At 44.4% G+C, this 131912-nt stretch overlaps 6 protein-coding genes and 1 pseudogene across 7 annotated transcripts; 3 read left to right on the plus strand and 4 right to left on the minus strand.

The window, feature by feature from the left end:
- Positions 1 to 7042: 7042 nt before the first annotated feature.
- Positions 7043 to 29930, minus strand: LOC134489060 (zinc finger protein 708-like). Its single transcript, XM_063291489.1, has 5 exons — positions 29356 to 29930; positions 12035 to 12149; positions 11840 to 11907; positions 11378 to 11507; positions 7043 to 9647 (listed from the first exon to the last, which is right to left on the minus strand). The coding sequence occupies exons 1-5, from the start codon at positions 29893 to 29895 to the stop codon at positions 7837 to 7839; spliced, it is 2664 nt and encodes an 887-aa protein (XP_063147559.1). The 5' UTR covers positions 29896 to 29930; the 3' UTR covers positions 7043 to 7836.
- LOC134489058 (zinc finger protein 91-like) lies at positions 22400 to 99915 on the minus strand. 2 transcript variants are annotated; one of them, XM_063291487.1, is made up of 7 exons: positions 99438 to 99915; positions 45403 to 46013; positions 44989 to 45103; positions 44794 to 44861; positions 43329 to 43458; positions 39968 to 42403; positions 22400 to 23823 (listed from the first exon to the last, which is right to left on the minus strand). In XM_063291487.1, the coding sequence occupies exons 2-7, from the start codon at positions 45940 to 45942 to the stop codon at positions 22652 to 22654; spliced, it is 4461 nt and encodes a 1486-aa protein (XP_063147557.1). In that variant the 5' UTR covers positions 45943 to 46013; positions 99438 to 99915; the 3' UTR covers positions 22400 to 22651. The 2 variants fall into 2 exon arrangements, with proteins under 2 accessions (XP_063147557.1, XP_063147556.1); XM_063291486.1 differs by lacking the exons at positions 22400 to 23823; positions 99438 to 99915 and adding an exon at positions 47001 to 47129 and having other exon boundaries at positions 39022 to 42403.
- Positions 52981 to 57254, plus strand: LOC134489950 (zinc finger protein 197-like). The gene is made up of 6 exons (XM_063292826.1): positions 52981 to 53068; positions 53920 to 54490; positions 54782 to 54896; positions 55024 to 55091; positions 56436 to 56565; positions 57250 to 57254. Exons 2-6 carry the CDS (start codon positions 53951 to 53953, stop codon positions 57252 to 57254), a joined length of 858 nt encoding a protein of 285 aa, XP_063148896.1. The 5' UTR covers positions 52981 to 53068; positions 53920 to 53950.
- On the plus strand, positions 56328 to 64235 carry LOC134489076 (zinc finger protein 91-like; annotated as a pseudogene).
- On the minus strand, positions 85095 to 92089 carry LOC134489062 (zinc finger protein 91-like). The gene is made up of 3 exons (XM_063291491.1): positions 92032 to 92089; positions 90718 to 90847; positions 85095 to 87347 (listed from the first exon to the last, which is right to left on the minus strand). Exon 3 carries the CDS (start codon positions 87301 to 87303, stop codon positions 85192 to 85194), a length of 2112 nt encoding a protein of 703 aa, XP_063147561.1. The 5' UTR covers positions 87304 to 87347; positions 90718 to 90847; positions 92032 to 92089; the 3' UTR covers positions 85095 to 85191.
- LOC134489952 (zinc finger protein 483-like) lies at positions 98448 to 99421 on the minus strand. The gene has a single exon (XM_063292827.1). It carries the CDS (start codon positions 98988 to 98990, stop codon positions 98448 to 98450), a length of 543 nt encoding a protein of 180 aa, XP_063148897.1. The 5' UTR covers positions 98991 to 99421.
- Positions 99916 to 106026: 6111 nt separating the features above from the next.
- On the plus strand, positions 106027 to 111799 carry LOC134489059 (zinc finger protein 420-like). Its single transcript, XM_063291488.1, has 5 exons — positions 106027 to 106654; positions 106952 to 107066; positions 107194 to 107261; positions 108598 to 108727; positions 109627 to 111799. The coding sequence occupies exons 1-5, from the start codon at positions 106127 to 106129 to the stop codon at positions 111780 to 111782; spliced, it is 2997 nt and encodes a 998-aa protein (XP_063147558.1). The 5' UTR covers positions 106027 to 106126; the 3' UTR covers positions 111783 to 111799.
- Positions 111800 to 131912: the final 20113 nt, after the last annotated feature.

A 131912-nucleotide genomic window follows, 5' to 3' on the forward strand; every position in this document is an offset into this window, starting at 1 on the left:
TGTTGTTTTCTTACGGACATTTCATTGCCAGACTAGGCAACATCTTCAGTGTGAAAAGGGAGTGGGCCTTGCTCTCTAGTTATATACCATAGTTTGTCCAGCTTGTGTTGGTGGACATGTTGTTCTCTCTTTGGGAGTTCCTTGATTGATCAACCAAGCAGCAAACAACAGCCCAATCTTCTGACTGAAAGTGTCCAATCCCAGTCCATCTCAATTTGCTGATGCCTAAGATGTCAATTTGTAGTTGTTTCATTTCATCTTTCACTATGTTGAACTTTCCTGTGTTCATTTTCCTTATGTTCCACGTTCCTACTGTAATTCTATCTTTGCAGCTTTGGATTTTCTTTTCCTGTATGGCAACATCAGCAACAAGACATCCCAAAGGCTTTATTCTAGCCATGTTATAAAGACCATTATTACTCCGAAAGATCCTCAGCTCTGCCTCAATAGCATGTTGAGTGTCATCCAATGTGAGGGGCCCATCATCCTGCACTATATCGTCAATCATTTTATATTTTCTGTGGTTTTCTTGGTAAAAATACAGGAGTGGTTTACCATTGCCTTCTCCCACACAATATGAATTGATGCCTTTGCCATTGTCACTAAAGTGATCATCTGCCTTTGGCATCTTCCTGTGTCACTGCTGCTTGATACAGGTACCTGCTTGCTTTAGTTGGGCAGCTGGGATGACCTTCACCCCTTAGGTGACCCTGCTGGGAAGATATACTCTCAGCATATGCTCCCAAAGTTCCTTGCTATCCAAAACTCATCAGAGTTACATACAACAGTTTATCAAGATACTTACAAGGCCATTTCAAGAGACTCCATAAAAGTGTCTGGCCTTTAGACTTCATTAGCTGCTGGAAAACAAAGTAAGGTAGTGGTTACAGTATTTTACCAACCTATAATGGGAGCTTATCAGTTGTTTGGATCACTGACATCAACAATATTTACATTCCAGGCATTCCCAACCCTAGCAGTGAGGAGACCACTAGGCATCAAACCCTAATTCCTCTCCCCCAAAGGAAGTCTACCTGCCAACCCCAAGTCATCAAAGTAAACATTTCAAAACCCTAAGAGTTTTGAGGTTACCAGTCATGAACACTAATCCCCCCAAGAGTATCTGGTTATGATGCCCTAATAAATCTTTCTCACACACACACTCCACCAGCACAGAAGAGTAGTCCAAAATCAGTCAAGGTTCTGAGAGCCAGGTCAGGGTTGTCAGCCAGTCCAAAGATCACAGGTTCAATGTTTCTTACATGAACAGGTTTCACAGGAACATCATGCAAGAGCCAGAGATCAGACGTTGTTTCCAGCATGGGTCAGGGCTGACTCTTAAATCAGGCTGCAGCCAGTTGTTACTAATCAAGAGAGTTATGCCCTTGCTTGGCAAGGAGCCTCACAGACCATCTCTGCTCTGCTCTTTTCTCTACTCATCAGGTGCAGGGACTGAGATGCTTTATGTCATCCTCATCTGACTGCTCCAGCTGTCCGGGTGGTGCCTGTTCCTGATCAGGCTCATGCAACTCCTGGCTTGGTGTCTCCTGAGACTGACATTCCACAGGTTCTGCTGGAACAGCTTTCTTAGATTCAGAATCTGAGTCCTGAGCCTAGGTCATGACAGGAATACTGTTTTAAATAAAAAGGAAAAAAAAGAAAGGAAGTCCAGTTTTACCAGTCTACTGGTGGGGAAAAAAGAAAGTACCAATGGTTCACTAGTCCTCTCTGAACAACTATTGCTTGCCCTAAACTGTGATTAGGAAGCAGTGAGCTGGCGCTTGTTGCAGACATAGAAGAAACCCACTTAATGCCCAAGACCTAGCTTGCAAAACACAGTGAACCTCACTGTTCAAACTTTATGTATGCATGATTCTCTCTTCAGATGCAGATGTCCCAGAAACAGCTGTGGAGGCCAGCAACAAGTGACTGGAGGTGAGGGGGTGTGCTAGCTGCTCTTTACAGTGACCAGTAGGAGCACATGTCTTACCTAGAATGAATTCAAATGCAGCAGAGATCTCACTCCGTTGGCTTCATACCAGCCCAAACTGCAAAGCATTCCAGACCCCTATGGAGTAGAAAGGCATAATTGCAGGCTGCCTCCATGCTGGGATAGAAGTGAAATGATGGGGGGGTGGGGGGGAGACACCTATTCAAGCGTCCCCTCTCAATGTAACTGCTGAAGCACCCCTCCCCCCCATGATAGCAGGTATTTTAGAAGGTCCAATCTTCTGACAAAAATAGGGTTACCAGACATCTTCCCTTTTGTCTCTCAGAGTGTGCTGGAAAGTGTTTGGCCCGAGAGATCAGAAAAATCACACACACCAGGCATTTCTATAAAAATAAATGTATTTACAGAAAGCACAAAAACATATTTTACAAGCTGTGCATTCACATGCGCTCAGAGAGGACTGAGCTGCAACTGGGCTGGCAGGCTACAAAAGCAAAACTAAACAAGCCCAGGCAAGCTGCCCTCCCCCAGGCAATGCAGCTAATAACACCCAAACTGAGGACAATTAAGTTCGACCTCTTCACCCTGCCGATACTTAAGGAAGTACTCAATTACCATGGTAACCTAGTGGTTTGGTCCAGCCAAAAACAAAGAAATGCCAACACTCCCCTTTGTTTTGCTAAGGAGTAAGACACAAACCAATTTTCTTTGTCAACTCTGTATGTCTTGGTAGAGCAAGAGGTTTGGTTAAAATATCAGCAAACATGTCTTTTGATTCACAATTATTTTAACATTATTTCCCCTTTGGCTTAACAGAAAACTACCATCCTTCTCCCTGTGTATTTCCAAGCCTAGGTAATTTGTTACTGTTCCAAGGCTTTTTAATGTGAAATGGCTTTTCATGCAGGCTTCAAAATCAAGCCTTCATTTTTCTGTTGATGTGAACAGCAGCAAATCATCAACATAAATGCACATACATACAGCCTTGTATTTCATCACATATACACATGGATCTGCTTTTCCTTTTTCAAAGCCAAAATTCTGCAGTTTTTCATCTAATTTTTGGTTCCAGGATCTAGCAGCCTGTTTTAATCCATAGATTGATTTCTGCAGTTCACAGACCAGATTCTCCCCTTTTTCATAGCCAGGGGGTTGCTGCATATATAATTTGTGGTCTAAATCACCATAGAGAAATGCAGTTTGAATGTCATAGTGGTGAACTGACATTCCTTTGAGTGCAGCAACTTTTAACAGTAATCTAATTGATTCACCTTTAGTAACTGGTGCAAAAGTCTTGTCAAAGTCTAAATCTTTCCTTTGAGTGAACCCTTTTGCAACTACCCTTGCTTTATATTTTTGGATTTTTCCATCAGCATCCCTTTTCAGTTTGAAAACCCACCTACAACCTAGGCAGCGTTCATTGGGAGGTAGATTTACCAGTTTCCATGTTTTATTTTCTTTCAAGGATGCTAATTCCTGTTGCATGGCAGAATGCCAATTTTGTGCAATCTCAGATGGTAAAGCATTCACTTGCTCTAAGGACTCAGGTTCTGTGAATATGTGAAAAGCCTTTACTATTTCAGCCTGAAAACGTGATGGAGGAACACCTTTATTACTCCACTGAGATCTGCAAGGTAATACAGGGCTTAAATTTTGACTCCTATCACTTTCCTGAGAAGCATCTGTCTCATCAGACAGATCTTCAGTTTGCTTTTCTAGTTTAATGTCCTCATCAGGCAAAAGATCACTATCAGCAAGTCCTTGCTGTTCTGTCGTAGATACATCAACTGGAGAGCTAGAATTTAATCTCCCCCAGTTTTGCTCAGCAAAAGTGCTTTTGCTAATTATCAATTTCTCTCCCACTATGAACCTGTAGCTCCTTTGGCTTTGTTCATAGCCAACAAAGATGGCTTTCTTTGTTGTGGGGCCTCCTTTCCTTCTCTGTTGTTTTGGAATATGAACCCATGCAGTGCTACCAAACACTCTAAGATGGTTTACCCATAAAACAAATGGAATGGAGTGTCCTGAATCACAGAGTTATACAATCTGTTTTGTACATAACAGGCAGTAGATATTGCCTCTCCCCAATACTTAAAAGATAAATGTGAATCTTTAAGCATGCATTCCATCGCATTTTGCAAGGTTCTACCCTTTCTTTCAGCAACACCATTTTGCTGAGGGGTGTAAGGGTTAGAAAGAATTTGTTCTATCCCCTTTTCCACTAGGAACCTTTTGAATTTCTGAGAAAGGTACTCTCCTCCTCTATCACATTGGAGTGCAGATACAGGCCTAGGGAATTTTCTATTTGCCCATGTCACAAAACTTTTAAATTTCTCAAATGCCTCATCTTTATGTTTTAAGATGTAGATAAATGTGTATCCTGAGAAATCATCAATGATGGTCATTGCATACCTTGCTTGTCCAAGACTTGGAGCAAAAGGACCAATAATATCAGAGTGTACAATTTCTAGAGGTCTAGTTGTAATTCTGTCACTGTGCTTACTCATAGGAGCTTTATGTGTTCTGCACTCTTTGCAAACTACACAATCTAAATATTTGTCACAGGGTTTTATCTTTAGGTCAGCACACAGCTGTGGCATTTGTGCTATATACTTGAAATTAGCATGACCAAATCTCCTGTGCATCAGGTGTACACATTGGTCATGATATGGCATGTTGCCAACTGCAGCCTTGCAGCTTGGCTTCCTTGCAGTTTGCACAATGTACAAGGAGTCTTTTAATATACCAGTAGCACACAATTTTCCATTTTTATGTATCTCACAACCGTTTTTCTTAAATGTTATGACATACCCTGTTGCAGCCAATTGTGCCACAGATAAAAGGTTTGATTGTAAATTTGGCACATACAACACACCTTTTACAGTTTCTCCTAAGCAGGATAAATACAAGTCACCTTGTCCCATAATTTTGGTCACAGACCCATCAGCCAAAGATACACTTTGTCTTTCAGTTTTAGACAGTGACACAAAAGAGCTTTTACAATTACATAAATGACAATTGGCCCCAGAATCTAACACCCATACATCAGAATTACCCTTCTCAGCAACCTGTGCAATTTGGGTTGTCTGAAGAGCCTTCTTCTGTGTTGCCCTTGTGTTCTTCTTTCCTGTCTTTCTACTCGTGGGTCGCAAGGCACAGTCTTTCTGCAAATGTCCAGCTGAACCACAAGTGAAGCATCACTGGCTGGCTAGCGCTGTGGCCTCAGCTTCCTTTCCCTTCTTTTCCCTTGTTTTCTGGTATTGCAGCTTTCCAGAAGAGATGGGGGGGATCTTTCCTCTCTCTTCTCCCCTTCAGCGAGTAAGCGCTGTCTAACATACGATGGGGTGAGGTCTGCTTCAGGCATAGCCTCCAGGGTACAAATCAGCATGTTCCACATTTCATTCAGTGAGGACAGGAGAATATAGGATTTTGTGAGAGGTGTAAATTCCATTCCTCTCTTCTGCAACTCAACAAACAGCTGCTGAATATGATGCAGGTGCTCAGGAAGGCTATGCCCTTCTGCAGGGTAGGCTTTGTACAGCTTTTTTGTCAGGGTATCTTTACTCCCTGCTGTCGCCTTTACATACAAGTCTCTCAAAGCATCCCACAGCTCCTTTGCAGACTGCATGCCTCTCACGTGCACTAGCTGATTGTCCTCAACTCCCAGGATAATGGTGGCTCTAGCCCGCTCATCCTGTCTAAGCCATTCAGCACTGGGATTTTGGGATTTGCTCACCAATTGGCAGCCAAAGATTCTCTCTGCAAAGATACATTTCCATCTTCAGGGCCCAATTCAAGTAGTTGGTCTCTGATAGATGCTCAAGAGGCATTGCTGAGGGCTGGGAGGCAGCCATGGCTTCTTCCTTCTTTTGCAAGTCACCTCAGCTGGCTTCTTTGTCCTGCAGACCGGCAGCAGCTGGAAAAATCTCCAGGTGGCTCCACAGAAAATCTTCCAGGTCTTTGCTACCTGCCTTTAAAAATGTGCATGAGGTGTGGAGCTGATCTCTCTGCTCTCTCTGGACTGGGCCCATAACCTATCAGAGTGTGCTGGAAAGTGTTTGGCCCGAGAGATCAGAAAAATCACACACACCAGGCATTTCTATAAAAATAAATGTATTTATAGAAAGCACAAAAACATATTTTACAAGCTGTGCATTCACACACGCTCAGAGAGGACTGAACTGCAACTGGGCTGGCAGGCTACAAAAGCAAAACTAAACAAGCCCAGGCAAGCTGCCCTCCCCCAGGCAATGCAGCTAATAACACCCAAACTGAGGACAATTAAGTTCGACCTCTTCACCCTGCCGATACTTAAGGAAGTACTCAATTACCATGGTAACCTAGTGGCTTGGTCCGGGCAAAAACAAAGGAATGCCAACATTGTCCTCATGTCCTCCGACTAGCAGGCAGAGCCTTAAAATCAAACATTGTCTGGCTTGTTGAGTATCTTCCTGAGCAGCTTTTCTCTGCTGTGTAATGCTTGCCTTGCTGAGGGCAAGTTAGCAAGCTCAGCTCTTTGACTTTAATTAGTTGATTGGTATTCTCCCCCCAACTTGTCCTGCTACCTGAAATTGACAAGACCATAATCAGTTACATGCTGAAGGCTTTTGCCTAACTGGCTTTAGCACATTCCTGCAATTAAAAAAACTTATGACTTATGGTTTGGACAACAGAAAGAACAGATTATAGAAAAAATAGAGAGATGAGGTAAACTTATAAGTACAATTGCTTGTAATTGCTTACAAATCAGAAGCTACTACTTGGCATTTTCTTTTTTCCTTTGTTTTTTTGCACTTTTTGTTCTATCTTTGATCTTTTACTTTTTCTTACTTTCTATTACTATTAGTTTATCTTCTTTCTAAAAAATTAATAAAATTATATTGAAAAACAAAAGAATCTGAAGATATATGCTCCAAATTTTTAAAGTAGGTTTTCTTAATTACATATTATTTTCTTTTGGTCCCCACTGATTTCCAAAGGTGTCCCTTCTTGCTTGATCGTTTACAGTGTCAGCAAACTGGAGTCATTTTCAATCTCATTCTCCTGAGTATCCCTAACTTGGGATGGATGGACCGACAGAAGGAAGGAAGGAAAACTTCAAAGCACAAATCCTTTTAGTTGTCACTTTTAATTCAGTATCACAATTATTCAATGGGACAGTTCAATATCACATTCCCTCTCTCTGTATACTTTGATGAAACTTGAGTCCCCTTTGGATTATAATATTGCTTCAGACCCCAAAATCTCTCTGGTGCACCATTTCCAACACTTTGTGAGGATAGAGAAGTGTAGGATCCTCTGATAAACTGTGAGTGTCTTAAGGAATGAGAAAGGGAGGGGGAAACAATTGTAAGTAGACTAGGCAAAAGAAGGAAATTTAAATTCTGAGGAGTGACTGTGGATCAGCTGAATTTCTAACTGCATGTCTGCTAGAGCAAAAGCAACACTTTGTCTTGAAGAGTTGCATCAGGGAGATGCACTTGTTTCTACCACCTGGGGAAGCAGCACCTATTAAATGTCTGCCTATTCACATCCCTCCCAGAACCATGATGAACTGGAAACTAGAACGAACATAAACTTAAGATTTTCTCTTATTGATGTGCAGTACCATTGGCTACCTAAAATGATAACATCTTAAAAATCTGTTCATAATTAAAATGGCACATGCCCATTGTTTTTGTTTCAAGTTCATATCTCGGGCTGCCAGTTCTGAGCGTCACACTCAAAAAAACCTTCCTAGTCGTATAAATAAATAGGAATCGCATAGATTTAACCAAGTAAATCTAGAATTTAGATGGATTCTCATCCAAACAGATCTGTGCATGGGAAATTAGGTCACTGCTCTTCCTGAAGCTCTTTCCATGCCCCACACATTTACATGGTTTCTATTTTGTGTGGATCCTTTTATGGGAAGTAAGGGAACCACTATGACTGAAGCTCTTTCCACACTCCACACATTTATATGGCTTTTCCCCTGTGTGGATCCTTTTATGTCTCATAAGGGATGCATTTTCACTGAAGCACTTTCCACACTCTCTGCATTTATATGGTTTCTCCCCTGTGTGGATCCTTTTATGGGAAATAAGATAACTGCTCTGAATAAAGGTCTTTCCACACTCGACACATTTATATGGCTTCTCCCCTGTGTGGATCCTTTTATGTCTCATAAGTGATCCATTTTCACAGAAGCCCTTTCCACACTCCATGCATTTATATGGTTTCTCCCCTGTATGGATCCTTTTATGAGAAGTAAGATTACTGTTATGGGTAAAACTCTTTCCACACTCCATGCATTTATATGGCTTCTCCCCTGTGTGGATTCTTTTATGGGAAGTAAGTTCACTGCTAAGAGTAAAGCTCTTTCCACAGGCCACACATTTATATGGTTTCTCCCCTGTGTGGATCCTTTTATGGTAAGTAAGGGAACCACTATGACTGAATCTCTTTCCACAGTCTGTGCATTTATACGGCTTCTCCCCTCTGTGCATCCTTTCATGGGAAGTAAGATTACTGTGTTGGCTGAAGCCCTTTCCACACTCCATGCATTTATATGGCTTCTCCCCTGTGTGGATCCTTTTATGGGAAGTAAGTTGACTGCTCTGAATAAAGGTCTTTCCACACTCCATGCATTTATATGGCTTCTCCCCTGTGTGGATCCTTTTATGGGAAATAAGTTCACTGCTATTAGTAAAGCTCTTTCCACAGGCCACACATTTATATGGTTTCTCCCCTGTGTGGATCCTGTTATGGTAAGTAAGGGAACCACTATGACTGAAGCTCATTCCACACTCCATGCATTTATATGGCTTCTCCCCTGTGTGGATCCTTTTATGGGAAGTAAGTTGACTGCTCTGAATAAAGGTCTTTCCACACTCCATGCATTTATATGGCTTCTCCCCTGTGTGGATCCTTTTATGGGAAATAAGTTCACTGCTATTAGTAAAGCTCTTTCCACAGGCCACACATTTATATGGTTTCTCCCCTGTGTGGATCCTGTTATGGTAAGTAAGGGAACTGCTATGACTGAAGCTCTTTCCACATTCTCTGCATTTATATGGTTTCTCCCCTGTATGGATCCTTTTATGGGAAGTAAGATTTCTGAGTTGGCTGAAGACCTTTCCACACTCCATGCATTTATGTGGTTTTTCTCCTGTGTGGATCCAGTTATGGGAAGTAAGCTGAATGCTCTGAATAAAGGTCTTTCCACACTCCATACATTGATATGGCTTCTCCCCCGTATGGAGCCTTTTATGGGAAGTGAGATGACTGCTATAAGTAAAGGTCTTTCCACACTCAGTGCATTTATATGGCTTCTCTCCTTTGTGGATCCTTTTATGAGATGTAAAGGACCCATTTTCACAAGAAAGAGGGAAGGTCCAATTGTATTTTTTTCCATTGTCTCTAGATATATAACCTTCCCCTTTGGTTTGAGTTGGATAGTGTTCATTTGCATCTAATTTTTCTTTGAGTAATCTTACACTTTTCCCAGTATATTTTTTCTTTTTTTTTCCTTGATGGGCAAGAATGTCTTGCATCTGAACATTTATGGAAGTTGAGCTTTCCTTATTCCAATTATCTGAGTGGTTTCTCTCATGCCTTCCTTGTTCCATTTGAATTGCAGGCTTTTCCGTTCCATCCCCCTGCCTGATCATTTGGGATGGTTCACTGGAATCCTTTTTCTCCTGCCCAATATTACCTTCAAAGGAAAAGAGAAATGAAAATGAAAGCAAGGTTAGGGAAAAAGATTATCGTGTAGGAAGTCATCTGAATTTCCTTCTGAAATTTTGCCAAATTCCTTTTTTAAAATAGTTTTTATTGAAGCTTTTAAACGAGAAGATTAAAAGTAACACAAACTAATAGAATGAATGAATGAATGAATGAATGAATGAATGAAAGAAAGAAAAGGGGAAAAAAAGGAAATCAAAGAAAAAGCAGGAAGTGCAAGAAAAAAGTTAAAGAATAATAGAAAAGAACAAAAAGAAATATACAAGGAAGTGGCTTTTGATATTCTTCATAGCAGTTATAAGTACAATACATTTCAACCTCTCTCTCTAACAATACATCGTATTACTCTTCTTTCTATAATCTGTCCTGTCTAATCATCAAAACCATAAATCACAAATTCATTTTTTTCATTTTTATGAAAAAAGTCCATAAGAGGCTTCCAGTCACCAAAAAATGTAGATAGTGTCTGTTCTCTAGTCAAAAAAGTCAATTTATCCATTTCAGCAAAATCTGTCAACTTCACCAACCATTCTTCCACAGTGGGTAGTGTTGAATCTTTCTATCTCTGTGCATATAATAATTTTGCCAAATTCCAGTATGTTCTTACAATGGCCAATTCTTACAATGGCATGGCATTGAAATGGTAATTTCTATATTCATGAGCCATAAAAGCTTTAAAACATCTAAAGCATCCTTTTTGTTTATAATTATCCATACTTATTCTAATCCCACCCAGAGTCAGCTCTGAGTTAAGGAAGAATCAGGGGAACATCCAAGGAGGTATTAGGAGAAAAACCTAACATTTACTGGAGAGGGTCCAATTCCAGGAGAGACCTGTGAGAGCTAAATCAGTTTTGAAACTCGTCCTTTTCTTCCTACCCAAACTATCTTTCATTTGCTATTCATTTTTCTCTTGACAAAATCACACAGTTGCAGAGGGAGAGAAAAAAATAACTGAAGTTCTTCTAGTAACCCTAGACAGCATGTCTGCAATGGAAGAACAGCACCATTTCACCCCTATTCCCTAGGCTGAGGACAGAAATGAAAAGCAAGGAAAGTCATTAACCCAAAAGCCTGCATAAATGACAATCCTTCAGAGGACATACAGGGAAGCTTCTGGGCCCAAAAAGCTGAAATCAGTGTGATGGAGTTTAGCCTCTCCTCAAGCCAAGGACTTAGTCTGATATGGTTAAAGAGAGATGGAAAAATTCACCGGATGAGAAATGCAAGGGATGCATCTATGCAGAGAGCCACTGACCTATTTCCTTCCTTCCTTCCTTCTCCCACCCAGGAGATGACACCTATATGAAGATTTTTTAATCAGAAATAACTAATGGTTATTGAAGTTACCTTAGAGAGAGAGGCTAAAATTTTTAATATTTTTAAATCAGAAATAACTGATAGTTAACTGAAGTAACCTTAGAGAGAGAGGCTAAAATAAAATTGCATTTAGAACTGCTGTTAAGAAGATTGGAAGCTACTTCTTTATTACTTTTTATTTTTTCCTTTTCTGTTTACTCCTTTCTTTATACTTTTTTCTTATTCACTTTTTACTCTCCCCTTCAAAACTTGTATTGTTTTTACTCTGATAAAGTTGCTTTAATAACATTACAATAATAATTTAAAAAATACTGTAGTTGATGGCATCTCACTACAAAATGTCTTCCTGAACTTTCTGATTGGATAGTAGCAAACCCTTACCCAGAGAGGCCACGTTCCTACAATTTTCCAGCATGACTTCCCAATGCAGCGCTTTTTGGTGAGGATCCAGCTGAGACCACTCCTCCTCGGAGAAACACACAGCCACCTCCTCGAAGGACACAAGGCCCTCCTGCAGAAGGAAAAGGAGAACAGAGCAGGCCCAGGAGGATTTGCAAGATCTGTCCTATTGTTCACAATTCCCAAAGCAAACATATGCACTACATTAAATGGCTATGCTTGGTAGGATTCCAAGGTTGAGGTGAGAAAATGGAAAGAGCCAAAATTTATTGACTGAAGAGATATTTCAGGCAGGTTTTATCAACTCGATTGATTCTGTAGGATTTTCAGTGCCATTCAGTGAAAGTAACTCCAGGTTCCCTCTGGATCGATTGATCTATCTTTTTGTACCTCTACCTCTTCCTCTCTCAATACAAATCTAATAAGTAAATTTCCTGCTCTTACTTGAGTTGGAGGTTCAACAACTGTTTCAGCTCCACCATAAGGAGGAGTCAACTTCATTCTATTCTTCCCTGTGAGGGAGACAGAATTTTAAAATGCATGATTAACTAAATAGGAGGAGGTATTCTACAGAAGAGAATACAAAGAGAAGATGAGACAGCTGGGATCTCTCTGGGGAATGGGAGGAGCTTGTATTACCTCCTGAGGTGTCCTGATTTGGATCTTCCTGAGAGAAACTCCTGAAAAACAGCTCCTGAGGGGGGTTTGATCGATTCCTCCTTCCCTCAGCATCTCTGATCTCCACAGCGAAGGGCTTGAAAGAGTAGGCAGGAGAAAAGAAGAAGAATTAATAGACACCACACAACATGAACTGGATTCTTGTTCTCTGAACACAACTTCAAAGCCCCAATGTCCAGCGGTGAGGCTGGAAAGTAAGAAAAAAGCAGCTGTCCCAAATCTGTCTTCTGGAATGGATAACAGAACAAGGTCCTGCAAGAATGAGTGAAACATCTCCACATATTATGAATGCTAGAGAACTCTGGTAGGGAGGGGTTAAGAATTCAAACACATTGTTTATTCCCTTCTGGACTCCCAACATGAAGGTCTCTCACCTGCAACTTCACCTGCTCCTTCTGCTCCTCTGCCTGGCTCAGGAGGAAGCCTTCCACCAGGGCCACTGCCTGGGAACTGGTCTCTGCCCCACACTCCCGCACCCAGCTCTCCATCTGCAGGGGCAGGAGGGCCAGGAACTGTTCCAGGACAACCAGGTCCAGCATCTGCACTTTTGTGTGCTTTTCTGGACTCAACCATCGACTGCAAAAGTAGTGGAGTCGGCTGCAAAGTCCTCGGGGACCCTCAGCCTCCTGATATCGGATGCTCCTGAAGTCCCAGGGCTGACCTTCTGAACGGATGGTTTCCTCCTCCAGGATCTTCTGCCCAGTTCTTGCCCAGATCTCCCCACAGCTCCCACGCTGAACAGCAGAAGGGCCTTTTCCAGTTCCCTCACCTGCTAAAGGTTGTATCTCCATTCTTGCTCTGTCCTGTAATGCAACTCCAAATGGATCCAAGGAATCTTGTGAATCTCCAAACGCCTTTTCATTCATGTTCATAGGACTGTTCCTGTAGCTGCAGGAGTGGTCACAGCAGGCCATTCAGCCCTCCTTGCCCAAGAGATAATTTTGTCTGTATATCATGATGTACAAATGGCTTCAAGTTAGTCTATTTGAAATGGAAAAGAAAATAAATTTAAGAATTAGAAAGTGATGAATTTAACCATTCAACAACACTCTACCCTGTAGAAAGAAGTATTTTTCTGAGCTGGTATAGGCTGCAGTGGTATTGAGCATATAGGTTCTGTGTTTGTGTGTGTGTTGCAAAATATGGGATTGACTTCCACCATGGACTTGGAACATTGAATAAATGTATTTCAGAGCATTTCTATTTCTCTGTTCTCACAAAGAAGGGCTTGCTTTTTAAAACCTAGATCTACATTTACCTACAAGCAGGGTTCACACAACATGCCAAACCCCAAACAGATTAACAAAGCATGAAAGTTTACAGTAGTTCTCATCAAATGAAATGCCAATGAAATGATCCTGCCTTAGCATGTTCCAGTTCCCTTTCTTCAGGGTTTGCTTTGGAAGAGCCAAGGCACACTATTACATGCAGGCAGGTTCACCCGACATGCCCTAAGCCCAGACAGCTCCACCAGCCGCAGGGGCTGAGTTCACACAAGACACAGGGCTTGAAAGAAGGTAGCGGAGGATGATGTCCTTGTTCACTCACCCTCCTAAGGCATGTTGAACTGCAGAGCATGCAACCCTCTTTTAGCCTCATCCAGCACATGGTGAGAATGGAGGCACAATCTTTTGCATTTCCTTCCTTGCTTCTTTCCTGCTTGAGATTTGCAATGCAAACTCCCCACACACACACACACACACAAAGGTCAGGGGCTTTTTCCAGGAAATGGGGCCTGATCGTCCTTCCTGGGGATCCTGGATATCTTCCTTGGGAGAAATACCGCTGGTCTGGAGCTCTGCTTTCCCCCCTCCCTGTTACGTCCATGGAAAGGGCGGAAGTGGAATATGGGATCCGGGCTCTCCCATTCCCAGGACTCCGAAGATTGAACCTGGAGGAGGACTTGGCACGTGTCTCTTCCTTCCCCAGCACGAGAACCCCCTGCCTCCCTTTGCACGGGAAGAGGTGCCCCACTCACCCAGGGCACGTCTGAACCTCCTCTTTACAAGACTTTCCCGCAGCCCTTTTATGCAAACTCCTGCGGAGCTCAAAGGGTTAAAGGGAGAGAGTGCCGCGTCCTAAACAGGGAAGACTGAGTGATGTCACTCCCTTCCCACCCTCCAGCCGCCCAATGCCGAAGCTCTTGGTGTTCCCTTCTCTGTGCAGAGGGAGCCCCCTGGTGGATTCTGTGTGCAGTGCAGGTGGGGGAAACGCAGTTCTCGGTATAGAACAGGTTGCGGGAAGGAGGCGGAGGAAACCCTTCAGAAGTGGCTGCTCTGCCTTTGGCGATGGAGGCTAGAGAAAACCGGGAGAGGGATTAAAGCACACAGCAGGGCAAAAAACCATTCTGAAGGCAAGAAAAAACGCCAAGCTGCAGAAAGCCTTTGTTCTTTTCAAACTTGGCTGGAACTGGGATGAGCTGCTCAAGGTAAGTGCAACCTTCAAGCTATTACATTTATTTGGCTATTGTTTTAACTAAACTGTAGCTCTTCCAAAGAAAAGTGGGCAAAGATTCCCAAGGCAAGATGTGCCATGCTGATAGACTTCTACCCCAAAAGACTGAATGCTGTCATAAAATCAAAAGGTGCTTCAACAAAGTATTAGTTTATGGGTGTGCACACTTATGCAACCACGTTCGTCTAATTTTTTATTTTTTCACCCTAAAAGATTTCAGTTGTTTTTCAATTGAATTGTACAGCTTGTATGTTATAATAAAGGTGGAAAAAATTCTGAAGTGACTTATCTTGCTCTGATTTCTTTTTACATCTCAAAAACCTGGCATTTTAACAGGGATGTGACGGCTTTTTATATCCACTGTAGTTAAACAATAACCAAACAAGTGTAATAGACTGAAAGTTGCACTTATGTTGAGAAGCTCACTCCAGTTCCAACCAAGTTTGAAAAGAACAAAGCTTTTCTGCAACTTGGCGTTTTTCTTGCCTTCAGAATGGTTGCTTGCCCTGCTGTGTGGCTTCAATATTTCCCCTGGTTTCCTTCAGTGGCTTGGGGAAGGTATGGGACACATGGCAGGAGAAAAGCGCGGAGAGATGAAGGCCAGCAGTATGGAGCTTGAGGTGACATTTCTTAGTGACAGCAGCGGTGCTGGGGCTGAAGTAGAGGCCTGGGGGCAGTGGCAGCTGGCTGAGACTGCTCAGGCCTCAGGCCTCTGCTTCAGCACCAGTGCTGGTGCCAAGTGCTGCTGCGCAGAGTGACCAAAAGGGCCGAGATCGGAGGCAGGGGGAGATCGGCGGGGGGGAGTTTCAGGCCAGATGTGAAGGAAGACGGGGGCTTGCAGGGACTCAGGGAGGGAAGTGACAGGTTAGGAAAATTAAAGATTTCCATTGATTTTTATTTAGTTCAATTTATACAGCCGCCCTTCTCAAATTCAAGACTCTGGGTGGCTGATAGTGGTTTGAAACACCAAGTATCAGCCCATAACAGTAAGAATAATCCTGAAGAAAAGATCCTGAAGAAAAAGAAATATCGAAAGAAAACAATTTCCGAATAAAAAAGCTCAAACTCATGGATTTTCTAGAAATGTTACCTCAAAACAAGGCGTGGTGAAGAAAGGAAGAGTGGGAGAATGGCGTCTCCTATGTGACGGGAGAAAAGGTGGAATTACAAAGGCAGGAAGGCAAAGAGTGAAAAGTGAATATAAAGCCCAAATCATGAGGCAAAATAAATAAATAAAATCTGTTTTACTTAGGGGTTGAGTAGGGAATACGCCTCAGGAAATATGAGTAGGAAGCTTAAGTCCTCTGGAGAATTTAAGGCAGCCAGAATATCTTCAGATTTATTTATTTATTTTCTATCCCACCTTTATTATTTTTATAAATAACTCAAGGCTGCGAACAAACCAAATATTCCTGGTTTCTAGCCTGGTTCCTTAACCACTAGACCAAACTGGCTGTCCATGAATAGACAGAGAAAATGAAAGTGCAAATTTTGTTTTATTGGTTTGAAGACATCTGTTTGCATCTGCAGGTGACAACAAGCAAGCAAGAAAGTTGTTTAGTTACAATTAGCAAAACAAAGAATTTAAATAAAGGGGGAAAAGTGGTTTAAAAGCAATTTAAATAGAATGGAGTTAGCCTCTGTTTCAGCCCATTTCTTTATCCTCTTTTTTTTCAAATAATTTTGTTAAGAACTAGACAACCCATGTCTTGTTGGGTCATCCTTTCAGAGATATTTCCTTTCGTAAACAGAAACAGAATGACCAGGGGCAGGCAAAAAAGCATTGGGAGCAGGAGCAACTTTCGACTTGCTGCCGGCTTCCTCATTGACTTTCCTTGTCAGAAATCTCCCTCCCTCCCCCCCTTCCCTTTCTTCCCACATATAATAAAGGGTTGCGCCATTTTCCCTCCTCTCATGACCCCCAGGAGAGCCCCGCTGAAGCCTCCTCCTCCTCCTCAGCTGAACTGAGGAACTGCCTGCCACTTTGCTTGATGGAGGTGGAGCAAAGGGAATCAGGGATCAAGAGGGAAACCTTCCCCTTCCCTCACAACCCTCAGGCAAGCCCCGCTGAAGCTGCCGCAGCCTCCTCTTTGGCTGACTGTCTGCCGCTTTGCTGGGGGGAGGTAGAAGAAAGGGAGCCACGGACTGTGAGGAAAACTGCACCCTGCTCCCTATTCTGGCATGTCCCCAAAGGTCCCCTCCCTCAAGGGGGAAGAGGGCCCACCCTCCCAGCCAGCCTTACCTTGCCAGAGGCATCCAAATCACTCCCTCGTCCTTTCCTCAATGTGCACCATCTTTAAGAGATTTCAAATTTCTGCCTCAGTTCCAAAGCAGCCAATTCCCAAATTTCAATCCCATGGGAGTAATGGGTCCTGGACTTGGGTGCATTCTGTGAGTTAGCTGATTTGAAGTACCTTGGTTCAAAAATTGTTGCCCTATGATGCACCATTTCACCCAATTTAAGGTTTCAAAGTATCAAAGACATGAGAGTTTTAGTAGTATATAGATTACAAATGAAAAGAATAAAACAGGAGTCACTTGTTGAGATGGGCAGCTATAGAGATCAAATAAATAAATAAATAAATAAATAAAAGCCAATACAAACAGAAAAATACAAAAAAGAAAAAAGTGTAAAAAAGAAAGTTAGTAACTTCCTTCTTCATCCCAGCAAGTAAAGACAATTTTATTAGCTTAGCACCATCTCTAGATATGACATAATCTCTCTACCATAATCTCATAACCCCACAACTCAACACTTAACTAAAAAATAAAATCCAAAAGTTTTGTCAATTGTTCCTTGTCAGCAAAAGTCCAGTAAAGGAAATCAAATATACTTTTCTCTTTTAGCCCTGATCAGATAAGCCAGCCTTGTATTCCTTCCCTGAATTTTTAAGGATCTTATTTTTTTAACCCCTTCAAAAAGAGTCCCAGAGCTAGTTTTTATTTTTTTTATTTATTTAATTTCTATAGCCACCCATCTCAACAAGTGACTCTATAGTTTTCTATAGAACTGTTTTTTAAACCAAGAATCTTTCAGAACTTTAACAGGTTTCTTCTGTATATCCAATAAGTAAAGCTTGTCCACTTGTTTGTCACTTCTTATAAAGTCCTTCATGATCTTAACAGAGCTCTTTTGCATATCCAGTAAGAAGGAGTTATGCAAATCAGTTTTCTAATTCAACATATGTACATCTCCTTTAGGGAATAAGTCATTCATCAGTTCCATTTGTGTGTCCAGTATATCTTTCTCCATGTCCTTGTCATTGCTTGCCACATTTAAATCTCCCTTCAAATTAATTTCACAATTATGAGTTGATACTTCTTCTTCTGTAACATCACTGCAACGTGCTCTATCTTATCAAGTAAATTTGCAGACCAGTATCCAAAAACTTTTAAGGATTTTTGCTCCATTCTTTTCTTTGTAAACCAAACAAATTTATTATCCTCTAGTTCTCTCTAGTGTCCAACCTTCAAGGCCTCCTTATCATATGTCTTCCTAGGAAAAGCCAGAACAGTCACCGTTTTCCATGGGAATGATTCTTCTAGTTAATTTAAAACTATAATTCCAAAACCATCTGGACCTTTAATCTGTTGTTAACTTTCTAAAATCCATATTCTAAGCACCCTTTTGCTGTATAACCCCAAAAATCATATATTTCCAAAATGTTTAAAATCAAATTTACACCATCTTTCTCCAAGGAGAAGGGAACTCACCCAATGAATACAATAAAACCTTACCAATCCAAAAGGTCTTAATCTTTCCAATACAGTAAAAAAAAAATCCAAAAAATGATTAAGAAATGAGGCTCAGTTGAGCTTTAGGCACTTAAAAGGCTGCATTACGAGTGTGAGCTTGATGGAATCCTGAGTCCCAGCCACTCAATTTGTAAGCCAACTGGAAAACAGCAATTCCTACAATCTACTTACAAAGAGCAGCTGTCCAGATTCACGTGGATAATCTCAATGATCTCTGCCTCCTCCAGAGAGATTTCGCTGGTCCGGATCCAACACCCAGCCACAATTCTCCTTGTAAATGCAGTCCCACTGCCAGCAGGATGTCAGCTCCCCATGGCACTCACAGGAAGTCTCCCCATTTCTTTATTCTCCAGTTTGACCCAGAATGAGCAGTATTTGAATAAACAGCTTTAAACCAGCAGGAGTCTGAAACCCTGAAGTATGCCCCCAACCCAAATTGTTCCAAAAAAATTATGTGTCACTAATTTTTAATGCAACTAAGGAGAAAGAGAATTTAATATATGCCTGGTAAATAACCATTTAATTGATTTTTAATTCATTTTATTTCAATCAAATTTAGACTTTTGCTTAGCCCACATCACACCCTAAAAAGGCAAAACATGGCCCTAATGCTGGAAAGCATTTTGCACATGGATTATGGGGCTTCTCTTCATTCTTTTGTGAGAGACGAATTCTTCATTCTGAAGCTCTTTCCACACATTAGACATTGATGTGTATGTGGTGATTCTCTCACATAAGGAGAGGCCTTTGACTGAGAAAGGTTCCATTTTCTGCATTCAAGCTGGTTGACTCAGGTCTTAGTTCTACACTGTGGATCTGAGTTTTGGTATCTTCACATCCCAGACAGTTCCCCTTCTCATTTCTGGGTGTTTAGTCGGGAGGAACTGAAGTAGTTTTCTGAAATAGCTTTTCTTAATGTCATATGATTTTATTTTGGCCCTCACTGATTTCCAAATGTCTCCCTTCTTGCTTGATTGTTTGCAACTTCAGCACACTGGAGTCACTTTAATTCTCATTCTCCTGAGTATCCCTAACTTGGAACAAAAGGAAAAGGAAGGGAGGGAGGGAGAAAGGAAGGGAGGTAATGAAAAATTCGAAGTACAAATCCTATTAGTTGTCACTTTTAATTCACTATTTCAATTATTCAATGGGACAATTTAATATCACACTCCATCTCACTCTGTAAACTTTGATGGAACTTGAGTTCCCTTTGGATTATAATATTGCTTCAGACTTCATAATCTCTCTGGTGCACCATTTCCAACTTTTTGTGAGGACAAAGAAGTATAGGGTCCTTTAATAAATTGTGATTGTATCAAGGAATGAGAAAGGGAGGGAGAAGGCCCCAGGTGTTGATACCATCCCTGCAGAATTCTGCAGCTTATACCACCCACAACCATCACAATCTTGTGCCAGAAAATCTGGGAATTTTCCACAATACATGGCCACAGGATTGGAAACACTCAGTGTTTATTCCATTGTCAAAAAAGAGTGACTCCAAGGATTGCTCCAGTTACTGCACAATTGTCCTCATCCCAAATGCTAGCAAGGTTCTCCTTAAGATCATACCACAAAGTCTGATACCAGCCATCAAAAGGGAATTACCAGATGTTGAAGCTGGCTTCAGAAGGGGTCATGGCACTTGTGACCATACAGGTATTGCAAATCTATGCTGGATCATGGAAAAAATCTCAGGAATATTAAAAGAACATCTCCATCTGCTTTATTGACTACAAGAAAGTCAATAAATTGACTTCGATTGTGTTGATCATGACAAGCTGTGGAGAGCCCTAGAATATATGTGGGCAAGTTGGTGCAGTCACTGTACACTAATCAGGAAGCCACTGTACAAACACCATATGGAGACACTGATTGGTTCAAGATAGAGAAAGGAGTGTGGCATGGTTGCATTCTTTCACCTTTCTTATTCAACCTGTATGCCAAACTGATCATGAGGAAGCTGGAACTTGAAAAATCAAAACTTGGAATAAAGATTGGAGAAAGATACATCCACAATCTTCTATATGCTGGCCACACAACTCTCCTCTCAGAAATCAAAGAAAGCTTGAAACATCTGATCAAAAGGATTAAAGTAGAAAGTGAGAAATTTGGCCTCTTCCTGAACATCAAAAAGACCAAGCTCATGGCCACTGCAAGGAATGGAATGTCAAAATAGCAATTGACAGCGAAGATATCAAATGATTGCCAGAACTCACTTTCCTAGGATTGCAGATTGATCAAAGCAGTGAATGCAGTCCAGAAATAAAGCGTCAAATCGCACTGGGTCGCACAGCAACGATGAGCATGAATCGAGTATGGCAAAGCAACAGATAAGTACTGGAGAGTATAAAACCAGACATATCGCTGGAAGGCAAAATTACAAAATTCTGCCATGCTTATTTCAGCCATGTCACACTGGAAAAGGTAGTTATGCTTGGAATGGTCAGCGGGAAAAGGAAACGAAGCCAAAAAACAGTGGATAGACACCATCAAAGCTGACACCAGCCAGAGCATAACTGAAAGAAACCGTACAAGATCAGAAAATCTGGAGAGAGCTGGTCCATAGAATCAGATATGATTGAATGGATAACATCATCATCATTGCTTCAGACCCCAGAATCTCTCTGGTGTACCATTTCCAACTATTTGTGGGAATAGAGAAGTGAAGGGTCCCCTGATAAACTGTGAGTGTATTAAAGAATGAGAATGGCAGGTGGAAACAACTGTAAGACGACTAGGCAAAAGAAGGAAAGTTTAAACTCTGGGAAGTGACTGAATCAGTTGAATTTCTATCTGTATGTCTGCTATAATGGAAGCAACACTAATAAAGCTTTGTCTTGAAGAGATGCATCAGGGAGATGCAGCTACTTCTGCTGCTTTAGGAGGCAGCACCTGTTAAACGTCTGCCTGTTCACATCCCTCCCAGAACCATGATCAAGTGGGAAGAACAAACAATGGGTGACCAGGAAGCTCACTTCTAAAACACAAAAAGACCACATCTTCATAAAATTGCATAGCCCAGAATCCGAGATGCCTAAAATTGCCATTTTCTTGGAACTGATCCCCAACTGGAAAGTGGAATAAATGTAAAGTTAAGGGAAAAAAAGATATTCTCTTACTGATGGGCAATACCTGTCCTGTCTCAGGCCAAGCAAAGACAAGTACACGGAGAGACAGTTGCAAACTTTTACTAGGTGAGTTTTAAGCAATAGCAAGCAGCAGAGGGAAAAGTATGTGCAAACGCACACAAGAGCAATCAAGTCCCCACAAGTCCAGCAAAACTTGCCTAAAAAGATAGTCCAAATTCAAGGGAGCAGGGACAAGAATGGTCAGGCAAATCCAGGGTTCCAAAGTGTTAGCGAGGTCGTCACCCAGTCCAGATTCAGAGTCACAGTCACACAGGTTCAAGTTCAAAGGCAAGGTATACAGCATCTGGGTTTGCGAATGGTTGTTTCCAGTGAAGCAGCTCAACCTCATAGCTCTTTTTAAATAAGAGCAGTCCCAGTCTGGCTCATTTAGGAGGGCAAGGCTGCTTCCTAGTGAGTAACCTTACTAATTCCTTTGCTGTGCTCTCTTTGCTGCCCGCCGGACTCTTGTGTTGAGAAGGGTGGTAATTCCGTGCCCTCATCTTCAGAGAATTGCGGCAGATGTCTCTGCTGATTGCTGGCCAGCCCCACCTCCTCTCCCTGCTCAGGCTGCATTTCATCTAGTGAGCCCAGCTGACTGTTCATTAACCACGGCCACTTCTGGAGCTGGCTGCCCTTCTACATCTGAATCTGACTCTGAATCTGAGGCCACCATGATAATAGCATTGTGGTGAAAGGTCCCCTGTGCGAGCACCGAGTCACATCTGACCCTTTGGGGGGACGCTGCTTTCGCGACATTTTCTTGGCAGACTATAGCAGGGTGGTTTACCATTGCCTTCCCCAGTCGTTGCCTATTCCAGCAAGCTGGGTACTCATTTCACCAACCTTGGAAGGATGGAAGGCTGAGTCGACCTGAGCTGGCTACCCGAGAGAATATCCAGCTTCTGCTGGGATCGAACCCGGGTCGTGGAGTTTTGCTTGCAATACTGCTGCCTACCCCTCTGCGCCACATGCGGCTCTGTTGACAATAGCATTGGCCACCTTCAAATGACAGTACCTCCGAAAATCCACAATTCATAATTAAAATGGCATGTGCTCATTGCTTTTGCGTTCATTGGTAAATTCATCTCCCTGGGGCTGCCAGTTCTGAGGGTCAGACTCAAAAAAACCCACTTGTTTTCCTAGTTCAGAATACATAAATAGTTAATGCAAAGATTTAACCAACTAAATCTAGAATTTACATGGATTCTCACACAACTGGAATTGGGTATGGGAAATTAGGTCACTTTCTACACTCCATGTATTTACATGGCTTCTCCCCTATGTGGATCCTTTTATGGCAAGTAAGTTGACCACTCTGAATAAAGGTCTTCCCACACTCTGTGCATTTATATGGCTTCTCCCCTGTGTGGATCCTTTTATGTTGAGTAAGGATACCGCTCTGAATAAAGGTCTTTCCACACTCTGTGCATTTATATGGTTTCTCCCCAGTGTGGATCCTTTTATGTCTCATAAGGGACCCATTTTCACTGAAGCCCTTTCCACACTCCATGCATTTATATGGCTTCTCCCCTGTGTGGATCCTTTTATGTCTCATAAGGGACCCATTTTCACTGAAGCCCTTGCCACACTCTATGCATTTATATGGCTTCTCCCCTGTATGGATTCTTTTATGAGATGTAAGGGACCCATTTTCACTGAAGCTCTTTCCACACTCCATGCATTTATATGGCTTCTCTCCTGTGTGGATCCTTTTATGGGAATTAAGATGACTCCTCTGAATAAAGTCCTTCCCACACTCTCTGCATTTATATCGCTTCTCTCCTGTGTGGATCCAGTTATGGGAAGTAAGATTTCTGAGTTGGCTGAAGCCCATCCCACACTCCATGCATTTATATGGCTTTTCCCCTGTGTGGATCCTTTTATGGTGAGTAAGTTGACCACTCTGAATAAAGGTCTTTCCACACTCCATGCATTTATATGGCTTCTCCCCTGTGTGGATCCTTTTATGTCTCATAAGGGAAACTTTTTCACTGAAGCCCTTTCCACACTCCGTGCATTTATATGGCTTCTCCCCTGTGTGGATCCTTTTATGTCTCATAAGGGACCCATTTTCACTGAAGCCCTTTCCACACTCCATGCATTTATATGGCTTCTCTCCTGTGTGGATCGTTTTATGAGAATTAAGCTGACTGCTATTAGTAAAGCCCTTTCCACACTCCATGCATTTATATGGCCTCTCCCCTGTGTGAATCCTTTTATGGGAATTAAAATTACCCTTCTGAGCAAAGCTCTTTCCACACTCAATGCATCTATATGGCTTCTCTCCTGTGTGGATCCTTTTATGGAGAGTAAGTTGACTCCTACAAGTAAAAGTCTTTCCACACTCCGTGCACTTGTATGGCTTCTCTCCTATGTGGATCCTTTTATGAGATGTAAGGGACCCATTTTCACAAGAAAGAAGGAAAGTCCAATTGTAATTTTTTCCATTGTCTTGGCATATATAATCTTCTCCTTGTTGCGCAAGAAAGTCTTGCATCTGAGCATCAATGGAAGGTGAGATTTCCTTAGTCCAATTATCTGAGGGGTTTCTCTCATGCCTTCCTAGTTCCATTTGAATTGCAGGCTTCTCTGTTCCATCTCCATACCTGATCAATTGGGATGGTTCACTGGAATCTTTATTCTCCTGCCCATCATTACCTTCAAAGGAAAGGAGAAATTAAAATGATAGGAAATTTAGGGGGAAAGATCCAACTGTAGGAAGTCATATGAATTTCCTTCTGAAATTTTGCCAAATTCCAATATATTAGTTTTGCATGCTTACAGTAGCATGGTATGGAAATGATAATTTCTACATTCATGAGCCATAAAAGCTTTGAAAATACCTAAAGCATCCTTTTTGTTTATAATTATCCGTACTTATTCAAATCCCACCCAGAGTCATCTCTGAGTTAAGGAAGAATCAGGGGAACATCCCAGGAGGTATAAGGAGAAAACCTAACATTTATTGGAAGGGGTTCTATTTCAGCAGAGACTTGTGAGAACTAAATCAATTTTGAAACTCATCCTTTTCTTCCTAGCCAAACGCCTTTCATTTGCATTACTTTTTTTCATAGTAAAATCACATCAATTGCAGAGAAAAAAACCTAGATTTCTTCTATTAACCCTAAACAGCATGTTTGCAATGGAAAAACAGCACCATTTAGCCCTTAATCTCAAGGTTCAGGACTGAAATGAAAAGGAAGAAAAGTCATTAATCCAAGCGCCTGAATAAATGACAGTCCTTCAAAGGACTGATAGGGAAGCATCAGGACCCAAAAAGCTGAACTCAATATGATGGAGTTCTGCATCTCCTGAAGCCAAGGAGCTTTTTGTCACTGATATGTTTAAATTCAAGTGGAAAAATTCACCAAATGAGAGATGGCACAGGGTGCATCTAAGCAGAAAGCCATTGACCTAAGAGACAGTTAAGAGGTAACATTAGAAATATATGGGAGATTTCGGAATATTAGAACCACATAATGAAAAAGAAGCTGCAGTGATCTTAGAACTGGACTTTCTTGTTTAAAATCTTGAAAGATATTATTTTGAACAGAATTGTATTAAATGGGTGAAATCGATCCACACTTTCCAAAAAGCACAAATAATTGTTAATGGAGAATTAACCAAACCTCGTGAGATACAAAAAGGGACAAGATAAGGATGCCCTTTGCCCCACTGCTGAGGGCATTTGCTGAGGATTTGGTGGTAATTCTGGAAGATTCTTTGGAGGGAATAGAAATACTAATGAAAGATTAAAGAAATTGGGCATTTTAGTGGGTCTTAAGATTAATAATCAAAAGACAAAGATGTTAACAAAAATATGAAAATGGAAGATCAAGTAGAATTGATGGGAACAACAGCTTTTAAGAGAGAGAAAAAAGTAAAATACTTGGGTATAACTATGACCAATATGAACTGCATGTTATTTCAAAATAATTATGTTAAGAGGGGCCACGGTGGCTCAGTGGTTAAGACGCTGAGTCAGAGGAACATTACGGTTGGCAGCTCGGCAGTTTGAAACCCGAGAGCGCAAGCTGTGTGATGGGGTGAGCGCCTGTCAACTTGTCCCAGCTCCTGCTAACCTAGCAGTTCGAAAGCATGTAAATGGAAGTAGATAAATAACTACTTTGGTGGGAAAAATAACAGGGACATGAAAGGAGCCCCATAGGGCGTCCCCCAGGAAACTGTGACGTCACCAGCAAATCCTTTCAATACAGAATTCCTTGGTAGATTCTTCTGACACGGAAAAAAAAATTAAGATATGGAATGCAATTAAGAAGGATATGTAAAAATGGGAGTTTTACTGTAAACCTCCCAGAGTCCCCCTCTTTGGGGGGAGATGGGCGGTGATAGAAAGTTGAATAATAAATAAATAAATAAATAAACCATCACTGTTGCGGAGAATTTCTGTGATAAAAATGAATGTTTTGCCTAGAATGATGTTTTGGTTTCAAACAGTACCTATTTTGACAACTGATGTACCATTTAAGCATGGCAGAAAGAGATATCTAGGTTTGTACGGAAAAAAGCCACAGGTTAAATATAAAATTATCCAAGATGCAAAGGAAAAAGGAGGATTGGGTCTGCCTGATTTGAAACTGTACATTGCAGCCTGCTGTTTCGTTTGGTTTCGATGTGGGTGTTGCTGAGAAATAAGAGAATTTTAGATGTTGATCAGCATGACCTGAGGTTTGGATGGCATGGATATTTGTGGTACGATAAAGTTATGATTAACGTAGATTTTAAAAACCATTATGCTAGAAGTGCCATATTGAGAATATGGAAGAGATACAAACCTAGACTGGGCCCAAAAAAACTCTTTATGGTTCTTGGCACAAGAAGCATTTTATGGAAGAGCAGCAGCAGGCAAAGACTAATTGGTAACACATCGAGAGCAATTAGAACATGAGCAAGGGGAATACAAAATGACGTCGAGAGAGCAATTGACGGCAGAGGGAAATAGTTGTCAATGTTTTTCATATTTACAGTTATCAGAAAGGTTCAAGGTAAATAAAAGGACCTGTGGTACTGAACAACATAAGGCAGAATTTGAACCTGAATTATGTACAAATGATGAACGTGTAATTGCTAAACTGTATAAACAGGTTAAAACATGTATGATAAAATGGGCAAGAATTTTGGTCCTAATATACAGGTGGAGCAATGGGAAAATGTGGGGTTGAAAGGACTGAAATTTATGTTACGTTGTAATCTAAAACAGAACTTTTACAAAATCATGTACTGTTGGTATATCAGACCAGAAAAATTACCAAAAATGTATAAAGGTACTTCAAATTTATGTTGGAAATGTGGATAACATGAAGGGTCATTTTGTCATGTTCGGTGGACTTGTAAGAAAGCTAGAAAATTTTGGATTCGAATAAATACAGTGATACAGAGAATTTTAAAGATCAATATCCAACTGAAACCAGAACACTTTCTGTTGGGACTCATGGATAGACAGCTGGAAAAGAGTCATGGAAGATTGTTTCTGTATATGGTAACTGCAGCAATACTATTATATGCACAAAGATGAAAGGACTCTGAAATACCTACAACACAGGAATGGTTGGTGAAGATGACAGAATTTGCAGAGATGGCCAAATTGACTTGCTTGATTAGAGACGGGACAATATCTACACTTATTAGGGACTGGAAACCCCTTATGGACTTTTTGCTGAAAAGAGAAAAAAATAAACTTGAGATCAATGGGTTTGAAGATAAGAAAGGATAACTAGGATGTTACCTTAGAGAGAGATAGGCTAAAATATAACTGCATTTAGAACTGCTGTTAAGAAGATTGGAAGCTACTTCTTTATTATTTTTTTCTTTTTCTGTTTACTCATTTCTTTATACTTCTTTCTTATTCACTTATTACTTTATCTTCTTTATCTCCCCTTCAAAACTTGTATTGGTTTTACTCTGATAAAAATTCTTTAATAAGATTACAACAATAAAAAAAAGTTGATGGCATCTCACTACAAAATGTCTTCCTGAATCCTCTGATTGGAGAGTAGCAAACCCTTACCCAGAGAGGCCACGTTCCTACAATTTTCCAGCGTGACTTCCCAATGCAGCGCTTTTTGGTGAGGATCCAGCTGAGACCACTCCTCCTCGGAGAAACACACAGCCACCTCCTCGAAGGACACAAGGCCCTCCTGCAGAAGGAAAAGGAGAACAGAAGAGCACCAGGAAGGTTTGCAAGATCTGTCCTATTGTTCACAATTCCCAAAGCAAACATATGCACTACATTAAATGGCTATGCTTGGTAGGATTCCAAGGTTGAGGTGAGAAAATGGAAAGAGCCAAAAGTTATTGACCGAAGAGATATTTCAGGCAGGTTTTATCAACTTGATTGATTCTTCAGGACTTTGTGCCATTCAGTGAAAGTAAGCCCACTTTCCTTCTAGATCGATCCATCCATCCATCCATCATCAAAAGACTCCTAGTGTCTGGAGAGAATCAACTGGCAGATGGGCCTTGGAAACCCACCTATCAGTGACTCCAATCCTTCCTCTGTTTGCAGAAGGAAATGGGTGGGGGATTCTTTCTAGCATTGCAGCAAATGGCCTCGGGTGTCCCCAGAAGAAGCAATCCTGTCCATGCTCGACACCTGCATGAAAGTGCTGGGAGAGCTCAGCCAGGGATTTGTGTGGGCTGCCATCCATGTCCAGAGAGAGACAACCCAGTTTCTGCTCCTCCTCAGATTGCAAGGAAGCTGCTAGTAGTCCAACCCATTGGCTGAACGGGAGATAAGAAGGGGGAGAAAATTTCCTGGGAAGGGCTTTTTTCAGCCTTTGTAAAGCTGGATTGTTTGGCCTCCAAATCCAGGCACAAATCAGAGGATTCGAACCTACTTTGCAAGCCAAAAGTGCCTTTATTCTGTGCTCTTTCAGAACAATGTTCACTTAGAGACGTTTCTGTCTGGCCACCTTCATTGGATTTCAATAGTCTGCCTTATCTTTTAATCTCATGGGCTTATTTTTCCTATCACTGGTTGCAAACAAGGCTTCTTAAAAATGGTCATATGCCAGTGTGAGTATTTCGTTCTTTTTGAGCAGCCTTGTACAATTCCAAGTCAAAGAACTACCAGATAATGGGTCTCTTCAAAGCTTTTATAAAAACTTAGTTATCGCAATCTAGGGAGAGCAACTAGCGCAAGGAGAGTTAAGTAATGGTTTTAAAAAATATTTCCTAATAAGAATCTCACTTGAATCTTCTATGTTTCTCAGGAATACAAAACTAACCCAGCCAAACAAGAGGGAAAAATGGAAAGAGAGAGTGCTACGTACACCACCTTGACTTTCTGAAGGAAAGGGAGAATACAAATCTAATTTCCTGCTCTTACTTGAGTTGGAGGTTCAAGCACTGTTTCAGCTCCACCATAAGGAATCAACAACTTCGTTTCATTCCTCCCTGTGAGGGAGAAAGAATTTTAAAATGCATAATTAATGAAATAGGAGGAGGTATTCTACAGAAGAGAATACAAAGAGAAGCTGGGATGTCTCTGGGGAATGGGAGGACCTTGTATTACCTCCTGAGGTGTCCTGATTTGGATCTTCCTGAGAGAAACTCCTGAAAAACAGCTCCTGAGGGGGACTTGATCGATTCCTCCTTCTCTCAGCATCTCTGATCTCCACAGCAAAGGGCTTGAAATAAATAATAGGCAGGAGAAAAGAAGAATAATTAACAGACACCACACAACATGAAGTGGATTCTTGTTCTCTGAACACAAATTCAAAGCCCCAACGTCCAGCGGTGAGGCTGGAAAGTAAGAAAGGAGCGGCTGTCCCAGATCTATCTTCTAGAATGGATAATGGAACAAGGTCCTACAAGAATGAGTAAAACATCTCCACATATTATGAATGCTAGAGAACTCTGGTAGGGAGGGATCAAGAATTCAAACACTTCCATTCAAACCCCTTCCCCATGAAGGTCTCTCACCTGCAACTCGACCTGCTCCTTCCGCTCCTCCGCCTGGCTCAGGAGGAAGCCTTCCACCAGGGCCACCGCCTGGGAGCTGGTCTCTGCCCTGCACTCCCGCACCCAGCTCTCCACCTGCAGGGGCAGGAGGGCCAGGAACTGCTCCAGGACAACCAGGTCCAGCATCTGCGCTTTTGTGTGCTTGTCCGGTCTCAACCATCGACTGCAAAAGTAGTGGAGTCGGCTACAAAGTCCTCGGGGACCCTCACCCTCCTGATATCGGATGCTCCTGAAGTCCCAGGGCTGACCTTCTGAACGGATGATTTCCTCCTCCAGGATCTCCTGCCCAGTTCTTGCCCAGAACTCCCCACAGCTCCCAGGCTGAACAGCAGGAGGGCCTTTTCCAGTTAATTCACTTCCTGAAGGATGTGTCTCCATTCTTTCCCTGTCCTGTAGCACAACTCCAAATGGGTCTAAGGAATCTTGTGGATCTCCGAACACCTTTTCAATCAAATTCATAGGACTGTTCCTGTAGTTGCTGGAATGTCCACAGCAGGCCATTCAGCCCTCTTTGCCCAAGAGATTATTTTGTCTGTAAAGGAGGATGTTCAGTATATCAGAAATGGAAAAGAAAATAAATACCAAGAATTAGAAAGTGGTAGATTTAACCATTGAACAACACGCATCCCCATGGAAGAGAGTTTTTTTCTGAACTGGTATAGGTTGTAATGGCATTGAGCAGATACGTGTTTGTGCGTTTATCTGTGTGGTGCAATATATGGGATTGACTTCCATCAAGGACTTGGAATACCCAAGAAATGCATCTCGGAGCATATTCTATTTCTTTTTTCTCACCTGGAAGGGGTTGCTTTTTAAATACCTAGATCTACATTTACCTACAAGGACAGTTCACACAACATGCCAAACCTCAAACAGGTTAACAAGCATAAAAGTTCAGTTCTCATCAGATGAAATGCCAGTGAAATGACCCTTGTTTAGGATGTTCCAGTTCCCTTTCTTCAGGGTTTGCTTTGGAAGAGCCAAGGCACGCTATTACACGCAGGCAGGTTCACACAACATGCCCTAAGCCCAGACAGCTCCACCAGCCGCAGGGGCTGAGTTCACACAAGACACAGGGCTTGAAAGAAGGTAGCGGAGGATGATGTCCTGGTTCTCTCACCCTCCTAAGACATGTTGAACTGCAGAGGATGCAACCCTCTTTTAGCCTCATCCAGCGCACGGTGAGAATGGAGGCACAATCTTTTGCATTTCCTTCCTTGCAAACCTTTTCCTCTTTCTTGCTTGCGATTTGCAATGCAAACTCTCCCTCTCCCCCTCCTTACGGGATTTTCCCAGGAAATGGGGCGCGAAGGGCTCCCCCAGATCCCCTCCTCCTTCCTGGGGATCCTGGATATCTTCCTGGGGACAATGCCGCTGATCTGGAGCTCTGCTTTCCCCCCTCCCTGTTACGTGCTTGAAAACAGGGCGATAGGGGACCATGGGAACCATGCTCTCCCCCTCCCAGGACTCAGAAATTGAACCTGGAGGAGGACTTGGCACGTGTCTCTTCCTTCCCCAGCGCGAGAACCCCCTGCCTCCCTTTGCACGAGAAAAGTCGCCCCACTCACCCAGGGCCACGTCTAGCCCTCTTTAGCTCTACAAGACTTTCCCGCAGCCCTTTTATGCAACCGCCTGCGAAGCTCAAAGGGTTAAAGGGAGAGAGTGCAGCTCCTAGACGGGGAAGACTGAGTGATGTCACTCCCTTCCCACCCTCCAGTGGCTCAGTGCTGAAGCGCTTGGTGTTCCCTTCTCCGCAGAGCGCGCCCCCTGGTGGCTTCTATGTGCAGTGCAGGTGGGAGAAACGCAGTTCTCGGCTCTTTGTTGTCTGCCACTTACTCTTCCTGCTTTGAAGTGTGTTGTTCATGCCATATTGAAGAACCTCTCTTCTCTGCCACCCTAAAAAACCTGCATTGAATATAAGTGAGAAGCGCTTACCTCTCTTGGTCAGATTGGTTTGTCTGATTTTCCCAGCTGCATAGGAGGAATTGAAGACTGCCCATGCCCCAGAGGGCTGTTCTTGTTGGGACTTGGGTGAAAGAGCCTTAACCTGGGATTCTTAACCTGGGATTCTTCCTTCTCCTCCTCCTTTCCTTTGTTATTGAATACATAAGGAAACCAACAGGTAAAGCTTGTCATGGAAAGTGTTTCTGTGGTGCTTAGGAAAGTGTTTCAGGAAAGTGTGTGAACTCATCGGTTGCAAGTTTGAAAAGTGTGGGAAGTCCTGTGCTGTGTTGTGTGGCTCGTAAGTGGCTAGGCGCCTGCTGTCTCTCCTAAATAGCTTCAGCGCTCAGAAGGAGAAGAGATTTGTTGCTGGCATCTCTCTTCCTGTTCTTTGTTTTGCTGTTCTCACTCCAAGCTGAGGCTCTGCTTCCACTTCCACCTTTTATTTTTTATTTTTTTATCCCAGCTTTATTATTTTTAAAAATAACTCAAGGCGGGGAACATACTTAATACTCCTTCCTCCTTTTTTCCCCACAACCACCACCCTGTCAGGTGAGTTGGGCTGAGAGAGTGTGACTGGCCCAAGGTCACCCAGCCGGCTTTCATGCCTAAGGCGGGACTAGAACTCTCAGTCTCCTGGTTTCTAGCCTGGTGCCTTAACCACTAAACCAAACTGGCTCTCTTTTCCTGTTGTTTCTCCTGTTTGCCTTGGCTTTGGCAGGATGTGCTCTTGCTATGCCTGTCTCTTGCCTGCTAGATACATGGTTGGAGCTCAGGACCAGTGGGGAGTGTAGTGGCAATGCAGAAGACCATTGTTTTTCAAGGAGTTTTAGTGATATATTAGGATTTTCTCCTTCACAAGAAGAAGCTTAATTTTGAGTCATAGTAATGTTTATGTAGCTAGCTTCTTGTTTTGTTTTTTACTTTTGTTTGAATGTGGGCAGAAAGGGGAGGAGAAAACCCCAATATGGTTTATGTTAGCACTAGTTATCTGTGTAGCTTCCCAGGCTCTTGGATTACATCATAAAAAGGTGCTCCAGACCCTGGGAAGTATCTAGTCAAGGTCGGATCCTGCAGTCTCCATACCATGAAAACAGGGTCACGGGGTTTTAGGGCCAGACTTTGATAAAAACCTGAGGATTGCCTCTTGAGTGGGGAGCTTGGCCACAGACCCTGGTACCGAGTGCTGTGTGCAAAATTGGCTTGGGAAGCTTCCCCTCAGACTTAGGGCTGAGTACTCTGGAAATGAAGCCGCCCTGGAGTTACTTTGCTGGGAGCTTCTGCACAGACCTGAGCCCTGGGTGCTATGGAAATTGAGCCGCCCTGGGGTATCTCCGCTGTCGATATTAAGGTGCTCCTGACAGCATATGGGAGATTGGGCATCATCTTCCTTGGTCTGTTTTTTTTTTATGACATACTTGTGTTTCTGTTTAATCTGCTTAAACTATGTTTCTGTTTAAATCTGTTTGCTTGAGCCCATACTAAAGCTTAAAATCTTACTCTCTGGTGTGCTTATTGTCTGTGGATCTAAAAGGACCAATTGTCTGGGCACCTGATCACTGCCTGGACACTTGGCAGAACAGGGAGGAAGATGAATGGCAGAGGGAGAATGCAAGGCCTCCACATACAACCCATGTAAGCAGAGTCCCTTCAGGACATTTGGACTACTTTTACAAACTCTGCTTTATAACTTCCTGAGATTTGCTGCTTGCTTTGCAAGCCTCATACTCATCGCACCGAGATTTCACTGAGTGTCTCTGCCTGTGCAGAGTGCAAACCTTGTGAGACTGAGATTCATTGATACCAGCGCTATTTCCTCTTCTTCACTGGCTGTGCACCAGGGGAAACTGATTCGAAATTATATGGATTAAAAAGGGTAATTGGGGGGAAAGGATTGGATGTTGAGGAAACCTGTACTTTAACAACAAGGACTGGTGCACTGTGTTTAAATCATGCTTTCTTTTACCTCACCACTTTGTAAAATGAGAGCCACCATGGAAAAGAAATAAACAATTGCAACAGGATAAGTATTGGTAGGGTTTGATGCAACTACCACCCCTTCTCTCTCAGACTGCCATTTTTGAAATGCTGCTTCTCTCTCTGGACACTTCCGGCCAAAAACACTTCTCCCAATATTGCCTTCCCCTTGAGCAAGGTAAAGGGTTAGGTTACAAATAGAATGGGTTCATACAAAGAGGATGCCAGAAAATTAAAATATGACAGGAAACCCCAACTGTTTAGACCTCTTCAGGCTTAATCAGAGACCTTGTAAGACAAGAGGTCTCTCCTTCACAGAATTTGGCGGAGCCCATTCAGGTGAACAGCCAAACAGATCTCCATAATCAAATAACAAAAGATCCTAACCTGTTCTGTGGCAAAAAGAGACAGCAAACAATGCATGTGTGTGAGGGGAACATCCAAAATCAACCCATCTGGAGTGCATTTTACCATGACCCAAAGTTTACACAGCAAACTCCTCCCCAACAAATTAACAGGTGATTGAGAACAGACATTAAAGGCATGTTCAACAGAAAGAGGACCCACTTCTACCCGCATAGGATCAGTGATTTCAACAGGAATGACTGTTCGCCCCACCCCAATAATACTATCGCCTGCGCCTGGTACCATGGATCCTTGAAAAGGTGGGTGTGTTAACAAAGAAGTAGTAGCTCCTGTATCCACGAGGCAATCATATTTTTGTCCACCTATAGTTAGGGGGAGAAAGGGTTCACCTTCAGGTCCAGATTTCAGTGGGAGAGAAAGTGCACTTAAGGATGGGTGGTCTTGGGTGTCCCCAAGACACCTTCATTGTGAATTAGAGCCAGCTGGTTGAGAAGAATCAGGAACAGGCAAAACTGGATACACACGAGAAGGTTCTGGAGGGAAAGGGGGGTGAGGTGGGTGAGATCTCTGGGATGCCAGATTTGGAAGAAAGGGGTTCCCTCTGCTGGTCAAAGGTTGAAAACCATCTCTCTGTTCGTCTAGCAATCTTTTCCCAAAATCCTTTCTTAGATTACCTTTCTTTTGGTAATAATAACAAACTGGGCCTTGGGATTTAATGCCAAAATTTAATCTTTGTGCCTGATTCAGTCCAGGACCCCTTCGCAATGCTGCAAACATCTTTAAGTCTTCTTTCCTATCTTCCCTCCTTTCTGCCCTTTTTTGCTTCTCTTTGTCCTCTATCTCTTCCTGTTTTCTTTGATCAAAAACAAAATTAGCAATTCTGCATAGTTCAGGAATTTCCAGAGTAGACTAATTTGAAACAATAGTTTGAAAATGAGTTCTAATGTCACTAGCAGATTGGTCAACAAAGGCTGAAGCAAGAATCCTTTGATCTTTAACATTGTTAAGGCCTAAATGGGCATATGCAAGCCCTGCTTCAGTCAAGCATACCCATAATGCATCAGGTGTTTCACCTATGCGTTGTGTAGTATGCTGAAATTCTGACCATCTCAAGGGCTTGCACCCAATTTCGTGGAGTGCTTCCAATAAATTCTGTTTGGCTCTTACATATTCATCCCAATGGTTTGTATCCTTGTAATCCCAAGGTGGGCTATTAGCAGGCCAAGGGAATCGAGGCTGAGGAGCGGGTTGTCCAGGAACTGGAACCACTGGTCTCCTTCCTATTTCAGCAGTTTTTTCAAACAATTTGAGGACTTCATCCAGTGTTAAGAGATGGTTCAAGAGTTGCATCATGTCCTTCCAAGAAGGATTAAATTGTCAGTTATAGATTCCAATATCCTAATAACTGCCTGAGGATCTTTGTTAAATGATGGTGTTTCCTTTTTCCACACCACCAAATCAGCAGGAGAAAAAGGGGTGTGGGTCAAAACATACCTCTCAAGGGCTCTAAGACTTATGTGTTTGCAAATACAAAAGAAAAATGGGGTGGTTCCCAAATGTATAACTTTATGTTCGTGCAGCAGGATCACTCCTATTTTCATCCTGCTACTTTATTAGTTGGCCCAGGTGTTGGGGTCACAGCAACAGAGCACACTGGAGACATAACCATTTCCTTTCTTTTTTCCCCTCTGTGATTCACTCCACACCAACTCTCTCTCAAGCCATTGAAAGATTTTACATGTATAGAACTTAAATATAAATATATTTCCCTTCCAAGGTGAACTATCCAGACTAGTAGACAAGGCCAGAGCCCAGCAGGGACCTGGATTGTCAGAACAGGAAACACAAACAGCAGGGGGCCTGGCCACAGAGCGCCTCCTCTCTGAACTCCGGTAAACTGCACTTTTCTGAGAGGTTCTTAGAGGGCAGGAACACATTTGCATAACAACCAAGCTTTCCTATATAAAAGGCTTGTGGGGAAATACAAGGGTGGCCACCTGCAGCCAGTAGACTCTCTACATGCTCTTGGAAAATAGAATCACCTCTATTCAAGCAACTGTCTGAGTATCTTCATTCCCGGCTCAGAAGGGACCCTGGTAAGATTTCCTTCCAACAGAAGGAAAGGGCGCCTCTAACTTATTGCCTGTCTAAGAAAGGTGGTGGCATCTCCAGCACATCGCAGTTTCTACGTCTTCCTCTTATTAATGTCTAGGAACCATCTGTCATCTTGTGAACATTGAGAAAATCTCTGTGGAGGATCAAAACTCGCTTTCCTCAAGAACGGCTGCCCTGAAGGATCTGTGGAGATTCGAGGAGGCCTCAGAAATGAGCAAAATCCTGTCAGAAATGGCAGGGTGGTCAAAAAACAAGAACAAGAAGCCTCTCTTTGAAACACAGCTTGTGTCTTGCGGTTGTTAGCAAACCCAGGCCTGAAGTGATGCAAGACAGCGGCTTGCAGGGACACAAGGAGGGAAGTGACGGGTTAGGAAAACTAAGATTTCTATTGATCTTTAGTTAGTTAGTTCAATTTATACAGCTGCCCTTCTCAAATTCATGGCTCTGGGTGGCTAATAACAGTTTGAAACAGCACGTAGCAGCCTGTACCAATGAGATTAATCCTGAAGAAAGGATTCTGAAGAAAAAGAAAAATCAAAAGAAAACAAGTTCCAAATAAAAAGCTCAAACCCATGGACGTTCTAGAAATTTTACCTCAAAACAAGGCACCTTGGTGGAGAAATGCCTAGAAAGTACACACACCATTGATATTTGATTTTATTTCAATCAAATTTAGACTTTTGCTTAGCCCTCGTCACACCCTCGAAAGGCAAAAGATGGCCTTAATGCTGGAAAGTGTTTTGCATGTGCATTTTGGGGCTTCACCTCATTCTGGCTCCTTTTGTGAGAGGAATTCTTCATCCTGAAGCTCTTTCCACACACTAGACCAGAGCTTTCCAAACTTTTCATGTTGTTGACACACTAACACACTGCGGGTGCGGCCGTCTCACTGGAACTCACGCGGAATCAGCTGTTTTGACCCGATTACGCATACTGCGCACACGCAGTGCCTGTACGATCCCTTGACCACGTGACACACCTACACACTGCAGCCGACACACTAACGTGTCGCGACACACAGTTTGGAAAGCTCTGCACTAGACGATGTGTATGAGGCGATTCTCACTTGAGGAGAGGCCTTTGACCGAAAAAGGTTCCACGCTTCAGCATTCGTGCTGGTTGACTCGGTTCTACACCGTGGATGTAAGTCTGATTATGTTTTGGTATCTTCACATCCCAGGGGCAACACCCCTTCTCATTTCTGGATGTTTGGTCAGGAGGAACTGAAATTGTTTTCTGAAATAGCTTTTCTTATTGTCATATGATTTTATTTTGGTCCCTACCAATTTCCAAATGGCTCCCTTCTTGCTTCTTCATTTGCAATGCCAGCACACTGGAGACACTTTCATTTTCATTCTCCTGAGTATCCCTAACTTAGGACAAAGAAATAAAGAAATTCTCTTGAATATCTAACTTGGGACAGACAGAAAGTCATGAAAAATTCAAAGGACAAATCCTCTTAGTTGTCACTTTTAATTCAGTATCGCAATTGTTCAGTGGGACAATTCAATATCACATTCCCTCTCTCTCTCTGTATACTTTGATGGAACTTGAGTTCCCTTTGGATTATAATATTGCTCCAGACCCCAGAATCTCTCTGGTGCACCATTTCCAACACTTTGTGAGCACAGAGAAGTGTAGGGTCCTCTGATGAACTGTGAGTGTATTAAGGAATGAGAAAGGGAGGGGGAAACAACCCTAAGAAGACTAGGCAAAAGAAGGAAAGTTTAAACTCTGGGAAGAGGCTGTGAATCAGCTGAATTTCTATCTGTATGTCTGCTATAGCACAAACAACACCAATAAAGCTTTGTCTTGAAAAGATCCATCAGGGAGATGCACTTCTTTCTACGGCCTGGGGAAACAGCACCTGTTAAATGTCTGCCTGTTCCCATACCTCCAAGACCCATGATCAAGTGGGAAGAACAAACAATTGGGGAGCAGGAAGCTCACTTATATAAACACGATAAGGACAACATCTTCAAAAAATTGCATAGTCCAGACTCTGAGATGCCAAAAATGGCCATTTGCTTGGAACTGAGCCCCAACTGGAAATGGGAATAAATGTAAACTTAAGAAAAAGAATTTTCTCATACTGATGGGCAATAGTGTTTGCCACCTTCAAATGACAGTACCTTCAAAAGTCCACAGTTCATGATTAAAATGGTACGTGCCCATTGCTTTTGTTTTCACTGGTAAATTCGTATATCTGGGACTGCCAGTTGTGAGGGTCAAACTCAAAAAAACCTTCCTTTCCTAGTCAATATACATCAATAGGAATCACATAGATTTAACCAACTAAATCTAGAATTTACATGGATTCTCACCCAAATGGATCTGTGCATGGTCACTGCTCCTCCTGAAGCTCTTTCCACCCCCCACACATTTATTTTTGTTTAAAAAGAATTTTTATTAAGTTTGAAAGTAAGATAAAAACTACAAAAAAACTACAAAAAGAAAAACTAAAAAAGTGTGAAAGACAAGAAAAAAGAATTTGGAAGATTATATAAAGTGACTTCCAACTTTGAACAAGAATATACACCAATTTCCATATTCAATCCCTTACTCTATATCAAACCAAGATCACATTATTTCTATAATTCCTTCCATTAGCACATATACAGATCAGTAATGCAATTGCTTGTTCCCCTTATTAAAAGAAGAAATCTATAGATCTCTAAATCAACTTTCCTCCCCCAAGAAAAACAATGTTTATTCAAATATTTCCTTCCTACCACTATTCTATATATTTCTGTCCACTATAATAATCAAATTGTAAAAACATATAAACTGTCTACTTTTATAACTACAACAATCTTAACCCTATTAAACCTAAAAACCAAACAATTATTATACCTTATAGTTACCTTATAAATCTTACAAATCAAACAAACCATAAAAAGAATCCAGTAAATCTTAATCCAAATCATTAAAGAGAAATGAAATCATAATAGCCTCATTATCAATCCAATTAAACATTCTTAATGTTTTACCCCACTTCAAAGACATTTACATATCTCCATATTATACACAAGGCATTTTTCATACAGAAATCAAACAGCCCAACTGCCCCGCTTAGAACTCAGACTTCCCAGCAAAAAACCTTTAGAAAAAAAGAGCTTTATTCCCATCATAATCCATCAGAAACAACTCTGTTTGTGATTTGCAATTCAGGCTGTTCCTTTAACCCCTTCAGCACAAGAATAAACTTCACCTGGCACTCCAACACTGTCAGCATTAAAATCTTCAGTTTCTTCCGTAACATTCTCAACTGGATGACACATTTTAAAGCAGATATTTTCCACAATACCATGAATAACTTGCAAAATAGCTTGACAGGAATCTGACAGAATATGTTTGTAGGTCTGCTTAAGCTCACAATGGAACTCTGAGAAGATCTCCTTGAAATCTTCCATGTTTGTAGATTATGGCTCCCCCTAGATACTTGACTCGCGTACATAGGAGTTAATGGGTTAATAGGAGGTTTCCAAGTGAAACTGAGACAGGGGAAAGTATCTTAACAAGCAGCTCTCAGAGAAAGTGAATGGAAGGCTGGAGATTCAAAAAGACATACGCAACGTGTAGGAAAATATTACATTCTTCAAATTCAAAAATAATAGCAGGGAGAAAATTATTTACTCCTGTTCTCCTTAATCTTTAAATGGGAAAACAAGGCAAAACTTTAAAAGATTTTAAAATTTTAATCCAGAAATAATGATAAACACCAAGAGAATCGGCTTCTTCTTGATGTAGAGAGACTCCCTTGGGGTACATAAACTTAAAAAGAAATATAAATCGGGTGGATTAGAAATGGGGTGGCTCAGCCTAGTGTCCCTTTAAGGCTGCAGCAGAGCTTGGAAATGATGGCATCCCCTCCTCCCATCATCCCTTACTGGATCATGGCGAACCCTGTTTGTGATTCTCTGGCTACAAGATGGCATCATGGAAAGGAAACGAGATGATTCCAAGCGTTTCTTTTATCATGAAAGTGCCCTTGGGCTTCAGGAAAAAGCCGGCCCGAGCCCAAAAATAAGACCTCCACTGTCAGTTCTGTCCACGGAGCTTGGGAACAGCTGTTCAGGTGGCCATGTCCCCACTGGACGTCCACGCCCCACATATTTACATGGTTTCTTTTCTGTGTGGATTCTTTTATGGGAAGTAAGGTAACCACTTGTTCTGAAGCTCTTTCCACACTCCGCACATTTATATGGTTTCTCCCCTGTGTGGATCCTTTTATGGGACGTAAGTTGACTACTCTGAATAAAGGTCTTTCCGCACTCCACACATTTATATGGCTTCTCCCCTGTGTGGATCCTTTTATGTTTCATAAGTGATCCATTTTCACAGAAGCCCTTTCCACACTCCATGCATTTATATGGCTTCTCCCCTGTGTGGATTCTTTTATGAGAAGTAAGATTACTGTTATGGGTAAAACTCTTTCCACATTCCATGCATTTATATGGCTTCTCCCCTGTGTGAATCCTTTTATGGAAAGTAAGGGAACCACTATGACTGAAGCTCTTTCCACACTCCGTGCATTTATATGGCTTCTCCCCTGTGTGGATCCTTTTATGGGAATTTAAATTACCCTTCTGAGAAAAGCCCTTTCCACACTCATTGCATTTATATGGCTTCTCTACTGTGTGGATCCATTTATGGAGAGTAATTTGACTCCTATGAGTAAAAGTCTTTCCACACTCCATGCATTTATATGGCTTTTCCCCTGTGTGGATCCTTTTATGGGAAGTAAAGGAACGCCTTTCACAGAAGCCCTTTCCACACTCCATGCATTTATATGGCTTCTCCCCTGTGTGGATCCTTTTATGGGAATTAAAATTACCCTTCTGAGAAAAGCCCTTTCCACACTCATTGCATTTATATGGCTTCTCTACTGTGTGGATCCATTTATGGAGAGTAAGTTGGCTCCTATGAGTAAAAGTCTTTCCACACTCCGTGCACTTATATGGCTTCCCCACTGTGTGGATTCTTTTATGGGAAGTAAGATTACTCAGTTGGCTGAAGCCCTTTCCACACTCCATGCATTTATATGGCTTCTCCCCTGTGTGGATCCTTGTATGCCTCATAAGGGATATATTGTCACAGAAACCCTTTCCACACTCCATGCATTTATATGGCTTCTCCCCTGTGTGGATCCTTTTATGGGAATTAAAGGACCGCCTTTCACAAAAGCCTTTTCCACATTCCATGCATTTATATGGCTTCTCCCCTGTGTGGCTCCTTCTATGCCTCATAAGGGATGCATTGTCACAGAAGCCCTTTCCACACTCCATGCATTTATATGGCTTCTCCCCTGTGTGGATCCTTTTATGGAAAGTAAAGGAACGCCTGTGATAGAAGCCCTTTCCACACTCAATGCAACTATATGGCTTCTCTCCTGTGTGGATCCTTTTATGAGATGTAAGGGAGCGGCTCTCAATGAAACTTTTTCCACACTCCATGCATTTATATGGCTTCTCCCCTCTGTGGATCCAGTTATGGGAAGTAAGATTTGTGAGTTGACTGAAGCCCTTTCCACACTCCATGCATTTATAGGGCTTCTCCCCTGTGTGGATCCTTTTATGGAAAGTAAGGGAACCACTATGCCTGAAGCTCTTTCCACACTCCATGCATTTATATGGCTTCTCCCCTGTGTGGATTCTTCTATGGGAAGTAAGCTGATTGCTCTGAATAAAGGTCTTTCCACACTCCATGCATTTATATGGCCTCTCCCCTGTGTGGATCCAGTTATGGGAAGTAAGATTTCTGAGATGGCTGAAGCCTTTTCCACACTCCATGCATTTATATGGCTTCTCCCCTGTGTGGATCCTTTTATGGCAAGAAAGTTGACTGCTCTGAATAAAGGTCTTTCCACACTCCATGCATTTATATGGCCTTTCCCCTGTGTGGATCCTTTTATGGCGAGTAAGTTCACTACTCTGAATAAAGGTCTTTCCACACTCCATACATTTATATGGCTTCTCCCCTGTGTGGATCCTTTTATGGAAAGTAAGGGAGCCATTATGACTGAAGCTCTTTCCACACTCCATGCATTTAAATGGCTTCTCACCTGTGTGGATCCAGTTATGGGAAGTGAGATTTCTGAGTTGGCTGAACCCCTTTCCACACTCCATGCATTTATGTGGATTCTCCCCTGGGTGGCTCCATTGATGGCGAGTAAGTTGACTACTGTGTGTTAAGGTCTTTCCACACTCCATGCATTTATATGGCTTCTCTCCTGTGTGGATCCTTTTATCAGATATAAGGGACCCATTTTCACAAGAAAGAAGGAAAGTCCAATTGCAATTCTTTCCATTGTCTTGGCATATATAATCTTCTCCTTTGGTTTGGGTTGGATAGTGTTCATTTGCATCTAATTTGTCTTTGAAAAGTCTTACACATTTCCCAGTATATTTTTTCTTTTCTTTTCCTTCTTGCGCAGGAAACTCTTGCATCTGAGCATCAACGGAAGATGAGCTTTCCTTATTCCAATTATCTGAGTGGTTTCTCTCATGCCTTCCTGGTTCCATGTGAATTGCAGGCTTCTCTGTTCCGTGTCCATACCTGATCAATTGGGATGGTTCACTGGAATCTTTATTTTCCTGCTCATTATTACCTTCAAAGGAAAGGAGAAATTAAAATGATAGGAAATTTAGGGGAAAAGATCCAACTGTAGGAAGTCATATGTATTTCCTTCTGAAATTTTGCCAAATTCCAATGTATTACAGTTTTGCATGCTTACGATGGCATGGCATAGAAATGGTAATTTCTATATTCATGAGCCATAAAAGCTTTAAAACATCTAAAGCATCCTTTTTGTTTATAATTATCCATACTTATTCAAATCCCACCCAGAATCATCTCTGAGTTAAGGAAGAATCAGGGGAACATCCAAGGAGATATTAGAAGGGGGGGGGGACGTTCATTGGAGGGGGTCCAATTCCAGGAGAGAACTGTGAAAGCTAAATCAATTTTGAAACTCGTCCTTTTCTTCCTACCCAAACTATCTTTCATTTGCTATTCATTTTTCTCTTGACAAAATCATACAGTTGCAGAGAGAGAGAAAAAAATAACTGAAGTTCTTCTAGTAATCCTAAACAGTATGTCTGCAATGGAAGAACAGCACCATTTCACCCCTATTCCCTAGGCTGAGGACAGAAATGAAAAGCAAGGAAAGTCATGAACCCAAAAGCCTGCTTAAATGACAGTCCTTCAGAGGACATACAGGGAAGCTTCTGGGCCCAAAAAGCTGAAATCAGTGTGATGGAGTTTAGCCTCCCCTCAAGCCAAGGACTTAGTTTGTCACTGATATGGTTAAAGAGAGATGGAAAAATTCACCGGATGAGAACTGGCACAGGATGCACCTAAGCAGAGAGCCACTGACCTATTTCCTTCCTTGGAGCAGGAGAAGGCCAGATCTTTTCCTTCTCCCACCCAGGAGATGACACCTATATGAAGATTTTTTAATCAGAAATAACTGATAGCATCTAACTACAAAATGTCTTCCCAAACTCTCCGATTGGGGAGTAGCAAACCCTTACCCAGAGAGGCCACGTTCCTACAATTTTCCAGCGTGACTTCCCAATGCAGTGCTTTTTGGTGAGGATCCAGTTGAGACCACTCCTCCTCGGAGAAACACACAGCCACCTCTTCGAAGGACACAAGGCCCTCCTGCAGAAGGAAAAGGAGAACAGAGCAGGCCCAGGAGGATTTGCAAGATCTGTCCTATTGTTCACCAGTTCCCAAAGCAAAGATATGCATTAAGTTAAACGGCTATGCTTGGTAGGATTCCAATGTTTAGGTGAGAAAATGGACAGAGCCAAAAGCCTTTTCATGAAGAAATATTTCAGGCAGGTTTTATGAACTTGATTGATTCTGCAGGACAGTCACTGCCATTAGTCAAAATAATGGCAGTTTCCCTCTGGATCAATTGATCTATCTTTCTGTATCTCTCTCTCTCTTTCTCTTTCTCTCCATCCACAAATCAAAAACTCTCAATGTCTGGAGAGAATCAACTGGCAGATGGGCCTTGGAAACCCACCTATCAGTGACTCCAATCCTTCCTCTGTTTGCAGAAGGAAATGTGGGAGGGGGATTCTTTCTAGCATTGCAACAAATGGCTTGTGGTGTCCCCAAAAGGAGCAATTCTGTCCATGCTCGACACCTGCATGAAAGTGCTGGGAGAGCTCAGCCAGGGATTTGTGTGGGCTGCCATCCATATCCAAAGACAGGGAACCCTGTTTCTGCTCCTCCTCAGATTGCAAGGAAGCTTCTAGAAGTCAGAGGCATTGGCTGAATGGGAGATAAGAAGGCAGAGAAAATTTCCTGGGAAGGGCATTTTTCAGTCTTTGCAAAGCTGGATTGTTGGCCTCCAAATCCCCGCACAAATCAGAGGATTAGAAACTACTTTGCAAGCCAAAGTGCCTTGAATCTGTGCTCTTTCAGAACTATTTTCACTTGGACACTTTTCTGTCTGGCCACCTTCATTGGATTTTAATAGTCTGCCTTATCACTGGTTGTAAACAAAGCTTTTTAAAAATGGTCATACGCTAGTGTGAGTATTCAGTTATTTTTGAGCAGCCTTGCACAATTCCAAATCAAAGAATTAGAAAAAGAATGGGTCTCTGGTTCACAGTTGCTACTGCTGTGATAACGTTATTCCTATCTCTTGAAAGACTTTTAAAAAAATTAGTTATTGTAAGCTAATAGTAAAAGAGCAACTAGCAGAAGGAAAGTTAAGTAGGTTTTTTAAAAAAAGATTTCCTGATAAGAATCTCAGTACTGAGATTACAATCCATTGTATCCCAACAACAGACTTCAGAGGAGGCTAAGCAGACTGAGACCAACTTGAGTCTTATATTCCCCATTCCATGTTGCTCAGGAACACAAAACTAAACCGGCCATAACAAGAGGGAAAAATGGAAGGAGAGAGTGCTATGTAAACCAGCTTGACTTCCTGAAGGAAAGACAGAATAGAAATCTAATAAGTAAATCTCCTGCTCTTACTGGAGTTGGAGGTTCAACCACTGTTCCAGCTCCACCATAGGGAACAGTCAACTTCATTCTATTTTTCCCTGTGAGGGAGAAAGAATTTTAAAATGCATGATTAATGAAATAGGAGGAAATATTCTATAGAAGAGAATACAAAGAGAAGATGAGACAGCTGGGATCTCTCTGGGGAATGGGAGGACCTTGTATTACCTCCTGAGGTGTCCTGATTTGGATCTTCCAGAGAGAAACTCCTGAAAAACAGCTCCTGAGGGGGATTTGATCGATTCCTCCTTCCCTCAGCATCACTGATCTCCACAGCAAAGGGCTTGAAAGAGTAGGCAGGAGAAAAGAAGAAGAATTAACAGACACCACACAACATGAAGTGGATTCTTGTTCTCTGAACCCAACTTTGAAGCCCCAATGTCCAGCGGTGAAGCTGGAAAGTAAGAAAGGAGCAGCTGTCCCAAATCTATCTTCTAGAATGGATAGCAGAACAAGGTCCTACAAGAACGAGTGAAATATCTCTACATATCATGAATGCCAGAGAACTCTGGTAGGGAGGGGTTAAGAATTCAAACACATTGTTTATTCCATTCAAACCCCTTCCACATGAAGGTCTCTCACCTGCAACTCGACCTGCTCCTTCTGCTCCTCCGCCTGGCTCAGGAGGAAGCCTTCCACCAGGGCCACCGCCTGGGAACTGGTCTCTGCTCCACACTCCCGCACCCAGCTCTCCATCTGCAGGGGTAGGAGGGCCAGGAACTGCTCCAGGACAACCAGGTCCAGCATCTGCGCTTTTGTGTGCTTGTCCGGTCTCAACCATCGACTGCAAAAGTAGTGGAGCTGGCTGCAAAGTCCTCGGGGACCCTCAGCCTCCTGATATCGGATGCTCCTGAAGTCCCAGGGCTGACCTTCTGAACGGATGGTTTCCTCCTCCAGGATCTTCTGCCCAGTTCTTGCCCAGAACTCACCACAGCTCCCAGGCTGAACAGCAGAAGGGCCTTTTCCAGTTAATTCACGTCCTGAAGGTTGGGTCTCCATTCTTTCCCTGTCCTGTAGCACAACTCCAAATGGGTCCAAGGAATCTTGTGGATCTCCAAACGCCTTTTCATTCAAATTCACAGGACTGTTCCTGTCGCTGCAGGAATGGCCACAGCAGGTCATTCAGACCTCTTTGCCCAAGAGATAATTTTGTCTGTATGCAAGGATGTTCAAATGGCTTTCAGTTAGTATATCTGAGATGGAAAAGAAAATAAATTCCGATAATTAGAAAGTGGTAGATTTAACCGTTGAACAACAGTTATTCCCATGGAAGGAAGCTGAGCTGGCATCGGACTGCAGTAGCACTGAGCAGGTAAGTCCTCTGTGTCTGTCTGTGTGTGGTGCAAAATATGGGATTGACTTCTATCAAGGACTTGGAATACCCAATAAATGCATCTCGGAGCATATTCTATTTCTTTTTTCTCACAAGGAAGGGCTTGCGTTTTAAATACCTGGATCTACATTTACCTACAAGGACAGTTCCCACAACATGCCAATCCTCAAATAATTTAACAAACCATATAAGTTCAGTTCTCATCAAATGAAATGCCAGGGAAATGACCCTGCCTTCCAGTTCCCTTTCTTCAGGGTTTCCTTTTTAGAAGTCAAGGCACAGTTACATGCAGGTTCACACAACATACCCTAAGTCCAAACAGCTCCACCAACCGCAGGGGCTGAGTTCAAATACAGGGCTTGAAAGAAGGTAGCATCGGATGATGTCCTGGTTCACTCACTCTCCTAAGACATGTTGAACTGCAGAGGATGTAACCCTCTTTTAGCCTCATCCAGCACTTGGTGAGAATGGAGGCACAATATTTTCCATCTCCTTTCTTGCAAACCTTTTCCTCTTTCGTGCTTTCGATTTGAATGCAAACTGTCCCCCTCCCGCCAATCAGGGATTTTCCCAGGAAATGGGGCGCGAAGGGCTCCCCCAGATCCCCTCCTCCTTCCTGGGGATCCTGGATATCTTCCTGGGGACAATGCCGCTGATCTGGAGCTCTGCTTTCCCCCCTCCCTGTTACGTGCATGAAAACAGGGCGGTAGGGGACCATGGGAACCATGCTCTCCCCCTCCCAGGACTCAAAAGATTGAACCTGGATAAGGACTTCGCACGTGTCTCTTCCTTCCCCAGCGCGAGAACCCCCTGCCTCCCTTTGCACGAGAAGAGGCGCCCCACTCACCCAGGGCCACGCCTGGACCTCCTCTCTACAAGACTTTCCCGCAGCCCTTTTACGCAAACGCCTGCGAAGCTCAAAGGGTTAAAGGGAGAGAGTGCAGCGTCCTAGACAGGGAAGACTGAGTGATGTCACTCCCTTCCCACCCTCCAGCCGCCCAATGCCCAAGCTCTTGGTGTTCCCTTCTCTGTGCAGAGGGAGCCCCCTGGTGGATTCTGTGTGCAGAGCAGGTGGGGGAAACCCAGTTCTCGGTATAGAACAGGTTGCGGGAAGGAGGCGGAGGAAACCCTTCAGAAGTGGCTGCTCTGCCTTTGGCGATGGAGGCTAGAGAAAGCCGGGAGAGAGATTAAAGCACAGAGATTAAAGCAGGGCAAAAAACCATTCTGAAGGCAAAAAACAAAACAAAACACCAAGCTGCAGAAAGCCTTTGTTCTTTTCTAACTTGGATGGAACTGGGGTGAGCTGCTCAAGGTAAGTGCAACCTTCAACCTATTACATTTATTTGGCTATTGTTTAACTGAATTCTTTCGCTTCCAAGGACTATCCTGTAACCTCCTTGATCCTCTCCATCCAATTGCCCTCTTGCCTTCCCCTTCATCTCCTTTCTTCATCCAGGCTAGGCATAATCCTGTTTTTCTAGTTGCTTGTTTATTCCCTCAGTTTCTGCAGACTTGTAATGATTGCCTACTCTAATAGGCTCAGACTCACAAGCAGGAACTTAATGATATCTGATTTATTAAAGAATAGTATGCAAATACAGAGAATTTCTGAACTTGTACAGCTTCTTTCAGTTGCTTTATATTTTGGCCTGTGTCTGCTTTGATTACATCCAACCAACATGTTCTTTGGCATCCTCGTCGTCTTTTGCCACTGACTGTTCCAAGCATAACGTCTTTCTCCAACGATGTTGATCTCATGACATGATCGAAGTAACTAAGTTTGGTTATTTTTCCTTCTAATGACATGACCGGTTTTGTGTCCTTCAACACTTCTTTATTAGTTATCTTTGCAGTCCAAGGGATGCGCAAGAGCCTCCTCCAACACCACAGTTCAAACAAATCAATTTTCCTTCTATCCAACTTTTTCATCATCCAACTTTCACAGCCATATGTAGTTATGGGGAACACGATAGTACGGACTAGTCTACGCTGACATCCTTGTTTTTCCAAATTTGATTCATACTCATCATTGCTGTGCAACCCAGCATGATTCGGCATTTAATTTCTTGGATGCATTCGCCATTTTGATTGACCAGTGATCCTAAAAAGGTGAATTCTTCCACACATTCTACCTCCTCTCCATCAATTACTATTTTGATGTTTCTGTTCCTTGCAGTTGTCATGAGTTTGGTCTTTTTGATATCCAGAAAGAGGCCAACATTCTCACTTTCTTCTTTGCGTCTCATGATTAGGTGCTTTAGGCCTTCCTAGGTTTCTGAGAGGAGGGTTGTATCATCCACATATTGAAGGTTATTGATGTTTCTTCCACCAATTTTCACCCCAATTTTTGATTCGTCTAGCTCCAGTTTCCTGAAGATCACTTCGGCGTACAAGTTGAATAAGAAAGGTGACAGAATGCAACCTTGTCGCACACCTTTCTCGATCTTGAACCAATCAGTGTCTCCATACTGAGTTTGTACAGTGGCTTCCTGATTTACATACAGTGATCTTACCAACTTCACCAAATGTAGTGGCACTCCAAGGTCTGCTAGGGCTCTCCATAGTTTGTCATGGTCAACACAATCAAAGGCTTTCCTGTAGTCGATGAAGCACATATAAATGTTCTTTTGAAATTCGTGACATTTTTCCATTATCCATCGTACATTTGCAATATGATCGCGGGTGCCATGACCCCGTCTGAAACCAGCTTGGACATCTGGCAGTTCCCTTTCAATGATTGGAGCCAGGCGTTGTTGTATGGTTTTCAGCAGAATTTTGCTAGCATGAGATATGAGAGCAACAGTGTGGTAGTTGGAACACTCCTTTGAATCCCCCTTTTTTGGCAATGGAATAAACACTGATTGTTTCCAGTTATGTGGCCGTGTGTTGGTTTCCCAAATTTTCTGGCACAAAGCTCTGATAATTGCACTTGGTACTGGTCTTAGTAATTCTGCAGGGATGTTGTCAACTCCTGGGGCCTTGTTGTGTGGCAGTTGGTTCATTGTCCACTTGACTTCTTCATCAAGGATGGCTGTTTCTAATTCTGTTTCCTTATCCTCCTCTCTTTGATGTTGCTCCTCAATACAGTAGCATACAGCTCCTCCGCATATTCTCGCCATCTATTCTTGACCCCTTGTTAGTCAGACAATTCTTTCCCTTGCTTATCCTTAATGATACCTTTGCAAGCCTTGAACGGTGCCTGAATCTTTTTGATTCGTGCAAAAGCGTTCCTAGAGTGTCCTTTTGTATAATCTTCCTCCAATTGTTTGCAACGCTTCTCCCAGTAAACTTCACTATCTTTCCTTGCTGCCCTTTGGAAATCAGCATTCAATCTTCTTACTTCTTCATGATTGCTCACTGCTTTCTCCTCTCGGCTATTCCGATGGTATTCTCTGAGAGCCATCTACACCTTTTCTCTGACTTCTTGCATTTAAGTTAAGTGGTGATTTAACTTCTTGCCATAGTTCACCAGGCATTTTCTCAGCAGTGTCTAGAACTTCAAACCTATTTTTAACTTCAATTGCATATGTGGAAGGAATTTTGGTGATGTCAAACTTTTTTGGTGGTGTCCTCTTGATGTTACAGAGTTTGACTTTGATCTTGGCCACCAGCAGTTCATGGTCTGAGCCACAGTCTGCACCTGGATAAGTTTTGACTGCAAGAACTGAGCTGGTCCAGCATTGACTGCATAGGACATAGTCTATTTGATTGCGATGTAGTCCATCAGGCGAGATCCATGCGTATAAACGATGCTTATGCTACACAAACCATGTATTCATGATTCAAAACTGGCTTTCCTGACAAAATTGTACCAATCACCTGCGTCATTTCTTTCTCCCAGCCCAAAACTTCCAGTGATTCCTACCTCTGTTTGGTTGCCTATTTTTGCATTAAAATCACCAAGTAAGTAAATAATGTCCTTTTGGGGGATTGTCCTCAGCGTAACTTCAATAGTGGCATAAAAATCCTCAATTTCTGGCTCATTTGCATCAGTTGTTGGAGCATAAATTGTTATACTTAATACCAAATTTTAGATTGTATTTGTAACTTGCTACTTGGGCCTTTTGGCTGTAAATAAAGGTTGATTGATTGAGAGACAGCAGGCACCTAGCCACTTACTCACAAGCCATATCACTTAACAGAACACAGGAATTTCCACACTTTTTGAGCTTGCAACAGATGAGTTCACACATTTTCCCAAATACCCTTTCCTAAGCACCACACAAATATTTTCCATGACATTCATTAGTTTCCTTCAATTCAACAGCAACCCGTTGTTTTCCTCTGTATTCTATAACAAAGGGAAAGAGAAGAAGAAGGAGAAGGTGAAGGAGAAGAAGGTAGAATCCCAGGTTAAGGAGAGCACACACTTTTTCACCCAACTCCCAACAAGCACAGCCCACTGGGGCATGGATAGTCTTCAATTCCTCCCATGCATGGTTGCCTTCCGTGCTTGTTACTGGCTTAAACCTAGAAAGCCCAAGAAGGGTCCCCAGTTCTCAAGCGGTGGTCAGTCTGCAGAAAGTGAGGGGAATAAGCGATCAACTAGAAAAACAGGATTATGCCTAGCCTGGATGAAGGAAGGAGATGAAGGGGAAGGCAAGAGGGGAAGTGCATAGAGAGGATCAAGGAGATTACAGGACAGTCCTTGGAAGCGAAAGAATTCAGTTAAACAGTAGCCAAAAATGTAATAGGTTGAAGGCTGCACTTACGTTGAGAAGCTTACTCCAGTTCCAACCAAGTTTGAAAAGAACAAAGGCTTTCTGCAGCTTGGTGTTTTTCTTGCCTTCAGAATGGTTTTTGCCCTGCTGTGTGCTTTAATCTCTCTCCCAGTTTTCTTTAGCTTACGTCTCCAAAGGCAGAGGAGCCACTTCAGAGGGATTTCCTCCTCCTCCTTCCTGCAACCTGTCTTATATTGAGAAGTGCATTGTTGAGATTACATTAAGAGTGACCATGAACAGGACCTCCCAGTGGGGCTAGGAGAAACCCCAAATTGTGGATCATTCATTGGTACATTTCTGTTCAAAATCAAAGATGGAATTTCCCTGGAATTGTAAGGTCTGCAAACCAAAGACGACTCCATCTTGCAGAGATTCACTCAGTCTGTTCCTTCTCGTCCAGACTCTGACAGCCTCTAGGCCAGCACCACCAGATCACCTGTTTGGCCTGGGGATGTGAAAAAATAACTGGGTATCATCAGCACATTCAGGATATCAGACTCTAGGCCATCAGATGACCTCCTCCAGCAGCTCCACGCAGATTTAAAAAGGTGTAAGTAGGGAGATCCTTGCAGCATGGACAGAATAGATGTCTCTGGACAAATCTCTCTTCTCCCATCACTACCTCAGGAAGGAGGAGAGCCACTGCAATACAGTGCATTCCCTCAGATGTTGCAGAAGAAGGCCATGGTACTGAAAGCCACTGAGAGATCAAGGAGGGTTGCACTCTCCCAATCCTGCTCTCTCCGTAAGTCACCATAAGTGCAACCAATGTAATTTGCACGCAGTATCCCGGCTGGCTGGGAACCGATTGTCAAGGAGCAAAATAAACTGCTTCCTCTAAGACTCTCTGCAGTTGCAGAGCGACAGCCCTTTCAGGCAAGCCAGGTCAGGAACTGGATAAGGCAAAGCCTATTGGAGCGCTACCATATTGTTGTGCGGTGTAATAACAGAATCTGGAAAGCCTGTCAGAGGTTCCTCTTTTACGGGATGCAGAATCCAGACAGGATTATTTGGAGTCCCTTGAGTAAGAAAAATGCTGAATTCCATTTCCTGTCGGTTCCTTCACTTCCTCTGCTCCATCTATGCAGGGACATGACTTTCCACAGAACCTTTCTTAAAAATTGAAGGTTGGAGACGGGTCTAAAGTTGTCAAAAGCAATTGGATTGAGAAGGCTTCCTGACCGGCTGTAGGGGTTGGGGACACGACAGCCTCCTTTCTCCTGGCCCACCACCTTGAAAAATGCACGCTTTCTCCCCCGCTTGCATGAGCACCCGCCTTGCACAAAGAACCCACCAGGGGCCTCCCTCTGCACAGAGAAGGGAACAACGTGCACTTCAGCATAGGGCCACTGGAGGGCAAATAAGAACGGTGGCTTTCCAGAGGAGGATGGGAAGGGAGTGTCATCACTAAATCTTGCCATTCTAGGAAGCTGCACTCTTTCTCCTTAACCCTTTGAGCTTCGCAGGAGGTGAAAAGGCTGCAGGGAAGCGATACAGACGTGGCCCTGGGTGAGTGGGGGACTTCTTCCCGTGCAAAGGAGGCAAGGGGTTCCCTCGCTGCAGAAGGAAGAGACGCGAGCCAAGTCTTCGTCGGGATTCACTCTGAGTCCTGGGAGGGGGAGAGCCGGGATCCCATATTCCCCTGCTGCCCCTTTCCATGCACGTAACAGGGAGAGGGGAAAGCAGAGCTCCAGACCAGCGTTGTGTCCCCCAGGAAGATATCCAGGATCCCCAGGAAGGAGGAAGGTATCTGGGGGAGCCCTTCACGCCTCATTTCCTGGGAAAAGCCGCTGAATGGGGGGAGGGGGAGAGTTTCCATTGCAGATATACAGCCAGTTTGATCTAGTGGTTAAGGCAACGGGCTAGAAACCAGGAGACTGTGAGTTCTAGTCCCCCCTTAGGCATGTAAGTGGGCTGGGTGACCTTGGGCCACTCACAATCTCGCAGCCCAACTAACCTAACAGGGTTGTTGTTGTGGGGAAAATAGGAGGAGAAAGGAGTATTAGGTATGTTCACTGCCTTGTGTTATTTATAAAAATAATAAAGATGGGATATAAAATAAATAAATAAATTTCAAGCAAGAAAGAAGGCTTGCGAAGAAGGAGATGCAAAAGATTGTGCCTCCATTCTCACCATGCACTGGATGAGACTAAAAGAGGGTTGGATCCTCTGCAGTTCAACATGTCTTAGGAGGGTGAGTGAACCAGGACATCATCCTCCGCTACCTTCTTTCAAGCCCTGTGTCTTATGTGAACTCAGCCCCTGCGGCTGGTGGAGCTGTCTGGGCTTAGGGCATGTCGGGTGAACCTGCCTGCATGTAATAGTGTGCCTTGGCTCTTCCAAAGCAAACCCTGAAGAAAGGGAACTGGGACATACTAAACCAGAGTCATTTCGCTGGCATTTCATTTTATGTGAACTGAATTTTCATGGTTTGTTAACCTGTTTGGGGCGTGGAATGTTGTGTGAACCCTTCTTGTACGTAAATGTAGGTCTAGGTTTTAAAAAGCAAGCCCTTCCTTATGAGTAAAAAGAAAGCTGTCTGAGCTTAGGGCACCTTGTGTGAACCTGCATGTAACAGTGTGCCTTGACTTCTAAAAAGGAAACCCTGAAGAAAGGGGACTGGAATATCCTGAGGCAGAGTCATTTCATTGGCATTTCATTTCATCACAACTGAACTTTCATGGTTTGTTAACCTGCTTGGGGCTTGGCATGTTCTGTGAACTGTCCTTGTAGGTAAATGTAGATCCAGGTATCTAAAACGCAAGCCCTTCCTTGTGAGAAAAAAGAAATAGAAACTTCTCCGAGATGCAGTTATTGGGAATTCCTAGTCCTTGATAGAAGTCAATCCCATATTTTGCACCACACACGGACACACAGAGGACTTACCTGCTCAGTGCTACTGCAGTCCAATGCCAGCCCAGCTTCCTTCCATGGGGATCACTGTTGTTCAACGGTTAAATCTACCACTTTCTAATTATCAGAATTTATTTTCTTTTCCATCTCAGATATACTAACTGAAAGCCATTTGAACGTCCTTGCATACAGACAAAATTATCTCTTGGGCAAAGAGGGCTGAATGACCTGCTGTGGCCATTCCTGTGGCTACAGGAACAGTCCTATGAATTTGATTGAAAAGGTGTTTGGAGATCCACAAGATTCCTTAGACCCATTTGGAGTTGTGCTAGAGGAAAGGGAAAGAATGGAGACCCAACCTTCAGGAAGTGAATTAACTGGAAAAGGCCCTCCTGCTGTTCAGCCTGGGAGCTGTGGGGAGTTCTGGGCAAGAACTGGGCAGGAGATCCTGGAGGAGGAAACCATCCGTTCAGAAGGTCAGCCCTGGGACTTCAGGAGCATCCGATATCAGGAGGCTGAGGGTCCCCGAGGACTTTGCAGCCGACTCCACTACTTTTGCAGTCGATGGTTGAGACCGGACAAGCACACAAAAGCGCAGATGCTGGACCTGGTTGTGCTGGAACAGTTCCTGGCCCTCCTGCCCCTGCAGATGGAGAGCTGGGTGCGGGAGTGCGGGGCAGAGACCAGCTCCCAGGCAGTGGCCCTGGTGGAAGGCTTCCTCCTGAGCCAGGCAGAGGAGCAGAAGGAGCAGGTCGAGTTGCAGGTGAGAGACCTTCATGAGGAAGGGGTTTGAATGGAAGTGTTTGAATTCTTAACCCCTCCCTACCAGAGTTCTCTGGCATTTATAATACGTACAGATGTTTCACTCATTCTTGTAGGACCTTGTTCCGCTATCCATTCTAGAAGGTAGATTTGGGACAGCTGCTCCTTTCTTACTTTCCAGCCTCACCGCTGGACATTGGGGCTTCAAAGTTGGGTTCAGAGAACAAGAATCCACTTCATGTTGTGTGGTGTCTGTTAATTCTTCTTCTTTTCTCCTGCCTACTCTTTCAAGCCCTTTGCTGTGGAGATCAGAGATGCTGAGGGAAGGAGGAATCGATCAAGTCCCCCTCAGGAGCTGTTTTTCAGGAGTTTCTCTCAGGAAGATCCAAATCAGGACACCTCAGGAGGTAATACAAGCTCCTCCCATTCCCCAGAGAGATCCCAGCTGTCTCATCTTCTCTTTGTATTCTCTTCTGTAGAATACCTCCTCCTATTTCGTTAATCATGCATTTTAAAATTCTGTCTCCCTCGCAGGGAAGAATAGAATGAAGTTGACTGTTCCCTGTGGTGGAGCTGGAACAGTGCTTGAACCTCCAACTCCAGTAAGAGCAGGACATTTACTTATTAGATTTGTATTCTCTCTTTCCTTCAGGAAGTCAAGCTGGTTTACATAGCTCTCCTTTCATTTTTCCCTCTTGTTTTGGCTGGGTTACTTTTGTGTTCCTGAGCAATCTGGAATGAGGAATAGAAGATTCAGGTTGCTCTCTGTCTTTGACGTTTGTTGTTGGGATATAGCGAGTTGTAATTTCTGTACTGAGATTCTTATCAGGAACTCTTTTTTTTTTAAAGACCACTACTAAACTCTCTTTCTGATACTTACTCTTTTACTATTAGCTTACAATAACTAATACTTAAAAAATCCTTCAAGAGATAGGAATAACGTTATCACAGCAGTAGCAACTGCGAACCAGAGACCCATTCTCTTTCTAATTCCTTGACTTGGAATTGTGCAAGGCTGCTCAAAAAGAACCAAATACTCACACTGGTACATGACCATTTTTAAAAAGCCTTGTCTACAACCAGTGAAAGAAAAATGAGTCCCATCAGATTAACAGGTGAAGCAGATTATTAAAATCCAATGAAGGTGGCCAGACAGAAACGTCTCTAAGTGAAAATTGTTCTGAAAGAGCACAGATTAAAGGCACTTTTGGCTTGCAAAGTAGTTTCTAATCCTCTGATTTGTGCCTGGATTTGGAGGCCAAACAATCCAGCTTTGCAAAGGCTGTGAAATGTCCTTCCCAGGAAATTTTCTCCCCCTTCTTATCTCCTGTTCAGCCAATGGCTCCAACTACTAGCAGCTTCCTTGCAATCTGAGGAGCAGCAGAAACAGGGTTCCCTGTCTCTGGACATGGATGGCAGCCCACACAAATCCCTGGCTGAGCTCTCCCAGCACTTTCATGCAGGTGTCGAGCATGGAGAGGATTGCTCCTTCTGGGGACACCCGAGGCCATTTGCTGCAATGCTAGAAAGAATCCCCCTCCCACATTTCCTTCTGCAAACAGAGGAAGGATTGGAGTCACTGATAGGTGGGTTTCCGAGGCCCATCTGCCAGTTGATTCTCTCCAGACATTGAGTTTTTGATGATGGATGGAGGGAGAGAGAGAAAGAGAGAGATACACAAAGATAGATCAATCGATCCAGAGGGAAACTGCCATTACTTTGACTAATGGCACTGTCCTGCAGAATCAGTCAAATTCATAAAACCTTCCTGAAATATGTCTTCAGAAAAGGCTTTTGACTCTGTCCATTTTCTCACCTCAACCTTGGAATCCTACTAAGCATAGCCATTTAACTGAGTGCATATCTTTGCTTTGGGAATTGGTGAGCAACAGGACAGATCTTGCAAATCCTCCTGGGCCTGCTCTGTTCTCTTTTTCCTTCTGCAGGAGGGCCTTGTGTCCTTCGAGGAGGTGGCTGTGTGTTTCTCCGAGGAGGAGTGGTCTCAGCTGGATCCTCACCAAAAAGCGCTGCATTGGGAAGTCACGCTGGAAAATTGTAGGAACGTGGCCTCTCTGGGTAAGGGCTTGCTACTCTCCAATCAGAGGATTCAGGAAGACATTTTGTAGTTAGATTCCATCAGCTATTTCTTATTGAAAAAATCTCCAGCTAGGTAACATCCCAGGTCAGTGGCTCTCTGCTTAGGTGCATCCTATGCCAGTTCTCATTTGGTGAATTTTTCCATCTCTATTTAAAAATGTGGTGCTGCGGGTTAAACCGCTGAGCTGCTGAGCTTGCCAATTGGAAGGTCAGCTGTTTGGATCCGTGTGACGGGGTGAGTTCCCGTTGCTAGTCCCAGCTCCTGCCAACCTAGCAGTTCGAAAACGTGCAAATGTGAGTAGATTAATAGGTACCACTTCGGCGAGCAGGTAACAGCATTCTGTTTAGTCATGCCGGCCACATGACCATGGAAGTGTCTACGGACAAACGCTGGCTCTTTGGCTTTGGAACGGAGATGAGCACTGCCACCTAGAGCACCACCGTCCAGACACGACTGGACGTAATGTCAAGGGAAACCTTTACCTTTACCTATTTAAAGATATCAGTGACAAACTAACTCCTTGGCTTGAGGAGAGGCTAAACTCCATCACACTGATTTCAGCTTTTTGGGCCCAGAAGCTTCTCTGTATGTCCTCTGAAGGACTGTCGTTTATGCAGGCTTTTGGGTTAATGACTTTTCTTGCTTTTCATTTCTGTCCTCAGCCTAGGGAATAGGGGTGAAATGGTGCTGTCCTTCCATTGCAGACATGCTGCCTAGGGTTACTAGAACTCTAGCTTTTTCTTTCTTTCTCTGCAACTGTGTGATTTTGTGAAGAGAAAAATGAATAGCAAATGGTAGGTAGTTTGGGTGGGAAGAAAAGGATGAGTTTCAAAATTGATTTAGCTCTCACAGGTCTCTGCTGGAATTCGACTCCCAATAAATGTTAGGTTTTCTTCTAATACCTCCTTGGATGTTCCCCTGATTCTTCCTTAACTCAGAGCTGACTCTGGGTGAGATTTGAATAAGTATGGATAGTTATGAACAAAAAGGATACTTTAGATGTTTTTGAAGCTTTTATGGCTCATAAATATAGCAATTTTCATTTTCATATCATTCCACTGTAAGCATGTAAAACTGCAATATATTGGAAGTTGGCCAATTGTGAGAAGGATATTCATATGACTTCCTACAGATGGATCTTTTTCCCTAGATTTCCTATCATTTTAATTTCTCCTTTCCTTTGAAGGTAATACTGGGCAGGAGAATAAAGATTACAGTAAACCATCCCAATTGTTCAGGCATGGAGACGGAACGGAGAAGCCTGCAATTCAAATGGAAGTAGGAAGGCGTGAGAGAGACCAGCCAAAAAATTGGAATCAGGAAAGCTCATCTTCCATTGATTCTCAGATGCAAGACTTTCTTTTGCAACAAGGAAAAATAAAGAAAAAATATACTGGGAAAACTGTAAGACAGTTTAAAGACAAATTAGATGTCAATGAACACTATCCAACCCAAACCAAAGGAGATAATATACGCCGAAAGAATGGAAAAAATTGCAATTGGACTTTCCTTCTTTCTATTGAAAATGGGTCCCTTACGTCTGATAAAAGGATCCACACAGGAGAGAAACCATACAAATGCATGGAGTGTGGAAAAGGCTTCAGCCGACTCAGAAATCTTACTTGCCATAAAAGGATCCACACAGGGGAGAAGCCATATAAATGCATGGAGTGTGGAAAGAACTTTATTCAGAGTAGTGAACTTACTCGCCATAAAAGGACCCACACAGGGGAGAAGCCATATAAATGTACAGAATGTGGAAAGACCTTTATTCAGAGCAGTCAACTTACTTGCCATAAAAGGACCCACACAGGGGAGAAGCCATATAAATGCATGGAGTGTGGAAAGGGCTTTATTCAGAGCAGTCAACTTACTTGCCATAAAAGGATCCACACAGGGGAGAAGCCATATAAATGCTTGGAGTGTGGAAAAGGCTTCAGCCGACTCGGAAATCTTACTTCCCATAAAAGGATCCACACAGGGGAGAAGGCATATAAATGCATAGAGTGTGGAAAAAGTTTCAGTGAGAGCCGTTCCCTTACATCTCATAAAAGGATCCACACAGGAGAGAAGCCATATAAATGCATGGAGTGTGGAAAGGGCTTTTATAACAATGCATCCCTTATCAGGCATACAAGGATCCACACAGGGGAGAAGCCATATAAATGCATGGAGTGTGGAAAGGGCTTTAGCCAACTCAGAAATCTTACTTCCCATAACTGGATCCACAGAGGGGTGAAGCCGTATAAGTGCACCGAGTGTGGAAAGGCCTTCTGTGAGAATGCATCCCTTATGAGACATAAAAGTATCCACACAGGGGAGAAGCCATATAAATGCATGGAGTGTGGAAAGACCTTTATTCAGAGCAGTCAACTTACTTGCCATAAAAGGATCCACACAGGGGAGAAGCCATATAAATGCATGGAGTGTGGAAAGGGCTTTTATAACAATGCATCCCTTATCAGGCATAAAAGGATCCACACAGTGGAGAAGCCATATAAATGCATGGAGTGTGGAAAGGGCTTTAGCCAACTCAGAAATCTTACTTCCCATAACTGGATCCACAGAGGGGTGAAGCCGTATAAGTGCACCGAGTGTGGAAAGGCCTTCTGTGAGAATGCATCCCTTATGAGACATAAAAGGATCCACACAGGGGAGAAGCCATATAGACGCAGAGGGCATGGAAAGAGCTTAATGGAGAGCAGTGACCTAAATCCCCTGCACTGATCTCTTTGGCGGAGAATCCATGTAAATTCTAGATTTAGTTGGTTAAATCTATGCGATTCATATTGATGTATGCTGACAAGCAAACGATGGTTTTTTTGAGTTTGACGCTCACAACTGGCAAGAGAGATGAATGTACCAATGAAAGTAAAAGCAATGGGCACGTGCCATTTTAATCATGAACTGTGGGTTTTTGAAGGTACTGTCATTGGAAGGTGGCTGTCATTGGAAGGTGGCTGTCATTGGAAGGTGGCCCCCTCCCTTTCTCATTCCTTAATACACTCACAGTTCATCAGAGGACCCTACACTTCTCTGTGCTCACAAAGTGTTGGAAATGGTGCACCAGAGAGATTCTGGGGTCTGAAGCAATATTATAATCTGAACGGGAAGTCAAGTTCCATCAAAGTATACAGAGAGAGAGAGGGAATGTGATACTGAATTGTCTCATTGAATAATTGCGATTCTGAATTAAAAGTGACAACTAAAAGGATTTGTCCTTTGAATTTTTCATGACTTTCTGTCTCTCTGTGCCAAGTTAGATACTCAAGGGAATTTATTTCTTTGTCCTAAGTTAGGGATACTCAGGAGAATGAGAATGAAAGTGTTTCCAGTGTGCTGGCATTGCAAACAATCAAGCAAGCAATCTAGTTGGTTCCTCCTTATACTGGAGTGAAACAGTGGTTGAACAGGACATTTACTTATTAGATTTGTATTCTCCCTTTCCTTCAGGAAGTCAAGCCGGTGTACGTAGCACCCTCTCTTTCCATTTTCCCCTCTTGTTTTGGCGGGGTTCATTTTGTGTTCCTGAGCAACATAGAAGATTCAAGTGAGATTCTTATTAGGAAATCTTTTTTTTAAGACCAGGACTCAACTCTCCTTGTGCTAGTTACTATCCCTAGTTTTCAGTAACTACATTTTTACAAAATCCTACAAGAGACCCATTCTTTTTGTAATTCTTTGACTTGGAATTGTGCAAGGCTGCTCAGAAATAAGTCAATACTCACACTGGTACATGACCATTTTTAAAAACCTTGTTTACAACCAGTGATAGGAAAAACAAGCTAATTGGATTAACAGATAAGGCAGAGTATTAAAATCCAATGAAGGTGGCCAGATAGAATAGTCTCCAAGTAAAAATTCTTCTGAAAGAGCACAGAATCAAGGCTGTTTCAATAAGTTGATAAAACCTGCATGAATATTTCCTCAGTCAAAAGCTCTTGGCTCTTTCCATTTTCTCACCTAAACCTTAGAATCCTACCAAGCATAGCTATTTAATATAGTGCATGTTTTTGCTTTGGGGATGTGTTAACAATAGGACAGATCTTGCAAACCTTCCTGGTGCTCTTCTGTTCTCCTTTTCCTTCTGCAGGAGGGCCTTGTGTCCTTCGAGGAGGTGGCTGTGTGTTTCTCCGAGGAGGAGTGGTCTCAGCTGGATCCTCACCAAAAAGCGCTGCAATGGGAAGTCATGCTGGAAAATTGTAGGAACGTGGCCTCTCTGGGTAAGGGTTTGCTACTCTCCAATCAGAGGATTCGGGAAGACATTTTGTAGTGAGATGCCATCAGCTATTTCTTATTTAAAAAATCTCAGTCTAGGCAACATCCTGGGTCAGTGGTTTTCTGCTTAGATGCATCCTGTGCCATTTCTCATTTAGTGAATTTTTCTATTTAAAGATATCAGTGACAAACTAACTCCTTGGCTTGAGGAGAGGCTAAACTCCATCACACTGATTTCAGCTTTTTGGGCCCAGATGCTTCCCTGTATGTCCTCCAAAGGATTGTCATTTATGCAGGCATTTGAGTTAATGACTTTTTCTTGCTTTTCATTTCTATCCTCAGCCTAGGGAATAGGGGTGAAACGGTGCTGTTTTTCCATTGCAGACATACTGTTTAGGATTACTAGAACCACCTTATGAATAGCAAATAAAAGATTGTTCCAGAAAAAAGAAAAGGACGAGTTTCAAAATTGATTTAGCTCTCACAGGTCACTGTTGTAATTGGCCCCCCTCCAATAAATGTTAGGTTTTCTTCTAATACCTCCTTGGATGTTTCCTCTTGATTCTTCCTTAACTCAAAGCTGACTCTGGGTGAGATTTGTATAAGGATAATTACAAACAAAAAGGATTCTTTAGATGTTTTCAAAGCTTTTATGGCTCACGAATATAGAAATTATCATTTCTATACCATGCCATTTGTAAGCATGCAAAACTGCACTATAGTAGAGTTTGGCGAAATTCCAGAAGGAAATGACCACCCACAATTTGATCTTTTTCCCTCACCTTGCTGTTATTTTCATTTCCCTTTTCCTTTGAAGGTAATAATGGGCAGGAGAATAAAATTCTGGTGAACCATCCCAAATGATCAGGCATGGAGACAGAACAGAGAAGCCTGCAATTCAAATGGAACTAGGAAGGCATGAGAAAAACCACTCAGATAATTGGAATAAGGAAAGTTCATCTTCCATTGATGCTCAGATGCAAGACTTTCTTGCCCAGCAAGGAAAACTAAAGAAAAAATATACTGGGAAAGGTGTAAGACTATTCAAAGACAAAATAGATGCAAATTTATAGTAGCCAACACAAACCAAAGGAGAAGATTATATACAGTATGTTGAGACAATGGAAAAAATTACAGTTGGACTTTCACTCTTTTTTGTGAAAATGGGTCCCTTGTGAAAAAGGATCCACACAGGAAAGAAGCCATATAAATGCATGGAGTGTGGAAAGAGCCTCTGTAAAACTGGTCTCTTACTATTCATAAAAGGATCCACACAGGTGATAAGCCATTTAAATGCATGGACTGTGGAAAGGGTTTCAGCCAACGCTGTCATCTTACTTCACATAAAAGGATCCATACAGGAGAGAAGCCATATACTGTAAATGCAGAGAGGATGGAAAGGGCTTCAATCAGCTCAGAAGCCTTCCTTCCCATGAAAGGATCCACACAGCCTAGAAGCCATTTAAACGTAGAGCGTGTGGAAAAAGTTTCTGTGAGAGCCGTTCCCTTATATCTCATAAAATGATCCTCACAGGAGGCAAGCCATATAAATGGTTGGAATGTAGAAAGGGCTGTGACAATGCATCCCTTATGAAAAATATAAAAATCCACACAGGAGAGAAGCCATATAAATGTACAGAATGTGGAAAGACCTTCATTCAGAGCAGTCAATTTACTCACCATAAAAGGATCCACACAGAGGAGAAGCCATATAAATGTGTGGAGTGTGGAAAGACCTTTACTTATAGTAGTTATCTTAGTCCCCATAAAAGGATCCACGCAGGGGAGAAGCTATATAAATGCATGGAATGTGGAAAGACCTTTACTTACAGCACTCGACTTACTTGGCATAAAAGGATCCACACAGGGGAGAAGCCATATCAATGTATGGAGTGTGGAAAAACCTTTACTCAGAGCAGTCAACTTACTTCCCATAACTGGATCCACACTGGGGAGAGGCCATTTAAATGTATGGAGTGTGGAAAGGGCTTCAGTCAAATGAGTTCCTTTACTTGCCATAAAAGGATCCACACAGGGGAGAAGCCTTATAAATGCATGGAGTGTGGGAAGGGCTTCAGCCAACTCAGAAATCTTACTTCCCATAACTGAATCCACACAGGAGAGAAGCCATATAAATGCATAGTGTGTGGAAAGGGCTTCATCTGACTGAGTAAACTTACTTCCCATAAAAGGATCCACACAGGGGAGAAGCCATATAAATGCATGGACTGTGGAAACACCTTTATTCAGAGTGGTCAACTTACTCACCATAAAAGAATCCACACAGGGGAGAAGCCGTTTAGATGCATCGAGTGTGGAAAGGGCTTCAGGAGGAGCAATAACCTAATTCTCCATGCACAGATCCATTTGGGTGAGAATCCATGTAAATTCTATATTTAGTTGGTTAAATCTTTGAATTTCCTATTTATGTATACTGACTTGGAAAGCAAGGATTTTTTGTGTGTGACCCCCAGAACCAGAACCCCCCGAGAGATGAATTTACCAATGAAAACAAAAACAATGGAACAGTGGTTTGTTTTAATCACGAACTATGGATATTATAATCGAAAGGGAACTCAAGTTCCATCAACGTATACAGAGAGGGATGGATAGTGACATTGAATTGTCCCATTGAATAATTGTATTGAATTAAAACTGGCAACTAAGAGGATTTGTGCTTTGAATCCTTCCTTCCTTCCGTCTGTCCATCCGTCTCAAGTTAGGGATAATCAGGAGAATGAGAATGAAGGCAACTCCAGTGTGCTGACCTTACAAACGATGAAGCAAGAAGGGAGATATTTGGAAATCATTGGGGACCAAAGTAAAATAGTATGACATTAAGAAAAGCTATTTCAGAAAACTACTTCAGTTCCTTCTGACCATAAAAATGAGAAGGGGAACTGTCTCTGGGATGTGAAGCCACCAAAACATAATCAGACTGGCATCCACTGTGTAGAACAGACCAGCGCAACAAGCATGTGTGCACAAGCATGAAACCCTTTTTCAGTCAAAGGCCTCTCCTTAAGTGAGAGAATTGTCACATACACATCAACGTCTAGCGTGTGGAAAGTGCTCCAGGATGAAGAATCCTTCTCTGACAACAGGAACCAGAATGAGGAGAAACCCACAAATGCATGTGCAAAAGACTTTCCAGCATCACGGCCATATTTTGCCTTTCTGGGGTGTGATGAGGGCTAAGCAAAAGTCTAAATTTGACTGAAATAAAATGAATTAAATATCAATGGCCTGGTTACTTTCCAGGCATGCGTTAAATTCTCTTTCTCGTTAGCTGCATTACAAATTAGTAACAGATGGAAATTGTTTGGAAGGATTTGTGTGGGGGACATACTTCAGGGTTTCAGAGGCGCATGCTTGTTTTAAGCTGTTTATTCAAATATGGTACTGCCCCTTGATCGTTCTGGTGATGGAATGGTGATTTTTGGGTTCGTCTGAAGAACCCATTTGCTTTGAACATTTCAAAGGGTAATAGATAAGACTGGAGCTCTCCCCCAGGTGTATCCCTTAGCAGCCAGGTGCAAGCAGAGAAAGGCAAGAAGCCCCCCAGCCAAACTGGAGGAGGAGGTGGTCAGTTGTGCACCCAATGGGAGCAGATACATACCAGCTAGCTCATATTTCTCTCCAGCAACAGCAAAAGTGCCCACCTTTGGGGAGTGTTTTGCCCACCCAAGGGTGTGAATAATCATTGTTTGCCAATAATCATGTAACTCTTTGAAACGTGTATAAAAGTTTAGTTCATTTGCACGCTTGGCGCACCTATGGAAATAAAGTCACGGGTGCCCTCTCTTCTGCAGAATAAAGCTATAAAACCGATTTCTGCCTTGCATGTTAACTGGCAAAGCATGCCAGGTTTTCAAAGAACCCAGTGTTCCTGGGACAACACTGGGTCCAACTGGTGAATAAAGAAATGGGCTGGAAAGACCAGAGAAGTTAACTCCATTCTTTTCAAATTGCTTTTTAATCACTCCCCCCCCCCATTTAAATTCTTTCCCTAACTGTAGCTAAATCTTTTTTTCTTGCATTGTGTCATGAGCACCGTTGCACTGATTGCATCAGCACAATGACACTCACAACAATACAGGGAAATGGGCAAGGGACATGTAACTGACTAACAAAAGAAAGGCATCAGACCCCGGCAACAAGATAACGACTTCAGCCGAAGAAACCAATCAAGCAATACCTTGTAACAAAGGCTGACACTGACAACGCCCGAACCAAAGCACGCACGGAACTGTCAGAAGAATCGCAGATCATCGCTCAGCACAAAGCCATCACCGGCCGGAGGAGGAAGATTAAGCAGACGCCCGGGGCACCAGCAGAAGCCCCGCGACCCCTCACCCACCAGCAACGGGACATTCGGGGTTTGGGGATTGCATAACCCAATGAGGGAGGAGCACTGACCGGCGCGGGCTATTTAAACCCCGTACCGGCGCGCTCCCTCCACTCTCAGCTTTTCATTAGGTATGCACTATACGAAAATAAACCAGAACCTGATTTCCTCTGAATTAGCGTCTGTGTTTTATTTAGTAGTAGGCAGAGCCTGACAGAAAGCTGAGTCTTAAAACTCAACCTCGCCAAGCCCCACCGGATGGAAACGCACCGCGGGAGGAACCAGACGGCGAGAGGCAAGACCGAGAAACCCGATGGAGCCGGCGACCCGCACCCCTGACGGACAAGGCAGCCGACAAGCGGCAGAGACGACCCGATGATGGCCGGGGCCAACGTACACCCCAGAGGCCACGGACACCTGCCCTGGCCACCCGGCTCTTCAGTCCCAGACCCCCCAAGGGGCGGAGGCGAACCTGCAACGGCTAGAGACAACAGCCCCCATAGAAGCCTTGGGGACCCTCCCGGCTCACACCGCACCCCAGTTCCGGGCACGGAGTTCCAGCCCAGTCGCCGGAAGTACAGCGGAGGACGTGGGCGCGGGCCATCCACGCCGTTACTGGGCCGACGGGGTAGACCACCAGATGGACCCACCCTACCCCGATTGGAGGCTCGCCTACCCCGAAACACCGACCAGCCCGTTCCCGACAGCAACGCAGGCAGCAGACAGAGACACGCAAGCCAGGCTCACAGCTATGGAAGCCCAGCTACGGGACCTGACAGCCATGCTACAGTCCCTAGTAACCAACGAACATTATAAGACGATGCCAACGCAGGTACCCACCCCAAACCAGACCCCGAGCGGAAGAGGTCAAGCTCGGAGGCCAGTCGCGGCGACGGGTGTACCCACGCTGGGGGGGGCCATGCGGCAAAACGCATGGGGGGGGCGACCCACAGCATGTAAGGTTCCCAAGAGACTTTTCAGCGACCTTCAACGGGAACCCCACGAAGTTATCTTTCTTCTTCATCAACACCAGAGAATACATGGCCCGCTACAGACAGTACTTTGACTCTGAAGGGGAGAAAATCTCGGCGGTAGCTATCAAACTACAAGACAGGGCGGCGGATTGGTACGTACAGATGTACGAGTCCAACTCCCCCGCCCTAGCAAACTTCCATAACTTCATCGCCGAGTTGAGGTACAATTTCGAAGACCCGCTGGCGAAAGAGAGGGCCAAGTGCGCACTGCAAGCACTGAAACAGGGCAAGAGAACAGTAGCCGATTATGCCCTGGACTTTAAAGCCCTCGCAGGCAAAATCGACGAGTGCTCCAAGTCTACCCTAATTGACACCTTCAAACGGGGCCTCAACCGAGAAGTGCTCCAATGGGCACTATATCAGGACGACCCAGCTTTGCTGCAGGGATGGATCTGCTTAGCGGGCAAAGCGGAACATGCACATCGCACGTTCCTAATGACAACGGCAGAAGACAAAACACCACCCAACCTGAGAACACAACCCGGCACAACTTGGCAAACGGGCCAACAGCGGAGATTCGGGCTCGGACCGTGTGCTAAATGCGGTAAGTTTGGGCACAGAGTGGCAGAGTGTGCCACAGAGTCCCAGACCGCACACCCAAACCCGCAACGAAACCGCTGCACAAGCCCGAATACCTCCCCACACCCACCCCGGCGCCTGACAGGAGCAGCAGCCGTCCCAGATGAGGACATGGACGCCTACCTCACGGGGGATGACAGCGGCGCCCCGGAGCAGCCGGTGGGAAACGCTCCCCGCCTGCTCTAAGCCGTGCCGCGGGGCAGGTGGTACAAAAGGGGCGCAAGAGCCACAGCAAGAGCGATGACAACTACATCCTAACAGGGACCACCAGGCTCGCCTACGGCCCCAGAGCCACCACGGCTGAAGCGCTAGTGAACTCCGGGTGCTCCAGGAACCTGATCCATCCTGACCTCGTGGCAAAACTCACCCTGCCATGCCTACCTCTCCCCGAACCGCTGGCGTTCCACCAACTGGACGGCTCAACAGCGGGGGGGAGACCAGCCACCCAGCGGACCGAGACAGTCTCCCTCAAAATGGGCACCCACAATGAACAGATCTCCTTTGTGGTGACCCAAATAGGGAAACCCATCATAGTACTGGGCATACCGTGGCTAGCAAAAAACAACCCACACATAGACTGGAGGAGGCGGATGATCCAATTCAGCGATGGCACATACCAAGCTCCAGTACCAAAGAAGATACCCACCCCGACAGTGGGGAGGGCGGAGGCGGTCGCCCAAAACACCGACCCAACCCCAGAAGAACTACCGGAGCAGTATGCTGATTTTGCAGATGTCTTCGGAGAGGAGGAGGCAGACCAACTACCCCCCCACCGCAAGACAGACTGCACAATTGAACTACTCCCTGACGTCCCCTTACCCAAACCAAAGATATACCCCATGACCCAGAAGGAGCTGGCAACCCTCCGAGAGTTCCTCGACAAAAACCTGGCCAGAGGTTTCATAGAGCCGGCGAACTCACCCGTCGGAGCACCCGTCCTTTTCTGAGAAAAAAAGGACGGCACCCTACGGCTTTGCACCAACTACCGGGGGCTCAATGCCGCATCCCTCTCCAATAAATACCCACTGCCCCTCGTAAAAGACATGCTCGCCCACCTGTCAACGGGCCGAGTATTCTCCAAACTCGACCTCTGTGAGGCATACTATAGAATCCGAATCAAGGCGGGGGATGAGTGGAAAACAGGCTTCAACTGTCCCCTCGGCGCCTTTCAATACAAGGTACTGCCATTTGGGCTAGCAGGGGCCCCGGGGGTGTTCATGCAACTCATAAACGAGGTGCTACATGAACACCTATTCAAAGGGGTGCTAGTGTACATCGACGATGTCCTCATCTACACGAAGACTCAGGAAGAACATGAACGGCTAGTCAGACAAGTCCTAGACAAACTAAGGGGGGCTAAACTACGCCAAATTGTCCAAGTGCGAGTTCCATAAAGCACGCTTGGACTACCTAGGCTACCGAATCTCCGGAAAAGGCGTGGAAATGGACCCCGCAAAAGTAGAGGCAGTTTTGAACTGGGAACGCCCACGCAACAGGCGCCAGCTGCAAAGTTTTCTCGGCTTCGCGAACTTCTACAGGTCCTTCGCCAGGGGGTTCGCGGAGATCGCCCTCCCCCTAACAGACTGTCATGACCTCGTTGCAAGGCACAAAGAGCCTCACAACGTGGATCATGATCATTAAGGAAAAGGGGGAAGAAGATAATCCAATCAGGGATTAAAACAAGCACCCAAAGACACCCACACCCATGATCCCATCAACAACTGAAAAGAGAGACGTCAGAGGAGTGAAGATAAGGAGCACATGGTGCCCCGGAGAACTCAACCGTTGCAGGAAGACAAAGAGGACACCGGGGAAAACGCCCACGCAGCCATCAAGGATCCCATCAAGAGGGATCGGGGCATTGAGGGGTGGGGAAGCCCGGGGCAATACAGGAGGGTATAAAAGGGGCACCCCCACACTACCTACCCCGTTCCCGTTTTTCGATCTGTCAGCTATCATTCCAATAAACCAGAAATCCTTAATACCCATTAAGTGAGTCTGTGTCTTATTGCGAAGCGAGGCTGGCGCTGACATAAAAACGGGAACTGCAAAAAAAATTTTTCCCACCTGGTACCTATCCAACACGTTTGTGAGGGACCCAGCCAGGCATGGAGAACCAGGAACCGAGGAGGCGCAACCCTTCGGCGCCCGGCGACGAAGCCCCGCTCTCGCAGGGCGGGATGCAGCTGAGGTCCGGGCGATGCAACGCCCCGGTAAGTATGGGACCCAGCTGGGGGGAAGCAGCGGGGGAGGGACCCACCCCGGCGCCCCGGAGCCCGCGAGGCACCGGGGGCGAGACGAGGGGACCCTCTCCAAGCCTACAGGCAACCCCGGAGGAAGCGCGAGACGAACCGCCACCCTGGGCGCTCGAAGGCGAGGGCGCGCCTGGCACCGCGGCGGGATCGAGGGACGATCCGTCCTCTACCACGGCCAACGGCGAGGGCGAGCGGAGCGGCGAAAACCTCGGCGGGAAGCCGGGGATGGCGGAGAGGCTCGACGCGTTGGAGGAAGGGATGCAGGCGGTGCGGCAGATGCTCCAACAGCTGACGGCGGCACAGGGACTCCGCGACGGAGGCAGCGCAGAGGCACCCCCGGTCGAAAGGAGGCAGGGCGAGCGGGGCGGCGGTGACGGCGGAACCCGACCCAAGGAGCCCAACCGACGACCTGAGGCGCACCGGGAGGCGAGACGGGGTGGAGACCCAGCGGACGGCGGCGACCACGGCGGGACCCGACCCCAGGAGGCCACCCAACGAGCGGAGGCGCGCCCGGACGTGAGACGGCGGGACAACCTCGGCGGCGGCGGCCGGCCCCAGGAGCCCACCCCACGACGGGAGATGCACCAGGCTGAGAGGCGGAGGGACGACCCGGCAGGCGGCGACGGCGACGGCGGAGCCTGGATCCAGGAGCCCGACCGAGGGAGAACACCCCGCCCTCCCCCCCGAGCGACGGGACGACGACCTTGCGAGGAGCCCCAGAGAGAGGCACCAATGCCGCAAGAGAACCGGAGACACCCCGACCCGCAGCAGCTCCTGCAGAGCCCGAGGCACGACGCAGAGGGGGCCAGGAGCCAGACCAGGACACCCGCCAAAGACTTTGGCATAAAGTTCGATGGGGACCCCTCGAAACTCTCCTTCTTTTTGACTAACGCGAGGTACTACCTCGAAGAATGGGGTCCCTGCTTCAGAACTGAGCGGGGCAAAATCAATGCCCTGGCCATAAAATTAAAAGGACGGGCCGCCGATTGGTACGTCCAATTGTGCCAATCAGGCGCCCGGGCGCTGCAGGACAGCACTGAATTCCTGCAGGCACTAGAAAGGCACTTCAGGGACCCCCTGGAGCAAGAAAAGGCAAAAAGGGCGCTAGAGACACTTAGACAAAGCCCGCGCTCCGTGGCTGAGTATGCCATGGAGTTCCAAGCCCTAGCCGGAAAAGTGGACACTTGGTCTCAATCGACACTGATTGAGAAGTTCAAACATGGACTCAACTTAAATGCCCTCCGGTGGGCACTTGGCCGCGACAACCCCAGCTCCCTCACGGGGTGGATCCAGCTGGCAGCGGAAGCGGAGAACGCCCACGACACGTTCCTCCACGCAAGGAGGGAAACGCAACAGATGGAGACAGTGAGACCCCCACGCACCAACGCAAGGCAGGTGAGGGCGAGACCCCAACCTTGGAAGGAGGAACGGGACAGACGCTTCGCTAAAGGGCAATGCTTCACGTGCGGCAGGGAAGATCACAAAGCAGCCGCATGCCCCAAAACGACGCCCAGAGAGAGCCCAAGGAGGGCACAAACAGCACCAACCCCAGCGCCAAGAAAGCGACCAGCAGCAAAGGGGGAGTACCGACGCAGACACGGCCCCTACAGTTCAGAGGAGGAGGAAAGCAACCCCGATGAGGCGGCGGGAAACGACAACCACCTGGCCTAAGGGGCGCCGAAGGACAGGTGGAGGACACTGACAGGCGCTTCGACAAAGGGGTGAGTGAGGAATGCCCCACCCTCTACGTCCGTGTCACCCTCACCCATAGAAATAAAACCGAAAAGGTCTGGGCACTCATTGATTCGGGTTGCTCCAAAAGCCTCATGCACCCTGACCTGGCAGCCGCACTCGACCTCCGCTGCTATCCACTTCAGCACCACCTGGTGTTCTCGCAGCTCGATGGATCTGCAGCGGGAGGGGGCCCGGTCACCCAATACACCGGAGAAACCGCGCTACGGCTCGGCAGCCATGAGGAAAAATTGGCTTTCATCGTGGCACCGGTGGGGCAACCCCGACTCATACTGGGGATCCCATGGCTCGTGCAGCAAAACCCAGTCATCAACTGGAGAACCAGAGAGATTAAGTTTGCTGACGGGCGTTACCAAGCACCTTCAGGGAACAGGGTTCCCCGAGCAGCCATGGGGGGGGCGACGACGACTGTGGAACACAGAGAGACAGCACTGCCAGAGGGACTGCCGACCAAATACGGGGATTTCGCCGACGTTTTCGGTGAGAAAGAGGCGGACAAACTCCCCCCCCACAGAAAGACGGACTGCACCATTGAACTGGTCCCGGGGGTACCCCTACTCAAACCAAAAATATATGCTATGACCCAGCGAGAGCTAGCTGCATTAAGGGACTTCATAGACAAAAACCTGGCGAGAGGTTTTATCGAGCCAGCAAACTCTCCAGTGGGAGCGCCAGTCCTCTTTCGCGAGAAAAAGGACGGGTCATTGCGGCTCTGTACAGACTACCGCGGATTAAACGCAGCAAGCATTTCAAATAAATACCCCTTACCCTTAATAAAGGACATTTTGTCCCACTTGGTAAAGGGTAAGGTATTCTCCAAACTGGACATAAGGGAAGCCTACTACCGCATACGGATACGGGAGGGGGATGAGTGGAAGACTGCTTTTAATTGCCCATTGGGGGCGTTTCAATATAAAGTACTCCCATTTGGATTGGCAGGAGCACCGGGGGTATTCATGCAGTTAATTAATGAGGTCCTGCGTGACCACCTTTTTAAGGGGGTTTTGGTTTACCTGGATGATGTATTGATCTACACAGAAACAGAACGTGAGCACGAACGCTTGGTAAAAGACGTGCTCAAGAAACTTCGCAAGGCAGAGCTGTTTGTAAAGCTCTCCAAGTGCGAGTTTCACAAAAAACAAATTGACTACCTAGGGTATAGGATTTCTGCTAAAGGGATAGAAATGGACCCCAGCAAGGTCCAAGCCATCCTGGCGTGGGAACGCCCACGCACGAGGAGACAGCTGCAAAGCCTCCTGGGATTCACTAATTTCTACAGGGGGTTCACGCCCAGGCTGGCAGAGACTATATTGCCCCTAACTAACCTGCTAAAGACTAAGGGCTTGGGGGACGCGCGCAAATCGAGGAACCCGGGGGCGCTACTGAATTGGACAGCTGACTGTCAAACGGCTTTCGAGAGACTGAAAACCCTCTTCACAGCTGAGCCAGTGTTACAACACCCCGACCCCACCAAGCCTTTTGTGGTGCAGGCAGATGCCTCCGACTTTTCCATCGGAGCCATCCTGCTCCAAAAGGACTCCGACAACCACCTAAAGCCCTGCGCCTACCTTTCCCGCAAATTCTCCGAAACGGAGCGGAGATGGCACGTATGGGAAAAGGAGGCGTTTGCAGTGAAGACAGCCTTGGAAACGTGGCGACACCTGCTGGAGGGGGCCTCCTGCCCCTTCGAGGTCTGGACGGACCACAAGAACCTGGAGGCACTCAGCACACCAAAACGACTCAGCCCGAAGCAGGTGCGATGGGCTCAGTTTTTCAGCCGGTTCAATTTCACGCTGAAATTCATACCGGGCAAGAAAAACTTCTTGGCAGACGCCCTTTCCCGATGGCCACAGGACGACACGCAAGCCTCCGACATCGTAGGAACAGTATGGACCGAGAAACAGCTCGGCTGCCCAGCTGTCACGCGGAGCCAGACAAGGAATCAGCGCACGCCAGCACGAACGGCGGGGAGCGATCGGAGCCGACGCTCAATTTCACCGAACTGGCAACAAAGACTCACACAAGCACTACAGCAAGATACATGGTTGCAGAATAACCAACAACATGTATCTTTCAAAGACAACATCGCCTGGAAAGAGAAAGCCTTGTACGTGCCCGAATCACTGCGGGGGGAAATCTTACACAGAGCGCACGATGACAAATCTGCAGGGCATTTTGGGTTTGTAAAAACCCTCCACCTAACGAGGAGGCAATTTTGGTGGCCAAACCTCAGAAAGGACGTAAAAGACTACGTAGGCAACTGCCCCATATGTGCCACCACCAAACGTAAAGGAGGGAAACCCCACGGGCTGCTACAGGCGGTAGCCAGCCCCTCCCGGCCATGGGAAGAAATTTCCATGGATTTCATTGTGGACCTCCCACCCAGGCAAAGAAAAACTGTGATATGGGTGGTAAAAGACTATTTCTCGAAACAAGCACACTTCATCCCGTGCGCGACTATCCCCTCCGCACAACAGCTGGCACGTTTATTCCTAACACACATATACAGGATCCACGGCGCCCCCTACAGGTTGGTGACCGACAGAGGCACACAATTCACGTCAAAGTTTTGGCGGGAATTTTTAAAACTAATCAGAACCAAGCAAGCACTGTCCACTGTGTGGCATCCAAACACGGACGGATCAACAGAGATCCTAAACTCAACACTTGAACAGTTCCTGAGGGCATTCATAAATTATCAACAGGACAACTGGGTAGACCTACTACCTTTTGCAGAGGTGGCCTATAATAACGCGGTACACCAGAGCACTGGCCACACCCCTTTTAAGATGGTCTATGGAAGGGACTTTGTACCGATACCAGAATTGCCGCAACCTGAAACCCTGCCCTGCTCACCAGACGATTGGGCGGCACAGCTGGCAACAACCTGGCCAATCATCCAAACGGCCCTAGCAGACGCACAAACAACGTACAAAAAATATGCGGACAACCACAGGGCGGAGGCACCGAACTACAAAGTGGGAGATAGGGTCTACCTCTCCACTAAGTTCATAAAGACCTCGCAACCCTCGAAGAAATTGGCACCGAAATTCATCGGACCTTTTAAAATCATACAGGTAATCAACCCAGTTACGTTCAAACTGGAACTGCCTTACAATTTGAGACGGGTCCACCCAGTGTTTCACTGTGCACTACTGAAACCAACGAGCACATCCAAATGGCATACGGAAGAACCTCCACCCCCACCCATAATGATAGACAACCAACAACATTTTGAAGTAAAAGAAATACTGGACTCAAGAAAGCAGAGAGGAACACTACAATACCTCGTGAGATGGAAACATTTCTCACACCCAGAGTGGGTCCAGGCACGACACGTCATGGCTAGACAACTAACAAGACAGTTCCATGAGGCATACCCAGAGAAACCAGCACCATAGAACATCTTTGGGGGGGCAGCATGTCATGACCTCGTTGCAAGGCACAAAGAGCCTCACAACGTGGATCATGATCATTAAGGAAAAGGGGGAAGAAGATAATCCAATCAGGGATTAAAACAAGCACCCAAAGACACCCACACCCATGATCCCATCAACAACTGAAAAGAGAGACGTCAGAGGAGTGAAGATAAGGAGCACATGGTGCCCCGGAGAACTCAACCGTTGCAGGAAGACAAAGAGGACACCGGGGAAAACGCCCACGCAGCCATCAAGGATCCCATCAAGAGGGATCGGGGCATTGAGGGGTGGGGAAGCCCGGGGCAATACAGGAGGGTATAAAAGGGGCACCCCCACACTACCTACCCCGTTCCCGTTTTTCGATCTGTCAGCTATCATTCCAATAAACCAGAAATCCTTAATACCCATTAAGTGAGTCTGTGTCTTATTGCGAAGCGAGGCTGGCGCTGACACAGACCTACTCAAAACGAAAGGGGTCAGAGAAACCCGGCGGGTCAAGAACCCGGGGGCAGTACTAAATTGGACTCCCACTTGTCAGGCAGCGTTTGACAGGCTGAAAGCGCTGTTCACAATGGAGCCAATTCTCGCACACCCGGACCCAGAACGGCCGTTCATGGTCCAAGCCGACGCTTCCAACTTCTCCCTGGGGGCCATACTGCTTCAAAAGGACCCCACAGGAATCCTAAAGCCATGCGCCTACCTGTCGAAAAAATTCTCAGAGATAGAAAGGCGCTGGCACGTATGGGAGAAGGAGGTGTTCGTGGTGAAAACAGCACTAGAAACGTGGAGGCACCTACTGGAGGGGGCCACCCACCCGTTTGAGGTCTGGACAGACCACCGGAACCTAGAGGCCCTCCGAACGCCCAGACGCCTCAGCCCTAAACAGGTGAGATGGGCTCAGTTCTTCACCCGGTTTAAATTCCAATTGAAGTTCATACCGGGCAAGAAGAACTTCCTGGCCGACGCCCTCTCCAGACTACCCCAAGATGAAGAGCCCATCCCAGACATGGTAGGGATGGTATTATCCGCCTCCCAGCTGGGAATGGCAGCAATCACCCGGAGCAGCACACGGAGACAGCCCACCCCCACGACACAACTGACTGCAAACCAACCAGCCAACAGACGGCGCCGACCGCAGCTGCCAGGGGGGATACGCGCAGACCTCACTGCCGCTCTCAAATCCGACCCCTGGCTCCTAGCCAACCCCGACAAGGTGACAATGGAGCACGACTTAGCATGGGGGGAAGGCAGACTATATGTCCCGGATGCACAGCGCCTGGAGATCCTCAAAAGATCACACGACAGCAAGCAAGCGGGATGCTTTGGATTTCTAAAGACGCTACACCTAACACGAAGACAGTTCTGGTGGCCCTCCCTGAGGTGGGACGTCAAGGCATACGTGGCATCCTGCCTGGTGTGCACGATGGCCAAACGGACACCGGGAAAACCCCAGGGACTTCTACAAGCTGTGGCGGAGCCCTCCCGGCCATGGGAGGAGATCTCCATGGATTTTATAGTAGATCTACCACCCAGCCAAAAGAAAACAACCATTTGGGTGGTGAAAGACTACTTTTCTAAACAGGCGCACTTCATCCCCTGTGCAATGATCCCGTCCGCCCAGCGGCTGGCTAAACTCTTCCTCGTACACGTGTACAGGCTACACGGATGTCCTGTACGCGTGGTGACCAACAGGGGGACACAATTCACTTCAAAGTTTTGGCGGGCCTTTTTAAAACTCATTGGGACCCAACAAGCCCTATCCACAGCCTGGCATCCCCAGACGGACGGAGCCACGGAGGTCCTCAATGCCACGCTAGAACAATTCCTCCGCTCGTATATAAATTACCACCAGGACGACTGGGTTGACCTCCTCCCATTCGCGGAAGTCGCCTACAATAACGCCATTCACACGAGCACGGGGAAAACCCCATTCGAGGTGGTATCGGGTCGCGGGTTCGTCCCAATCCCGGAGCTACCGCAACCCCCGGCCCCCCCACTGAGCGCAGGTGACTGGGGACAGAAGATAGCAGAATCGTGGCCAGTAATCACAGCAGCGCTGAAAGACGCACAGTCAGCCTACAAAGAACAGGCAGACAAGCACCGGCGCCAGCAACCGACATTCCAGGTAGGAGATATGGTCTATCTCTCTACAAAATTCATAAAATCACCCCAACCCTCGAAGAAATTGGGCCCCAAGTACATTGGGCCGTTCCGGGTAACACAAATAGTTAACCCGGTCACAATATGCCTAGACCTGCCGCACAACTTAAAGAGACTTCACCCGGTTTTCCACTGTAGCCTCCTAAAACCGGCAAGCCCCTCCCGATGGCATCCGAGCACACACACACACACCCCCGGTGATGATAGACGGCCAACAACATTTTGAGGTAAAAGAGGTACTCGATTCGCGCCGGAGGAGGGGCACCCTACACTACCTGGTGAAGTGGAAACACTTCCCCCACCCAGAATGGGTTGCTGCCCAACACGTCCAGGCACCGGACCTGATTCGCGCATTCCACACGGCTTACCCCAACAAACCCACGGGTTAACCATGCAGAAGGGGGGCAGCATGTCATGAGCACCGTTGCACTGATTGCGTCAGCACGACACTCACAACAATACAGGGAAATGGGCAAGGGACATGTAACTGACTAACAAAAGAAAGGCATCAGACCCCGGCAACAAGATAACGACTTCAGCCGAAGAAACCAATCAAGCAATACCTTGTAACAAAGGCTGACACTGACAACGCCCGAACCAAAGCACGCACGGAACTGTCAGAAGAATCACAGAAGATCATCGCTCGGCACAAAGCCATCACCGGCCGGAGGAGGAAGATTAAGCAGACGCCCGGGGCACCAGCAGAAGTCCCGCGACCCCTCACCCACCAGCAACGGGACATTCGGGGTTCGGGGATTGCATAACCCAATGAGGGAGGAGCGCTGACCGGCGTGGGCTATTTAAACCCTGTACTGGCGCACTCCCTCCACTCTCAGCTTTTCATTAGGTATGCACTATACGAAAATAAACCAGAACCTGATTTCCTCTGAATTAGCGTCTGTGTTTTATTTAGTAGTAGGCAGAGCCTGACACATTGTCACCTCCAAATCTCTTCAGACCACTAGAGTCTTCCACTCTTTTGGCTAGAACAAAATTTTGACTTCCTTTTTGTCTGTTTATTCATGATCTAAAGATGGTTGCCTTATATACTCCAAAGACCTTAAGCTTCCTACTCGTACTTCCTGAGGCGTATTCCCTAGTCGTGTGAGCCTCGTGTGGCGCAGAGTGGCAGGCAGCAGTATTGCAACCGAAACTCTCCCCACGACCCGAGTTCGATCCCAGCAGAAGCTGGATCCTCAGGCAGCCGGCTCAGGCCGACTTGGCCTTCCATCCTTCCGAGGTCAGTAAAACGAGCACCCAGCTTGCTGGGGAAGGCAATGGCAAACCACCCCGCTAGAGTCTGCCAAGAAAACGTGAAAGCGGCGTCCCCTCAAAGGGCCAGAGATGACTCAGTGCTTGTACAGGGGACCTTTCACCTTTCACCATTCCCTACTCAACCTGTAAGGAAAACAGATTTTTTTTTTCCTCATAGTATTTGCCTTTTTTTGCCTCACTTTTCACTCTTTGCCTTCCTTCCTTTTGTAATTCCACCTTTTCTCCAGTCACATAGGAGAAGCCATTCTCCCACTCTTAATTTCTCCAGCATGGTGCCTTGTTCTGAGGTAAAATTTCTAGAATTTCCATGAGTTTGAGCTTTTTATTTGGAACTTGTTTTCTTTTGAACTTTGTTTTTCTTCAGGATCTTTTCTTCAGGATTATCTTCCATCACTTCAGGCCTGAGTAGGCTAACAACCGCAAGACACAAGCTGTGTTTCAAAGAGAGCTCCTTGTAGTTGTTGTTTTTACCGCCCTGCCACTTCTGACAGGATTTTCCTCGTTTTTCAGGCCTCCTCGAATCTCCACAGGTCCTTCTGAGCAGCTGTTCTTGAGGAAAGTAAGTTTTGATCCTCCACAGAGATTTTCTCAATGTTCACAAGGTCACAGACGGTCCCTAGGGATTAATAAGAGGAAGATCTAGAAACTGCGATGTGCTGGAGATGCCACCACCTTTCTTAGACAGGCAATAAGTTAGTGGGGCCCTTTCCTTCTACTCCTGTTGCAATTGTTTATTTCTTTTCCATGGTGGCTCTCATTTTACAAAGTGGTGAGGTAAAAGAAAGCATGATTTAAACACAGTGCACCAGTCCTTGTTGTTAAAGTACAGGTTTCCTCAACATCCAATCCTTTCCCCCCAATTACCCTTTTTAATCCTTGTAATTTCAAATCAGTTTCCCCTGGTGCACAGCCAGTGAAGAAGAAGAAATAGCGCTGGTATCAATGAATCTCAGTCTCACAAGGTTTGCACTCTGCACAGGCAGAGACACTCAGTGAAAACTCGATGCAAACTGGAAACACTGGATTGCAATGAGTGTAAGGCTGTCAGAATCCATGATTCAGGTGGCCAGCGAAGCGTCGCAGCCCATCATCGGCTCAGATACCTCTGAGGTGGACTCCTCGGACGAACCCCAATCGCTGGTGGGAAACGGGCAATGGCGCCAGCAGGCAGGCTGGATAGAAGGGGTGCAAGAATGCGGCAGTGAGTGGAGAGAACTACATGGTGGTGCAGTTATGGACTTTGGGTAGGAATAAGAGCGTGGATTTAAAAGCTCTGGTGGACTCAGTGTGTGCCAAGTGTTTGATCCACTCTGCCACAGTGAATGGGTCGGGGTTGAAGGTTCAGAAACTGAAAGGGCCCATAGTGTTTAACCAGCTGGATGGCTCTGAGGCTGCGGGGAGGCTATACCGGATCCATACTTTGGGTTCTATACATGGGAGTGCTATCCTTCCTAGACGCTGCATTACAATCTCTGCTATGAGTCCTGAGATTGGTGATCCCACGGGTGTTCCTTTGATTTGTTGCTATATTTGTTCATCAAACTGAACGTAGGTAGTGAGGCAGAAGTTGATGAGGTCCATGATTCTGGGTATTTCTATCCTGGTGTATTTGACTAGGTTGGGTGTGTTGCGCAGAACTGCTGCCATGGATTCTTTCGCTAGCACCGGGTCTATGGATGTAAAGAGTGCTGTAGCATCGAATGACACCATATTTTCACCTTCTATTTTTACGTCTTTGATGTTCTGGAGGCACTCTTGTGGGGAGTTGATAAGAGTATTCACTCTCCTTTGTGAGATGCCCAAGTTTTTTTGTAAGCCCTTTAGCTATGTTGTATGTGGGAGTCCCTGGTAATGATACAATTGGTCCAAGCGGTATGTCAGGCTTGTGTATTTTGGGGTGTCCGTAGCAGCGTGGGAGGATGGGTCCACTGCTTTTCATCTGCCTCTGTTCTTCTTTTGTGATTTGACCTTTCTTGGTAAGGTTGTTAAGAGTTCTTTTGAACTGGTTGTCCAGTTTCTGTATAGGATTGGTATTTACTGGGGTGTAGGTTTCTTTGTCCTCAAGTAATTCTTTGGCCTTTTGTATACATTATGATCTGTCCATAATGATGGTGGTGTGGCCTTTGTCTGCTGGGAGGATGATGATAGTTTGGTCCATCTTTAGGTTTTTGAGGGCTGCTCTGTCCTCTGCTTTCAGTTGGTTCTGTTTCCAAGTTCTGGTTTGTGGTATGATTATCTGTTTTACATTCTCTTGGGTTTCTGTGGTAAGTCCTGTAGTTTTAAAAATCATTAATTATTAAATATTATTATTATAGAGCCAATTTGGTCTACTGGTCAAGATCATACAACGAAGTCTGATACCAACCATCAAAAGGGAATTACCAGATGTTGAAGCTGGCTATGATTATCTGTCTTACATTCTCTTGGGTTTCTGTTGTAAGTCCTGTAGTTTTAAAAATTATTAATTATTATGCCTCTGATGGGAAGAATAGTCACCTTTGGGGATGGCTAGTTCCCTAGGATGGCCCTATTCAGCTTGCGGGTTATAGTGAACTTTTAGCCATCGGGTTCCTATCATATTTATATTTTATTACGTATTATATTTATTGTTTTATAGAGTTTTTATCTCTGTTTTATTGTAAAGTGCCCAGAGTCCCTCTTCTGGGGAGATGGGCGGCGATAAATTTGATAAATAATAAATAAATAAATAATTATTAGAGAGCCAGTTTGGTCTAGTGGTTAAGGTAACGGGCTAGAAACCAGGAGTCTGTGAGTTCTAGTCCCGCCTTAGGCATGAAAGCTGGCTGGGTGATTTTGGGCCAGTCACTCTCTCTCAGTCCAACTCACCTCACAGGGTGGTTGTTGTGGGGAAAATAGGAGGAGGAAGGGGTATTTGGTATGTTCGCTGCCTTGAGTTATTTATAAAAATAATAAAGGCGGGATAAAAAATAAAAAAAACTATTAACTTAGTCAATCAACCAAGCAGCAAACAACAGCCCAATCAAGGAACTCCCAAGGAGAGAACAACATCTCCACCAACACAAGCAGGACAAGCCATGATACATAAACAGAGAGCAAGTCCCACGCCTTTTTCACACTGAAGTTGTTGCCTAGTCCACCAATGAAATGTCTGCAAGAAAACAAGAAGGCTCAGAGAGCACCTAAGACTCCACAGTTCAACCCTGAGCTACAAATATTCTCTTCGGTTGATACACTGGAGTAACTTTAATTTTCATTCTCCTGAGTATCCCAAACTTGGGACAAAAAGAAAGAGAAGGGAGGGAGGGGGGGAGGGGGGGAGAAAGGGAGGGGGGGAGAAAGGGAGGTAATGAAAAATTCAAAGCACAAATCCTCTTAGTTGTCACTTTTAATTCACTATCTCAATTATTCAATGGGACAATTTAATATCACATTCCATCTCACTCTGTATACTTTGATGGAACTTGAGTTCCTTCTGGGTTATAATATTGCTTCAGGCTTCACAATCTCTCTGGTGCACCATTTCCAACACCTTGTGAGGACAAAGAAGTATAGGGTCCATTAATAAATTGTGATTGTATTAAGGAATGAGAAAGGGAGGGAGAAGGCCCCAGGTGTCCTAACTTAGAGCGACGTACCACGCTGAGACAATGAGTAGGTCTCTAGTGTTCATTGAAGGCTCAGAAAGTAAGAATCCTGCCAAATTGAAAGTGTGGGAAACCCACAGAGATAAATCCAAAACCCAAGGCGGGTCTGCTCTGAGTTTCTTTGAAGGACAGTTCAAAGCTTCTAAACTACGCATGCGTTTTCCCCCCTGGACAGGGGCCCCCTCCTGCTCACCATCAGTACTCATCACATCACCCTCCTCTCCAGATTCACATTCCATTTCAGCCCCCTCCCTTCCAGAGTTCCTCCCTCCCTCCAAAGTCTCATGAGAGTCCATCTCCTCCAAGCTCCCATGGGAACTGGGCAATGGTGGAAATTCTTCAAAGGAAAACTCTTCCAAGGACGAGTCTCTGCTGCTTTCCAAGTCTGATAACACTTCTGGCCCAGGTGGCTGCTTCTGGAAAATAGCTAGATGCTTAGAAGATTCCTCCCCACTCCCCCTTGGGAAATGCAAGCCTGAGGTGGACGGCTGAGGCTCCCCCTCCTCCTCTTGCTCTGGCTTCCGGGCCTCTCGCGGGAGTGGAGGTTACCAACTTACAAACTCCTCTGCTTGGGATTCCTCTGCTTGATCGAGTGAGTAAGGAATCTCTGGGAGAGTATGAGGCTTGGGTTTGTGAGGAAAAAGCTGATGAGATCGTTGAACCAGTACTGGTGCATGTACATCTCTGGCATTTCCCCATGTTCTCTCTTCCTCAGGGTACCTTTTCCAGTGTATTAAATATTGGATGCCCCTTCCCCTCCTCCTAGAGTCCAGAATTTCCTTGACTTCGAATCCCTCCTCCCCATCCACAATTACTGGAGGTGGGGGGGGCAGCTGCGATCGAAAGGCACGGGTGGTGGAGGAAAAAAAAAGATATTCTCTTACTGATGGGCAATACCTGTCCTGTCTCAGGCCAAGCAAAGACAAGTACACGGAGAGGTAGTTGCAAACTTTTACTAGATGAGTTTTAAGCAATAGTAAGCAGCAGAGGGGAAAGTATGTGCAAACGCACACAAGAGCAATCAAGTCCCCACAAATCCAGCAAAACGTGCCTAAAGAGAATTCCTTCGCTCTGCTCTCTTTGCTGCCTGCCAGGCTCTTGTGTTGGGAGGGGTGGTAATTCTGTGCCCTCATCTTCAGAGAATTGCCGCAGATGTCTCTGCTGATTGCTGCCCAGCCCCCCCTCCTCTCCCTGCTCAGGCAGCAGTTCATCTGGTGAGCGCACCTGACTGTTCATTAACCACTTCTGGAGCTGGCTGCCCTTCTACATCTGAATCTGAGGCCACCATGACAATAGCATTGGACACCTTCACAATTAAAACAGCATGTCCCCGTTGCTTTTGTGTTCATTGGTAAATTCATCTCTCTGGGGCTGCCAGTTGTGAGGGTCAGCCTAAAAAAACCCTTGCTTTCCTAGTTCAGTATACGTAAATAGGAATTGCAAAGATTTAGCCAACTACTCTAAATCTAGATCTACTACTGTGGACAAGAGGACCACAGAAGAAATGGAGTAGCCTTCATAATTAATAGTAAAGTGGCTAAAGCAGTGCTTGGATACAATCCAAAAAACGATGGAATGATCTCAATTCGAATTCAGGGCAAGCCATCTAACATCACAGTGATCCAAATATACGCCCCAACCACAGATGCTGAAGAAGTTGAAGTAGAGCGGTTCTATGAGGATCTGCAGCACCTACTGGACAACACGTCTAAAAGAGATGTTATTTTCATCACAGGAGACTGGAATGCTAAGGTGGGCAGGCAAATGACACCTGGAATTACAGGTAAGCATGGCCTGGGAGAGCAAAACGAAGCAGGACATAGGCTGATAGAATTTTGCCAAGACAATTCACTCTGCATAACAAACACTCTCTTCCAACAACTAAGAGATGGCTTTATACATGGACTTCACCAGATGGACAACACCAAAATCAGATTGACTACATCCTTTGCAGCCAAAGGTGGTGGACATCTATACAGTCGGTAAAAACAAGACCTGGAGCTGACTGTAGTTCAGATCACGAACTTCTTGCACAATTTAGGATCAGACTAGAGAGATTAGGGAAGACCCACAGATCAGCTAGATATGAGCTCACTAATATTCCTAAGGAATATGCAATGGAGGTGAAGAATAAATTTAAGGGACTGGACTTAGTAGATAGGCTCCCGGAAGAACTCTGGACAGTCGTTCGCAACATTGTTCAGGAGGCGGCAACAAAATACATCCCAAAGAAAGAGAAAACCAAGAAGGCAAAATGGCTGTCTGCTGAGACACTAGAAGTAGCCCAAGAAAGAAGGAAAGCAAAAGGCACAAGTGACAGGGGGAGATATGCCCAATTAAATGCAAAATTCCAGAGAGCCAGAAGAGATAAGGAATTATTTTTAAACAAGCAATGCGTGGAAGTGGAAGAAGACAATAGAATAGGAAGGACAAGAGACCTCTTCCAGAAAATTAGAAACATTGGAGGTAAATTCCAGGAAAAAATGGGTATGATCAAAAACAAAGATGGCAAGGACCTAACAGGAGAAGAAGAGATCAAGAAAAGGTGGCAAGAAGATACAGAAGACCTGTATAGGAAGGATAACAATATCGGGGATAGCTTTGACGGTGTGGTCAGTGAGCTAGAGCCAGACATCCTGAAGAGTGAGGATGAATGGGCCTTAAGAAGCATTGCTAATAACAAGGCAGTAGGAGACGACGGCATCCCAGCTGAACTGTTCAAAATCTTGCAAGATGATGCTGTCAAGGTAATGCATGCTATATGCCAGCAAATTTGGAAAACACAAGAATGGCCATCAGATTGGAAAAAATCAACTTATATCCCCATACCAAAAATGGGAAACACTAAAGAATGTTCAAACTATCGAACAGTGGCACTCATTTCACATGCCAGTAAGGTAATGCTCAAGATCCTGCAAGGCAGACTTCAGCAATTCATGGAGCGAGAATTGCCAGATGTACAAGCTGGGTTTAGAAAAGGCAGAGGAGCTAGGGACCAAATTGTCAATATCCGCTGGATAATGGAAAAAGCCAGGGAGTTTCAGAAAAACATTTATTTCTTTTTATTGACTATTCTAAAGCCTTTGACTGTGTGGACCATAACAAATTGTGGCAAGTTCTTAGCGGTATGGGGATACCAAGTCATCTTGTCTGCCTCCTGAAGGATCTGTATAACGACCAAGTAGCAACAGTAAGAACAGACCACGGAACGGACTGGTTTAAGATTGGGAAAGGAGTACGGCAGGGCTGTATACTCTCACCCTACCTATTCAACTTGTACACAGAACACATCATGCGACATGCTGGGCTTGAGGAATCCAAGGCTGGAGTTAAAATCGCTGGAAGAAACGTTAACAATGTCAGATATGCAGATGATACCACTTTGATGGCTGAAAGCAAAGAGGACCTCAGGAGCCTTGTGATGAAGGTGAAAGAAGAAAGAGCTGGACCATAAGGAAGGCTGAGAGAAGGAAGGTAGATGCTTTTGAACTGTGGTGTTGGAGGAAAATTCTGAGAGTGCCTTGGACTGCAAGAAGATCAAACCAGTCCATCCTCCAGGAAATCAAGCCAGACTGCTCACTTGAGGGAATGATATTCAAGGCAAAACTGAAATAGTTTGGCCACATAATGAGAAGACAGGACACCCTGGAGAAGATGTTGATGCTAGGGAGAGTGGAAGGCAAAAGAGGGGCCGACCAAGGGCAAGATGGATAGATGACATTCTAGAGGTGATGGATTCGTCCCTGGGGGAGCTGCGGGTGTTGAGGACCAACAGGAAGCTCGGGCGTAGGCTGGTCCATGAAGTCACCAAGAGTCGGAAGCAACTAAACGAATAAACAACTAAATCTAGAATTTACATGGATTCTCACCCGAATGGATCTGTGCATGGGAAATTAGGTCACTGTTCCTCCTGATCTCTTTCCACACTCCATGCATTTCTATGGCTTCTCCCCTGTGTTGATCCTTTTATGGCGAGTAAGTTGACCACTCTGAATAAAAGTCTTCCCATGCTCTGTGCATTTATATGGCTTCTCCCCTCTGTGGATCCCTTTATGGAAAGTAAGGTAACCACTTGTTCTGAAATTCTTTCCACACTCCGCACATTTATATGGTTTCTCCCCTGTGTGGATCCTTTTATGTTTCATAAGGGACCCTTTTTCACTGAAGCTCTTTCCACATTCCATGCATTTATATGGCCTTTCCCCTGTGTGGATCTTTTTATGGGAAGTAAGGAAACCATTACGACTGAAGCTCATTCCGCACTCCATGCACTTATATGGCTTCTCCCCTGTGTGGATCTTTTTATGTCTCATAAAGGACCCATTTTCACTGAAGCCCTTTCCACACTCCATGCATTTATATGGCCTTTCCCCTGTGTGGATCTTTTTATGGTCAGTAAGTTCACTGCTCTGAATAAAGGTCTTTCCACACTTGCTACATTTATATGGCCTCTCTCCTGTGTGGATCCTTTTATGGCAAGTAAGTTCACTGCTCTGAATAAAGTTCTTTCCAAACTCCATGCATTTATATGGCTTCTCCCCTGTGTGGATCCTTTTATGGAAAGTAAGGGAACCACTATGCCTGAAGCTCTTTCCACACTCCATGCATTTATATGGCTTCTCCCCTGTGTGGATCCTTTTATGGGAATTAAGGTGACTGCTCCGAATAAAGGTCTTTCCACACTCCGTGCATTTATATGGCTTCTCTCCTGTGTGGATCCTTTTATGGGAAGTAAGGGAACCATTACGACTGAAGCTCATTCCACACTTCATGCATTTATATGGCTTTTCTCCTGTGTGGATCCTTTTATGGGAATTAAGGTGACTGCTCCAAATAAAGGTCTTTCCACACTCCATGCATTTATATGGCTTCTCTCCTGTGTGGATCCTTTTATGGGAAGTAAGGGAACCACTACGACTGAAGCTCGTTCCACACACTGTGCATTTATATGGCTTCTCTCCTGTGTGGATCCTTTTATGGGAAGTGAGGGAACCATTACGACTGAAGCTCATTCCACACTCCATGCACTTATATGGCTTCTCTCCCGTGTGGATCCTTTTATGGGAAGTAAGAGAACCATTACGATTGAAGGTCATTCCACACTCCATGCATTTATATGGCCCTTCCCCTGTATGGATCTTTTTATGGTCAGTAAGTTCACCGCTCTGAATAAAGGTCTTTCCACACTCCATGCATTTATATGGCTTCTCTCCTGTGTGGATCCTTTTATGGCGAGTAAGTTCACTACTCTGAATAAAGGTCTTTCCACACTCCATGCATTTATATGGCTTCTCTCCTGTGTGGATCCTTTTATGGCGCGTAAGTTCACTACTCTGAATAAAGTTCTTTCCACACTCCATGCATTCATATGACTTCTCCCCTGTGTGGATCCTTTTATGGGAATTAAGGTGACTGCTCCGAATAAAGGTCTTTCCACACTCTGTGCATTTATATGGCTTCTCTCCTGTGTGCATCCTTTTATGGGAAGTAAGGGAACCATTTTCACTGAAGCCCTTTCCACACTCCATGCATTTATATGGCTTCTCTCCTGTGTGGATCCTTTTATGGGAAGTAAGTTGACTGCTCTTAATAAAGTGCTTTTCACACTCCATGCATTTATATGGCCTTTCCCCTGTGTGGATCTTTTTATGGTCAGTAAGTTCACCGCTCTGAATGAAGGTCTTTCCACACTCCGTGCACTTATATGGCTTCTCCCCTGGGTGGATGCTTTTATCAGAAGTAAGGGATCCATTTTCACAAGAAAGAAGGAAAGTCCAATTGTAATTTTTTCCATTGTCTTGGCATATATAATCTTCTCCTTTGGTTTGGGTTGGATAGTGTTCATTGACATCTAATTTGTCTTTGAATTGTCTGATGCTTTTCCCAGTATCTTTTTTCTTTATTTTTCCTTCTTGTGCAAGAAAGTGTGGCATCTGAGCATCGATAGAAGATGAGCTTTCTGTATTCCAATTATTTGACTGGTTCCTCTCATGCCTTCCTAGTTCCATTCGAATTGCAGGCTTCTCCGTTCCGTCTCCATGCCTGATCATTTGGGATGGTTCACTGGAATCTTTATTCTCCTGCGCATTATTACCTTCAAAGGAAAGGAGAAATTAAAATGATAGGAAATTTAGGGGGAAAGATCCAACTGTAGGAAGTCATATGAATTTCCTTCTGAAATTTTGCCAAATTCCAGTATATTACAGTTTTGCATGCTTACAGTGGCACGGTATCGAAATGATAATTTCTGTATTCATGAGCCATAAGAGCTTGAAAAGATCTAAAGCATCTTTTTTTGTTTATTATTATCTGTACCTATTCAAATCCCACCCAAAGTCAGCTCTGAGTTAAGGAAGAATCAGGGGAACATCCAAACATCCAAGGAGGTATAAGGAGAAAACCTAACATTTATTGGAGGGGGTTCAATTTCAGCAGAGACCTGTGAGAACTAAATCAATTTTGAAACTCATCCTTTTCTTCCTAGCCAAACGCCTTTCATTTGCGTTCCTTTTTTTCTTGGCAAAATCACAAGGGGTGCAGAGGAAAAAACCTAGATTTCTTCTATTAACCCTAAACAGCATGTTTGCAATGCAGAAACAGCACCATTTTGCTCCTAATCTCAAGGCTCAGGACTGAAATGAAAAGGAAGAAAAGTCATTAATCCAAGCACCTGAATAAATGACAGTCCTCCAAAGGACTGATAGGGAAGCATCTGGACCCAAAAAGCTGAACTCAATATGATGGAGTTCTGCATCTCCTGAAGCCAAGGAGCTTTTTGTCACTGATATGAAATTGAAATGGAAAAATTCACCAGATGAGAGATGGCACAGGATGCATTTAAGCAGAGAGCCATTGACCTAAGAGACAGTTAAGGGATAACATCAGAAATATATGGGAGATTTTGGAATATTAGAACCACATAATGAAAAAGAAGCGGCAGTGATCTTAGAACTGGACTTTCTTGTTTAAAATTTTGGAAGATATGACTTCGGACAGAATTTTATTACATGGGTGGAATCAATCTACACTTTGCAAAAAGCACAAATAATTGTTAATGGAGCATTAACCAAACCTTGTGAGATACAAAAAGGGACAAGGTAAGGATGCCCTTTGCCCCACTGCTGAGGGCATTTGCTGAGGATTTGGTGGTAATTCTGGAAGATTCTTTGGAGGGAATAGAAATACTAATGAAAAATTAAAGAAATTGGACATTTTAGTGGGTTTTAAGATCAATAATCAAAAGACAAAGATGTTAACAAAAATATGAAAATGGAAGATCAAGTAGAATTGATGGGAACAAAAGGTTTTAAGATTGAGAAAAAAGTAAAATACTTGGGTATAACTATGATCAATATGAACTGCATGTTATTTCAAAATAATTATGTTAAAAGGGCCCGCGGTGGCTCAGTGGTTAAGACGCTGAGTCAGAGGACCATTACGGTTGGCAGCTCAGCAGTTCAAAATCCGAGAGCGCAAGCCACGTGACGGGGTGAGCTCCTGTCAACTAGTCCCAGTTCCTGTTAACCCAGCAGTTTGAAAGCATGTAAATGCAAGTAGATAAATCCTCTTTTGGGCGTGATGGGCAGTAATTAAATTTGAATAATAAATAAATAAAATAAATAAAAATAGGTACCACTCGGGTGGGAAAAATAACAGGGACATGAAAGGAGCCCCCTAGGGCGTCCCCCGGGCAACTGTGATGTCACCGGCAAATCCTTTCAAAACAGAAGTTCCTTGGTAGATTCTTCTGACACACACACAAAAATTAAGATATGGAATGAAATTAAGAAGGATATGTTAAAATGGGAGAGATTATAACTGTCCCTGTTGGGAAGAATTTCTATGATAAAAATGAATGTTTTGCCTAGAATGATGTTTTTGTTTCAAACAGTACCTATTTTGACAACTGATGTACCATTTAAGCAATGGCAGAAAGAGAGATCTAGGTTTGTATGGAAAGAAGCCACAGGTTAAATATAAAATTGTCCAAGATGCAAAGAAAAGAGGAGGATTAGGTCTGCCTGATTTGAAACTGTACACTGCAGCCTGCTCTTTCGTTTGGTTTGGATGTGGGTGTTGCTGAGAAATAAGAGAATTTTAGATGTTGATCAGCATGTCCTGAGGTTTGGATGGCATGGATATTTGTGGTACTATAAAGTTACGATTAATGTAGATTTTAAAATGCTAGAAGTGCCATATTGAGAATATGGAAGAGATACAAACCCAGACTGGGCCCGAAAAAACCCTTTATGGTTCTTGGCACAAGAGGCATTTTATGGAAGAGCAGCAGCAGGCAAAGACTAATCAATAACACGTCGAGAGCGATTAGAACATGAGCAAGGGGAATACAAAATGACGTCGAGAGAGCAATTGATGGCAGAGGGAAATAGTTGTCAATGTTTTTCATATTTACAGTTATCAGAAAGGTTCAAGGTAAATAAAAGGACCTGTGGTACTCAACAACATAAGGCAGAATTTGAACCTGAATTACATACAAATGATGAACATGTAATTGCTAAACCGTATAAACAGGTTAAAACATGTATGATAAAATGGGCAAGAATTTTGGTCATAATATACAGATGGAGCAATCGGAACATGTGGGGTTGAAATGACTGAAATTCATGTTACGTTATAATCTAAAAGAGAACTTTTATAAAGTCATGTACCGTTGGTATTTGACACCAGAAAAATTACCAGAAATGTATAAAGGTACTTCAATTTATTTTGGAAATGTGGATAACATGAAGGGTCATTTTATCATGTTTGGTGGACTTGTAAGAAAGCTAGAAAATGTTGGATTCGAATAAATACAGTGATACAGAGAATTTTAAAGATCAATATCCAACTGAAACCAGAACACTTTCTGTTGGGACTCATGGATAGACAGCTGGAAAAGAGTCATGGAAGATTGTTTCTGTATATGGTAACTGCAGCAAGACTATTATATGCACAAAGATGAAAGGACTCTGAAATACCTACAACACAGGAATGGTTGGTGAAGATGACAGAATTTGCAGAGATGGCCAAATTGTCTTGCTTGATTAGAGACGGGACAATATCTACACTTATTAGGGACTGGAAACCCCTTATGGACTTTTTGCTGAAAAGAGAAAAAAATAAACTTGAGATCAATGGGTTTCAAGATAAGAAAGGATAAATGATAGAAAGAAGAAAACTAGGATGTTACCTTAGAGAGAGAGGCTAAAATATAATTGCATTTAGAACTGCTGTTAAGATCAGAAGCTACTTCTTTATTACTTTTTATTTTTTCATTTTCTCTTTATACTTCTTTCTTATTCACTTATTACTTTATTTTTTGATCTCCCCTTCAAAACTTGTATTGTTTTTACTCTGATAAAAATTCTTTAATAAGATTACAACAACAATAAAAAAAAAGTTGATGGCATCTCACTACAAAATGTCTTCCTGAATCCTCTGATTGGAGAGTAGCAAACCCTTACCCAGAGAGGCCACGTTCCTACAATTTTCCAGCGTGACTTCCCAATGCAGCGCTTTTTGGTGAGGATCCAGCTGAGACCACTCCTCCTCGGAGAAACACACAGCCACCTCCTCGAAGGACACAAGGCCCTCCTGCAGAACGAAAAAGAGAACAGAGCAGGCCCAGGAGGATTTGCAAGATTTGTCCTATTGTTCACAATTCCCAAAGCAAACATATGCACTACATTAAATGGCTATGCTTGGTAGGATTCCAAGGTTGAGGTGAGAAAATGGAAAGAGCCAAAAGCTATTGAACGAAGAGATATTTCAGGCAGGTTTTATCAACTTGATTGCTTCTGCAGGACTTTCAGTGCCATTCAGTGAAAGCAAGCCCACTTTCCTTCTAGATCCATCCATCCATCCATCCATCACTTTCAGCATCTGCAGAGAATCAACTGGCAGATGGGCCTTGGAAACCCACCTGTCAGTGACTCCAATCCTTCCTCTGTTTGCAGAAGGAAATGGGTGGGGGATTCTTTCTAGCATTGCAGCAAATGCCTTGTGGTGTCCCCAGAAGGAGCAATTCTGTCCATGCTCGACACCTGCATGAAAGAGCTGGGAGAGCTCAGCCAGGGATTTGTGTGGGCTGCCATCAATACCCAAGGAGAGGCAACCCAGTTTCTGCTCCTCCTCAGATTGCACGGAAGTTGCTATGAGTCTGAGCCATTGGCTGAACGGGAGATAAGAAGGCGGAGAAAATTTCCTGGGAAGGGCTTTTTTCAGCCTTTGCAAAGCTGGATTGTTTGGCCTCCAAATCCAGGCACAAATCAGAGGATTCGAACCTACTTTGCAAGCCAAAAGTGCCTTTATTCTGTGCTCTTTCAGAACAATGTTCACTTAGAGACGTTTCTGTTTGGCCACCTTCATTGGATTTCAATAGTCTGCCTTATCTTTTAATCTCATGGGCTTATTTTTCCTATCACTGGTTGCAAACAAGGCTTCTTAAAAATGGTCATATGCCAGTGTGAGTATTTCGTTCTTTTTGAGCAGCCTTGTACAATTCCAAGTCAAAGAACTACCAGATAATGGGTCTCTTCAAAGCTTTTATAAAAACTTAGTTATCGCAATCTAGGGAGAGCAACTAGCGCAAGGAGAGTTAAGTAATGGTCTTAAAAAATATTTCCTAGTAAGAATCTCACTTGAATCTTCTATGTTTCTCAGGAATACAAAACTAACCCAGCCAAACAAGAGGGAAAAATGGAAGGAGAGAGTGCTACGTACACCAGCTTGACTTTCTGAAGGAAAGGGAGAATACAAATCTAATTTCCTGCTCTTACTTGAGTTGGAGGTTCAAGCACTGTTTCAGCTCCACCATAAGGAATCAACAACTTCGTTTCATTCCTCCCTGTGAGGGAGAAAGAATTTTAAAATGCATAATTAATGAAATAGGAGGAGGTATTCTACAGAAGAGAATACAAAGAGAAGCTGGGATGTCTCTGGGGAATGGGAGGACCTTGTATTACCTCCTGAGGTGTCCTGATTTGGATCTTCCTGAGAGAAACTCCTGAAAAACAGCTCCTGAGGGGGGTTTGATCGATTCCTCCTTCCCTCAGCATCTCTGATCTCCACAGCAAAGGGCTTGAAATAAATAATTGGCAGGAGAAAAGAAGAATAATTAACAGACACCACACAACATGAAGTGGATTCTTGTTCTCTGAACACAACTTTGAAGCCCAAATGTCCAGCGGTGAGGCTGAAAAGTAAGAAAGGAGCGGCTGTCCCAGATCTATCTTCTAGAATGGATAACGGAACAAGGTCCTACAAGAATGAGTGAAACATCTCTACATATCATGAATGCCAGAGAACTCTGGTAGGGAGGGGTTAAGAATTCAAACACATTGTTTATTCTATTCAAACCCCTTCCACATGAAGGTCTCTCACCTGCAACTCGACCTGCTCCTTCCGCTCCTCCGCCTGGCTCAGGAGGAAGCCTTCCACCAGGGCCACCGCCTGGGAGCTGGTCTCTGCCCTGCACTCCCGCACCCAGCTCTCCCTCTGCAGGGGCAGGAGGGCCAGGAACTGCTCCAGGACAACCAGGTCCAGCATCTGTGCTTTTGTGTGCTTGTCCGGTCTCAACCATCGACTGCAAAAGTAGTGGAGTCGGCTACAAAGTCCTCGGGGACCCTCAGCCTCCTGATATCGGATGCTCCTGAAGTCCCAGGGCTGACCTTCTGAACGGATGGTTTCCTCCTCCAGGATCTCCTGCCCAGTTCTTGCCCAGAACTCCCCACAGCTCCCAGGCTGAACAGCAGGAGGGCCTTTTCCAGTTAATTCACTTCCTGAAGGATGTGTCTCCATTCTTTCCCTGTCCTGTAGCACAACTCCAAATGGGTCTAAGGAATCTTGTGGATCTCCAAACACCTTTTCAATCAAATTCATAGGACTGTTCCTGTAGTTGCTGGAATGTCCACAGCAGGCCATTCAGCCCTCTTTGCCCAAGAGATAATTGTCTCTGTAAAGGGGGATGTTCAGTATATCAGAAATGGAAAAGAAAATAAATACCAAGAATTAGAAAGTGGTAGATTTAACCATTGAACAACACTGATCCCCAGGGAAGGAAATTTTTTCTGAGCTGGTATAGGTTGCAATGGCATTGAGCAGATAGGTCCTGTGCATGTTTGTGTGTTTATCTGTGTGGTGCAATATATGGGATTAACTTCCATCAAGGACTTGGAATACCCGAGAAATGCATCTCGGAGCATTCTATTTCTTTTTTCTCAGATGGAAGGGCTTGCTTAATAAATACCTAGATCTACATCTACCTACAAGAAGGATTTACACAACATTCCAAGCCCCAAACAGGTTAACAAACCATGAAAGTTCAGTTCTCATCAAATGAAATGCCAATTAAATGACCCTGCCTTAGGATGTTTAGTTCCCTTTCTTCAGGGTTTGCTTTGGAAGAGCCAAGGCACGCTATTACACGCAGGCAGGTTCACACAACATGCCCTAATCCCAGACAGCTCCACCAGCCGCAGGAGCTGAGTTCACATAAGACACAGGGCTTGAAAGAAGGTAGCGGAGGATGACGTCCTGGTTCACTCACCCTCCTAAGACATGTTGAACTGCAGAGGATCCAATCCTGTTATTTTCATCCAGCACGTGGTGAGAATGGAGGCACAATATTTTACGTCGCCTTCCTTGCAAAACTTTTCTTTTTTCCTGCTTGAGATTTGCAATGCAAACTCTCCCCCTCCCCCTCCCTACGGGATTTTCCCAGGAAATGGGGCGTGAAGGGCTCCCCCAGATCCCCTCCTCCTTCCTGGGGATCCTGGATATCTTCCTGGGGGGCGGGGGCAATACCGCTGGTCTGGAGCTCTGCTTTCCCCCCTCCCTGTTACGTGCATGGAAAAGGGCGGCAGGGGACCGTGGGATCCGAGCTCTCCCTCTCCCAGGACTCAAAAGATTGAACCTGGATGGGGACTTCGCACGTGTGTCTTCCTTCCTTCCTTTGCACGGGAAGAGGTGCCCCACTCACCCAGGGCACGTCTGAACCTCCTCTTTACAAGACTTTCCTGTATCCCTTTTATGCAACCGCCTGCGAAGCTCAAAGGGTTAAAGGGAGAGAGTGCAGCGTCCTAGACAGGGAAGACTGAGTGATGTCACTCCCTTCCCACCCTCCAGCCGCCCAATGCCGAAGCTCTTGGTGTTCCCTTCTCTGTGCAGAGGGAGCCCCCTGGTGGATTCTGTGTGCAGAGCAGGTGGGGGAAACGCAGTTCTCGGTATAGAACAGGTTGCGGGAAGGAGGCGGAGGAAACCCTTCAGAAGTGGTTGCTCTGCCTTTGGCGATGGAGGCTAGAGAAAACCGGGAGAGAGATTAAAGCACACAGCAGGGCAAAAAACCATTCTGAAGGCAAGAAAAAACGCCAAGCTGCAGAAAGCCTTTGTTCTTTTCAAACTTGGCTGGAACTGGGGTGAGCTGCTCAAGGTAAGTGCAACCTTCAAGCTATTACATTTATTTGGCTATTGCTTCACTAAATTCTTTCGCTTCCAAGGACTATCCTGTAATCTCCTTGATCCTCTCCATCCAATTGCCCTCTTGCCTTCCCCTTCATCTCCTTTCTTCATCCAGGCTAGGCATAATCCTGTTTTTCTAGTTGCTCGTTTATTCCCTCAGTTTCTGCAGACTGACCACCGCTTGAGAACTGGAGACCCTTCTTGGGCTTTCTGGTTTCAGCCAATTTAGCATCTTTGTCCCCAGTGGGCACAACCACCACGGGAGGCAACCGCAGAATGCATTTCAGCAACAATGGCATAGGTCGATGGAGTCCAAGTCCCAAGGGAATGGCCCCTTTAGTGCACCTCTCAGTTCCAGCACATGCTGTCTTTGTTTTCTGCTCTTTCTGCCTTCTTGGCCCTTGCGGCTATAAATGAGCATCATTGGCTTATTGATAATGAGCCCCTGCACCTTTCACTAAGCCCACTGAGCCTGTATGTGCACCCATGGACTTTCGGAAACAAACCGTGAGGCTCCTTGTCCTGAAGCGGCTACTACAAAGGGGTCTTGTTGCCCTCTGATTTTATGGAGGCTCTTTGTTGTCTGCCACTTACTCTTCCTGCTTTGAAGTGTGTTGTTCATGCCATATTGAAGAACCTCTCTTCTCTGCCACCCTAAAAAACCTGCGTTGAATATAAGTGAGAAGTGCTTACCTCTCTTGGTCAGATTGGTTTGTCTGATTTTCCCAGCTGCATAGCAGAAATTGAAGACTGTCCATGCCCCAGAGGGCTGTTCTTGTTGGGACTTGGGTGAAAGAGCCTTAACCTGGGATTCTTAACCTGGGATTCTTCCTTCTCCTCCTCCTTTCCTTTGTTATTGAATACATAAGGAAAGCAACAGGTAAAGCTTGTCATGGAAAGTGTTTCTGTGGTGCTTAGGAAAGTGTTTCAGGAAAGTGTGTGAACTCATTGGTTGCAAGTTTGAAAAGTGTGGGAAGTCGTGTGCTGTGTTGTGTGGCTCGTAAGTGGCTAGGCGCCTGCTGTCTCTCCTGAACAACTTCAGCGCTTAGAAGGAGAAGAGATTTGTTGCTGGCATCTCTCTTCCTGTTCTTTGTTTTGTTGTTCTCACTCCAAGCTGAGGCTCTGCTTCCACTTCCACCTTTTATTTTTTATTTTTTTATCCCAGCTTTATTATTTTTAAAAATAACTCAAGGCGGGGAACATACTTAATACTCCTTCCTCCTCTTTTCCCCACAACAACAACCCTGTTAGGTGAGTTGGGCTGAGAGAGTGTGACTGGCCCAAGGTCACCCAGCCGGCTTTCAGGCCTAAGGCGGGACTAGAACTCTCAGTCTCCTGGTTTCTAGCCTGGTGCCTTAACCACTAAACCAAACTGGCTCTCTTTTCCTGTTGTTTCTCCTGTTTGCCTTGGCTTTGGCAGGATGTGCTCTTGCTATGCCTGTCTCTTGCCTGCTAGATACATGGTTGGAGCTCAGGACCAGTGGGGAGTGTAGTGGCAATGCAGAAGACCATTGTTTTTCGAGGAGTTTTAGTGATATATTAGGATTTTCTCCTTCACAAGAAGAAGCTTAGAGTTTATTTTGAGTCATAGTAATGTTTAGCTGGCTTGTTTTTTTTACTTTTGTTTGAATGTGGGCAGAAAGGGGAGGAGAAAACCCCAATATGGTTTATGTTAGCGCTAGTTATCTGTGTAGCTTCCCAGGCTCTTGGATTACATCATAAAAAGGTGCTCCAGACCCTGGGAAGTATCTAGTCAAGGTCGGATCCTGCAGTCTCCATACCATGAAAACAGGGTCACGGGGTTTTAGGGCCAGACTTTGATAAAAACCTGAGGATTGCCTCTTGAGTGGGGAGCTTGGCCACAGACCCTGGTACCGAGTGCTGTGTGCAAAATTGGCTTGGGAAGCTTCCCCTCAGACTTAGGGCTGAGTACTCTGGAAATGAAGCCGCCCTGGAGTTACTTTGCTGGGAGCTTCTGCACAGACCTGAGCCCTGGGTGCTATGGAAATTGAGCCGCCCTGGGGTATCTCCGCTGTCGATATTAAGGTGCTCCTGACAGCCTATGGGAGATTGGGCATCATCTTCCTTGGTCTGTTATTGTTGAAAGGATTCAAGCAAACCCACACCTGCTCTTTTTCCTTTGCAAACCGCCATTCTCCCTTCCTAAACCACATCTTCCCCCTTGACAGGTGCCTCCTACCAAAACATTTCCCCAAACCACGTAAGAGGAGGGAAACCCCAGGGCAAAGGACTAAGAATAAACCACAATAGAATAGTAGGAGCATGAGCCATAGAGGAAGCTTCCGATAATCTGATCAGATTCACCATAAGCTGATCGGAGCCACCCGGTAATCTAATCAAATGCACCGTAAACCGATCAGGTCAAGGAAGCCGAGAGAACAAAGGGGGAGAGGCAATACCTTCACGTAAGTAAAGGGAAAAGGGCTTCCCCATAGAATAACAAAAACTTAAATCCGACAGGCAAAAGCCACAGCCCGGCAGAGTGCTTAATTAGCTAAAGGACCAGAAACCACAAAAGAATAGGGAGCACGACCACAAGACTGTGTCTAACCTTTGTTCAATTAATGCTCTTTTAGAATTCTCAGAAATCCTATTCCAGGAATCGATTAAGAGCAATCTGGTCCCCTGCGCAAGCACCGAGTCATGTCTGACCCTTTGGAGGGATGAGGCTCTTGTGACGTTTTCTTGGCAGACTCTAGCAGGGTGGTTTGCCATTGCCTTCCCCAGTCATCACCTTCTCCAGCAAGCTGGGCACTCATTTTACCGACCTCGGAAGGATGGAAGGCTGAGTCAGTGTCAGGATGGAGGCTGAGTCGGAGGAGGATCAGCCGATCGCAGAAAAAGCGAGAGAGAGCCTTGAGCAGCAAGATCCAGAGCCACTGACTGCAGACAGACAGGAGGCTGGAAAGGTGGGCTGAGCAGCGAGAGAAGCGATTGGCTCCTGCGCAAAAAAGGCGGGAAAGCCGAAGATATAAAGAATGCCAGAAGCCAGAGCCAGTTGTCGGAGACAACCGTTCTCTTCTTCTTGCCTTGCCCTCGGAATGCGCCGCCTCAGCCGACCTCCTCACCTTGTCCGCTGACTCCGAGCCTCCTGCCTCTGCTGCCCGCCCTGCTGCCGCACTGCTGTTTGCCTCAGGGCCTTGCCTTGCTACCAGGTAAAATATTACCTCAGCGCCCTGCCTTGCCACCAGGTCCAGCCTTGCCTCAGAGCCCTGCCTTGCTATCGAGCTCAACCGTGCTTCAAATTCTTGCCTTGCTACTAGGTGATTCTAGCCTTCCGGTCCAGACTGTTTTCACCTTGCCTTGCTGCTCTCCGATTCCAGCCTTCCAGTTCAGCCTTGCTTGTCTTGTCCTGCTGCTGTGCAAGTTCCAGCTTCCCAGTCCAGCCCTGCCTCACCTTTCCTGCCACCTGACTGACTTGGGAAATAGCCTATTCCTTATTGCCTTTGAGTTAATGATGTTTAACAAACTGCAAATAAAGAACTTCATTGCACCTCTTCCGTGTCTAGTCTAGTTGGTCAGGACAGTTGTCCTGAGCTGGCTACCCGAGAGGGTAAATCCCGTTCTCTGAATTCTGGATCCAGCTGGAAAGAAAGAAAGGAGCGGCTGTCCCAAATCTATCTTCTAGAATGGATAGCGGAACAAGGTCTTACAAGAATAAGTGAAACATCTCCACATATTATGAATGCCAGAGAACTCTGGTAGGGAGGGGTTATCATTGTTTATTCCATTCAAACCCCTTCCAGGCTCCCAACATGAAGGTCTCTCTGGGTGCGGGAGTGTGGAGCAGAGAGCTGGTCTCTGCCCCGCACTCCCGCACCCAGCTCTCCACCTGCAGGGGCAGGAGGGCCAGGAACTGCTCCAGGACAACCAGGTCCAGCATCTGCGCTTTTGTGTGCTTTTCCGGTCTCAACCATTGACTGCAAACGTAGTGGAGTTGGCTGCAAAGTCCTCGGGGACCCTCAGCCTCCTGATACCGGATGCTCCTGAAGTCCCAGGGCTGACCTTCTGAACGGATGGTTTCCTCCTCCAGGATCTTCTGCCCAGTTCTTGCCCAGAACTTCCGACAGCTCCCAAGCTGAACAGCAGGAGGGCCTTTTCCAGTTAATGCACTTCCTGAAGGTTGGGTCTCCATTCTTTCTCTGTCCTGTAAGGCAACTCCAAATGAGTCCAAGGAATCTTGTGGATCTCCAAGCACATTTTCATTCACATTCATAGGACTGTTCCTGTAGCCGCAGAAATGGCCACAGCAGGCCATTCAGCCCTCTTTGCCCGAGAGATAATTTTGTCCATAAGTGAAGATGTTCAGTGTATCAGAAATAGAAAAGAAAATCAATACCAAGAATTAGAAAGTGGTAGATGTAACCATTGAACAACACTCATCCCCATGAAAGGAAGTATTTTTCTGAGCCGGTACAGGATTGCAGGGGCATTGAGCAGATAGGTCAAACCCCAAACAGGTTAACAAACCATGAAAGTTCAGTTCACATAAAGTGAAATCCCAATTAAATGACCCTGCCTTAGGATGTTCCAGTTCCCTTTCTTCAGGGTTTGCTTTGGAAGAGCCAAGGCACGCTATTACACGCAGGCAGGTTCACACAACATGCCCTAATCCCAGACAGCTCCACCAGCCGCAGGGGCTGAGTTCACATAAGACACAGGGCTTGAAAGAAGGTAGCGTAGGATGACGTCCTGGTTTACTCACCCTCCTAAGACATGTTGAACTGCAGAGGATCCAACCCCCTTTTAGCCTCATCCAGCACATGGTGAGAATGGAGGCACAATCTTTTGCATCTCCTTCCTTGCAAAGCTTTTCTTCTTTCCTGCTTGAGATTTGCAATGCAAACTCTCCCCCTCCCCCACTCAGGGGCTTTTCCCATGAAATGAGGAGTAAAGGGCTCCCCCAGATCCCCTCCTCCTTCCTGGGCATCCTGGATTTGTTGCTGGGGGCAACACAGCTGGTCTGGAGCTCTTCTTTCCCCCTGGCTGTTATGTGCATGGAAAGGGGTGGCAGGGGAATATGGGATCTGGGCTCTCCCCCTCCCAGGACTCAGAAGATTGAACCTGGATTAGGACTTTGCAGGTATCTCTTCCTTCTCCAGCATGAGTATCCTCTGCCTCCCTTTGCACAGGAAGAGGCTCCCCACTCACCCAGGGACACAGTCTGGGTCTCTTCCCTGCAAGTCTTTCCTACTGCCTTTGTAACCTCCTCCGAAGCACAATGGGTTAAAGTGAGAGAGTGCAGCATCCTGGAGAGGCAAGACTTAGTGATGTTACTCCCTTCCCACTTGCCTCTGGAAGCCACCTGTGGCATTTGCCCTCCAGTGGCCCAATGCTGAAGCGGATGGTGTTTCCTTCTCTGCAGAGGGAGCCCCCTGGTGGATACTATTTTGCTAACACTTCAGATATGATATGAGCTCACGAATATTCCTCAGGAATATGCAGTGGAGGTGAAGAATAGATTTAAGGGACTGGACTTAGTAGATAGGGTCCCGGAAGAACTCTGGACAGAAGTTGGCAGCATTGTTCAGGAGGCGGCAACAAAATACATCCCAAAGAAAGAGAAAACCAAGAAGGCAAAATGGCTGTCTGCTGAGACACTAGAAGTAGCCCAAGAAAGAAGGAAAGCAAAAGGCAACAGCGATAGGGGGAGATATGCCCAATTAAATGCAAAATTCCAGAGGTTAGCCAGAAGAGATAAGGAATTATTTTTAAACAAGCAATGCGCAGAAGTGGAAGAAGACAATAGAATAGGAAGGACAAGAGACCTCTTCCAGAAAATTAGAAACATTGGAGGTAAATTCCAGGCAAAAATGGGTATGATCAAAAACAAAGATGGCAAGGACCTAACAGAAGAAGAAGAGATCAAGAAAAGGTGGCAAGAATATACAGAAGACCTGTATAGGAAGGATAACAATATCGGGGATAGCTTTGACGGTGTGGTCAGTGAGCTAGAGCCAGACACCCTGAAGAGTGAGGTTGAGTGGGCCTTAAGAAGCATTGCTAATAACAAGGCAGCAGGAGAAGACGGCATCCCAGCTGAACTGTTCAAAATCTTGCAAGATGATGCTGTCAAGGTAATGCATGCTATATGCCAGCAAATTTGGAAAACACAAGAATGGCCATCAGATTGGAAAAAATCAACTTATATCCCCATACCAAAAAAGGGAAACACTAAAGAATGTTCAAACTATCGAACAGTGGCACTCATTTCACATGCCAGTAAGGTAATGCTCAAGATCCTGCAAGGTAGACTTCAGCAGTTCATGGAGCGAGAATTGCCAGATGTACAAGCTGGGTTTAGAAAAGGCAGAGGAACTAGGGACCAAATTGCCAATATCCGCTGGATAATGGAAAAAGCCAGGGAGTTTCAGAAAAACATCTATTTCTGTTTTATTGACTATTCTAAAGCCTTTGACTGTGTGGACCATAACAAATTGTGGCAAGTTCTTAGTGGTATGGGGATACCAAGTCATCTTGTATGCCTCCTGAAGAATCTGTATAACGACCAAGTAGCAACAGTAAGAACAGACCACGGAACAACGGACTGGTTTAAGATTGGGAAAGGAGTACGGCAGGGCTGTATACTCTCACCCTACCTATTCAACTTGTATGCAGAACACATCATGCGACAAGCTGGTCTTGAGGAATCCAAGGCTGGAGTTAAAATCTCTGGAAGAAACATTAACAATCTCAGATATGCAGATGATACCACTTTGATGGCTGAAAGTGAAGAGGAACTGAGGAGCCTTATGATGAAGGTGAAAGAAGAAAGTGCAAAAGCTGGCTTGCAGCTAAACCTCAAAAAAACCAAGATTATGGCAACCAGCTTGATTGATAACTGGCAAATAGAGAGAGAAAATGTAGAAGCAGTGAAAGACTTTGTATTCCTAGGTGTGAAGATTACTGCAGATGCTGACTGCAGTCAGGAAATCAGAAGACGCTTAATCCTTGGGAGAAGAGCAATGACAAATCTCGATAAAATAGTTAAGAGCAGAGACATCACACTGACAACAAAGGTCCGCATAGTTAAAGCAATGGTGTTCCCTGTAGTAACATATGGCTGCGAGAGCTGGACCATAAGGAAGGCTGAGCGAAGGAAGATCGATGCTTTTGAACTGTGGTGTTGGAGGAAAATTCTGAGAGTGCCTTGGACTGCAAGAAGATCAAACCAGTCCATCCTCCAGGAAATAAAGCCAGACTGCTCACTTGAGGGAATGATATTAAAGGCAAAACTGAAATACTTTGGCCACATCATGAGAAGACAGGACACCCTGGAGAAGATGCTGATGCTAGGGAGAGTGGAAGGCAAAAGGAAGAGGGGCCGACCAAGGGCAAGATGGATGGATGATGTTCTAGAGGTGACGGACTCGTCCCTGGGGGAGCTGGGGATGTTGACGACCGACAGGAAGCTCTGGCGTGGGCTGGTCCATGAAGTCACGAAGAGTCGGAAGCGACTAAACGAATAAACAACAACAAACACTTCAGAAGATAAGTCAAGATTCAGAAGGATCTTGGCAGACTTGAGCATTGGGCCCTATCCCACAAGATGAAGTTCAGTGGTGAGAAATGTAAGGTCCTACACTTAGGCAGGAAAAACCAGGTGCACAAGTACAAGATAGGGAGTACCTGGCTCAACAGTAGTGCCTATGAGAGAGATCTACTGTAGGTGTCCTGGTGGACCACCGCTTAAGAGGGTCAGCAGTGCGCTGCAACTGCCAAAAAAGCCAACGCAGTCCTGGGGAGCATCAACACAGGGATAGGATCAAGATCACAGGAAGTGATAGTAGCACACTATATACCACAGTGGTGAGGCCACAATTGGAATACTGCATCCAGTCACCACAATACAAAAGAAGACGCTAAGATCCTAGAAAGGGTTCAGAGAAGACATTGATTGATTGATTGATTGATCATATGGCAGCACATCATACATATTACAAATATATTTTAAAAATTGGGAATATAAAAAAAGTATATAGAAAATGTACATTGGTCATAGGGCAATTATAGCTAAAAACAAACATTAAGATTACAAAATATAGTCTTTTGCAGCATCAGTTGCCATCAGGAAATCAGCAAAGCATGTCTACATCATAATCTGTTAAAACTTTCTTCAGGATTTGGCATTTAGCCCTACTAATGCCCTCAATATTAATCTGGCAAATCCTGATACGAGGTCCAAGTTTTCTTGTGAATTGCCCCTGAAAAGAGCCTTTGTTATTTCCTTGTAACATAGTGAAGATGACAAACAGAGATGTGCCCTACCCAGGAGATCCACAGGTTTATCTGGCTGCCTCGTATATGATAGGCCACTTAGCCTCTCCAAAAGTCTTTGGAGGCCCAGGGGACACCATGTGGAGGCAGTCTATCAATTGTCCCCCCAGAGAAGACAACAAAGATGATAAGGGGCCTGGAGGCTAAAACCTATGAAGAAGACTAAAGGAACTAGGGATCTTTAGCTTAACGAAGAGAAGACTGAGGGAAGACATGATACAGTCTTCCAATACTTGAAGGGCTGCCACAGGGGAAGAGGCATCGATTTATTCTCAGTGGGTGGAAGCTTGTGAGAGGGAAATCCAACCTGGAAACAAGGAGGAATTTCCTGACAGTGAGAACTATTAAGCAGTGGAACAGCTTGCCTCCCAGAGTTGTGGTGAATTGGCTGAAGTGGAGACGTCGGATGGGGCAAAGAGCCTCAGCTTGGAGTCAGGGCAAGAAAACAAGGAACACAAAGCTAGATGCCACCAACAAAACCCTCCGCCTTCTGAGCGCTGAAGCTGTTCATGAGAGACAGCAGGCGCCTAGCCACTTACTCACAAGCAACACAACACAGCACAGGACTTCCCAGTTTTGGAGCTTGCAACCGATGAGTTCACACACTTTCCTGAACACACTTTCCTAAGCACGACACAAAAGTTTTCCATGACGTTCATTAGTTTCCTACAATTTAAAAAAAACATGCTTTCCCCATTGCTTTCCCCATGTATTCAATAGTAAAGGGAAGGAGGAGAAGGAGAAGGAGAGGGAAGAGTCCCAAGTTAAGGAGGACACACGCTCTTTCACCCACGTCCCAACAAGCACAGCCCGCTGGGGCATGGACAGTCTTCAATCCCTCCCAGGCAGCTGGGAAAGCAGACAAACCAAGGTGAGCACTTCTCACTTACAGTCACCAGCTGTTTTACAGTGGCAGAGGAGAGAGGCTCTTCCATATGGCATGAAAATAGCACTCACACACACTTCAAACCAGGAAAAGTGGCAGACAACAAAGAGCCTCCATAAAATCGGAGGGCAACAAGACGCCTTTGTAGTAGCCGCATCAGGACACAGAGCCTCACGGTTTGTTTCCGAAAGTCCATGGGTGCACAACCAGACTCAGTGGGCTTAGTGAAAGGTGCAGGGGCTCATTATCAATAAGCCAATGATGCTCATTTATAGCCGCAAGGGCCAAGAAGGCAGAAAGAGCAGAAAACAAAGACAGCATGTGCTGGAACTGAGAGGTGCACTAAAGGGGCCATTCCCTTGGGACTTGGACTCCATCGACCTATGCCATTGTTGCTGAAATGCATTCTGCGGTTGCCTCCCGTGGTGGTTGTGCCCACTGGGGACAAAGATGCTAAATTGGCTGAAACCAGAAAGCCCAAGAAGGGTCTCCAGTTCTCAAGCGGTGGTCAGTCTGCAGAAACTGAGGGAATAAACGAGCAACTAGAAAAACAGGATTATACCTAGCCTGGATGAAGAAAGGAGATGAAGGGGAAGGCAAGAGGGCAATTGGATGGAGAGGATCAAGGAGGTTACAGGATAGTCCTTGGAAGCGAAAGAATTTAGTGAAGCAATAGCCAAATAAATGTAATAGCTTGAAGGTTGCACTTACCTTGAGCAGCTCATCCCAGTTCCATCCAAGTTTGAAAAGAACAAAGGCTTTCTGCAGCTTGGCGTTTTTTCTTGCCTTCAGAATGGTTTTTTGCCCTGCTGTGTGCTTTAATCTCTCTCCCGGTTTTCTTTAGCCTCCATCGCCAAAGGCAGAGCAGCCACTTCTGAAGGGTTTCCTCCGCCTCCTTCCCGCAACCTGTTCTATACCGAGAACTGCGTTTCCCCCACCTGCTCTGCACACAGAATCCACCAGGGGGCTCCCTCTGCACAGAGAAGGGAACACCAAGAGCTTCGGCATTGGGCGGCTGGAGGGTGGGAAGGGAGTGACATCACTCAGTCTTCCCTGTCTAGGACGCTGCACTCTCTCCTTTTAACCCTTTGAGCTTCGCAGGCGGTTGCATAAAAGGGATACAGGAAAGTCTTGTAAAGAGGAGGTTCAGACGTGCCCTGGGTGAGTGGGGCACCTCTTCCCGTGCAAAGGGAGGAAGGAAGAGACACGTGCGAAGTTCTCCTGCAGGTTCAATCTTTTGAGTCCTGGGAGGGGGAGAGCCCGGATCCCATGGTCCCCTGCCGCCCTTTTCCATGCACGTAACAGGGAGGGGGGAAAGCAGAGCTCCAGACCAGCGGTATTGCCCCCGCCCCCCAGGAAGATATCCAGGATCCCCAGGAAGGAGGAGGGGATCTGGGGGAGCCCTTCGCGCCCCATTTCCTGGGAAAATCCCGTAGGGAGGGGGAGGGGGAGAGTTTGCATTGCAAATCTCAAGCAGGAAAGAGGAAAAGCTTCGCAAGGAAGGCGATGCAAAAGATTGTGCCTCCATTCTCACCACGTGCTGGATGAAAATAACAGAGGGTTGGATCCTCTGCAGTTCAACATGCCTTAGGAGGGTGAGTGAACCAGGACGTCATCCTCCGCTACCTTCTTTCAAGCCCTGGGTCTTATGTGAACACAGCCCCTGCGGCTGGTGGAGCTGTCTGGGCTTAGGGTATGTTTTGTGAACCTGCCTGCGTGTAATAGCGTGCCTTGGCTCTTCCAAAGCAAACCCTGAAGAAAGGGAACTAAACATCCTAAGGCAGGGTCATTTAATTGGCATTTCATTTGATGAGAACTGAACTTTCATGGTTTGTTAATCTGTTTGGGGCTTGGAATGTTGTGTAAATCCTTCTTGTAGGTAGATGTAGATCTAGGTTTTGAAAAGCAAGCCCTTCCTTATGTGAAAAAAGAAATAGAAAATGCTCCGAGATACATTTATTGGGAATTCATAGTCCTTGATAGAAGTCAATCCCATATTTTGCAACACATAAAAACACAGAGACAGACACAGAGGACTTATCTGCTCAATGCCACTGCAATCCTATTCCAGCTTAGCTTCCTTCCCTGGGGATCAGTGTTGTTCAATGGTTACATCTACCGCTTTCTAATTCTTGGAATTTAATTTCTTTTCCATCTCAGATATACTAACTGGAAGCCATCTGAACGTCCTTGCATAGAGACAAAATTATCTCTTGGGCAAAGAGGGCCAAATGGCCTGCTGTGGCCATTCCTGTGGTTACAGGAACAGTCCTATGAATGTGAATGAAAAGGCGTTTGGAGATCCACAAGATTCCTTGGACTCATTTGGAGTTGCATTACAGGATAGAGGAAGGATGGAGACCCAACCTTCAGGAAGTGAATTAACTGGAAAAGGCCCTTCTGCTGTTCAGCCTGGGAGCTGTGAGGAGTTCTGGGCAAGAACTGGGCAGGAGATCCTGGAGGAGGAAACCATCCGTTCAGTAGGACAGTCCTGGAACTTCAGGAGCGTCCAATATCAGGTGACTGAGGGTCCCCGAGGACTTTGCAGCCAACTCCACTACTTTTGCAGTCGATGGTTGAGACCGGACAAGCACACAAAAGCACAGATGCTGGACCTGGTTGTCCTGGAACAGTTCCTGGCTCTCCTGCCCCTGCAGATGGAGAGCTGGGTGCGGGAGTGTGGGGCAGAGACCAGCTCCCAGGCAGTGGCCCTGGTGGAAGGCTTCCTCCTGAGCCAGGCGGAGGAGCAGAAGGAGCAGGTGAGAGACCTTCACGTTGGGAGCCCAGAAGGGGTTTGAATGGGATAAACAATGATATCCCCTCCCTACCAGAGTTCTTTGGTATTCATAATATGTGGAGATGTTTCACTCATTCTTATAGGACCTTGTTCCATTATCCATTCTAGAAAATAGATTTGGGACAGCTGCTCCTTTCTTACTTTCCAGCCTCACCGCTGGACATTGGGGCTTCAAAGTTGGGTTCAGAGAACAAGAATCCACTTCATGTTGTGTGGTGTCTGTTAATTATTCTTCTTTTCTCCTGCCTACTCTTTCAAGCCCTTTGCTGTGGAGATCAGAGATGCTGAGGGAAGGAGGAATCGATCAAGTCCCCCTCAGGAGCTGTTTTTCAGGAGTTTCTCTCAGGAAGATCCAAATCAGGACACCTCAGGAGGTAATACAAGCTCCTCCCATTCCCCAGAGAGATTCCAGCTGTCTCATCTTCTCTATGTCATATCTTCTGTAGAATACTTCCTCCTATTTCATTAATCGTGCATTTTAAAATTCTGTCTCCCTCGCAGGGAAGAATAGAATGAAGTTGACTGTTCCCTATGGTGGAGCTGGAACAGTGGTTGAACCTCCAACTCCAGTAAGAGCAGGACATTTACTTATTAGATTTGTATTCTCTCTTTCCTTCAGGAAGTCAAGCTGGTTTACATAGCTCTCCTTTCATTTTTCCCTCTTGTTTTGGCTGGGTTACTTTTGTGTTCCTGAGCAACATGGAATGTGGAACAGAAGGTTCAAGTTGGTCTCAGCTTAGGCTCCTCTGAAATTTGTTGTTGAGATATAGCGAGTTGTTATTTCTATACTGAGATTCTTATCAGGAACTCTTTTTTTAAGGCCACTACTAAACTCTCTTTCTGATACTTACTCTTTTACTATTAGCTTACAATAACTAATACTTAAAAAATCCTTCAAGAGATAGGAATAACGTTATCACAGCAGTAGCAACTGCGAACCAGAGACCCATTCTCTTTCTAATTCTTTGACTTGGAATTGTGCAAGGCTGCTCAAAAAGAACCAAATACTCACACTGGTACATGACCATTTTTAAAAAGCCTTGTCTACAACCAGTGAAAGAAAAATGAGTCCCATCAGATTAACAGGTGAAGCAGATTATTAAAATCCAATGAAGGTGGCCAGACAGAAACGTCTCTAAGTGAAAATTGTTCTGAAAGAGCACAGATTAAAGGCACTTTTGGCTTGCAAAGTAGTTTCTAATCCTCTGATTTGTGCCTGGATTTGGAGGCCAAACAATCCAGCTTTGCAAAGGCTGTGAAATGTCCTTCCCAGGAAATTTTCTCCCCCTTCTTATCTCCTGTTCAGCCAATGGCTCCAACTACTAGCAGCTTCCTTGCAATCTGAGGAGCAGCAGAAACAGGGTTCCCTGTCTCTGGACATGGATGGCAGCCCACACAAATCCCTGGCTGAGCTCTCCCAGCACTTTCATGCAGGTGTCGAGCATGGAGAGGATTGCTCCTTCTGGGGACACCCGAGGCCATTTGCTGCAATGCTAGAAAGAATCCCCCACCCACATTTCCTTCTGCAAACAGAGGAAGGATTGGAGTCACTGATAGGTGGGTTTCCGAGGCCCATCTGCCAGTTGATTCTCTCCAGACATTGAGTTTTTGATGATGGATGGAGAGAGAGAGAGAGAGAGAGATCAATCGATCTAGAGGGAAACTGCAGTTACTTTCACTGAATGGCACTGAACGTCCTGCAGAATCAATCAAGATGATAAAACCTGCCTGAAATATGTCTTTAGAAAAGGCTTTTGGCTCTTTCCATTTTCTCACCTCAACCTTGGAATCCTACCAAGCATAGCCATTTAACTGAATGCATATCTTTGCTTTGGGAATTGTGAAGAATAGGACAGATCTTGCAAATCCTCCTGGGCCTGCTCTGTTCTCCTTTTCCTTCTGCAGGAGGGCCTTGTGTCCTTCGAGGAGGTGGCTGTGTGTTTCTCCGAGGAGGAGTGGTCTCAGCTGGATCCTCACCAAAAAGCGCTGCATTGGGAAGTCACGCTGGAAAATTGTAGGAACGTGGCCTCTCTGGGTAAGGGTTTGCTACTCTCCAATCAGAGGATTCAGGAAGACATTTTGTAGTGAGATGCTATCAGTTATTTCTTACTAAAAAATCTTCAAATAGGTGTCATCTCCTGAGTCAGAGAAGGAAAAGATCTGGCCTTCTCCTGCTCCAAGGAAGGAAATAGGTCAGTGGCTCTCTGCTTAGGTGCATCCTGTGCCAGTTCTCATCCGGTGAATTTTTCCATCTCTCTTTAACCATATCAGTGACAAACTAAGTCCTTGGCTTGAGGAGAGGCTAAAGTCCATCACACTGATTTCAGCTTTTTGGGCCCAGATGCTTCCCTGTATGTCCTCTGAAGGATTGTCATTTATGCAGGCTTTTGGGTTCATGACTTTTCTTGCTTTTCAAGAATAGGAGTGAAATTGTGCTGTTTTTCCATTGCAAACATGCTGTTTAGGGTTAATCGAAGAACTCTAGTCTTATTTTCTCAGCAATCGTGTGATTTTGGCAAGATAAAAATAAATAGCAAATGGTAGCTAGTTTGGGTAGGGAGAAAAGAAGTTTCAAAATAGATTTAGCTTTCACAGGTCTCTGCTGGAATTGGACCCCCTTGAATAAATGTTATGTTTTCTTCTAATACCTCCTTGGATGTGTCCCTGATTCTTCCTTAACTCAGAGCTGACTCTGGGTGAGTTTTGAATAAGTATGGATAATTAGAAACAAAAAGGATGCTTTAGATGTTTTCAGAGCTTTTATGGCTCATGAATATAGAAATTATCATTTCCATACCATACCACTGTACGCATGCAAACCTGCAGTATATAGGAATTTGGCCAAATGTGAGAACGATATTCATATGACTTCCTACATTTGCATCATTTCCCCTAATCCTTTGCTATCATTTTCCTTTTTCTTTTCCTTTGAAGGTAATAATGGGCAGGAGAATAAAGATTCCAGTGAATCATCCCAATTAATTACGCATGGAGATGGAAAGGAGAAGCCTGCAATTCAAATGGAACTAGGAAGGCATGAGAGAAGCCACTCAGATAATTGGAATAAGGAGAGCCCATCTTCCATTGATGCTCAGATGCAAGACTTTCTTGACCAACAAGGAAAACTAAAGAAAAAACATACTGGGAAAAGTGGAAGCCTATTCAAAGACAAATTAGATGTAAATGGACACTATCCAACCCAAATCAAAGGAGAAGATAATATATGCCGAGAGAATGGAAAAAATTACAATTGGACTTTCCTTCTTTCTATTGAAAATGGGTCCCTTACATCTCATAAAAGGATCCACACAGGGGAGAAGCCACATAAATGCATGGAGTGTGGAAAGGGCTTTTATAAAAATGCATCCCTTATGAGACATAAAAGGATCCACACAGGGGAGAAACCATATAAATGCATGGAGTGTGGAAAGACCTTTGTTCAGAGCAGTCAACTTACATGCCATAAAAGGATCCACACAGGGGAGAAGCCTTTTAAATGCATGGATTGTGGAAAGGGCTTCAGCCAAGGCAGTCATCTTACTTGCCATAAAAGGATCCACACAGGGGAGAAGCCATATAAATGCATGGAGTGTGGAAAGAGCTTTTATAACAGTGCATCCCTTATCAAGCATAAAAGGATCCACACAGGGGAGAAGCCATACAAATGCATGGAGTGTGGAAAGGGCTTCTGTGACAATGGGTCCCTTACTCTCCATAAAAGGATCCACACAGGAGAGAAGCCATATAAATGCATGGAGTGTGGAAAGGGCTTCTGTGACAGTGGGTCCCTTATGAGGCATAAAAGGATCCACACAGGGGAGAAGCCACATAAATGCATGGAGTGTGGAAAGGGCTTCAGCCAACTGAGTAATCTTTCTTCCCATAAAAGGATCCACACAGGGGAGAAGCCTTATAAATGCATGGAGTGTGGAAAGGGCTTCAGGCAACTGAGTAATCTTTCTTCCCATAAAAGGATCCACAGAGGGGAGAAGCCATATAAATGCATGAAGTGTGGAAAAAGTTTCCGTGAGAGCCATTCCCTTACATCTCATAAAAGGATCCACACAGGAGAGAAGCCATATAAATGCATGGAGTGTGGAAAGACCTTTATTCAGAATGGTATACTTACTCAACATAAAAGGATCCACACAGGGGAGAAGCCATACAAATGCATGGAGTGTGGAAAGAGCTTCTGTAAAAATGGGTCTCTTACTATTCATAAAAGGATCCACACAGGGGAGAAGCCATTTAAATGCATGGAGTGTGGAAAGGGTTTCTGTGACAATGGGTATCTTACTCTCCATAAAAGGATCCACACAGGAGAGAAGCCATATAAATGCGTAGAGTGTGGAAAGGGCTTCTCTCGCAATGGGTCCCTTATGAGGCATAAAAGGATCCACACAGGGGAGAAGCCATATAAATGCATGGAGTGTGGAAAGACCTTTATTCAGAATGATCAACTTACTCTCCATAAATGGATCCACACAGGGGAGAAGCCATATAAATGTGTCGAGTGTGGAAAGAGCTTCAGCCAACTGAGTAATCTTACTTCCCATAAAAGGATACACACAGGGGAAAGGCCATATAAGTGCATGGAGTGTGGAAAGACCTTTATTCAGAGTGTTAAACTTACTGTCCATAAAAGGGTCCACACAGGGGAGAAGCCACATAAATGTGTCGAGTGTGGAAAGAGCTTCAATTATAGTTGTTCCCTTACTCTCCATAAAAGGATCCACACAGGGGAGAAGCCATATAAATGTGTGGAGTGTGGAAAAAGCTTCAGTCATAGTGGTTCCCTTACTTTCCATAACAGGATGCATACAGGGGAGAAGCCATATAAATGTGTGGAGTGTGGAAAGACCTTTATTCAGAGCAGTCAGCTTACCTCTCATAAAAGGATCCACACAGGGGAAAAGCCATTTAAATGTATGGAGTGTGGAAAGGGCTTCTGTGACAATGGGTCCCTTACTCTCCATAAAAGGATCCACACAGGAGAGAAGCCATATAAATGCATGGAGTGTGGAAAGGGCTTCTGTCGCAGTGCGTCCCTTATGAAGCATAAAAGGATCCACACAGGTGAAGCCATATAAATGCATGGAATGTGGAAAGATCTTTATTCAGAGTGATCAACTTACTTTCCTTAAAAGGATCCACATGGGAGAAGCCTTATAAATTTTTGGAGTGTGGAAAGAGCTTCAGCCAACTGAGTAATCTTGTTTTTCAGTCGTTAATTCGTTTCCAACTCTCTGTGTCCCCATGGACATAGCACGCCAGGCCTCCACTGTCTGCTTCAGTTTACTCAAATTCACTGCATCGGTGGTGCTATCTAAGCATCTCATTCTCTGCCGTCCCCTTCTTTTTCCTGCAGTCTTTCCCAGCATCAGGGTCTTTTCCAGTGAGTCCTCTCTTTGCATTAGGTGGCCAAAGTATTTCAGCTTCAGCTTCAGTATCTGTCTTTCCAATGAACAGTTGGTTGATTTCTTGTAGGACTGACTGATTTGACCTCCCTGCAGTCCAAGGGACTCTCAAGAGTCTTCTCCAGCACCGCAGTTCGAAAACATCAATTTTTTGGCGCTCAGCTTTCCTTATGGTCCCACTCTCACAGCCATACATCACTACTGGGAAAACCATAGCTTTGATTATACGGCCCTTTGTTGGCAAGGCAATGTCTCTGCTTTTTAATATGCTGTCTAGGTTTGCCATAGCTTTCCTCCCAAGGAGCAGGTGCCTTTTAATTTCATGGCTGCCATCACCGTCTGCAGTGATCTTGGAGCCCGAGAAAATAAAATCTATCACTGCTTCCATTTCTTCCCCTTCTATTTGCCAGGACGTGATGGGACCAGATGCCATGATCTTAGTTCTTTTAATGCTGAGTTTCAACCCAGCTTTTGCACTCTCCTCTTTCACCCTCATCAAGAAACTCTTTAGTTCCTCTTCAGTTTCTGCCATTAGGGTGGTATTGTCCGCATATAGACTATTGCAATGTGCTCTATGTGGGGCTACCCTTGAAGAGTATTTGGAAGCTTCAGCTGGTCCAGAATGCAGCTGCGTGGACAGTTACCGCTGCTGTAAAATCAGCCCATGTGACACCGCTGTTACGCGAGCTGCATTGAGTACCAGTTTGCTTCCGGGTCCAATTCAAGGTCTTGGTTATCACCTTTAAAGCCCTACATGGCATGGGACCAGCGTACTTGAGGGACCATCTCATCCCCATAACATTGACCCGCCCCACCCGGTGAGGCAGGGAGGGCATGCTACAGACCCCATCAGCAAAGCAATTTCATCTAGCAGGGTCCAGGAGGTGAGCCTTCTCTGCAGTGGCGCCCGCCCTTTGGAATATCTTGCCCCTGGAGTTGAGACAGGTCTCCTCGCTCTCGGACTTCCAGAAGAAACTGAAGACCTGGTTCTGCCGCCTTGCTTGGGAGGGGGAGAGCGACAGCTCCACCTGGGGAAGGCTGGCGCCATAGTACCCCTTAGTGATTGGGTTCCATCTCCACTTGGATTTTATATTCATTTTCTATTTATATTTTAATGGTAAATTATGTGGATATGCTTGTAGTGTCATTTTATTGTAAACCGCCCAGAGTCCCCCATTGGGGGAGATGGGCGGTGACATAAATTTAATTAATTAAATAAATAAAATAAAATAAATATCTGAGGTTGTTGACATTTCTCTCGGCAATCTTAATTCCAGCTTGTGATTCATCTAGCCCGGCATTTCTCATGATGTACTCTGCATATAAGTTAAATAAGCAGGGTGACAATATACAGCCTTGTCATACTACTTTCCCAATTTTGAACCAATTGGTAGTTCCATGTCTGGTTCTAACTGTTGCTTCTTGACCCGCGTAAAAGTGGTCTTCAGGTAAGGTGGTCTGGTACTCCCATCTCTTTAAGAATTTGCCACAGTTTGTTGTGATCCACACAATCAAAGGCTTTAATGTAGTCAATGAAGCAGAAGTAGATGTTTTTCTGGAACGCTTGCTTTCTCCATTATCCAGCAAATGTTGGCAATTTGATCTCTTGTTCCTCTGCCTCTTTAAAACCCAGCTTGTATTTCTGGTTGCTCTCGGTTCACATACTGCTGAAGCCTAGCTTGTAGGATTCTGAGCATATCCTTGCTAGCATGTGAAATGAGCGCAATTGTACGGTAGTAGTGTGGAAAGACCTTTATTCAAAGTGATCAACTTACTCCCCATATAAGGAACCACACAGGGGAGAAGCCATATAAATGCATGGAGTGTGGAAAGAGCTTCAGTCATAGTGGTTCCCTTACTCTCCATAAAAGGATCCACACAGGGAAGAAGCCATATACTGTAAATGTAGAGAGTGTGGAAAGTGCTTTAGAACAAGTGGTTGCCTTACTTCCCATAGAAGGATCCACACAAAATAGAAACCATGTAAATGTGTGGGGTGTGGAAAGAGCTTCAGGAGGAGCAGTGACCTAATTTCCCATGCACAGATTCGTTTGGGTGAGAACCCATGTAAATTCTAGATCTGGTTAAATCTATGTGGTTCCTATTTATGTATACTGACTCTCAGGCTCCCCCAATCCAAGGATGGTTGCATTGTTTGATCGCGTATGCCTGCCATGATAATTTACTGCGTGTCAAGAGAGGAGGGGGAGAGGTGGCTGGGAGGAATGCAAATTGCTGTTGTTTGGGCTAATTGCCTGCAATCAGGGTCACGCAGGTGGAGACATTTGAGCCTTGAAAGAACTGACCATTGGGAGATAGATGGGAATGGATCTGTGAAGAAGGGGAGGGATGGACTGTAGAGACTTTTAGTGAAGTGGCTTGGCGCTCTTTTCTCAATTGTGGCTTTTCTCTTGCTCTGTACACATGTTTCATTAAAGCTAGAATCTGCATTTCACTTTTGTGCATGAGATGGGTTTTTAATGGAACTAAAGGTGTCACCGCTTACACTGACTAGGAAAGGAAGATTTTTTTGAGTTTGACCCTCACAACTGGCAGTCCCAGATATATGAATTTACCAGTGAAAACAAAAGCAATGGGCACGTGCCATTTTAATCATGAACTGTGGACTTTTGAAGGTACTGTCGTTTGAAGGTGGCGAACGCTATTGCCCATCAGTATGAGAACATACTTTTTCTTAAGTTTACATTTATTCCCATTTCCAGTTGGAGCTCAGTTCCAAGCAAATGGCCATTTTTGGCATCTCGGAGTATGCAATTTTTTGAAGATGTTGTTCTTATCATGTTTATATAAGTGAGCTTCCTGCTCCCCAATTGTTTGTTCTTCCCACTTGATCATGGGTCTTGGAGGTATGTGAACAGGCAGACATTTAACAGGTGCTGCTTCCCCAGGCCGTAGAAAGAAGTGCATCTCCCTGATGGATCTTTTCAAGAAAAAACTTTATTGGTGTTGCTTGTGCTATAGCAGACATACAGATAGAAATTCAGCTGATTCACAGCCTCTTCCCAGAGTTTAAACTTTCCTTCTTTTGCCTAGTCTTCTTAGGGTTGTTTCCCCCTCCCTTTCTCATTCCTTAATACACTCACAGTTCATCAGAGGACCCTACACTTCTCTGTGCTCACAAAGTGTTGGAAATGGTGCACCAGAGAGATTCTGGGGTCTGGAGCAATATTATAATCCAAAGGGAACTCAAGTTCCATCAAAGTATACAGAGAGAGAGAGGGAATGTGATATTGAATTGTCCCACTGAACAATTGCGATACTGAATTAAAAGTGACAACTAAGAGGATTTGTCCTTTGAATTTTTCATGACTTTCTGTCTGTCCCAAGTTAGATATTCAAGAGAATTTCTTTATTTCTTTGTCCTAAGTTAGGGATACTCAGGAGAATGAAAATGAAAGTGTCTCCAGTGTGCTGGCATTGCAAATGAAGAAGCAAGAAGGGAGCCATTTGGAAATTGGTAGGGACCAAAATAAAATCATATGACAATAAGAAAAGCTATTTCAGAAAACAATTTCAGTTCCTCCTGACCAAACATCCAGAAATGAGAAGGGGTGTTGCCCCTGGGATGTGAAGATACCAAAACATAATCAGACTTACATCCACGGTGTAGAACCGAGTCAACCAGCACGAATGCTGAAGCGTGGAACCTTTTTCGGTCAAAGGCCTCTCCTCAAGTGAGAATCGCCTCATACACATCAACGTCTAGTGCAGAGCTTTCCAAACTGTGTGTCGCGACACGTTAGTGTGTCGGCTGCAGTGTGTAGGTGTGTCACGTGGTCAAGGGATCGTACAGGCACTGCGTGTGCGCAGTATGCATAATCGGGTCAAAACAGCTGATTCCGCGTGAGTTCCAGTGAGACGGCCGCACCCGCAGTGTGTTAGTGTGTCAACAACATGAAAAGTTTGGAAAGCTCTGGTCTAGTGTGTGGAAAGAGCTTCAGGATGAAGAATTCCTCTCTCACAAAAGGAGCCAGAATGAGGTGAAGTCCCAAAATGCACATGCAAAACACTTTCCAGCATTAAGGCCATCTTTCGCCTTTCGAGGGTGTGACGAGGGCTAAGCAAAAGTCTAAATTTGATTGAAATAAAATCAAATATCAATGGTGTGTGTACTTTCTAGGCATTTCTCCACCAAGGTGCCTTGTTTTGAGGTAAAATTTCTAGAACGTCCATGGGTTTGAGCTTTTTATTTGGAACTTGTTTTCTTTTGATTTTTCTTTTTCTTCAGAATCCTTTCTTCAGGATTAATCTCATTGGTACAGGCTGCTACGTGCTGTTTCAAACTGTTATTAGCCACCCAGAGCCATGAATTTGAGAAGGGCAGCTGTATAAATTGAACTAACTAACTAAAGATCAATAGAAATCTTAGTTTTCCTAACCCGTCACTTCCCTCCTTGTGTCCCTGCAAGCCGCTGTCTTGCATCACTTCAGGCCTGGGTTTGCTAACAACCGCAAGACACAAGCTGTGTTTCAAAGAGAGGCTTCTTGTTCTTGTTTTTTGACCACCCTGCCATTTCTGACAGGATTTTGCTCATTTCTGAGGCCTCCTCGAATCTCCACAGATCCTTCAGGGCAGCCGTTCTTGAGGAAAGTGAGTTTTGATCCTCCACAGAGATTTTCTCAATGTTCACAAGGTCACAGATGGTTCCTAGACATTAATAAGAGGAAGACGTAGAAACTGTGATGTGCTGGAGATGCCACCACCTTTCTTAGACAGGCAATAAGTTAGAGGCGCCCTTTCCTTCTGTTGGAAGGAAATCTTACCAGGGTCCCTTCTGAGCCGGGAATGAAGATACTCAGACAGTTGCTTGAATAGAGGTGATTCTATTTTCCAAGAGCATGTAGAGAGTCTACTGGCTGCAGGTGGCCACCCTTGTATTTCCCCACAAGCCTTTTATATAGGAAAGCTTGGTTGTTATGCAAATGTGTTCCTGCCCTCTAAGAACCTCTCAGAAAAGTGCAGTTTACCGGAGTTCAGAGAGGAGGCGCTCTGTGGCCAGGCCCCCTGCTGTTTGTGTTTCCTGTTCTGACAATCCAGGTCCCTGCTGGGCTCTGGCCTTGTCTACTAGTCTGGATAGTTCACCTTGGAAGGGAAATATATTTATATTTAAGTTCTATACATGTAAAATCTTTCAATGGCTTGAGAGAGAGTTGGTGTGGAGTGAATCACAGAGGGGAAAAAAGAAAGGAAATGGTTATGTCTCCAGTGTGCTCTGTTGCTGTGACCCCAACACCTGGGCCAACTAATAAAGTAGCAGGATGAAAATAGGAGTGATCCTGCTGCACGAACATAAAGTTATACATTTGGGAACCACCCCATTTTTCTTTTGTATTTGCAAACACATAAGTCTTAGAGCCCTTGAGAGGTATGTTTTGACCCACACCCCTTTTTCTCCTGCTGATTTGGTGGTGTGGAAAAAGGAAACACCATCATTTAACAAAGATCCTCAGGCAGTTATTAGGATATTGGAATCTATAACTGACAATTTAATCCTTCTTGGAAGGACATGATGCAACTCTTGAACCATCTCTTAACACTGGATGAAGTCCTCAAATTGTTTGAAAAAACTGCTGAAATCGGAAGGAGACCAGTGGTTCCAGTTCCTGGACAACCCGCTCCTCAGCCTCGATTCCCTTGGCCTGCTAATAGCCCACCTTGGGATTACAAGGATACAAACCATTGGGATGAATATGTAAGAGCCAAACAGAATTTATTGGAAGCACTCCACGAAATTGGGTGCAAGCCCTTGAGATGGTCAGAATTTCAGCATACTACACAACGCATAGGTGAAACACCTGATGCATTATGGGTATGCTTGACTGAAGCAGGGCTTGCATATGCCCATTTAGGCCTTAACAATGTTAAAGATCAAAGGATTCTTGCTTCAGCCTTTGTTGACCAATCTGCTAGTGACATTAGAACTCATTTTCAAACTATTGTTTCAAATTAGTCTACTCTGGAAATTCCTGAACTATGCAGAATTGCTAATTTTGTTTTTGATCAAAGAAAACAGGAAGAGATAGAGGACAAAGAGAAGCAAAAAAGGGCAGAAAGGAGGGAAGATAGGAAAGAAGACTTAAAGATGTTTGCAGCATTGCGAAGGGGTCCTGGACTGAATCAGGCACAAAGATTAAATTTTGGCATTAAATCCCAAGGCCCAGTTTGTTATTATTACCAAAAGAAAGGTAATCTAAGAAAGGATTTTGGGAAAAGATTGCTAGACGAACAGAGAGATGGTTTTCAACCTTTGACCAGCAGAGGGAATCCCTTTCTTCCAAATCTGGCATCCCAGAGATCTCACCCACCTCACCCCCCTTTCCCTCCAGAACCTTCTCGTGTGTATCCAGTTTTGCCTGTTCCTGATTCTTCTCAACCAGCTGGCTCTAATTCACAATGAAGGTGTCTTGGGGACACCCAAGACCACCCATCCTTAAGTGCACTTTCTCTCCCACTGAAATCTGGACCTGAAGGTGAACCCTTTCTCCCCCTAACTATAGGTGGACAAAAATATGATTGCCTCGTGGATACAGGAGCTACTACTTCTTTGTTAACACACCCACCTTTTCAAGGATCCATGGTACCAGGCGCAGGCGATAGTATTATTGGGGTGGGGCGAACAGTCATTCCTGTTGAAATCACTGATCCTATGCGGGTAGAAGTGGGTCCTCTTTCTGTTGAACATGCCTTTAATGTCTGTTCTCAATCACCTGTTAATTTGTTGGGGAGGAGTTTGCTGTGTAAACTTTGGGTCATGGTAAAATGCACTCCAGATGGGTTGATTTTGGATGTTCCCCTCACACACATGCATTGTTTGCTGTCTCTTTTTGCCACAGAACAGTTTAGTTCCCTACCTAAGGATTTACAAGATTTACTTTCCTCTTTGTGGGGATGGGACTCTACTGAGGCGGGCTATTTGAAAAGTGCCACCACTGTGGTGATCTAAGTCAGGCCAGGACCGCCACCCTGTCTTCCACAATATCGCCTTCCTACTGATGTTATTGAACCTATTCAGACTCTCCTTACTGCGCATGTCAAACAAGGTGTTGCACATACTTCTCCTTGTAACACTATTTTTCCAGTTAAAAAGCCTAAACTGGATTCTCATGGTAACCCAGTTTATCATTTTGTGCATGCTCTGAGAGCAATTAACTCTTTTGTTACTCCCAGAGCTCCTGTTGTGCCAATTCCAGCTACTATTATTACTATGATACCATCTACTGCTACTCATTTTACTGTGGTTGATCTCTGTGCTGCCTTCTTGTCCATTCCTGTTGACCCCTCTTCTCAATAACTTTTTGCTTTCGCTTGGAATGATCAGCAATACACCTGGACTAGGATCCCTCAAGGGTATACAGAATCTACCTTGTTTTCTCAGATTTTGAAAGCTATTTCCTTGCCATGCCAGTCTGTTCTTATTCAATATGTGGATGATTTACTGATGGCTTCAGCTTTGGAGGAGGCTTGCCAGACAGACACTCAGGCAGGGGGCACAAGGTTTCTCCTACTAAGTTACAATATTTACAACAAGAAGTGACTTACTTAGGCTATGTGATTGGCCTTGGAATTCATAAGTTGGCCCCCGATCGTGCTAGCGCTATCCTTTGCGTGCGGCCTCCTAAAACTAAGCGGCAAGTTCGAGCCATTCTGGGTGTTTTGGGTTTCTGCCGCTCATGGATTCCTTCTTTTGGAGAGTTAGCCTGCCCACTGACACAGTTAAACTTTAAGGCTTCTCCTGATCCTATTTTTTGGACTTCTGAACTTAATCGCTTGTTGGACAAAATTAAACAGACTTTGTCTTCTGCTCCAGTGTTGGGATTGCCTGATCATAGTAAAAAAAAAATTCTTTATGTTCCTGAAAACAGGGGTGTGGCTTCAGGGTTTTTAACTCAGTATTTGGGATCTACTCCCAGACCAGTGGCCTATTATTTCATCCAATTAGATCCTGTGGCACAGGGGGCTGTCCCTTGCCTTCATGCAGTTGCTGCAGCTGTGGAATTTGTCAGGGGCTCCAGAGACATAGTTTTGGGCCATACCCTCATTTTAAGGGTTCCGCATGACATTGCTACCATTCTTTTGAAGTCACAAACTCAAGCCTTCACTCACCAGCGTCTCGCACAATACAAGGTGGAGCTTTTTATTTCTCACCACATTTCTTTTGAACGCTGTTCTGCTCTCAATCCTGCTACTTTACTCCCATCCTCTGATGACACTGAGAACCTACATGATTGCCTTCATCTTGTACAGTACATGATGCTGACCTTCTGTGCCCTGACCTTTCTGATGTTCCTCTACCGAATTCAGACTGTGACTATTTTACTGATGGCTCTTCATTTTTGCAGAATGGACTGCATGTTTCTGGTGCAGCAGTGGTTACCCTTTTTGATGTCTGGGCTTTACCCTTCACTTCAGGGCCCAGGCTGCTGTACTTATGCCTCTTACAGAAGCTTGATGTGCTGTGACTGCTCAGCGTGTCACTATTTTCACAGATTCCAAGTATGTCTTTAATGTCTGCCACACTACAGGAGCATTATGGAAGCAAAGAGGTTTCTTAACATTTGCTGGTACCCCTATAGCTCATGCCACACTTGTTACTAGCCTTTTGGAAGCTATACTGCTCCCTTCAGCCATTGCTGTTATCCATTGTTCTGCCTATCAGAAGGATGACTCCAGCCTCTTCCCCTTTCTGTGACTGCATCCACTTTTCATCTTCAATCATCTATTCACTGTAATAATTTTGTTGAAAGGGGGGAGGTGGAACAATGGCAGGCCAAATTGAGGCTACTTTTTCTGATGGATTTTGGAGAGTACCTGATGGGTGTCCAATTGCCCCAAGGCGTTTGTTGTGCCTCATTTGTCAGCAACTTCATTCAAAGGGACATTGTGGCACCCAGGCTATTGTTGATGCGGTGCAAAGAATGTGGTTTGCCCCTGGAGTATATGTTGAAGCTACAACGGTAGCACAAAAATGTTTATTATGTCAGGCCAACAATGCATCATCAGCTAAACCAATGCATCCAGGGGACAGACCATGGGCACAACGACCCTTTGAAAAATTACAGTTGGACTATATTCAATTGCCTGTGAAAAATGGCTTTCAGTATGTTCTTGTTTGCAGTGATCAGCTAACTCATTGGATTGAAGCCTTCCCTTGCAGGCATGCTACTGCCATGGAAACTGCCAGACACCTTTTGAAATACATTGTGCCAAGGTTCGGGATCTCTAGCGTGTTGCATATGGATCGCGGTCAACATTTCGCTGCACACATGATCACGCATGTTTTACAAGCTCTGGGAATTACCCAGAACCATCATGTTCCTTATCACCCGCAATCTTCAGGTGGAGTTGAACGGGCTAACAGAGAGTTGAAAACCTTGTTAGGTAAATTGTGTCAGGAAACGCACTTATCTTGGCCGTGGGTTTTGCCTGTTGCTTTGTTTCATTTGCATACACACCCTAGAAAAGATTTGGGTTTGTTTCCTTTTGAAATGCTGCTTGGAAGAGCTCCTGATGTTCTTAAGGGGCTAGATCCACATTCTCTTCATTTGGAAAGGGGGGACTCTGTTTTGTTTTCCTATTTATCCTCTCTTTACAGATATCTCAGGCAGTTGTGGAAGCAGAGTGCCTTGATGCAGATGCTGCCACTGGAGGAATCTCTCCATTCCTATGAACCAGGCGACTGGGTGTGAATCCGGTCCTTTAACAGAAAAATGCCTTTGGAACCAAAGTGGGACGGTCCATTCCAGGTGTTGCTGACTACCCAAACTGCAGTGAAAGTGGCTGAGAGGAATACTTGGATTCATTGGTCACACATCAAACGTGCCGTTGTGGATCACAGTCCAGAGGAGCAACAACGTGTGCCACCCATTCGTTTTGTGAGGGATCCTGGGACTGATGAGTGGAACTTTAAGGATTGCTTGGGTCTTTAGGAGTTTTGGGACATTTTATTAGCAGACAATAATACTGTATAGTTGCCTGAAGTACTTCAAGATGATGTTTCTGCTTATATTTAGTCTATTTCCTACTGTTTGGGGACATCTACTTATGCATGGGCTTGCTGGCAACATGTGGGTACAGCATGCTCCAGCCATGTTTACCACTTATGGACACTTATGGACATAATGCCACTCTATTATATTCACATCCAGTTTCAGTGACCACAATGTCTTTTATTCCATCTCTTCTTACTATTCCACATCCAGTGATACATGAGTTGCATAGAATAACAAATAATGGAAGGTCTTGGCTATTCTCAAACCCACCTATAGAACTTAACACTGTTAGTTTCCGCCCGTTCTGTTTTACCATCACTACCCCAGGCATGTGCTTTTGTTGCTATAGTTGGGGGTAGATGGAACAAAAGTTGGAAACATTGGTATTACTCCTAGTGATGGGATGTGTGCTGGATGGCAGATTAAGGATCCAATTTATGGGGTTTTTTTATAATGGTTGGGCTACTAGTTTTCACCCAGGTAATTACCAATGTGTCGCACTGGGCTTTTTAAAACTTTTCGTATACAGGTATTAAACACAGCAATACCTGATACAGTTGCCCCTGATGGACTTTTAACTTTATCAGGCTATTATAGGAGGAAAATGAGTCACTTTCCTCAACTAGGACCTCTTGGCTCAGGTTGCTCAGACTGGTTAGCGTATGTGGAACCTCTAAATGAGAACAGAAAAACTGCTGAGGTTGAGGGAACTTTAACAAGTCTTTTAGGCCCAGGGATTGTGAGTCAAGCAAATGCTCAAAACATTCTTGGCATGACCTGTCGTTTAGAGAAATCAGTCAATGTCACTACTCAAGTGATTCGAGCCCTTCAAACTGAAATATAAGAATCACATCAAATTACACTTCAGCATCAAATGGCTCTTGATTTTTTATTAGCTAAAAAGTGGTGGGTTTTGTAGGGCCATATGAGGAGGTGCACAATGTAAGGTGGTTTTTCATGGTCTAAATACTACAGTTGAAGAACATTTGCCTTCCTTACACTCTCTTATCTCACACAACAAGCAAGAATCTTGGGCTGATACCTGGAGTAATTTATGGCCATGGTTGCCTGATGCTACATGGGTACAACAGTTAGTGTATGCTGTAATAGGGATAGCTATGGTTTTATTAAAAGGAAGGCTGAGCGCCGAAGAATTGATGCTTTCAAACTGTGGTGCTGGAGAAGACTCTTGAGAGTCCCTTGGACTGCAAGGAGGTCAAATCAGTCAATCCTACAGGAAATCAACCCTGACTGTTCATTGGAAGGACAGATGCTGAAGCTGAAGCTCAAATACTTTGGCCACCTAATGCGAAGAGAGGACTCACTGGAAACATTTGTCTCAAATGTTTTAAAAGCAGAGACATCTTTAGTAGGGCACTTTGAACAATATGCTATCACAATCCAATTAAAATTAAAACATTTTAATTTAATAATTATAAATATTTATCTTCCAACAGCTAAAATAAGATTCCAGATTAAACATATTTGGATAGAACTGGAACTACACACACATACACACACACAATCTCCTTTTAAAATTCCCCCATATACTTTTTGTGATCCTGGGTGATTTATGCCAGAATTTAAATCCCTAACAATGCCAGAATTTATGCCCTAACAATGAAGTATTGGCAGCCAGGTTCCCTTATTTATCTGTCAAAATGTGGGCAAGTGGATTGTATGACAGACAGTCGAAAGATCAGACTATCAGCTATGTGGGCTATTGTTTAGCTAGTCTTTGTAATATATTAAATTTAATAATCTTAAATGGTACAAGAGCCCATGATCATCTTGGTGAATTCACATGACCTGTGGGAGGGGAGCAAGAGTGATTATTCTTTAATACCTACTAACTTATTTCCTTTGGTCAGATTATTCAGTGTCGGCTTCAGATCAGATAGTGATCATCAACCCATAATTTTAAGTTGTCTAACCAATGATAAAGATGTTTGTCTGACCCAATGTTATATCCAGATGTTTTTCATGAAGACAATTTATATGGCAGGATTCTTTGGGCAGAACACTTAAATAATTATTTAGCTACAGATTTAAACTCTACTCAAGCTTTAGATTGTAGATCATGCATAGTAAAAGATGCAAGTTTTACAGAAAAAATAACTTCTTTTAAAAGTCTAACAAATTTAATCAGTAAATCTTTAGTATCCAGAGCATCCACTACATCAAATCAAAGAAATACCCAACTAATACTTCCAGCTGGTTTGATGCAGAATGTGCCACTGTTAAGAAAAAATTGAGAGCTTTATAATTAGCATACAGAAAGCCTAATGTACAACAGCTCCCTTTAAGATACTATGAATTGAAGAAAAAATATAAGATACTAATACAGCAGAAGAAACAGAATGCAGAGAGAGATTGCTGGACGTTATTACCAAATGCTTCTCTACACAAAGACTCCAAACCCTTTTGGAGGGTAATTTCCAAGACTTTCACTGCTCCCTTAGTCCCAGATTGCTATTTCCTAAGACCTGGGAAAAATATTTCAAATCAATTTTTATGGAGTAGGGGCTGTCTGTTGTAAATTTAGTAGACAACATCAGATCAAAGTTACTTATCCTTCCACAGTGGGAACCAGTGTCAGAGGAGAGATTGCTGACCTTATTTCAAAAGTAAAATCTGGTAAGGCCCCCAGCCAGGATAATATACCCATTGAACTCAGACAAAATCTAGATTGCTGGGGCCCTTTATCAGCAGCCCTATTTACTGCAATAGATAGTTCTGGTTTAATCCCTTTGGGCTGGAATAGGGCTAGAATAGTTCCCCTATATGAGAAGGGAGAAACAGAAGACCCTGTCAATTATAGGCCAATTAACTTGTTATCAGTCCTGAAAAAACTTTATGACATTTACATGAAAAATTAACCTCTTATCTTGAGGAACATTTTGTTTTAATAAATGCTCAGGCTGCTTTTAGAAAAGGCAGATCATTGATCAGTGTTTTATATTAGCTTACCTATCAAGAAAGTACTCTATTTTCCTGAAAGGCAAATTATTTGCTGCTTTTATAGATGTCAAAGTCACTTTTGATTCTGCTAACAGAAACAAACTTTGGCTAAATTAGAGAAGCTGGTCCCCGACGTGTCTCACTTATTTAATACAGCTCTGTATCAAGATAGTATAAACAGAAAAGGTTTACTTACAGGTGATATTACAATGAATAACGGAGTGATAAGGTTGTATTCTGGCCCCTACATTATTTAACATATATCTCAATGATCTGGAGACCACATTACTTCAGGTTAATGGCCCTTATCCAACATTAGCCAAAAGGAAAATTTGTGCTTTGTTATATGTGGATGACGCTGTTCTTCTTTCACGTACTAGATTGGGTTTGAAACATCTACTTGAGGCACTAGTTAAGTATTGTTAAAAAAAATCAATTACAAAACAGCTCTGATAAAACAAAAATTTTTAGTATTTAAAAAAACTTCAATATTTTTATTCAAAAGGAGGGAGATTTGTTCCTGCAGCAATACACATTTTCAGTGCAAAAATTATATCCCAGATTTTATATGGAGCTCCAATTTGAATTATATTTGTCAATAATAACATAAGCCAACTGCAGGTGAAATTTTAAAGATCTCTTTTAAGTGTTCCAAGCTGTGTCCCAAATTCTGTTATTCTCCTGGAAACTGGGCAGTGCCCTTTAAAAACAATGGCTTGGTTAAGGACCATTAAGGTTTGGTTGCAAATAAACATTTTTAAAAACAAGGAAAGATTGCTTCAGAAATCCCAAAGGAATCTTTTTTAGATATGTGGTTTAAACAGGTAACCCAAAAGATTAGTCAGGTTGGTATTGAAACTGATTTATTTTCTATAGGTACAACATCAGCATTTCATTGTATTCAACAGAGATTATGGGATAATTCAGTACAGGAATTAATGGCTAAAGCCAAAGTTTTGTGTTCACCTGTAACTTTTGGAATCAATTATGGATATACTTTTCAGCTCCCTAAATATCTGAATAGTTTATATCTAAGTAAATAGTTATAATATTAAATAAATAAAATTTTTAATATTATAATTTAAATTAAATTAAATTAAATTAAATTAAATTAAATTAAATTAAATTAAATTAAATTAAATTAAATTAAATTAAATTAAATTGAGAGCCAGTTTGATATAGTGGTTAAGACATCAGGCTAGAAATTGGGAGATCATGAGTTCTAGTCCCGCCTTGGGCACAAAGCCAGCTGGATGACCTTGGGCCAGCCACTCTCTCTCAGCCCTGGGAAGGAGGCAATAGCAAACCACTTCTGAAAAACTTTGCCAAGAAAACTGCAGGGACTTGTCCAGGCAGTCTCTGAGAATCAGACATGATTGAATGGGTTATATATATATATATATATATATATATATATATATATATATATAATTAAATTTTAATTAAATTAAATCTATTCTGAGAGTGCCTGGGACTGCCAGAAGATCAAACCAGTCCATCCTCCAGGAAATAAAGCCAGACTGCTAACTTGAGGGAATGATATTCAAGGCAAAACTGAAATACTTTGGCCACACAATGAGAAGACAGGACACCCTGGAGAAGATGCTGATGCTAGGAAGAGTGGAGGGCAAAAGGAAGAGGGGCCAACCAAGGGCAAGGTGGATGGATGATATTCTAGAGGTGATGGACTCGTCCCTGGGGGAGCTGGGGGTGTTGACGACCGACAGGAAGCTCTGGCGTGGGCTGGTCCATGAAGTCACGAAGAGTCGGAAGCGACTGAATGAATAAACAACAACTTACACACACACACACACACGTACTGTGTATACATACATACATACATACATACAGAATAGACTTTTCAAAAGCTAGATTAAATGTGTTGCCATCAAATATGCATTATGGTAGATTTTGAAAAATCCTCATCTCTCAAAGATTTTGTCTCTGTAATGGTATTGAACTTGAAATTGTGGATCATATTTTATTGTACTGTGAATGTTATAAGATTCTTCGACAGGAAGTTATCTGGCCTATTTTAAAATCAAAACTAGGAAGAAATACTTCTGAGTATGTTAAAATTTTACTTTCAGATGAAAATCCTAAAATTACAGAGGTAACAGCCAAAGTTTTAACTATGCCTATAAAAACAAGGTTTTTAATAATAAATCAATGAGTTGGGGGTTTAAGTGTATTATTTATGAAATATTTTATTTGTTAAATTGCTATCGAATCGAATCATCCATTCCGTCGTATCCGACCCTTGGCAATTCCATAAGCCAGCTCTCTCCATGATTTCCGAACTTGTACAGCTTCTTTCAGTTGCTTTATATTTTGGCCTGTGTCTGCTTTGATTACATCCAACCAACATGTTCTTTGGCATCCTCGTCGTCTTTTGCCACTGACTGTTCCAAGCATAACGTCTTTCTCCAACGATGTTGATCTCATGACATGATCGAAGTAATTAAGTTTTGTTATTTTTCCTTCTAATGACATGACCGGTTTTGTGTCCTTCAACACTTCTTTATTAGTTATCTTTGCAGTCCAAGGGATGCGCAAGAGCCTCCTCCAACACCACAGTTCAAACAAATCAATTTTCCTTCTATCCAACTTTTTCATCATCCAACTTTCACAGCCATATGTAGTTATGGGGAACACGATAGTACGGACTAGTCTATGCTGACATCCTTGTTTTTCCAAATTTGATTCATACTCATCATTGCTGTGCAACCCAGCATGATTCAGCATTTAATTTCTTGGATGCATTCGCCATTTTGATTGACCAGTGATCCTAAAAAGGTGAATTCTTCCACACATTCTACCTCCTCTCCATCAATTACTATTTTGATGTTTCTGTTCCTTGCAGTTGTCATGAGTTTGGTCTTTTTGATATCCAGAAAGAGGCCAACATTCTCACTTTCTTCTTTGCGTCTCATGATTAGGTGCTTTAGGCCTTCCTAGGTTTCTGAGAGGAGGGTTGTATCATCCACATATTGAAGGTTATTGATGTTTCTTCCACCAATTTTCACCCCAATTTTTGATTCGTCTAGCTCCAGTTTCCTGAAGATCACTTCGGCGTACAAGTTGAATAAGAAAGGTGACAGAATGCAACCTTGTCGCACACCTTTTTTGATCTTGAACCAATCAGTGTCTCCATACTGAGTTTGTACAGTGGCTTCCTGATTTACATACAGTGATCTTACCAACTTCACCAAATGTAGTGGCACTCCAAGGTCTGCTAGGGCTCTCCATAGTTTGTCATGGTCAACACAATCAAAGGCTTTCCTGTAGTCGATGAAGCACATATAAATGTTCTTTTGAAATTCGTGACATTTTTCCATTATCCATCGTACATTTGCAATATGATCGCGGGTGCCATGACCCCGTCTGAAACCAGCTTGGACATCTGGCAGTTCCCTTTCAATGATTGGAGCCAGGCGTTGTTGTATGGTTTTCAGCAGAATTTTGCTAGCATGAGATATGAGAGCAACAGTGTGGTAGTTGGAACACTCCTTTGAATCCCCCTTTTTTGGCAATGGAATAAACACTGATTGTTTCCAGTTATGTAGCTGTGTGTTGGTTTCCCAAATTTTCTGGCACAAAGCTCTGATAATTGCACTTGGTACTGGTCTTAGTAATTCTGCAGGGATGTTGTCAACTCCTGGGGCCTTGTTGTTTGGCAGTTGGTTCATTGTCCACTTGACTTCTTCATCAAGGATGGCTGTTTCTAATTCTGTTTCCTTATCCTCCTCTCTTTGATGTTGCTCCTCAATACAGTAGCATACAGCTCCTCCGCATATTCTCGCCATCTATTCTTGACCCCTTGTTAGTCAGACAATTCTTTCCCTTGCTTATCCTTAATGATACCTTTGCAAGCCTTGAACGGTGCCTGAATCTTTTTGATTCGTGCAAAAGCGTTCCTAGAGTGTCCTTTTGTATAATCTTCCTCCAATTGTTTGCAACGCTTCTCCCAGTAAACTTCACTATCTTTCCTTGCTGCCCTTTGGAAATCAGCATTCAGTCTTCTTACTTCTTCATGATTGCTCACTGCTTTCTCCTCTCGGCTATTCCGATGGTATTCTCTGAGAGCCATCTACACCTTTTCTCTGACTTCTTGCATTTAAGTTAAGTGGTGATTTAACTTCTTGCCATAGTTCACCAGGCATTTTCTCAGCAGTGTCTAGAACTTCAAACCTATTTTTAACTTCAATTGCATATGTGGAAGGAATTTTGGTGATGTCAAACTTTTTTGGTGGTGTTGTCCTCTTGATGTTACAGAGTTTGACTTTGATCTTGGCCATCAGCAGTTCATGGTCTGAGCCACAGTCTGCATCTGGATAAGTTTTGACTGCAAGAACTGAGCTGGTCCAGCATTGACTGCATAGGACATAGTCTATTTGATTGCGATGTAGTCCATCAGGCGAGATCCATGCGTATAAACGACGCTTATGCTACACAAACCATGTATTCATGATTCAAAACTGGCTTTCCTGACAAAATTGTACCAATCACCTGCATCATTTCTTTCTCCCAGCCCAAAACTTCCAGTGATTCCTACCTCTGTTTGGTTGCCTATTTTTGCATTAAAATCACCAAGTAAGTAAATAATGTCCTTTTGGGGGATTGTCCTCAGCGTAACTTCAATAGTGGCATAAAAATCCTCAATTTCTGGCTCATTTGCATCAGTTGTTGGAGCATAAATTGTTATACTTAATACCAAATTTTAGATTGTATTTGTAACTTGCTACTTGGGCCTTTTGGCTGTAAATAAAGGTTGATTGATTGAGAGACAGCAGGCACCTAGCCACTTACTCACAAGCCATATCACTTAACAGAACACAGGAATTTCCACACTTTTTGAGCTTGCAACAGATGAGTTCACACATTTTCCCAAATACCCTTTCCTAAGCACCACACAAATATTTTCCATGACATTCATTAGTTTCCTTCAATTCAACAGCAACCCGTTGTTTTCCTCTGTATTCTATAACAAAGGGAAAGAGAAGAAGAAGGAGAAGGTGAAGGAGAAGAAGGTAGAATCCCAGGTTAAGGAGAGCACACACTTTTTCACCCAACTCCCAACAAGCACAGCCCACTGGGGCATGGATAGTCTTCAATTCCTCCCATGCATGGTTGCCTTCCGTGCTTGTTACTGGCTTAAACCTAGAAAGCCCAAGAAGGGTCCCCAGTTCTCAAGCGGTGGTCAGTCTGCAGAAAGTGAGGGGAATAAGCGATCAACTAGAAAAACAGGATTATGCCTAGCCTGGATGAAGGAAGGAGATGAAGGGGAAGGCAAGAGGGGAAATGCATAGAGAGGATCAAGGAGATTACAGGACAGTCCTTGGAAGCGAAAGAATTCAGTTAAACAGTAGCCAAAAATGTAATAGGTTGAAGGCTGCACTTACGTTGAGAAGCTTACTCCAGTTCCAACCAAGTTTGAAAAGAACAAAGGCTTTCTGCAGCTTGGTGTTTTTCTTGCCTTCAGAATGGTTTTTGCCCTGCTGTGTGCTTTAATCCCTCTCCCAGTTTTCTTTAGCTTACGTCTCCAAAGGCAGAGGAGCCACTTCAGAGGGATTTCCTCCTCCTCCTTCCTGCAACCTGTCTTATATTGAGAAGTGCATTGTTGAGATTACATTAAGAGTGACCATGAACAGGACCTCCCAGTGGGGCTAGGAGAAACCCCAAATTGTGGATCATTCATTGGTACATTTCTGTTCAAAATCAAAGATGGAATTTCCCTGGAATTGTAAGGTCTGCAAACCAAAGACGACTCCATCTTGCAGAGATTCACTCAGTCTGTTCCTTCTCGTCCAGACTCTGACAGCCTCTAGGCCAGCACCACCAGATCACCTGTTTGGCCTGGGGATGTGAAAAAATAACTGGGTATCATCAGCACATTCAGGATATCAGACTCTAGGCCATCAGATGACCTCCTCCAGCAGCTCCACGCAGATTTAAAAAGGTGTAAGTAGGGAGATCCTTGCAGCATGGACAGAATAGATGTCTCTGGACAAATCTCTCTTCTCCCATCACTACCTCAGGAAGGAGGAGAGCCACTGCAATACAGTGCATTCCCTCACATGTTGCAGAAGAAGGCCATGGTACTGAAAGCCACTGAGAGATCAAGGAGGGTTGCACTCTCCCAATCCTGCTCTCTCCGTAAGTCACCATAAGTGCAACCAATGTAATTTGCACACAGTATCCCGGCTGGCTGGGAACCGATTGTCAAGGAGCAAAATAAACTGCTTCCTCTAAGACTCTCTGCAGTTGCAGAGCGACAGCCCTTTCAGGCAAGCCAGGTCAGGAACTGGATAAGGCAAAGCCTATTGGAGCGCTACCATATTGTTGTGCGGTGTAATAACAGAATCTGGAAAGCCTGTCAGAGGTTCCTCTTTTACGGGATGCAGAATCCAGACAGGATTATTTGGAGTCCCTTGAGTAAGAAAAATGCTGAATTCCATTTCCTGTCGGTTCCTTCACTTCCTCTGCTCCATCTATGCAGGGACATGACTTTCCACAGAACCTTTCTTAAAAATTGAAGGTTGGAGACGGGTCTAAAGTTGTCAAAAGCAATTGGATTGAGAAGGCTTCCTGACCGGCTGTAGGGGTTGGGGACACGACAGCCTCCTTTCTCCTGGCCCACCACCTTGAAAAATGCACGCTTTCTCCCCCGCTTGCATGAGCACCCGCCTTGCACAAAGAACCCACCAGGGGCCTCCCTCTGCACAGAGAAGGGAACAACGTGCACTTCAGCATAGGGCCACTGGAGGGCAAATAAGAACGGTGGCTTTCCAGAGGAGGATGGGAAGGGAGTGTCATCACTAAATCTTGCCA

This window comes from Candoia aspera, chromosome 2, assembly GCF_035149785.1.
Source record: "Candoia aspera isolate rCanAsp1 chromosome 2, rCanAsp1.hap2, whole genome shotgun sequence".
Classification (NCBI taxonomy): domain Eukaryota; kingdom Metazoa; phylum Chordata; class Lepidosauria; order Squamata; family Boidae; genus Candoia; species Candoia aspera.

Excerpts from the sequence above, each read along its gene's own strand:
- LOC134489060 (XM_063291489.1), bottom strand. The coding sequence starts at position 29,895 with ATGGCCTGCTGTGGACATTCCAGCAACTACAGGAACAGTCCTATGAAT. Across the intron at positions 12,150-29,355 it reads AGGAGCAGGTCGAGTTGCAG|CCCTTCGCTGTGGAGATCAG; the intron begins GTGAGAGACCTT and ends TACTCTTTCAAG. Across the intron at positions 11,508-11,839 it reads TTGTTGAACCTCCAACTCAA|GAGGGCCTTGTGTCCTTCGA; the intron begins GTAAGAGCAGGA and ends TTCCTTCTGCAG.
- LOC134489058 (XM_063291487.1), bottom strand. The coding sequence starts at position 45,942 with ATGACCTGCTGTGGCCATTCCTGCAGCGACAGGAACAGTCCTGTGAAT. Across the intron at positions 45,104-45,402 it reads AGGAGCAGGTCGAGTTGCAG|CCCTTTGCTGTGGAGATCAG; the intron begins GTGAGAGACCTT and ends TACTCTTTCAAG. Across the intron at positions 23,824-39,967 it reads GGAGTGTGGAAAGAGCTTCA|GTGAAAATGGGTCCCTTACA; the intron begins GAACAAGTGGTT and ends TCCTTCTTTCTT.
- LOC134489950 (XM_063292826.1), top strand. The coding sequence starts at position 53,951 with ATGACCTGCTGTGGCCATTCCTGTGGCTACAGGAACAGTCCTATGAAT. Across the intron at positions 54,897-55,023 it reads AAATCAGGACACCTCAGGAG|GGAAGAATAGAATGAAGTTG; the intron begins GTAATACAAGCT and ends TCTCCCTCGCAG. Across the intron at positions 55,092-56,435 it reads TGCTTGAACCTCCAACTCCA|GAGGGCCTTGTGTCCTTCGA; the intron begins GTAAGAGCAGGA and ends TTCCTTCTGCAG.
- LOC134489062 (XM_063291491.1), bottom strand. The coding sequence starts at position 87,303 with ATGATCAGGCATGGAGACGGAACGGAGAAGCCTGCAATTCGAATGGAA.
- LOC134489952 (XM_063292827.1), bottom strand. The coding sequence starts at position 98,990 with ATGGCCTGCTGTGGCCATTTCTGCGGCTACAGGAACAGTCCTATGAAT.
- LOC134489059 (XM_063291488.1), top strand. The coding sequence starts at position 106,127 with ATGGCCTGCTGTGGCCATTCCTGTGGTTACAGGAACAGTCCTATGAAT. Across the intron at positions 106,655-106,951 it reads CGGAGGAGCAGAAGGAGCAG|CCCTTTGCTGTGGAGATCAG; the intron begins GTGAGAGACCTT and ends TACTCTTTCAAG. Across the intron at positions 107,262-108,597 it reads TGGTTGAACCTCCAACTCCA|GAGGGCCTTGTGTCCTTCGA; the intron begins GTAAGAGCAGGA and ends TTCCTTCTGCAG.